A 144179-nucleotide genomic window follows, 5' to 3' on the forward strand; every position below is an offset into this window, starting at 1 on the left:
ATGTACGTTGGTTAAAAGAATGCATAAAAAAACCTCTTTGGCACAGAAAATTGGCTTTGAATTTGGCTTTTTCCTCACTAGCTGTTTGATCCTGGGTACAGTATTTAAAACGTCTAGGCTTTGGTTTCCTCCTTTGTAAAATGGGGAGAAAAGTGGTATCTATTTTTAAGATGGCTGGGATGATTAAGTGACCCATGTATAAAAACTGGCACATTGCAAGTGCTGGATAAATGCTCGTTCTTATTAGTACTTAAATAACCAGTCCAGTTGTTTAAATTGTCTTTCAATGCTGCTCAGAGCTTTTAGGAGAGGAGAGGAGGAGGCTAAAGGCCATGGATGCCCTCAGCATCTTCAGCCCAACTGTCTTCCCGTCAGACCATTGACAGTGGAACAGGTGTGAGAGGGTTCCGTTGACGCTCCCAGGCTACTGAAGGGCCAGGATTACCATTACCGCCTTAGTGAACAACAAGGGAGGCTGGGGCAGCTCCAACGACTTGCCCGAGGTCACTCATTTCAAAAACCAGGGCAAGCAGGACCCAAACCCAGATGTTGAGCTCCTGAAATTCTATTATCCCCTGCCTCTCTTCTCAGCTCTCTCTACAGTGTGGGACGGTGGCGGGTCTGTGGTTTCAGGAGCCCTGTGTTCAGCGGAGCTTGTCACTGACTTTCATCTCTCGCAATTCGCTTAACTTTTTTGACACTCAGTTTTCTCACACGCAAAACATGGACAATAAAACCCACCCCTCACAGCTTTGTGGCCAGGATCCCACGCGAGAAATGCTCTTTGGAAACTGTAAAGCGCTGTAGGAATAACCTCTGCAACAGGCATGAACACGCGAGCCCCCTCCTTGGCAGCCGGAAGGCGCTCCTGTCTCCACTCCCCTCTCAGGCCGCGCGGCAGCGGGGTAGGAAGGAGATTAACCCCTGGGCGCGGGTCTGGGCGTTTCTCCAGGCGGCCGGGAGGAGTTCCGCCCTCGCCCCCGCCCGCCGCCTCCTCTCCCTCGCGCCCGCACTCGCGCTCCAGGAGTCTCCCCGGCCCAGGCCCCGGCTGCGCTTCCCCGGCCGGCACAGCGCGGCGGGCTGGCAGCCAGGATGCAGGCCCCGCACAAGGAGCACCTGTACAAGCTGCTGGTGATCGGCGACCTGGGCGTGGGCAAGACCAGCATCATCAAACGCTACGTGCACCAGAACTTCTCCTCTCATTACCGGGCCACCATCGGCGTGGACTTCGCGCTCAAAGTGCTCCAATGGGACCCGGAGACAGTGGTGCGCCTGCAGCTGTGGGACATCGCAGGTGAGCACCCGGGGAGGGGGGCCAGGGCCGGGATCGCCTTGCAGCTGGTCTCCAGTCCCGGGGCAGCGGGGTGCGGCCAAGTGGGAGACCCAGATCTCTGGGGCGCTGCGCCTAAAGAGACTTTCCCGGTGGGTTGGAAACTTGGTTTCAAAGGAAACAAAAAAGTTTCTTGCCCTCGCTGAAACTTCAAGTGCTTTCCCTGGCTCGTTGGAGCTGTTGCTTTAACTTCCCGGCGCACCCTTCCCTGGGATCTCTCTGCCCAGCGCGGGTGTCCCCAGGAACCCGGAGGGAGACTATCTGGAATCGCATTCAGTTCTCGGCCTCCTGCTCATTTTCCGGGAGCCGGCACTCCTGCCAGTGACGCAGCCCTGAGTGTCACGCCCGCCCTTCCGCGCCCGGGCGAGCGGGCGACCGAGGGGAAGCCCCAGACGAGTGAACGGCGGGAACCGGGAGAGATCCAGGCTAGAGGAGTTGACCAATTCCTGTTTTCAATCGCTCACTTTATTCCGACTTTTGCCACCTGCTTTACTAGTCTTCAGTCAAGGGAGTTCGAGGGTCTCTGTTTTGAGAAAGCCAAAGACCTTTGTGTGTGTGAATGGGGGCAGAGTATTATTTCTCTCTCTCTCTCTGGCTCTCTGTCGTCTGTCAAAAGGAGCTTGTGTATATATTTTAAGGCCATTCATGTCTAAGGGTCTATGAGATTAGCTGTAAATATTTCTTGATTTGGCCCTGAAGTTTTCATTGAGAAACTCAGAAAATGAAACCTTCTTGACAATGTTGGAAATCAGAATTTGATTCAGAGAGTTTGTACCAGGAGTTAGGCCCAGTCAAATGTGAGGGGGCAAAGTGTATTCCAAGAGTGAGTTCCTGGATTGAGGCTGTTTGCGGCCTGGGCGTGTCCAACCCCTCAGATTCTGGCTCTGCCACACGCTAGCCTGCTCAGTGGCTTCAGACAAGTCCCTTCAGCTCAGGGGCATCCCTGTTGAGTGGAGAGGGGTTGGACAATGACAGCTCAGGAACTTTCTTGATCAGAAGTGTTAAGGTCCTCTGGGATTCTCCATGAGCCACTTCAGACAGTCCCACTTCACCTCTGTTTCATGCTCTGTGGCACCAGGAAGCTTTCTAAGTGCTAGACCCAAACTAGCCGCTTCTCTTTCAGAAAATGGGTTCATTCTAGGTGGCGCATTTGACTGGAAACACTTTATCATGGCTTGAAGTAAGAACAAATGTGGAAAATTTTTGAAAGGCCATTTCTGGTTCTGGGGACTCCAGTGCCTGTTTAATCATGAGCTACCAGGTCTTATGATAAAACTCTTGGCCTGTGGATAGATTCCTGCATTTGGAGTCATCTTCAGCAGCTCTCATGGGTTATCAGAGACTGGAAGATGTCATCAGCCGCTATCCGATTGGGCTTTTTGTGTAGAAAATCCACTATGAGTCTGTGCACTCATAGTGTTGTTGCTGCATGTTTTAGTGTCTGAAATCTCTTTTGGCTGCATTGAAGTCTCCGGGACTCAGGTTTGGAATCAGCTTACTGTTTGAGGGGGGATGTAGCTGTAATTTAGACATTTCTGTCAAGTGCAAGCAAGGCTGTGACCTCAGGCATGTTATATTATGTCTGTGGGTCTCAGTGTCCTCGCCTATCAGGGAAGGTAGAAGGGTAGAGTGATTAGGAGCCTTAATTCCAGAGTCGAACTGCCTCTGTCTGAATCCCTTATTTATCCCATATGTCCTGGGCGATTTTAGGCAGGTTCCCTAACCTCCTGGTCTCAGTTTCCTTCTCTGTAAATGGCAGAATGCTTTCTCCCAACAAATGAGAGATGAGCAACCAACAAATTCTAGCTAAAGTCCGTAGAACCTACTATCTAGGAGAGTGGCAGGGACTATTGTTACAATAGCTACACCTTTTTTGTTTTTTTGAGCCTGTGTAAATGCTAGGCAAGAAGGACATGATATAAATGTGCTGATTAAATTCTAATAAATGATGATTCCTCTATTACACATATAATCTGTTCCAAGACACCCAGCACGCTTTTTCAGCTTTATTCATATTAGAACATGCCATCATGAGCGACTTAACCCCCAAGCTTAGAAATGCCTCTGGAGCTGTGATCCTGGACTATAGTTACACAAGTCTGTGTAAATAGGAAACCTGAGGAGCCTTGGAAAGTCAGTCCTACAGATATGGTGGTGTGCAGCATCTAAGTGGGAGAGCTTCTTGTTCCTATGTTCATTGGTAACCCGTCTTTGGCAGCCTCTAGCCCAAAGGCCCTGTGGGCTGAGTTAGAAGTTGGGCTGCAGGCAAGGCTGGTTGGAGGGAAGCTGGGCCATTGAAGGAAAGGATGATTGGAGCACAGTACTGACATGTTTCAAGCTGCATACGTAGACCCGTGAGTTCGTATGAAATCCAGCCTCATCTGCCAGGCTCCAGTCGCTAAGTGTACCTTATATACCTTCAAATCAGCCTGTCTGTCCACACACAGGAATGCTTCTCTCTCTCCTTTGTGCTCACTCTGGTGTGCGTCTGGAAAGAACAGGTAGTGAAGGCTAGTGGGCCTCACTTTGAGAGGGTTGGGGGTGTGGATGAGATAGAGGGGACCTGCCCCGTCCTGATAGGATATCAGGTCCGTCTGCTATAGGGGGAATCTTTGCTGGGTACACTTCTGATATTCATTTGATTCAATGCCAAGTCGGGCCCTATTTGTCCAACTAATTCTCATGATCTATCTCTTGTAGCCACTTAGACTTGCCAGTCTGGCTCCTGAAAGACTCCAAAAGGTACCTTTTAGGGCTTGTAAAGTAGGCCTTGAGACCAACTTGATGAATTCCACAAGCCCTATAGGGACAGCAATTGCCCCAAATCCCAGTGATTCCACCATAGAGGTGCAGCTGGGTCAGCTGTGGGTTCAGAAGCTCTTGATAGAGTCAGAGAAATTAAGTCACTTTGCCTAAGGCCACTCACCTAAGACGTGGAAGAGCTGGATTTGACCCAGTTCTGTCTGACTTGGAATCAAGCCATGCTTTTCATGAGCACAGGCCTGTGAGTGCCTGGGCACAGTTGGCCCACTGGGGTCATGCCCTCTTCCCTTTTAAAGGCATGGCTCCTTTAGTAGCTATTTTATAGGTTATCTTTGCCTTCTCCTTCCTATTTGTAACATGTTTTTAGATATTCATCAGTACCACTGCGTAGAGAGTAGAAGAAAATGGAATGGAAATCTATTTCTGAAAATTTGATTCTTGGTTATAGGGTTTTTCTTTTTATAGTTTTATCAGGAATAAAGTAAACAAAAAGTTCGCACTCGAGACTCTCCTTTCCTACCCCTCTCCAAACCCTGACACTATAATTACTCCATTAGTACTTTCAAAGAGAAATATACAATTTTGCCTCGAACTCTTGGTGTGCGTGGGGCCCCAGCTGCAGGAATTAGGACAGTCATAGTAATAGTAGCTAACATGTCTTAAGCATTTATTCTTACAATTGGCCATGCATATTTAATTTTTCATTTCCCAATAAAATAGCTAGTTAAGCAGTAGTGCTGGAATTGAAACCTTGGCTGTTGAATCCAGCGCCCAGCTTCCTAAGTAGAACTTTGCTCTGCTTTGCACAATTTAAAAATAGAATACTTTAGACATATGCTAAATATATTCTAAATTATAGATATTCTAAAAATGTTATATTTGACGTTGCACAAGCCACAAAACCTTGCTGGACTTCGGTTGCCGCATTTATAAAATGGCGATTGTCTCATTTTCCTGTAATATCGCATATTTGGATTACATTATCTCTTGCGGTCTCTATCAGCTCTAATACATTCTCACTATGTCTAGGTAGTACATGGCAGCAGATTCCAACTTGTTTACTTAGTAGCTTTGTGACTTGTACATGTTACTTAACTTCTATGCCTGGGTTTCCTGTTTGTAAACTGGGGACAATAGCAGAGCCTGCAAGTTAGAGTTGGTAAAGAATGAAATGAGTTAATTGATATAATGCTGTGCCTGACACATAATAAATGCTGAATAAATGTTAGCTATTACTCTTGTTGTTTTCATTGTTTTACAAACTGCTGTCACATACATTTTCCTGCTGGATCTTCCCAGCATCACTCAGGGTATCGATAGAGCAGAAGGTGTGAAACCTATTTTATAGTAGAGAAAAATCAAGAATCAGAGAGGTAGGGACTTGCCCAAGGTCACAAGAGCTAGCAAGTGGCAGAGGAGGACAGGAACAGCACATCTGTTTAACACCACCTTTTATATATTTGTGAGACAGATGACCGAGTCTGTTGGCCATCAGAAAACCCAATTCTAGATTTAAAAAATATAGTAGAAAAGAAATTAATTTGCAGATAATTTAGAGAGCACTTCTTCACCATGTAAAAGTTTCACTGCGAGGCTGTGCTAAATAATAAGTGCCTCTAAATAATTAAAACAAGAGCCAACTTATAAGAAAAATATTTCCCTGCAGGGCACACCTACAGTAACTTTCCCCACCTAAGCTGTGTGACAAAGAAGCATTGGAGGACATTAGCTGTCCTACAGGCAGAGCGGCAGGGGGAGGCAGCCTGGGCCTAGAATCAGGAGTCCCAGGACAATGACTCCCCCCACCAGTGGCTATGAGATTCATCTGGTTCACAGTGATGTGTTAATATAGTTTTAAAGTGCTTCCACATTGTGAAATTCAATGGAGGGAAGGGTTTGTATTTGACCATCTCTTCAATATCTGTTTTTAAAAGACTGTAATTCTCCACAGAGTTTTAGAAGGGTCTTAAATATCAATGTAATAGAGCTAGAAATGTAGAAAGAGCTAAATTGGTCAACCACTATGTCAGGCAAAAAAATAAAAATGCTTGTCCAGTCTGGGCCACTCTCTGCTGGGCAGTTTATTACCTTGTTTTTAGCCTGGCTAATTACACATTTTCTAAATACCATGTAGATTAACATGGTACGTGCATACAGGTAAATAATATATACACTGAGCAAAATGGTGAACTTTCAAAGCAGGGTGAGGGATGTGTGGGGAAGGCACCTCAGGGCTTCTGCAGGGCAGTTGTTAGAATCTCCATCTGCCACAGACACATGGGCATTAGGCATGTGGAGATGTACCCTCATCTAGGTTTTAGAGGACTAGGTCTGACAGGAGAGCACATAGCAGCCTGACCAAGAGAAGCTAAGTCATTCAAGAGAAGAAGAGATGGAGAGGAGCAGCTCTTCTGTGTGTGGTGCGTGTCTCCAGCAAATATGTATGTTAAATGCCTGGCCAGTGACAACACTGTGTTAGATGAGGGGAAAACAAAGAAGGACAAAGAATTGAACAAGTCTTGATTCCTGACCTCAAGAAGTTCACAGTTTTGTGGGCATGATGGCACGAAAGTAAATCACTGTAACAGTGGGTAGCATGTATTGATATCGGCAACTCTAAAATACTCTGGTGGTGCAGAGAGTCCCGTCCACACCACGTCCGTGCCATCTCTGAGATTAAACCTAGCAGGCTGGACAAAGCCTCTAGCTAGTGTGACAGTTCCTGTGCTCTTACCGAGCACCAGTTACTCCTGTAAGTGAGTTCAGGGCTGCACGACCTGAGACAGAAGGTCATCCTCTAGCCCGCTTTAATTCTGTCTCCTTCTCTTGAGGATCTCATGCGTTCCCATGGCTTTAAACTCTATTATACAGACAACTCCAAAAAATGTGCATATAAGCTTGACTTCTCATGAGCATCAGACCTACAATTCGGTTTTCCTGTTGGGCATCTTCTTTAGGATGTCTCACATATATTGCAAGATCAATATGTCCTAGCAAAGTTGCATAAGAAACAAGGATTGTTGTGTTTTTTTCTATTAATAAAGTAATATATACTCAATGTAGCAAAATTGGAAAGTACAAAAAAAAATAACCATTTCAACAACAAAAGAATATGGAGAATATCCATAATCACCCCTCTTAATGATAAGTGGTAAAGGATACTATTGGTAGGTCTAAACTAGATTTCTTTTGCCAAACGCTGGACTTCCCAGTTTGTGTTAACTATGCTGCCTTCCCCCCAGTCACTTAGACTTGAACCCTCTCCACCTTTTCTTCTTCTTCTTTGACCTTCAGATGCCATTGGTCTCTAAGTCGGATAGTAATTATGCTTCTCTTGCCACTGCCCTCCACCAAGCATGGCACCGTTATCACTTCCCCATTCTGCTGTCATAGCCACCAGTTCTTATGTGTGCCAAGTTTATCTCCCCAGAACATCACTTTGGTGGCTCCCCATTGCCTGTAGATTATATACATCATGCTGAGAAGAATTAAAGTGGTGGGCATGAGGTGATAGGAGGGCTGATGACTAGAAGGAGGACTGATTCTGAGTCATAGAACCATCGGATAGGAAGTGACCAGAGTCCTTGAGGCCTGACCAGGTCAAAAGGAAACCCAGGATTTATCTCACTGTGGCCTTGTTGTCAGGAACACAGTTACTCTCATTGAGTGTCCAAGTGGTACTTAAATAATTTTTTGTTCTGTTTTTTTGCATTTTATTTAAAAAGTTGTTTTAAAACTTGTGGATTTGAATGGTGTGAGATCTTGCCTGGGAAAATTTGTTCATTCACTTGATAGGCAGAGGAATTGAGGAGTAAAAGAAATGGATCAGTCTTTACTCTCATGGAATCTGATAGGCTCGTGGGCATAAGATATTTAAAGATAATCTCGGAGATAGTGATTTAATCACTATTCTGACAAGTGCTCTGAAGGGGAAGTGTCAGGTGCTAAAAGAATGTCGAAACAAGGCACCTCCCCCAACCATGGCATGGAGGTGAGCAGACATGGTGAGGATTGTGGGTAATCTGGCATAGCTAGAGATGACAGCATGTGAGGAGGGGGCTGTGAGAGGGAGCAGCAAATTGCGAAAGATGGATATTCTAAGCCAAGGGTTAAGACTGATAACTACTTACAGATTCCTTATCAATTTGTTAAAGCAATCTTTACTTTTTTAAAGATTGACACCTGTGCTAACATCTGTTGCCAATCTTTTTTTTCTTCCTTCTTCCCAAAATTCCCCCCAGTACATAGTTGTATATTGTAGTTGTGAGTACTTCTGGTTGTGCTATATCGGACGCCGCCTCAACATGACCTGATGAGTAGTGCCATGTCCATGCCACGGATCCAAACCGTCAAAACCCTAGGCCTCCAAAATGGAGTGCGTGAACTTAACGACTCGGCCATGGGGCTGGCCCCGTGTCAAAGCAATCTTTGCAGTTTAAACACCGCAGTGATTCTGGCAAGTAGGTCTTATTATTTTTAGTTTCATAGGTGGGGAAACTGGGCCAAGTATAAGTGGATCATGGTGCCTCGTACATAGTAGTTGCTCAATGAAAGTGATTTGTTGTTAAGCAGTCACTGAGATTGATACTAGAGTCATTGCTCATGTGAAAAACTTTTGAGAATATTGTCTAGTTTATAGGCTTATAGCCCTTTCTCTGCCTTTTATGGCATAACTTTGGGGAATCCTGTGAAGCTTTCAAACCATTGAGAACTCTCGTTATTGCTTTCACTCTCTTTGATTCTGAGATGGACATGGCCCACTGCTCCTGGGATAGAAAGTAGGTTTATTTCATCAAGAGAAGATCCTCATATTCTAGGTTGGTGTACTAGAGTAGTCTGCATCAGTTTGGCAAGGTCAAGAATGTGACTCCAGGCTGGGGTTCCAAATTACTGTGTTCCTCTCATTTATTTTTTTAGCTGTTTGAGAATTTGGTTAAGAAGTTATATGACTTAAATTATTCTTTGAAGATAACTCAGATTTTAACTTCCACCATTCCCCACTCCCTTTAGTTTCCCACTCTCAACTGTTAATCAAATCCTATTTTTTCTACCTTGAAAAATGACTATCTTATCCCTCCTTTCAGTAGCCATGTCTTCTTTACAACTGGTCTGAACTCCTGGAGCAGCTTCCTGATACCCATCCCTTCCTCAAGCCTTCTCACCCATCAGCTTGTAATCTACAAAGGTGAGACTTCTCAGGATGGCATCATTCTCCAGTTAGATATTCTCCAGTTTGGCATCCTTCAGCGGATCCCCATCACTTTTATAGTTAAAGGCTAAACTTTTTAGCATGAAATTCATGGGCTTTTAATGGTCAGACCTCTGTCATCCATTCCAGTCTCATCTGCCATGCCTATGATTCTTAACCATTCCAGCTGTCTTATAGTGGCTTCAATTCACCTACCTTCCCCTCCCTGCTGTGGCTCATACGGTTGTCTCTGGCTACACTTTCCTCTTCTTTACACAGATAAATCCTACGGGTCCTTTGTCGGTCAACCCATCTCACCTCCTTCAGGAAGCCTCTTTGAACCCATGTGACTGAGGGATACGCATGTTTCTCTGCTCCCACAATATCGCATGCTACCTCAGATTAGAAGTCCTCTACTGCTGCACTGGAATGTCTTTTTCCTCCTAAGTGTGACCCTAGGTCCTAGCATAGTACTTGATACTTAGGTGCTCAGTGAGTATTTGTTCAATGAAAAGTTTGTCAGTCAACTTTTTCATCATTGCTTTAATTCCAAGACATATCATTGATCTAAAAATTTATTCAATAAAATAAAAAATAAGCTTAATGTTGTCCATGCTTGAAAGACTATAATTTTATGAACATTAGCATATGAAAAATGCATACATTTTAGAGTCTATAATTATGGTAATCACTGTTCTTCTGGTGGCATTCTATTTTATCTTTTCACCATAAAAACTGGGGAATGACCTTAAAGACCATTCTTAACAGCCGTACTTCTTCATTTAACAAAGTCTTCATAATTTGGAGTGAAATGTCATTCATTTGGAGGTCAAATGACAAAACTATATCTCTTTTATGATTTTTGGATACATTAGATGAAGCAATAACTTCTTGAAAGGTAATGGTCACAGGATTAAAGCCTTGAGGGCTCATCATATGAAATCCTTCCTTTTACAGATGAGGAAGCTATGCTCTGAAGTGGGGAGTCACATTAGTTTCAAAGGCCCGTGGAGTTAGTTAGTAGAACTGGAACCAGAATGCAGGCTTGTCTGGTTTATTAATGATGAGATTTGAAGAATTACAAATTTATTTTTTAGCATCAGATGTTCTGATGTTGTCTTAAGCATGGAGGCACAAAAATAATTGAATTCGGTAGGCACTCAGCCCTATGGGAGTCCATGCAATGAAGAAGAGTGGATGATGGTATGGCATTGGGGGCACCCAGAGTCCTCCACAGTCTGGCTTCAAATAACATTCCTAATATTATTTCCTCCCACCCTCCCATATGAGGCTTAAAATTTGGCCATTCCAACTCCTTGCTGTTCCTTCATCACACCCATGTTTACTGCCTCTGTGCCTTTGCTCCTGCCCTTCTTGCTGGTTCATATGCCCTTCCCTTTATTTCCACACATCCAAATCCTATCTGACATTTAAGACGTTAAGACTCTGAAAGAGCAATTCCTCTGCAAAGATTTCCTGAATGCTCTCCCTCCGGTGGTAACTTCTTCCTCCCTTGAATCCCATGCGACGTTTCTTTACTCTCTTGTAGCACTTCTTCATTTAGCCTTGTATTAGAGCTATTTCATACCTCTCCAGATAGCCTTCATGATTTTTAGCAGATCTTGCCACAAGTTATTTATTATGTAATTTCATGAAATGACTGTAGAGTCAGCAAAGAAGCAGAGAAAGAGAAAGCACCAGACAGGAGGAGACCCAAGCAAGGGCAGGTCTTTGGAAGTGAAGGGGAGAGAATTTAAGAAGAGGATAGTCAATAGTTTCAAATCTCTGAGAGAAACTAGAATTCTTTCTTTTTTGCTCTGCGTCTCCACTTTTTTGTTGTCTCTGTTACCCTGCTACACTATTTAACCTGTCTTCCTCAGTCTTGCATAAAACTGCTTTCTCAAGAAGAGCGATGAAAAACTTTGCTTCTTGTGTACCTCCTCAGCCTAATGTAGACAAAGAAAATGTCTCTAAGGTGAGGGGTTCAAACAAATTTCCATCTAATTTATAGGGTGAGGTTTAAAGTAAGTTGATTTAAATTACTATTGGGAGGACTATTCTCTCCTACAATATAATGTGTTATTAATTAATAGCCACCACTTATATACTCATACCCATATACCACTTATACTCATAGCAGGCATGGTGCTATGCTTTTTTATATATCATTTCATTTATTGCTTACAATGAGCTTATCTGCTTGGTGCTGTTACCAACCTCATCATAGAGATGAGAGAATTATGTTCTGACAGGCTAGACAACAGATAAACAAGGGAAAAAACACATACAGTTTTCAAAAGTCACACAAATAGTAAAGGATGGTCCTGGGATGTGAACTGAGATTTGTCTAGTTACAAATACCATTTTCTAAGCACTCTGTTCTACCATTGCCTAATATGTGATACAAGAATGCAGTGGTTATCATGTCATAGATTGTTTAAGTTGTATTTAGAGGATACGTAGTATTTATTTTAAAGGAATAATTGATTACTCTTCAACCTTTACACTTTTGGACAGAGCTGAGAATTGAATGAGCTGAATTCTTTGCACACATCAATGCTGGGACCATGTGGTCGGTTTGGCTTAGTAACAGCCATCTGAATATACTACTTTTAGGCAGGAAAACCACAGCGACTGAGGGACACAAGTCTCAAGCTTGAGGATTAAAGATAAGAATAGCTATGATGCTTGATGGTGTTAGAACAAATTAGGTCCTATAGGGTAGAGGTGTGTGTGTGTTTTACATTTAAAGAAAACTGGGCTCTAGGCTAGACTCTAGAAGCTACAGCAGAAGTTCTCGAACTTCCTCAGTTCACAGCGCCCTTAAGTGTCAGAGTAATTTTTTCATGGTGCCTCTGGGCCAATAGAAATACCTAAAAGTTCTGTTTATTAAGTAGTTAGCACCAAAGAATTTAGTAAGTATTGTGTTCTAACAACTTAACAGACATTTGAAAAAAATGGAACACAAATTAAAAAAAATTTTTATTTCATTGTTAATAACTACAGTTATTTACTGTTGGCATATGTGTGCCTTTGGGCCATGGAACAACATCTCAAAACTTTGAGTCACAGTGGACACCACAATCCTCATTTCCTGGTTCACATTGATTTTCACATGACTCTCGCTTTCTCTCATAAAAACCACGAAAACCCCAGTTTCAAAAAGATATGATTCCATCAAAAGGAATGTAGCACAATCTGATGTTAAAATTGGAAACTACCTCATACTAGTACTTCCTGAGGTGTCTGACTGATGGTGAGTACCACTGTGTTTGCCTTAAAAATTTGAAATATCCTGTTGCACTCCTGTGAATTCACTGAAGGACCCTAGAGCACCTTGGCACCCATTCTGGGAATTTTAGCTCTAGAATAATCTGGAAATTCTTTAATAGTGAAACCTTTACAATCTAGGGTCTCTTGTGAGTTATTTATGAAAGTATCTGTAAAAGTTGCTTAGAGGTGATATCTCGAATGCTAAGTAGTTCAAAAAGCTTTTGGGGCCGGCTCCGTAGCCAAGTGGTTAAGTTTGTGTGCTCCGCTGCCTGCGGCCCAGGGTTCGGATCCTGGGCATGGACATGGCACAGCTCATCAGGCCACATTGAGGCAGCGTCCCACATCCCACAACTAGAACGACCTGCAACTAAGATATACAACTATGTACTCGGGGGGTTTGGGAAATAAAGCAGAAAAAAAAGAAAAAAAGATTGGCAACAGTTGTTAGCCCAGATGCCAATCCTTAAAAAAAAAAAAAAAAAAAAAAAAGGAAGATTGGCAACAGTTGTTAGCCTAGGTGCCAATCTTTAAAAAAAACCAAAAAGCTTTTTATTGAATGCATTTGAGCTTACAACTTAGGGGAGGTATTTTTAGATTGTTTGTTAGGTTTTTGTTTAGGTTGTAGTTAGTTTAATTAAAAACATGAGATGTTGATCCTTCTATCTTGATTCACGCCAACCTCTTTTCTGTGACTTGCTTTCATTCCCGCTCTCCATCCAATATTGGACATTGCATTACTATATGATCGTGTTTCTATCCAAGTGAGTTACTTCATTTAAACTGAGTAGTATTGGACCCTAGCCAAAATAAATTATGACAAAGTTTCCTGGGATACTCATTTTCACACACACACAGCCTTAAATTTAAATATATACTCAGAACTTAATGAGAATATTTTTGAATTTAATTAAAAAATAGATCACTATAATCTATCCACCCTTCCTTTCTATAATGCTATGGTTTATGGACACCTAAGAAACCAATTGTCACTTTTTATGTCATCTTATCCTCTTGTACACTTTAGCTTAATTCCATGCACTGCATCTAGGTTTGCCCTCTTCGAACAGAGGTAAGATTTTCCTATAAGAGATGACAACCAGTAGTAAGATGAAATGAGAACCATCATTTATAGGGGAACTAAAGAAATTGCAGAAAGAGCTTTGGTGGTTCTGAATTGTACACAGATTTTTTTCCTGGGTGGATCTTAAGAATGAGCAGGAGTTTAATAGGCATAGAAAGTAAATGAGTTGGATCCAAGATCTTGCTTTATTCACTCCACTCCTCTCTCTGCTGGTGTTCCCTCTCACATATAAGAAATCAATATTAATTTTTATTTCATTATGTAAAGAGTATTTGTAATACCAGTTCCATTCTATTTTGCAAGTCCATTGTGAGCATAGACTAAGAGCCTCTGAGACATAAAGTGGAGACATAAAGGGGTAATAATTGAATAATTCAACAGTGGGCTCAAGGAGTCTATGGTGTAATTGGGGACATAGACTACAGACGTTTGCAGCACATAAAAAGCAGTACAAGGCAGAGCCTGATTAAATGGGCGAGAAAGTGAAACAGTCAGAGCTGTGTGACAAAGAGGAGGAGAGAGTTGGGTATGCAGCCAAGTAATCAGAGAAAGCTCCAAGAAGGTAGGGTTTGGTACAGCCTTGAAGAATAGGCAGGATTTAGTTGGGTGGAGAATAAGGGAAAGGGTACCTTCCAGCGGGAGTGGGAGTGCCATGGAGTGAGTGTGAATGAAGCAAGAAGCAGAACTTAGAGCCAAGCAAGGCATAGTTTTGGGCAGGACCTTGATCTCAGTCTGAGGACTAGCCTTTAACTTGTAGATCAAGGTGTGCAACCTTGAGAAGTCCATAGGGGCCCAGAGGGTAAAATAAATGAATTCTTTTCTCTACCTGGCAAACACTGGTTCATCTTTCAAGGGCCTTTCTGAAAAAATCTGTTCCTAATTCTGGACTACCCAAGCGGCTGCTCCCTGTTTCCCTTGGGAATGGGAACAAAGCTCCCCATAATCTTGGCTCTCATTTTGTTTTTCCACAAAGTTCCACACACAGCTAGATGGATGTAACAAAGAAACAAACATGGGATCCTAGGTAACCATTTATCGGAGAATTACAACAAGAAAAATGGATCAATAACAATTCCTTTTAAAGTAAAATCATATAAATTTCATTGAACTATAAATATTTTGTTAGAGTTGTTTTACAAAATTGATACTGATACACAAATTTAAATTTAAGGTAGTGTTTTTGGGGTATATAACAATGTGAAATGAATAGCATATCAGCAAATTTTTTTTTCTCCAAAATTGGGTCTTTGATACTGGTCAGCTCAAGTGAACTAATTCCTAAACATTATTAATGTGATGTAGAACCTATATTTCTCAATGTTCTGGGTTTTCAAGACATTCTGATATCTGTCTTATTAGAGATCTTCTAATTTATAACTGTTTGGAAATAGTTCAAATAGCTTTAAATTTTGTGAGGGTCATATAACATGTCAGCCACCCAACCTCCCTTTTTTTGGCACCTGCTGTAGAAAGTAGCGGATCCTTCAAAGTGTTTAATTAGGGAAATAATAGGGTCAACACAGAGCTTTTGGAGGAGGTGGATCTGGTAGAGGTGTACAGAAATTAAATTATAAGTTAAATCTTCAGTCCTGACCACTCCCTGGAAATTCAGCCTCATATACACAACTGCCTATTCAACATAACTGCCTAACAGACATCGCAAACTTAACACATCAGAATCCCAATCTGCTTCCGCAAAACCTGTACCTTCAAAAGTCTTCTCCATCTCCGCTAATGGCAACTCCATACCTTCAATTTTTTAAGCTAGAAGTTCAGGAGTCATGCTTGAATCATCTCATACTCTACATCTTGTCTGTCATCTCTGTCTGCAGATATATCCAGAAAACAACCAAACTTTACCATCTTCCCCCATCACTTTGGTCCAAATCATTACCTCTTGCCTCGATTATTGTCTCCCTACTTCCAGCCTTGATGCCTGTAGGTCATTCCTCAATGCAGCAGCCATAGTTATCCATTTACTCCTGTCAGTTCATGTTTCTCATCTGCCCACAATCCTTCAGTGCTTTCCTCTCTCATCTAGAATGAAAGGCAGCATCCGTATAATGGCCTGAAACTGTCTACAATCTGGGCCTACTACTCTTCCCTTTGTGTGGTCCTCTCTAGCCAACACAGTCTCCTTGCCGTTCTCTAAACACTTGCCAGATACATTTGTGTCTCGGAATCTTTGTACTTGCTGTTCCTTCTGTCAAAAACTCTCTTCTAAATATACGTTTGGCTTGCTCTTTTACCTCTTTTTGGTCTTTGCTCAAGTGATACCTTCTCTGCGGCCCTTCACTGTCCATCCTACTTAACTTTGCCTCACCCCCACATACCTTTTTCTCCTTTCCCGCTTTATTTTTCTCCCTAGCTCTTCACCAGCTAGTGTAGTATTATGTGGATCTTACCAACTTTTATCTCTTTCCACTAGAATGTAAGATTCATGAAGACAAGGATTTTTAATTTTTTTCTTCTAGTTGCCAGAACAGTGCTTGGAAAATAATAGGTATCCAACATTTTGTACTAAATGAATAAATGAGTTGAGACAAGATGAGACAATCCTAACTAGATTGACTTCAGTGGGAGTAGAAAGAAAGTGATGAATGCAAGAGACATGACAGAGGATAGCCTCAAGTATCCACTGAGTGGGGGTAAAGAATTAGGGGTTATTCCTTCACTGAGCAAGGAGAGCTTCTTGAACATTCACTGGATACAGAGGGCAGTGCTTGTCTTGGTGCCTGCAGAAGCTTGGTTCATGCAAGGGGAAACTTGTAATTTTGTAGGAAAAATTACACAAAGTTGACTTCAGGATATAGACCTTGATATCTTGGACAAAGGGTGATTAATTAACACGTTTCTGTCACTGGTTTGGTGGGGCAACGCAGGGAAGAGAGAAGATGAAAGAGTTTTAGAACCATTGCCAGAGGGTCAGATGGGCTCTTAAAAATTGGAGAAAATCTTGCTGGACTCTAATCCTAGTCTATGGGTTTCCCTGAGCCTTTGAAACTAGCTTAAGCCATTATAAGTTCAGTGTCCATTTGACCATCACAGTAATTGGATGGTTTTTTTTTTTCTAGATTCTTGTGCAAGGTCCGTATATACTTTTGATTTTATCTTCTGGCTTTTCATACTATTACTCCCCACAAATAAAGAGCATACCTTGGTGGTAATTTTAGCTCTACTGATTGTTACAAGACTCCAAAAATGTATGTTATTTGGCATACAGTGAATTGAGTCCAAGGGATTATTTCTTAAGAAGATGAGAATGATTTCGAAAACATAACATTCCAGTCTGAAACTTATGCAACAGTATGCATATAACCCTGTTAGAATAATGTTAATTTTCTCCATCAATGAACATCTATTGATTATTTACTGGAAATGAGAGTAGAATATAGAGTAAGTGCATTAGCATGCAGCACTGATTCATGAATACTGACGATGTTGTATTCTAGAGGAAGAAAGAACCTTAATATCAGCTTATTTCTACCACAGCATCTTGCACTCTTACTGGACCCCCAAAGTGGAGAAGTAGGCCTTGGATTTACACATGAAAACATGACCAACTTGCTCTCCTGGTTTTTACAATGCCACGGTGGGGACTGAAGCATGAACATAAAGCATGATAAACGTGAATGGTGTCGGAAAGAGAAAATGCTGTGGGGTCGTGAAAAAGGGAGTCATCGGTTCCAACTGGCAGGACAAGGAAGGTTGCACAAATGTAATGACATTGCAGGGCACAATTATAGGATACTTAGGATTTCATGGAACAGAGTGGGTGGAGAGATGGGGAGAGCATTCAGGCTTTGGGATGTAAAAGAAATGTAAAAAGGCAAGAATATCCAGGGAGTAATGCAGGGTGTGTTTTCAGAAAAACAAGTAGTCCCGGGTGACTGGGCCGTGGAGCACTTTGAAGGAAGTGATAGAAGAATTTGGAAAAGTGGTTGGAGCCAAGGACTCCTCATGTGTAGCGTTAATAAAGGTGTCTGATTTTTACGCATCTAAGAGTCATTAAAGGGCTAGCACAGCAGAGCATAAGGGTAATATTTACATTTTGAAAGTGAATTCTGAGAGAAATAGAGTTTTAAGAATTCACCTAGGGAATGCTTATAAAACAGATTCCTGGGTCCCACACAAAACCAATTCAGCAAGAATCTCTGAGGAATGTGGCCCAGGAATGGGTATTCTATAAATGCTTCTTTTTTTCCCCCAGCTTTATTGAGATATAACTGATGTATAGCGTTGTGTAAATTTAAGATGTAGAACATGATGGTTTGATATACTTATATATTGTGAAATGATCACTGCAATAGAGTTAACACCTCCACGACCACACTCAATTACCCTTTTTTTTATGTGTGGTGAGAACACTTAAGATCTACTCTCTTAGCAACTTTCCAGTATATAATAGAGTTGTGTTAACTATAGTCCCCGTGCTGTACATTAGGTCCCCAGGACTTATTCATCTTTTAACTGGAAGTTTGTACCCTTTGACCAACATCTCCCTATTTTCCTCATTCCCAGCTCCTGGCAACCACCATCCTTCTCTCTGTTTCTGTGAGTTCGGCTTTTTTTAGATGCCACATATAAGTGAAGTCATGCAGTATTTTTCTTTCTCTGTCTGACTTAGTTCACTTAACATTATGCTCTCATAGCATTTGCCCATGTTGTCACAAAAGGCAGAATTTACTTCTTTTTTTATGGTTGAATAATATTCATTGTGTGTGTATATATATATATATATATATATATATATATACACCACATTTTCTTTACCCATTCATTCACTGATGGAGACTTAGTTTGATTCCTTGTCTTGGCTATTATGAATAATGCTCTAGTGAACATAGGTGTACAGGTAGCTCTTCATAGTAGTGATTTGATTTCCTTCGGATATATAACCATCAAGTGATTTCTTATGCTGCCGGAAGGACAACTGTCTAAGACCTGTGTTTATATTTATATTATTTTAAGGCAGAGTGGGAGTGATGAGAACTGAGATGCTGAGAGCCCCCGTTAGGGAAATGTCAGGAGTCCAGGTGAGGAGCAATGAGGGCCTGAACTGGAGCAGTGGCAATGCTGATGGAGGGGAGGGAACAGAGTCAAGAGCCGCTTCTGAAATACAAGTGTTGGTAGGATGTTGGAGACCCTTTGGATATATGAATGAGGAAGGAGTTGGAAGACGACTTGAAGGTACCCCTCTGGGTGGCAGTGTTGATGGTAATGCTGTAAACCAGAGAGGGGAATGCAGGAGTAGGAGGTGGAGAACTAGATGCCTGCACATCGGGTAGGTTGATTACAGGGGGTTGCCAGAGGCAATAATGTATTTAGTTCAGGGTATGCAATCCAGTTTCTTTATTTTACCAATGAGGAAACTGAAGCTTAGAATGGTAAGGCTCTCTGAGGTCACAGAGCTAGTTGGTTAATAGAAAACCCTACACACGCTTCCTCTTGTTTTTGTGCCTGTCTACAAGATTCATTGTTTGGTTATGCCCACTGGGAGCATTTATATAGTACTAATTACCAAGTGAAAATATCATTAAATTCACATTATGGCTGTGATGCTTGTGTACATTTTTAGCTAAGTCTGTGCCACTCAATGGACCATTTCAGGCAGTTGGGACAGAGGGCCAAGTGTTGATTTAATGGTAATATCATAGAGTGAGAAGGCATGAAAGCAGGAAGAGGTCTTAGAGATCAGTCAGAACAACTTCATTTTACAGATAAGAAAACTGAATCTCAGAGAGAGAAATACGTTTGTCTAAGGCTGCACTGGTAACCAGTGATTATAATTAAAACCAATGTCTTCTGACCCTTCAATTTAATGCCTTCTTCAGTGAGGTCATCCAGATTTTTCCTGCAGCCATTGTATTAACTTTTGTGATTCAGTTGATTGCTTTATCGTTTAACACCCCTCTATGCTGGTAGCTGAAGCATGAGCCACGTCTACACGGTTATGGAGCGTGTTTTGAGAATAAAAGAAGCAGGGACCTACATGGTGATTTGGATCATTTTCAGTCATGCATCTATTATGACACTTCTTAGTTTAGAAGTTCCTCAAGGGCAAAAAGCTATGTATTTACAGCATAAAGCACAGAGCCTGGATCATATTAGCTATTCAATAAATGTGTGTTGAAAGAGCAATCTAACCTCAAGGGTGATTTTTGAACTATGGTCTTTGATTTTTTTTAAAGTAAATTGCCTATGAGAAATTCATCAGGTCCCTGCTTTGCCCACATGTAGGCACTCACTAAAATCACATGGTTCTCATTCTTTTAATAAGAACCGGTGGAGAGGACTGTCAGCTGACAAAGAAAGGATAAAATGTGAGTGCTAGAAATGCCTTGATCTGAATGTGACCTCTTGCTGGAACGCCAAAAATACAAACTTTCCAAGTCTGCTGGCCCAGTGACCTCAATATACAAAGGTCTTTTCTTTCTAGAAACACACTTTTTTCTCCTTGTTTCTGATCTCACAGAGATACCCTCACAAACTCAAACACACACATATTTTCCTTTTTAAATTCCCAAGAAGGTGTTAAGGCTATATATTGCTTTTATACACAGTCTTAAAAATGACCCCTTGCCATGTATTTGAAATGTAAAATCTTTCTTCTTGAGGGCTGCCTTACTCTACTATGAAAACTTCTGGACAAGCAGATTATTGAATAACTCATGACTTTGCCCTTCATCTGATTAGTTCCCTGAAAGCCATCATAAGACATCCTTACAAAGCCTGGGGGCCTTCAGAGTCCTGAATGATCACAGAGGGCTTTTTTCCCCATCCTCTTGAAATGTCATGGGCACCCTGAGCCTCAAGGGAGGTCACTGTTTGTATCACGAACTGAAAAAAAAAGGAAATATTTAAAATTCATTTGGGAGAAGTGAAAGTTTATCTGTGGGTTGTGTGTCATATGCAGAGTATTAGATCCCAGTTCTTTTATTGACTGGATGACTGTGGGAAGTTTAAAGAAAAATGCCTCTACGGTATAAGCCATGTAAGAGATGGTTTAGGATCATCATGTGCTGACCCTCACAAAATGCTCTTTCCGGTGATACGTGTTTGAGCACACAGGCTCACACACAGGACGGGAACCCTTGATCTTCATCCGTTTCCACCAAGTGCTTATGGATCATTTCCGCTTACAATCCGCAATGCTAATACCAATGTGAACATAACAACCTGCAAAAGAGTTTGGTAACTTAAATGAAAGCTCACCATCACAAAACCTTGAGACCAAAGTTAAGTGTAAAGTGTTCTTAGGGTTATGTTGACCTATATATCCTTAGATACACGCCAGTTTCAGCATTTTATTCTTTTCAAGATAAGTTGCCTTATTAAATACACACTTCACTTTGTTTTAATTTGTATAACTTAAGAAGACTATGAACATAAATAAATTCTCAAGTCAGAATAAAAAGGCTTTGTCTGGGAACACACTTCTGGAGTTTTTGGTTCAGAAAATATAAGCCCAGTCTTCAGAGGCTACTGTCTTTAGCAACTACTAGTGGACAATTACAACCAATAGGATTTTGTTCATTTTTGTTAATCAGCTGAAATACCTGTAATTTTTGGTCATAAACTCTGGTCTGGAACTTTGATTTCACTACCTATTATTGTCTTTCATAATTTTTAACATGCTGGAAAGAGGGAGGGAAAACTCAAGTATCAACTAGTTCTGAGGTACTGTGCTGGCTGCTTTACATATGTGAATTCATTCCATCCACATGACAACCCTGTGTGGTACATATTATTATTGCCATTTTGCAGATGAGAAAGGCTGAACTTAGAGTGTTTAAGACTCTTGCCAATATTCACTTAGAAAATTAAGAATCAGAGCAAAACTTATTTTAGCTGACCGGTCTAAATAAGACCAATCCTTTTGTTGACTGATTGATTGATTGACTTCTTTATCAGAGGACTTTCCTCATCCAAAAGATTGTAGATTATTTAAGGATAGAGGCCATCTAGTTTACTGTTGTATTCCTAGCATGTAGCCCAGAGGCTGGCATTGACACATAAATATCTGTTATCTCTTAGTTGAGTGGACACTCCTGGTACATAAACCTGGAGGAGAGAGAGCACAAGACTGTGGTTTAGTAGTTGAGAGTATTCAGTGTTGGTAAATGACTATGGGCTCTGGATTCAAAAAGCTCAGATTTGAATTCCAACTTTCCAAGCTTACTGTCTGTATAATTTGAACAAGTTACTTAGCCTTTCTAAGCCTCAGTTGTCTCACCTTAAAATGAGGATGGTAATTGTTCTTTCATGATCACTTATGTGATTTGCATTTCTGATGGTTAGTAACCAGACAATAAATGCTAGCTAATTCTGTTACCCTTAATTGGAGTCAACTATGGATGCCTTTTTCGCATACTACATAATTTAATTATTATCTTTATCTTTATAATCTATCATCTCACTAAAATGTAAGCTCCAAAATGGGAGGAATTTTCGTGTTTTAATCATTGTATCTCAAGTATTCGGAACAGTGTTGTCTAATAGAACATTCTTTGATAATGAAAATATTCCATATTAGGGTTGTTTAATACTATAACCACTAGCTACATGTATTTATTGAACACTTGAAATGTAGCTAGCTAGTGTGACAGAGGAACTGAATTTTAAATTTTATTTAGTTTTAATTAATTTAAACTTAAGTAGCCATATGCAGCTAGTGGGATACTGTATTAACATAGTTCTAGAACATTACATGGTACACAGAAGTTTCAATAAATACCTGTTAAATGAATGAATCTCCTTTGGACTCAAAGATTAAGACCGAAGCTGCACGATTGTGTATTTAGCTCATTCTTTAAAGGTAAGCAATGAAGCACTTTACTGAGTGATCTGCTTGTCCTGGAGGCCTCATGAGCTTCCAATAGATGATTCAGTTTAATTGTAATAAGTTTTTGATTTCTATTTCTTTTTGGTGATAGGTCAAGAAAGATTTGGAAACATGACAAGGGTCTATTACCGAGAAGCTATGGGTGCATTTATTGTCTTCGATGTCACCAGGCCAGCTACATTTGAAGCAGTGACAAAGTGGAAAAATGATTTGGACTCAAAGTTAAGTCTCCCTAATGGCAAGCCAATTTCAGTGGTTTTGTTGGCCAACAAATGTGACCAGGGGAAGGATGTGCTCATGAACAATGGCCTCAAGATGGACCAATTCTGCAAGGAGCATGGTTTCGTAGGATGGTTTGAAACATCAGCAAAGGTAAGGTGACCTTAAAGGATAAACCTATTACAGGCAAGGTTCACAAAGAAAATGGCCTATAGTCATGATCATCATCATAATAATATGTTTGTCTATTGACTTATAGTCCCCAAACTGCTTTAAGCTCTTTCTCATCTCAAGGGGATGAGTGAGCAGGGCAGGAATTATTATCCACAGTTTAAGATGATTGTGGCTAAGGGAGCAAAGCAACTTGCACATAGAGATGTTGATAAAAGTTAATAACTATGTTCATTTATTGAGTGCTTATTATGTGTCAGGTGTGTTTTACATACATTTTCTCATTTAGTCCTTGCAACAACCCTATTAGGTAAGTATGATTTTAGAATAAATGAAAGAAATGGGCCTAACATTCAGTGCGTTATTCATGTATTAATTAATTTATTCCATTAACATTTAATATGTTCTTCTGTGTATCAGGAATTGTGCTTTGCCCTAGAAATGAAAAGATGACAAGAACACAGAACTAGCACATTGGGAATATTGCAATAGTGGGGTGAGAGAGTAGGTGGCAAGTGTGAATGTGAAGAATATAGTGTAGCTCACTCTCCTGGGTGGCAGAGGAGTTAGCAGGATGTGGGGGCAGAGTCAGGGCTGGAAGATAAAGAATCTGATGTGACATGATGAAGATCTTATACTTCTCATTATGCTTCACACTGCTATCTTTGTCAGGTGCACAGTTTTTGCTCTACTCCCTTTGTTTTTGTTTATATTTTGGTATCTAAGTGTCAGAAAGAAAAAAAAATTTCATAGTAAGTTTTGAAAATTAAGAGAACAGCATAAATAAAAATAAATGTTTTGCTGTATCTTTCTATTTTCTGTGTACATATATATTTTTACATTATTAGTATTGCATTCTATATAGTTTTATATCATGATTTTTTCATTTTATTTACTTGTCGGACACACATATTAAATATTTGTGGAGCACAGGCACTGTGCTAGTTGAGATTCAGCTGTGAATAAGATAGGCATTGTCTCTGTACGTGCAAAATTCACACTTAGGCCTTTTTGTGAACATTTGCACACATCATTAGAGAATGGCTTGAAAATATAACTTGAATGGACATCATTTAAATAGGCTGAGGAGGAGCCTCTGACCAGTTTTGCATTGGAGAGTAGAAGGGTCAGATTTGCCCTGGGGACTAGGGAAAGATAGACTGGAGGCAGGTAAGGCTGAAGACAGAGTGGCATGGTAGTTATCTCATTCCTACAGGAAAACGACAAGGCCTGGAGCTAAGGTAAGGGCTTTAGAGGTTGGAAAAATAAATTGATTTGAGAATGTCACTAAAGTGCGAGCACCAGCAGGATTAAGTAACTGCTTGGACTGGAAGAGGATGGAGAGGGAAAAGAGGGTGGCGTTGTCACTTTCTTTGTCGTAGTTGTGATGTTCTGTTATTTTAGCCGTTTCATGGAGAGTCTCAACACCAACCTTCTCTTCATACTGTCTCATAGTTGGCTTTATGTTTAGAAGTTGCTACTTCTCAGTACCTTGTCTTCCTTCTTGGGGCCCCAGTGTACTAGAATGCTTTTCTTCTTTCTTTTTAAAATCCTTTGTTTCACCTGTTAGGATTCTTCATTTGCTTCAGGGCACGGTATCTATCATTTTCTACTTCCTAGCTGTCATGGAACCTTTTTGGTTTGTTTGTTTGAAGAATTTATTGTTGTAAAGAGGGACAGGTAGAGCAAAGCTCACAGGCATGATTAAATTACAGAGATTTAAGAAATTCTACGTGTTTTATAGTCTGATTCTTTGATGTTTGTCTGGCTTTTTAAAAAATTTCAAAATGTGAGTGAATTCATGTATTCTTCTATTCCTTAGCCCCACACTCAATTTCACTCCACAACTCTTGCATATTCCTTCAAATTCCTTTCTTTCAAAAGAGTCACTCTCTAGCCCAGAAGCTTCCAGGCACAGGAGTAAAAGAGTAGGGTTTTGGAAAACTTTTCTCAATTACTACTTTGCATCTGAAGAACAAACTAGATTGAATGACTCCTATCTATATAGGGAGGAGTCTTCCATCATTTATTCATTCATTCAAGAAATGTTATGTACCAGGCACTGGAAATACAGACATTTACAAAACAGATAGAATCCTGACCTCATGGATAATAATAACAACAAAACATAAGTAAAATCTATAGGGTGTTGAATGGTGAAAAAGTACTAGCAGGAAGAAAAAGAGAAAGAAAGGAAGAGGGCTATGAGTCTGTGGGGAGGGTTGAAATTGATTGTGGGACAAAGAACCTTCTGGACATTTTCTTTCATCTCTCTCTGCCATTCCTAGCTCAACCATTGCAGTGTCACACTCTGCTTAAGGGCATGACATTCATTAACTTAAGGCCTGGCTGACCCACCAGACTCAGATACTGGATTTCTAATCCTCTAAATCCCTGCAAGTGTAAACTTTGAAGAGAAGCTTTGTACAGAGAGAGAGGGAAGGGAATTACACAAGCTAAAGGGCGCTGAACTGCTAATATAATCAAGAGGGTACAAGGCCTCATTCTAAAAGGCAGAACCTCCATTGAATGTCTCTCTTCCCTCCAAACATACTGCTGTTGAAATGGCCCTTTTGAATGTCTTAATAATGAAAATGTCTTCCCGGTGCCAGGTTAGTTTTCAGAGCCAACACCTAGAAGCTCAGGGACAATACTGCAGCATTGACAAGCCAGAGTGTCAAACTGCTCAAAAAGTTTTTTTTAAAGATCTCTGATAAAGCTCTGCTTACTTTCTGAGGATAAGCTTACAGCAAAACCGAGGCCCACATCAAACCATCTGCCTGAAGCTAAGATGGCACACAACTCGGAGACAGCTACTGATTCATTCTTTGATTACATGTGGGATCATGGAACATTCCCATAGAGATGTTTCTCTTAGGGAGTGAATCTACTTATAGTTAGAGTCCTCTTGAGTGGCGTCATCAGTGGTCTCCTGATAAACATCTGCTTTCCTTTTTTTACATCTGGAAACTTCTAACGAGCCAAAGGCCATGACCTCTGTCTTTGTCCTCATGGCCACATCCTGCAGAAATTCTGAGGGTGTTACCATCAGCTTGGCCGTCTCTGAAGTGGAAACTAGCAGGATGATAGAGGAGTTTGTCATGGAGACCAGACTCCATCTTGCTGCTGACCCTGATGCTGAGGGAAATTTACCCTCTGGTTCTTCAGTCTTCCGGAGTAACTTGCTGTGAGAGTTTTCATGCCTTGTGCTGTTGCTGGCACAATCATGGTAGCCTCTGGCAGTGACTAAAGAGACAAAATATAAAAACTAAGTGTATACAGGTATCTCTGATTTTTCACATCATCTCTTCAAATATTAAAACCAAAGGAAAGAAAAGAAAAACAGTCTCTCTTAGGTCAAGTTTTCTTTGGTTTTCAACCTCTGCATTCTTTCCCTTTCTCACCATGTTTACTTGAATTCTACCTGTGGATTCACCAGGGCCAGGTAATGTATAATTGGGGTGATCACATGGCCCAGTTCCGGGGACATTCCTGGTTTATGCCTACTGTTCTAGCATAATTATTCATAACACCCCCACTCCTGGTTTGTAATTTAAATTTACGTGGTCACCCTTTTGATCAGGAGCTCTAATACATCTCACTGTCCACATCATACCTTAGCTCCAGTAATGGCTATTTCACGCGTTCTTGTACCCAAATCCAGTCTTTCTAATATGCTTTGGTAGACTTGTGTCTTTGAAATGAGAGCCCTGGCCCATCCTTGTTAGTGCATCCCAAAAGTTGGGAATCCTGTCTTCTGAGCCCAGCTTAGTGGCTGACAGGGCCCTGTTCCTGCTGACCCTCTTACCGGGTGCATTCTTGGTGCCCATTACCTGCATCTCCACCAGTTGCTCCTTTTGGATTCACTCTCTGACCACATCCACCCAACGTCTGGGTTTGTTGTGAGCAACAAGTGACATAACGTATGTGAGGTCTCCAGATCTGTTATGTCTGATCACACACTCACACACACACACCCTCCCCCACACCATCCTTATTATCTATTCTCACAGACCATCCGCTGGGCTGGGTTTCACCATCTGTACCTGGCTCTGATGCCCACAGCACCTGCACTCGGTGGGAGGGTCTGTTTCTGTATCTCAGCACTTTCCAAGCTGCTCCATCCTGCTCTTATAATGCAATGGTTCATGTGTGGCTGTGTTCAGTAACAGGACACCAGGAAAACGCCCATGTAGATGGGAAAAAATGGAGCGAGGAATATCTATCCAATGGTGGTGGTGACAGGAACGAAAGTCCCAGAAAGAACTCCAGTGCCCCTTGCTCCTGCTCCCTCCACCTCATGTCCTACTCCTGGCAGATTTCCTTGACTGTTTCTATCCTATTTATAGTGACTTTTTAGGCCCACCCTCTCTCTCAGAATGTTCTAAGATCAATGGGTACCCTGGGAAGAAGCTTTCGTACATTATACTCTACTCAATTTTAGTCTCTTCCCTGAAGCTAAAGAGAAAAATGTTGATACGGGTCCTGCTGAGAGAAGGAACATACCTGATAGTGTTCTCTCGAAGAAGTGATTCGTTTTCTAGGAGGAGGAGTAGCTGTTTCGCAGTGTAGTGTAACATCTTTCATGTGTTTTGGCTTTCCAGCAACTGTTAAACCCATTTGCTATCTTTGGGGAACTTCTAGCCATGGAAGGCTCACCTCCCCAGGAAGAACCCATACAGCTTTCTTCTTTTGCTTTCTTTGCAAGTATAGCACAGGCACATGACCTAGATTCCACCAATCATATTGACTCAGAAGCGAGAATTCTAGGAAGAAGGTGCAATGCAGAATCCAGTTTTTCTGGGGAGGGTGGTAGCAGAACAAGCTTTTATCCTTGGGAGACAGCAAGGTTTGCAAGGTCTTGTTCTTGATACAGAAACAGAGTCCCTGCTGGCCCCAGGGACAGTTGCATTCAATTTGAATTCCTCGGAGCTTATAGATTACAGGACTTAATGCTCAGGGGTGGCTGACTGCAGTGTCCTCATCAGGCTTCTTTTATGTGGGATTTGAGTTTCTAGAAGCTGAGGCTCAAGCCTGTTTCTCTAGACTACTGAATAATTGGGCAAACTACCCAACATCCCTTGAATAAATGATTTCATCTTTAACCAGTATCAGCTTCTGTATCTTGCAGCTGAGAACCTGGATTAATATACGCAGTCAAATACATTTGAGAAAAGCAACTGGAACCACTGCTTCCCTGGCTGCGGGACTTCTCAGGACTTGGACGTTCTGCTGTGCATTCTGAATCTCCAGTAATAACAATAGCTACATTTCTTGCTACATGCTCTCTGTTAGCTTTGTAGGAAGATTTTTATGTATATGAACTCATTCAATCCTTAGTGTGATCCTAGAGAGTCAGCATTATTATTATTACCGTTTTAAAGAAAAAAGTTGAGACTTAGGTGGCTTCTCTAAAGCTATCTAGTTATTATCTTATTTTTTTGATTCTAACATACATTTGTTGTTCCTTCTTACGTTAACATTTCAAAATCAAGATATGCCCTCTAGTCAGCATGGATTTCTAAAGTGATGGCATGTCATACAAATAATGACATTTTTACTGTCTCCTCTAAAAGGGGACTACACCATGAAGCACTTCCTAAATATTTTTGGCCACAGAGAACACTTAACGAAAGAGTGGAATGTGTTGGGGAAATGCTGGCCTACAATTCTGGTGTAGAGAGAAAGTTTTCTGTGTTTCATTGAATTAGTGAGCTCTTTTTATTATTATTATGTTTTAATTGCTCCGCAAGCTGAATTATGCAGCACTTAGAAAGTGGCTAGTTTCCTGGAAGCTGCTTAAAGAGTAGTATCACACATCATTTCTTTTTATAGACTTCCAGAAAATATGCACTTAGAAACATAATGCATTTATACAAACTGGAAATGTATAGATAATTGCACTTGAGTTTGGGGAGATAGTTATTCTAATTCGTTTTTTAGTGGATTGAGCATAGAACATCATTTTTTTAAAAATCCTTTTATTTTTAAATTGCGTAGTAAGCCATCTCTGATTATTCCCATTTTTCAAATGTCAAACATGAAAAAATGCTTGACAGTCTCTGGTGCGTTCACTGATTCAACACAATTTGTATCGAATGACTGTCCAGGTCTGTGCTGTGAACGATGGTGTTGAGCCCTTTCTGAGCACGCTATTGGTGCCTGCGCTTCTTAAAATGTGAGAATTCCCTAGGTTAGGAATATTCCAGGTTTTAGGCACCCATATCCAAAGAATTTAGAAGGGGTTGCGGGATGTGCCTCCGCTGACCTAATTAGCTGCAGCACATTTAACCTTGTATTTTTAGTTGATCTCATTAGGATAATAAAAGGAAGGGCCAATCTGAAAATCTAAAATCAGAGCAAAGTTAGAAACATCATTTAAAGGAAATGATGGCAACATTTAATAGTCATGATCATTTCATATAACGACCACTAGTCTGTAGTGCAACTGTCTGAATCATCACTTCTTCCAGGTTCTTAATGCTCTACATGAAAAATGGAATTGTTTCTTGAAGTTGAGAGTAGCTTAAGTGCAGGAGCCTCAAACTCAAGCGACTCATCTACTTACGAATCAGTATAAATTAAGAATAACATTTTAATTTTTAGTTTCAGCTAATTAGTTCTCCAGAGGTTTTCTAGGTCTATACTTATTATTAACTAGATAATCTGAAATCCAACTATGACTAAGACATTGTAGGAAAATAGAAATGGACCCTCAGATGGTATAGCCATGGCTTGGGGTACAGGAGGCATGGGGTTGCATATGTCATTCTCTCCCACGTGGTTCACATTTTCATTACTTAGAGCTCAGGTTCTTCCTGTCTCAGGCTTGGACAGCTGTAATGGTCTGTTTCCAGACTTTGCTCATAATAGTCTGTGCTACATGGTGCTAAAAACTCAGCCAAGCCAAGGGATCACTTTGATTTTGTCATTGCCTACTTCAAGAATTTTCTGTAGGTTCTACTTCTTGATTCAAATCTAGACACCTTAGAACAGGGGTCAGCAAACTAAGGCCTGTGGACCAAATATGGCCTGCCTCCTATTTTGTAAATAGAGTTTTACTGGGACACAGCCAACATGATTTACATATTATCAGTGTCTGCTCTTCCACTACAATGTCGAGTTGAGTAGTTGCAGCAGAGGCCTCATGGCTTGCAAAGCCTGAACTATTTACATCTTATCCTTTACCCCTTAAAGTTTGCCACCTGTGTCTTAGAATAACAATAGCTTCTCTTTAGCCAGGCTGTGCTAGTGGTTTTACCTGCATTAGCTTACCCTTCACACAATCTTATACTGTGGGTACTGCTATTATTCTTGTTTTACAGATGAGGGGGTTAAAATTTAAATTGAGGAGCATAAATGACTAGCTAAAGATCTCATAGTTGGTATGTAGTAGATTTGGGATTGCAAGCTAAGTGTGCTAATGGTACACCCAACCACCACACTGCACTCACTTACAGCCTTTTCCACTTTAGCCTTATTCTATAATAATTATTTGCTGAGCAACTGATACATGGAAGACCAGGGGCTGGGATAGATGGATAGATAAGTAAAATGTGGTCCTGTCTCTAGAAGTTCAGTCTAATGAGAGATACACGGACGTGTCAATAGGTACAACCTGGAATTGTTGAGGGGACTGAACAAGGAGGGGCCCTTTATCATATCTACTTTTGCCCAAGCCATTGCCAGCCACCTGCCTTTTCCTCATCTCTGTGCTATTGTCCAGGATATTCCCTTTGTATGGAGTGTATGAGGCAGTTGACATTCTTTGTCTATATTCCATTTTGCCCAAAGAAGTCCAAGGTGTGAGAGAGGAAAGGGAGAAAAACTCATGGGTTTAGTAGTAGGGAGTCTTCAGTAGTCAGATGTCAGTGGGCTCAAAGATGAGCCACCTTGCTTTCCAGGTATCTTCCACCTCCCACAGACTCATGAGAACAGGCCTACAAGGATTCTTTGTTCTTAGAGAGGATCCAGACAGACTTGCCCCTTCACCAGAAATGACCAGGCTCAACAAGGCACAAGGCATACTTTTGTAATGATTGTTTTCATTATTATTTAATTGTGGTTCTTCATGGGGGATGATTTTGCCCTTCCCACCAGGGGACACTTGGCAAAGTCTGGAGACATGTTTGGTTGTCCTAACTGATTGGAGGGGGTACTACTGACATGAAGTCATCAGTGGATAGAGGCCAGGGATGCTGCTAAACATCCTACAGTGCACAGCACATGCCCGCCACCCCCCACCCCACCTTCCCTCTCCCAACAAAGAATTATTTGGCCCCAAAGGTCAATAGTACAGAGGTTGAGAAACCCCAAATGCCATGCTTTATATTAGAGTTTTCTGAATTCTCCAAGGAAAAGGCACTAATTGAATAAAAGTGCCTGTTACTTAGTTGGCATTTTTCTTTTAATAATAATAAAGTATGAGTGTCTTTTGATTTTTATGTGATTACTGAGAAACTGTTGAGTCTTTGGGTTCAGGCCAACTTGTTTGGCATGACTCAGCCCTCTCGTCTGATGGATGGTCCTTGCCTAGAGCGATGAGGCTGAGTGTGAGTGCCTCTCTGAGTGACTGTGTCTTTATGACCCCAGAAAAACAGCCTTTTCCTGGACTCAGGCTCTAGGATCACCATAGATTTCTGAATCTGAAAAAGGGCACTGAGGAGCACAGAGGGGCACTTTGGCAGAGTGTGGCAAGCGTGGGCTTTGACGCCAAGCAGATATGGGTTGGAATCTTGCCTTCAACACAATGCTGTGTGGCTTTGGGCAAATCCCTTAATCATGCTGAGCCTCCATTTCTCATATGAAAAATGGGGATGGTACTTTATTGATCTGTTGTAAGAATCAGTGTTAATAAGTGTGAAATTCCTGGAAGATTGTTAATATGCAATAAATGATTGATCTTTCTAAAAAAATACACATGCATGCAAAAATTGTACACGATTTCAGAGGTCTCCTAGGCCATCCTGCCCACTGAAGCATGGACCCTGTTCTATAGCCAGCCCATGGTGCCTTCAACTGCTTAATTCCTCTCCAAAGGTATCTTTAGAAAAAATGTGTTGGAGTTAGGAGATTCCTGAAGAAAAAGTTCTAGTTAGTTAGAGCAGGAGTTCTATGTTGGGGTAGGGGATCAAAATCAGGGAAGAGGGAGGGAGGAGATTTTGAAAACAAAACTCTCAGATTTTGCAGAATGACCTGGCTGAGAACGCTTTGCTCTCCACCCTTCCCCTTTGAGAATCACTTTGTGTATTGAGAGTGGTGCCCATGGGAGTGTGTTGCAACCTCTGCATGGTGCAGAAACAGGAACCCAAAGTTGGAAAATGATGAGTTTAGTTAAAGGAAGACTGGAGACTGAAGGGAGGGAGGTATAAGCCCCACCCTAAAGGAGGGAAGAACATAATGAGCTTCCTGGTGCTATCTCAGAAAAGGAGCCAGAAATTATAGGCAGGAAGAGTGTGAGGTCTGTGTAAAATTTCCCATGTTTGCACTTTAAAAAAATTCTGTCCTAGCTCCCCGTCATAATTATTTTGGTAAAATTATTTTAAGGAAAAAGACCTATGTGCCTGTCTTTGAGAATTTCAAGGAGTGAGGGTGCTCCTGAGGCTCTATCCTGTCTTGAGCTTAATCCACAGCACCGATGAGCCATGTGGAAAAGTGTAGATGATGGAAGATGGAATAAGCAGGTAGCGTCCTGGTGCCTTTGGAAGTGAAACCATTGCCTGGGTGCAGCTGGGTATAGACCTTGACTGAATATGGTCTCTGGTCTTCACTAGTAGACATGGCTCTGTTCCAAGATCCAGGGAATGAGTGAATACGACCAAACTCTGTTTCTGGAGTCAGCTGTCCTGGATCTCTAGCTCCAGCCGTGACTTCTTTCCCAAACTTCAGGCTTCCATATCCCTCTGGATCTCTACTTCGATACCACCCAGACACCTCTTCAAACCCATCATGTCTGACACTGAATTCATCAGCTTTTCTGAAAATCATGTCATCTGATTTGGAGACCTCACATCCACCCAGACATCCAAGCTATACACTCATGGAACCAGATTACTCATCTTCAGAAACCCCTAGCTCCTGAGCATACAAAACCCCATAAGGGGGCTTTTCTCTGCCTCTCAAGGTCTATCTCCTACTTCTTCCCTCCATTTATCCCCTTGTGATACTAAACTGCATCAAGCCCCCTATTCACATCTTTTAGTCCCCCTGTCTGGAACATGCTTTCTACAGTTAGCCAGCTGTCTCTCACTCTTCCTTCCGGACTTGGCTCAAGCACCATCTATTAGTGACTCTCAGATGGTCTCTCCTCCCTCTTACTACATTATGTTAAAATTCTCTCTTTATGGATCTGGCTCCTGCACTGCACTGTGACATCCTCCTGGTCATCTACCAGCTCAGGGGCTCGTACACAGAGGTTGAGTACTTGGTCATTGTCTATTGGATGGAACAGAATTGTTTGCTGCAGTGCTTTTCAACAACTCTTTCAGAAGATTCTTTTACTCTATTATTCTTTTTCCTGCCCTTTGTGAGGTATTTCTGTCTTTAGAGAACTGTGCAGAAGTAGAAAAATTAATTTACTGCTGTATTTCCCAGAAAGAGTCAACATTATGTAACTCCTTTCATCCAGAAAACTCTCTGGACACTTTGCACAGCAGGGAGATTATAGTACCCTGCAGAGTGGAGGGGAAAGTAGAGAAGAAAAATGAAGATGAAGGAAACAGCCCCCCTTAATGCCTTGGGCCCTAGAGTGAGAACTGCAGAATTCTTTCCTGGTGATGCCACATAGCATCCTGCAAGAACCTGGATCTTATTACCCAGCTTATTTCTCCTTCACACCCAGGGACGAGAATTTAGCAAGTTTCTTCTCATTGCAATTCTCATAATCTTGTTTTACATGTATCTCCCATTTGTTTCGGATGCTGTCATTTGAGCCACACACGATGACTATCATACTTGGATTTTTTTTACTAATAAAGAAATGGAGTTCCAGAGAGGCTTTTCAGTAATTTTAATCAGACTTCAGATTGACTTCAGAACTCTATCCAGTGACACTGATTCTTGAATAGACCTGTACATCAGGAACACCTAAGGAGCATGTTAAAATTTTAGATGCCTCGGCCCTGCTCTCAGAGATGTCTAGAGGGGAATCCAATGTGTGTTTTTTGGATAACTAGCCCTTGGTGATTTTGATATGCACTCTGGTTAAGATACATTGTGTTAGACTTTGTTCGTGTATTCACTCACTCCTTCAGTCATGCATTCATTCATTTCTGAAGTATTCCTTGAATAGCTACCATGTATTCAGGTAGGCACTTTGCTAAGCACTGGGGCACTGATGCTAAAGGGCACAGTTTCTTCCCATTAAGAAGTTTCCAGTCTCCTGGAAGAAAACCCATGTAAACAAATAATTATCATACAGTATGAAGTTCCATAAAAACTGGTAGCTTCCCCAACAGCTGTGAGAGTACGTGAAGGACAAGCTGTTACCTCTATCTGAGAGTGAGGCAGCCTCCTTGATCTGCGTCATCAAGGGGCCCTCTGAGAGGGACTCCTTTTTAAGGGATGCTGTGCAGAGGGGCATTAGGAAGCCCTTTAGGAATCCTTGAGTGTTTTAAAAAGCAAAGACAAGCTTTGCATCTTTATTCTAAGATATCTAAGTAGGAACATGTCACTCTTGAAGTGTTACCTAGCTTTATTAGTCATCAGAAAATTGTTAATACAAGACCACAAAGAATCCTAATATTAGGAATAATAGGAAAAACTTATATTTATGAAATGCGTTCTTACTCTCTACCGGCCTTGTCCTAAGTCATTGATTTAGTTATTTCATTACTTTTCACAAACTCTTATGAACTAGGTGCTGTTGTTATGTCCTTGTGAACTCGATACTATTATTAGGTTACATAGTAAGGGACTGAGTGAGGCTTAGAAAGTTAAATGATTTACTTAGGAAGTGGCAGAGTCGGAATTAGAATCCATATGCCTCTATTCAAAGCCCTTGTTCTTTATTTTTTTTTTACCTCCATGTCTAAATAATACTTGTATTGCTCTTCTTGATTTCCTACATTTAGACATACCCATTGACAACCTGCTATACTAGATGAGGATTTAACTTTCTGGCCTTCCTACCACCACCCCCTATCCTACCGGTAGATTTCTATCATTGCTTTTAGTTGCATCATAACAAAAATCCTACTATATATCATTAGATATGAAACCAGTATTTTCTCACATAATTTGCCATCTTTATTCCTTAATGTTTTGAAAAATCTCCACAGTATTATTTATTCTTTTGATACTTCTTTTTCCTGATGGCCTCCATCCTGAAGGCCCTAATTTCTTCATCCAATGTGACTGCCCTATAGACCCAACCCACAGCTGTAAGCCTGGGACTTTTCTTTGTCATTTTCCTGGATGGGATTGCTTGCTGCCTGGATCCCAGTTTTATGTCCTCGTTTTGTTGGAACGTTGCTTCCTGCAACTGCTTAGGAAAAGCTGCGTGGGCGTTTCAGAGTCCTTGATATCTTCATATACGTGTTTTTAACCATCACACAATTTTAATTGTCTACACGGGTATAGAATTCTAGGTTGATAATGATCTCCCCTTGTAACTTGAACACATTGCTCCATTGTAGTGCAGCCATTGGTGTGGTTCTTTCGAAATCTCGTAATACTCCGGTTCTTAAAGTTTTGTATGTAAGCTGTTTTCTTTTTTCTGGCAGTTATTGGAATCATTTCTTTCTTTACCCCTGGTAATCTGAAACTCCACAATCTTATGCTCCATGTGAACCTCTGTTCATTTATTATGCTGGGCCCTCTGTGAGCTCTTTCAACTTAGAAACTTATGTTCTGAGAAATATAATTTCTTTTGCTGGTTTTCTCCTCTTCATTTTCTTTGTTTTTTCTTTATGGAACTCTTGGTTTGGTGTAACCTCCTGAAGTAAGTCTGTAAACCTATTATGCTTTTTTTTTCCCTCATATTTTCAGCACTTTGTAATTTTTATTTTATTCTCCATATTTCTTTGACTTAATTTTCCACTCTTTGATTATAGTTTTTAATTTGAGCCATCATGGTTTTAATTTTGAAGAGCTTTCCTATTCTCTGATTGTTCCTTTTTGTAGCATCCTGTTCTTAGTTAAGAATGTAACAGCTTCTTGTATTTGTGAAGATGCTAATTAGTTTTTTGAAGTTTTTTTTCTATTTCCTGCATTCTCTCTTTCATTAGAGTTCTTTTTTCAGTCCATTTTGTTCTGTTATATGTTGATTGTTCCCCTTAAACAACTGATGATCCTTGACAGGACATTCTTTCTTAGGAACAAGACCATCAAAAGCAGATACTAAGCGCTGTGTGTATTAGTAGGCTTAGTGATTAGTGGCTGTGTTGATTGTTGATGAGTGGGTTTCATTTTAGGTTGGCAGTCACTGGGGACTCCCAGATGTGAGCTGGTGGAGGTCTTTTCTCTACAGAACTCTTCTCTCCTGCTAGTGGTTGGATGTCAGAGTTCTGTGATGGGGGAAGAAGTAATCCAGTGCCATATTGGCAGACTTTTAGTTGACTCTTTTTTCAGTCCCATATCACCTACATAGGAAAATTATTTGGTGTCTGTTGATTCTTAAGTGTTTTTTCTTTGGTTTATTCAAAGGATAAAGCAGTATTTGACTTTGGGTGTAGATGCCTAGCTGGTGGTATTCTATGTGGAGGAATGAGGAAGGGGTTCAATTGACATGCCCTATACTGACCTTCAACCAGTCCCCCTGATTTCAGCCACTCTCAATATATGAGTCTTGAGACTCTTTTGGATTCTCTGGGAATTACTGAGCTCTCTATTATCCATATCTCCCTTTACACACCCTTTGGATCATGCTGTTCAGACCCTAGTAAATCCACTACTACTCTCCACTCCTTTCAAATTTCTAAAAATGTGTTGAAATCTCTTGAATGCTGATGCACATTTTCTCATTCTTTTAACTCTTGAGATTCTATTAAAATATTTTGTTTCTTTGAAATAATTTTTTCAGAGTTTTGGTAAGGAAGGGAAATAAACATATTCCCTCAGTCTGCCATGTTTAACTGGAATGAACCCATTCTCTTTGACCTTTTGTTGACTGTCTACTTTATTTCTGGCTCAGTCTTAGTCATTATATAATTTAACTCATTATGGTTTCTTTTAAAATTAGGGTGATTTTATCCTCATTTTATAATGTGGAAACTAAAGTATAGCAGGATTTAAGTAACTTACCCAAAGTCACACAACTAGTGAGTATCAGAGCTACGATTGGAACTCAGGTCTGATTGCTTCTGGTTCTATCTGGTGCTTGCTATCTCTGCTTTCTACTTTGAAAAGAAAAGCAATAGGTAAAGGCTCTATCTCCTCTGTTGGAACCATTGTCAGAACCTTCTGGAAAGGGTTGCTTCCTTGTTTCAGGAGGGGTTTTGTTTCTAAGACATGTTTGCCTTCTCCCTCCCCAGGTTACTTCATTTTTTTCAGTATTGATTTTGTTTGTCCCCTGTTTTGTGGTTCTTTACCTTCTTTGATGTGTCTTGTTTGCCAGCTTTGAAGCACCCTTAGATTTGTGGGTGACAGCCCTGCTTTCCCAAGGTTTCTATTTCATCTCTCTCTGCTTCACTGACTAGTGAGGTATTGATTTCTTGGGAGAGCCTGCTGCTATTGGGGGAAAAATCAATATCCCATTAGACATAAGTGAGAAGCAGCAGCAGCAGCTCCTCAGCAGCCTGTTCACTGACCTAACATGCTGGGGCACTGTTCAAAGACTAGGCAAGCCTGACGTGGCCAGGGATATTCTCAAGTGATTAGATTGTCCTAGGAATAATGTAGAAAAGCCAATGACAGAAAAATCAAGAGTTGCAAATTCATTTCCTTGAACTAAATGAAGTAGAGTCATCTTCTGAGAATAATTTTGCCTGTCAAAGATTGCTCCAGGGCAGGGAAGTTAGCAGTTGAGAACTTTTATAATTCTATTCACTTGGAATTTTCTAGTATAGGCACAATCTTTGTGAACCATAAGGCAAGTCATTTACTTTGATGTTCCCCAGGGTTCACAAAATGAAAGAAAGGCTGTCAGCAATGGGGTGCCTGGCATTACCCATACAATGTTTCTGAAACGTTGTGTGTAAATCCCATTTTTAACGCTACCTCAAGGGGCTCATTATGGTAGCTCTCTCTTCGTGAGCCCCTTTGTAAAGGAAGAATTCTTTTGGGAAGATAATTACCACCCTTCTGGTTCATCTGGTTATAAGTTTAGTCTTTGTGTTTCAGATTTTTGTGAAGAAGGACAAAAATGAGCAGAAAAGTCAAATTATCAAAGTCTAAAGAGATCTAGTGTTACCATAGTAATAGAAACCCATACTTAACCCCCAGATTATCATGTTATTGTGTCTTCTTCTACCATTGCATGGAGCCCCAGGAAAATTAGATCTAGAGAATACTTCAAAAGCATCTTGTGATCTACCTACTTGTTTTATGGTTTCATTCATTCAATCTTCAAATACTCATTGAGCACCTCTCCTTCATGTGACAAGCACTGTTTTAGGTGCCAGGGCTAGATCAGTGGACAACTATAAACAGATAACAGAAAAAACCCTGCCTTCGTGGGTCTTGCATTGTAGAAGTGGAGATAGGTAATAAAAAGATAAATAAGTGCAGTATATAGTTTGTCAGTGGAACTAAGTGCTAAGGAGAAAATTAAAGCAGGGAAGGAATCTAGATCTTGTGTGGCATTTATGCAGGAGATACAGGGAGGAGAGCAATTTTAGACAGGTGACCAGAAAAGGTTTCACTGAGAAGACATTTTTTAAATTAAAGATTTGAAAGAGGGATAATATTGAGCCATAATAGATTCCTGGAAGAGGAATGGTCCAAGAAGAGGGTATAGCATGTACAGAGGCACTGTGGCAGGAACTGACAGCTGTGCTTTAATAGAATGATAGAGATGAGGTAAGAGAAGTGATGAAGTCGTGTTGCATTGCAACAACTTTGAGTTTTGCTCTGAGTGAGAGGGGAAGACATTGCGTTTGATCAGAGATGTGATATGATTTGACATAAACAATCATTCATTCTCGTGGTTATGTTGAGCCTGGATTGTAGTGCGAAAGGTTGGAAGCAGAAGATCAGCTAGGACTCTTGTGCAGTATCTAAGAAATAGAAATTGTGGGAAATAGTCAAACTCTAATGTATTTTTAAACATACAGCAGATAAGATATCCTGACAATTTGCATAAAGATAATGAGAAAAAGAGAAGATTTGAGGATGGCTCCACAGTTTTTGGCCTGAGCAGGTGGGAAAATAGAGTTGCCATTTTCTGAGATGGGAGTCCTGAGATGTGGAGGTGTCAGTGGGGAGACATGTCAAGGCTCAGTTTTGTACATGTTAAAATGTAGAAGACAGCTAAGAGCAGATGTCAAGTAGGTAGTTGAGGTGTGTGTGGTTCTGGAGTTCAGAAGAAAAGTCCAGGCTCCAGGTAAGAGGACCAAGGAGCAATCTCTGGGCATTCCCATATTTAGATGAGAAAATGAGGCTACACACAGGGGAAGTAGTAGAGGGCATAGGTATTTTGCAAAATGGCTAAAACTGGAACTTAGTGGACTCTTCTCAGTGTACTACTCTAATAAGATTACATTTAATTAGCCTGAGTTTTCATCTTCTTTTCCTGTGCTATTCTTCTCAGTAGTAAAGTGGGAAGATGTTGAATGAGAAAAAAGCCAGATTACATAGCCTTGGCTCTCTCTCTCTCTCTCTCTGTCTCTCTAGGTCATCAAAACTTCAATTTATTCACTACGTTTCTGCTGGTTGGTGGGTCTAAAAATCATAGTAAGAAAGTCGGGTGATGAAATGATCGTCTCTGTCTATGCTGTCAACAGTGCACTTGCTTTCAAGTCACTGGGAGTTCTAACATAGGTCAGAGGTGTTTAGGATATGATTGGAGCATGGCTCTCACTAGGTTTTAGAGTGGTTGGAGATATTTAAATCTAACTCTAAGAGCAATTGTGCAAACCTAAGTTTCAGGTCTATGAAAGGGCCAAAATATTTAGAAACTTTGTAAATTAAATTCATCTTGTAGATTGAAAGTCAGCTTTGGTTATTTGCCAAGAATGTTCAAAATGATAATATTTAACTTTTCTGTAGTACTTTCAAACTCAGAAAGTTTCTATGATCTACTTTCTTATTTGGCTATCACAAATCCCTAGCACAGAATGATTTTTTAGTCTTTTGTCAGACTTTGTTAAGAACTCCTGCCTGTTGTTCTTGTGAACTGGTTTTAAGAACCCTTACCATCCGGTTCCCCTACCTGGAAACTCTGTGATCTGTCCCTATGCCATTTTTTTAGTGTGGTGATCAGATCTGTTGACAATATACCAGACATAGACTGAACAGAGCATGGTATAATGAGGCTTTAAATTACTTGCCTAGGTTGCATTTCTGTTTTATATAGTTCTATACTGTATTAACTTCTTTTTAACAGCTGGATCAACTTGTTGACACATGCTGCACTCATGGCCATCTAAAAGCCTCTTTATTTTTGCAGATATACTGTCCAGTAAGGTGTTATGCATTTAAGCTATTGATAATTTGAACCCAAGTGTAGGATTTATATTAATGTCTATTAAATTTTATTCTGATGCTTCAACCTATGATTGTAGTTTCATTTTAAATCTATTATTTTTGCTTATAAAAGTACAATGTCAATTTCGGTTAGGGTTATGCTCATATACATTTGAAAGAGACCCTGAAAACAGTGACAGCTGGCTGTTGGCTGGGGCTTGCTTTCCGGTCCTAGAGGCTGATCTCAGCTCCTAGCCACCTTTCGCCATGTGACCTTATCACAAGGTCGCAGATTACCTCTTCAAGGTCAGAATGAGTCTTACATGAGGTAATTTAATCAAGGGGGTGAATATCCTATCGCATTCACAGGTCCCATCTACATTCAGTGGGTCACATATTCCAGGAGGTGGGAATCTTGGGGACAGCATAGACTTCTGCCTATTACTGGTTTCTAGACAGGAGCAAGTATTCTAGAAAGGTTAGGGGTAAAAGTCATGTCACAGCTGAGCCTGGCTCCCCCTTCTAAAGTTCAGGAAACAATGGTTTCACTAGAAGCCCCACCCAAATTCTGCTTATATTTCATTAGTCATAACTATGCTTAGCACAGGAAAGCCAGGGACTTTGAGTTTTTGCTACCCACATGTAAGGAGGATTCTATTAGAAAAGAAGAGATACTGCATATTGTGTAGACAGCTAAGATGTGAATGGAAATGCCAAAGTAGAGAAAATAAATCTTATCTAGTTTAGGAAAAATGGAACTTCATAGTGAAAAAAAAAATCATACCTAAGCTCCCACACAGGATTAGTCACTGTTAACACTATTGTATTTTGTAATTACATCATATTATGTGCAACTTTTAAGCTTATCGTGAGCATTTTCCATGGAGAGCTCTTTGTAAATATAATTTTTAGTAACTGGATAATATGCTATCATAAGGATGCACCATAATACCCCCTATAATTAAGTTTCTTTTCTTATTGTACATTTCGGTGGTTTTCAGTTTTCATTATTATAAATAATGTCATCATAAGTACCTTTAAACATAAATTATTTTATATATTTAAGATTATTTTATCAGGCTTTATTCTTAGTAAAATTACTGGATCAAAGAGAATAGACATTTTTATGTTTCTTGTTACACATTTTCATGTAAATTTTCAAAAATGATGAACTAATTTATACTTGCCAACAATGAACAAAAGTGTTCATATTTCTATGAGAAAACCCTAAATTCCAAATTTCATCATGTCAGTTCTACTTCTTATCTTTGTATCTAACAAAAATTTGCTAATTATGCCTTTTATGACTTGATCCAAACTTCTGGTTAAAATGAGGTTAGTTCCCGACAGAGATTTGAGCTCTGTGCCACTGCCTTAGAAACTATGCTTCTTGTTTAATGTAATTAAATAATTAGTTAGTAGTCCTCAGGTGCTGTTTGAGCCAATTAAGTTTACCCATTTTATTTTGGAGCCAACCCATAGCCACCTTGTCCACAGAACGTTATGAAGGGCATTATATTAAAGATAAGATGCGCAAAGCATCTCCTGATGGCTCAATCTGAGTCTTTATTACAGAAGAAAATGAAGTTAGTTTGTTGTGTTAGGTGTGCCTTCTCTGTGTCATCTGTTGACATCTCACCATATTCTTCAAGCATTAGTCTGTCCTTTTCTGGTAATACTTTTGCTCTGAATAAACCCCAATACTGTCTTCTTCCGCCTGTAGCATTTTCTCCAGGCATGTCCTCCGACTTGGTTTGAGCTTCCTCACCCTATTTGGATGAGTTCAGACCACCCTTGAATCTGTTCTGAGTTCACTTCCCTTCTCCTTCTATCTTTTGTACATTATTTTTAAACCTGACCTTACCTGAGATATTCCTGTAGTCAAACTTGTTTCTTTTAGATCTCTTTCCTCTTTCATCTTCATTGGGTTACTCATGGTTGTATAATTAGAATTTCCGATTCTGAATTTCTTGTCCTTATTTTTCTCCAAACTCAATCTTATGGATTGTTTTCCATCTGTAGGAAAAACCTACATAAGTTTCCATTCATTCTTGTATATCTATATTTTCCAGTTCATGAAATATTTATAGATGTGCTGTTTCCTTCTTGTTGTCTGGGCTTTGGGGTAAAATTAACATATTAGGACCTAGACTATTCATGGTTCAAAATTAATCATTCTTGTTTTCTTTGTTCTACATATTTGAATGTGAATATTAACAGTATATATGCCTTATGAATAACTTAGAAAATAACCAGAATTATAAAATAAAAGATTAAAACTATCTGTAATCAAACTACCAGTTGATTTCACTGTTAACATTTTAGTCTGTTTCCTTCTAATCAGGAATATGTGTTTATTAAAAAGAACTTCATCCTACCCGTTTTAAGTCATATTTATCCTTGGGTGTCCATTCAAAGAGTTGGCTTATTAGTTATAGACATATAGCTGCATACACAATATCAGCGGAAGGAGGAAGACAGAAGAAGTGAAAGGAACCCAGGGTCAGCAAGAAAAGCTAAATTGTCTCTGAATAATATTTTACAGTGCAAGAAGGCATGTACTGCATTCTTAAGTGGTCCTCAGGAACAAAGTTAACATTTTTAAAGTTTACATTTGAAGCATAAATATCCTTTATCTGGGGAAATTTTTGTCCTTTTGAATCTATTTAATTCAGTAGAATTCTGTGAAAACAACCAGAAAAATCAGAACTGAGGTTAAGTCTTAAGTTCCAAGAAGCCTCTTTTATTCCTTTTTCTTTTCCACAGAAAAATTTGTGAAGCAACTTCTTTATGCCTTTCTGAAGAGGTACTTCGTTTTAGCTCACTTATGTTTCAACTCTGTTTTCCTCTTTTTGCGTGTCCAACATAAGAGCCTAAACTGTCCACTTTATTCTGCGTATGTTAAAGTTTTATCAGATGCCACTAGATATGTATCTGTTTGATAGTGCTCAACTTTATGGAAAAATACTTTTCTGTTTCTTTTTAAAATCACGATTGTTATGTATGTCTAAAATGTAAATACATACCACCTACGTTGGTGTAGATGATTGTAAACGTCCATGAAGCTATATAGTAAACACAACTGAGGGTTTCCTGATTTTGCAGTGATTTCTCCATCACCAGTTTTATGCTTCTACTCCCAACCATTCCCATTTAGCTCTCCTCATAGGTTGTCCAAATAGACGTTACCATTTCCTACATACTCTGTCTCTCAAGTCCTAGTAATTGGCCAGTAGTGCCCACATGAGCTAAGTGGGGTCCCTCCTGGTACATTCTCTCCTGGACTCAGAGTTGCTTCAATTCCAAGTGTGAAGATGTGATTGAAGCCAAACTTTCAGAGTCCTTCCCCAGGATTTCTCCAACTGAGTGTTGGGTTAGGAGCTTTTGATGGCAAAGCTATGAGAATGTAAGCCCAGAGGCTACTGGCAGCTACCTCTCTCTTTATATGCAAAAAGCTGCTGGGCAGAGAGAAAATGAAGTGTGTTTGAGAGCCTAGTTTTATTTCCTAAGGTTCTTGGAGTGGCCTGAGTCTCTCCATCACTCCTGGGAGCTCTGCTCCAGATGACCTAGACAATTCAATGGGTTTCTGATTTTTGCAACCAAAAACTTATGGCTAATAGGTTGATAGAGTGCACTTGCTCTAGTAAATGATTGCTTAAATAAACATGTTGTTCTTAAATTCTCAATTTGAGAAATCTCTCCTATTAAGGGAACATTATGCTTAGGACTTCCACAAGTTTAACTACATTAGTCAAGGACTGGAGATGGTCTCAAGAGTCACCTTTGATCCTGTTTGGAAAAAAGCACAGTAGAAATTCTCTTCTTTCACAGTTGATGAAACTGATGCCAGAGAGAAGACTTGATCTGTTTCTAGTGACTAAGCTCACTTGTAGCAACATCACAGCTACGACCCAGGTCTCCTAATTGTCTAAAGCTGTCCTGAGTTGAAAGAAAATTCAGCAAAATAGATTTCAACATAGAGCAGCTTGCAATATTTTCTTTGCGATTTTTACTTGGTATTAGTCCATTTTTCTTTCCATTTCACAGGCCAGTTCGTTCATAAGTTACTCGTTGAGCATATACATGCCAATAGGCCCTGTGTAAGCTGCTGGTAACACTCCAAGTGCATAAAAGTGGCACTTCTGCTCTCAGGAAATTTGCTATGTAGTGAGAAGGTAAATTTCTAAATGCCATTGCAATCATGAGTGATTGAGGCTACTATAGGGGGCTGCTGTGGAAGCACCTATGAGAGCTATCCAACCCAACCTAGCTCAGGTTAGGGAGTGCAGCATTGGTCAGAGAAGGCTCACCAGAGTGGATAACGTCAGGACCTTTTCCTAAACAATCAGGCTCATTGTTCCCAACTTTGTTATTAGCATTATCTCACTCTACTCTGTTAAAGTCATATTAAAACACAAGTACTTCATTTGGGGCTAGGCTCAGGAAAATGGAGAAGTGTAAAGATGGGGGTAACACTACTTAGATAAAGGTAAAAAACCATAAGTATAATACAAAATCTGTAATAAATGTCTCTATCAACCCCAACCCATGCTATCCAAGACCACTCCCATATATACCACCACTACTCCTGATCAATAGATGCCAAATTGTGCAAAGAGGAGCACTAGCCCTGCGAGACGGAGCAGGAGATAAGAGTTCTGTGATCAGACAAGTTTATGAAGCACTGCATGCTCATTCTCTGCTTGGAGATGGGAGGGGGGAAGTGCCTGTTTCTCTCTGGCTCTCCCGGCCTCACCTGAATCTGCCTTTTCTTTGTTTACGCTACTGTTGCAACTCTCTACCCTCTTCTCCCAGTTCTGCCATGTTGCTTTGCTTCCCCTCACCCTGGATGCTAAATCTCTTCCATTTAATGCAAGAAGTTCAATCAAATGCCACATTCTGTGAGCTTCTAGGACTCTGAGGAATCCTGTGAGAAAGAAACATTTTTGAATTACTTTTAACTTAATGTTTCCTAAAATTATTTAAACATATGATGCCTTTTTTCCCATACCATCTTATAAAACTTCAGAATCTCCTTTGAGATACCTTACTCTAAATAAGAAGGATGTTTGTCCCTCCAAACAGTCTCATGTCCAACTTAATAATAATAATAATATTTATGCAATGTTATATTGTTTCCCAAGTGTTTTATTTTCTTTCCAGAGCCTATTGTATGCCAGCGCTATTGCTGAATTCTTTCACATATCTCAACTCCGTTATACACATCCTCAACAACCTTGGGAAGTTGGCATTATTTTTATCACAGATTAGAGGTAAAGAAACCGAGGCTCAGAGAGAGGTTGTGGTGCCTTCCCTGAGGTTACACAGCTAGCACTGGCAGAGGGAGGATGGTTCTGAGTCCTTCTACTGCACCTTTTGTCTTAAATAAACAAACTCAAATAATAAAAATTCCAAATGGCCAGAAGTTCTGAAACTGGGGAACGTACCTAAATTTCCTTCAAAAGTTCAAAGCAGAATAAAGTGAAATCCTTGTGAATCAGTTAGATGTCAGCAGCTAAATACTTCCAAATGAGATGGGTTGGGCAGAGGATCTACAGATAGAGATGGAGTAAGAATCACCCAAGACAAGCGCCTAGAGGGAATGGCCTGTGGCTTAGTTCACTTGGAACCTAGCTAAGTAAGGAGATCCATTGGTGGTGAGACAAGAGAGGCAAGTGGTGGCCGTATTGGTTGGCCCTCAATTTAGTGGTCTGGACTGATTCTGAGCAGGCAATGTGAACTAACAAAGTTTTTTTGAGCTTGGAATTGGGGGTGAGGTATGACTGTCTCTACACTTTGACTAGGGTAGTCAGGAGACAGTCTGGCAGGAATATGGAGGATGATAGTCGTGAGAAGAAAATGGAGGCAGGTGACCAGAGAAAAGACTGCCCAGGGCCTGACCTAGGGTGTAATATCACAGTGATTGTGTGAAAGGAACATGCCACCATCATGATCTTGAAGCAGAGGTAGAAGAGTCCTGGGCTAACAAATAATTGCTCCATAGCGTATTACACAGAGTGTAAAGACTTTGATGGATAGCGCCTGGTCCATGGAAAGTGCCCGATGATTATTTACTGAGTAATAAATTATTTCATTTAGTTACATGATATTTCACTATTACTTGATAGGCACTTCAAATTGATGTCTTTCCTCTTTCTTTGCTATTACAAGTTTGTAGAGTGAAGAAAAGGATAGTGTTATTCCACATCAGAGGATGAAAATTAGACAGCATGTGCTCAGTGCTGCCTCAGGGAGGTTGCCCAGGCTAGGAATGACTGGCTATCTGACTGTGGAATTCAGGAGTCACACATCGGGGATTTGTTAGGGAGGAGCAGACTTCGTTCTAGGCTTGAGGCCAAATTTCTGGTAGTGAGCTAGTAGCATGACATTCCAAACACAAAAAGGTGATTAAAAGATGGATTTGCCTAGTTTTATCAACTTATCCACTTTTACACATAGTTCTTGTTCCTATATGTTTTCACCCAAACGTTATAACGTTATTCTAACAATGGTGGCGGAAAGAGGTTCAAACTCTCTACTAAACTCTCTACTAAAGAAATAGTTGAGGGCTGGGGGCCGGCCCAGTGGCTCAGTGGTTAAGTTTGCACGTTCTGCTTTGGTGGCCCAGGGTTTGCCAGTTCAGATCCAGGGTGCAGACAGGGCACCGCTTGGCAAGCCATGCTGTGGTAGGCGTCCCTCAAATAAAGTGGAGGAAGATGGGCACGGATGTTAGCTCAGGGCCAGGCTTCCTCAGCAAAAAGAGGAGGATTGGCGGCAGATGTTAGTTCAGGGCTAATCTTCCTCAAAATAAATAAGTAAATAAATAAAATAATTAGTTGAGGGCTGGACAAACTCTCTACTAAAGAATTAAAGTGTTTTCTATAAAGAAAAGATAAACTAGAGGACTGAAAAGAAATTATTAAGCTAGAATTGACCATTCATTTAGTTTCATAAAAGTTTTTAAGAGAAGATGACATTAAAATAATAAAAGTATAATATAGAGTCATAAAAAATATATAATGTTACCCAACCTGTACTTTTACCCCAAATATGATAGTTCTGCCAGGTGGATGCTATTGTCTCTAAATGATAGGTGAGACCCAGGAAAATTAAACATTTTACTTAAGTTTGTCTACTTATTAAATAGCAGAAGTCATCTGAAACAGCTTTTGGGACAACAGGGTATAAAGAATTATTTTTAAGAGAGAAAAATCAATACTTTAACATAGGTCTGTCTGACTGTGAAGACTTTAGTAGCTCAGCTCAGTTTTTATCAACTGGTTCAGTCAGTCTTCCTTCCATTTCACCTAAAAAGAATGGTGTCAAGTCATAACTGGAGGACCAGATAAGAGCAGGCAGTTTGACTCGTGAAGCAAATTCTGTGGTGAGTATGTTTTCCTTTTCTCTCCCTGAAGAAATCACCCACATCTAAAATTATTTTCAAGTTGCCTGAACTTGTTACTCTTCTGATGACTGTGTTCACTCATTCATTCATTTGTTCGTTCATTCATTCATTTCTTCATTCATTTACTCAATATCTCCCGAGTGCCTACTGTGTGCAGGCACTGTGCTCAACACTAGGATATAGCAATGGAACCCCCAGGAGCCCCCAATCCAGTAGGGCAAACAAGCAATCACATATGGACCAGTGATAGGTGCCAAAAGAGAGGGATGCTTGGCCCAGCCTGGGGGAGTCAGAGGTGACTTCTTCTGAGAGATGATTCCTGAAGAATGACTTGAAGGAGAAGGTGAAGAGGAGACACTGGAAGGGAGCTAGTATTTATCTGAGCACCTACATGTCATGTCTAGTTGCTCATCTGTGTGTATCATTTAATTCCACCCAGAAGCCTATGCAGTGTAGGTGTCATTGGCCTCATGTTACAGGTGAAGCAGAGGAGGCTCAGGCTTGGGACCTGCCCTTGGTCCCACAGTAAGTGGCAAAACCAAGTTTTAATGCTTGCCTCCAAAGCTCATTGTTTTTCCATTACACCCTGCTGCTTCCTGGGACAACAGTGTTCCAGTCTTGGTTCTCAGACTTGGCACGTAGAGGTGTCAGAATGAAAGCATTTAATCACAATCGAAATAGATTGTAAAACACATAATTTCTGCTCATAGTTAGTACTCAATAAATATGACTTTAAGTTTAATTGAATAAGTTCAGCAAATACTATGGCTACGTCGCTTACCATATATATGTCTCAGTCTCCTAATCTATAAAATAGGTTAATAGTATATCCACCTCCCAGGGTGTCCCAAGGGTTAAATGAGATGATATAGGAAGAGTACATGGCATAGTATCTAAGTATTCAACAGACGTTAGCAATTGTTATTATTAATATTTTGCATCTGGTGGGTCATTTGTCTTCTCAGGACAATGAACGAGAAAGTATTTTAACTGCAGGCTGCTGCGTCTTCATTAACGGGGTTTGTGAAGTCTGACTAAATGATAGTTTTTATGCTTATGTTTATTCTTTCTTCTCTTTTCGAGACTGATTTTTGGGTGCTCCAGCACTGTTTCAGTATAAGACTCACAGTGATGGAAATTAAAAGACAATACCTTGAAAGACACATGTTAACAGAGGCAAAATCTGTGAAGGTTCTATTCATGATAGTCATTTGTGGTAAGTCATACAGTGCATATTGGATTTGACAAATGTATGGCGGGAATGGTAAACTCTGGACAAGACCTTGGGAACTGCGACAGCCTGGTGCTAGTGCACTCAGGCCTGGTGGAGGAGAGGAGGTAAGGATGGTGAAGTCAGATTCCTCCACGAGCCTGGAATTTGACAGAAATGAGTAAGATGGGTGGCAGATACAGAGTGCATGTGTATCATTTAAAGACATTTAACATTAAAATAAATAAATAACTGTGGGTCAAACATGACATGTTGTAGGCTGCTCGTTCATAATTTTTGAGATTTAGAAAGCACTGGCCATCAAGTTGAGAGACTTGACTCTTTGTTCCTTCAGCGAACATTTGCAGAGAGGAGTATGACATGGTAGGTGAAGAGCAGAAACTCTGGGCTTGAGTCTGGCTTTGCCGTTTAACAATGCTGGAACTTTCAGGGGTCCCAGGGATGGTGGTTGAGCATGGGCTGCAGAACCAGGTGCCAGAAAGTTGACTTGTTGGCTGTGTGACCCTGGGAAAATTTTTTAACCTGTCTATACCTCTATTGCCTCACGTGAGTTTTCGAGAGGATTAACTTAGTTAACATAGGTAAAGTACTTACACGGTACCTGGCTTATAATAAGTTATCAGCAGGTATCGGCTAATTTGGGTAATATTGGTTAGAGATTTCTCAGGCACTAGGCACTGTGCTGGGAGCCAGGAACACAATGTAATGAAATAGGATCCCTGTCTTTAAGGACACAGACAACAGACAGGTATGAGTCAGTGATAAATGCCAGGTGGGTAGAAAGTGCCAGGGGGCACTGAGGGTACATTTTGTAGTGCTGAGAAAAGCCTACTCAGAAAAGAGAATACTTCCAGAAGCAAAGAGGTGTGCAAGCAGCAAGAGCTAAGAGGTAGCCTGTGTGATGCCAGGCAAGTCACCTTCCTTCTCTTTGTCTTAATTTCCTGATGTGTCAAAGGGAGCATTGAATTAGTGGCATCTAATGTCCCTCCCTCTTTAATATTGGGTGGTTCTCCATAAGCTTGGGGAAGTTTCACGCTGAAGTGGGGTTCCAGAGGCTGCTAGAGTGATTGGAGGGAGAAAAGGGAAGAGCGCTGTAGGGTATGAGGCCCTGTGGCTATAGATAAGAGGGGAGAAAGAGGGTTTGAAATGGGCTTTGACATCTAGTGCATCCAGGACAGGGGCTGAGCTGGAGCTATGGTGGGGTGGGAGAGGTGTTGTTAGAGGGACTCCATCTTTGAAGCTGATTTTATTTCCTCTTCTTCCCTCTATCCTGTATTTCCATGCTGACAATGTGACTCTGTCCTGTGTTGAAATCAGTGACAACACGGCTCCATCTTTCCTTCCCAGTCCTCATTAGATAAAGTCTGGTAACTTTCAGACAATACGGCATGCTTAGGACCTGGTTTGTCTGAATCACACTCTCCATTTACACCTTTCGTGTAGAAAGTGTGGCAAAGTGGAAAACCATGGGCTTTGGGCTCAGGCAGACCTTTGCTTGGGCACTAACAAACTGTTAGCATAGACTCTAAGAAGTCAGCAAGGAGAAGAAAAAGAGAAAATATAGAAGTTTAGAGGATTGGCATCGGAAACCCGATTCTGCCCGTTGCTGTCCCTGAGACCTTGCGTATGTCATTTAACTTCTCTGAACCTCACTCTCCTCATCCGTAAGATAAGGACAATACCTCCCAACTCAGCTTTGTTGTGAAGATTAAATGAAATGCCAACTTCTGAGAACAATGTCTGAGCTATGGGGGTGAGTTTGGAGGAGACCCAGTAGAAGCTCATGATTGCAGTGGGAGGCAGCAGTTACCCAAAGGACAGGGGAAGTGTTATTAGGGATGAAGGAGGAAAGAAGTGGTGAGCAGGCAAAAATACAAGTGTCCACCATGCTCGCCTCGTGTTAGATATGAACTCCAGTAAGTGAAAGCTAGTGACACGTTTGGCACTAATGTGTTCAATAAACAAGTGCTGAACTTGGAGAAAGGATTTTAAAGCCCCTGTTCTGTGTAAGACTTCTTACAGTGGTGTTATTATCCGGCGGGCCATCTGCTCTAATTGAAATTTCACAGGGCTGAGGAATTTAGTGCCCTAACCTCGGAGCCTCTGGCACACTTGGTGTTTTGTTTGAGGTTGATGTATTTAGAAAGATTAAGGGAGGATGCATTCTTTGCCAGCATCTAACTGGGCAGATGTGAAAGTTTTCTGCTAGAATATTTTTGCTCTTTGGCACTGGAGATCAGAAATTAAATAATTTGCCACCAGACAGATGTTCTGAAGAGCTAATTAAAAAATTGACAAGTACCCAAGATCTCGGATACTTAGATTTATATGCCTTCCTCTACAGGAAGATCAGAATCACCACAACTTAAAATCACTATATTAAATGATATTTCCAGAAAGTTCACTATTGAAGTAAAAAGGAGAGCCTTTAAAGCATTCTTACTTATACAAGTGTGTCTCACACCTGGATACACCTTTTTAAAAAGTGGAGAATCTTTTAAAAAAAATCCCTTGCTGGTATTTTGGATGATATCCATCCCAGACCAAGCGTATCAATGTCTGGGAGGAGGGCCCTGGTAACAGATTTTTTAAAAAAAATTCTCTAAGAGACTTGAATATGCAGCTGGAATTGAAAATTACTATTTTAGAAATAGAACTATTTTAATATCCATTTTAACTCTGGGGGATGCTGTAATGTAATGTATGGGAGCAGGATAGGAACCGGAGTTAAGGCAGTCTTGGTTGGAATGAGAGATTGACCAAGATTCCATTCTGCTCTGGGTAAGTTACCTAACCTTATTGTCTCTCAGCTTCCTTCCCTTCAAAGTATGGCTACTAACCCTTTAATAGATTTTTGTGAGGATTGGATGTGAACATTATTTCCTAAGTAAAGCACCTGCTCTGTGGCCAGCACGGAGTAAACACTCAGTAAGAAGTCGGAGTTACTACCATTTGTTTTACTAAAATGCTTTGTTAGGAATTTGAAGCCTGTTTCTCAGGCATGCTTCTTGATATAAATGAAAAGATTCTGAGCAGAGGCACAAAGATGAGCGCACATCAGCCTAAAGCATTCAGCACAATAGACCATCTTGTCATATTGCAAATGTGTAAATTAATCACAGTCAGATTTGGTCTAAGTGTACATGTCTTGGAAGTCAGAGAATATATAAATTTCCTTTATAGCAGAAGGTGCTCCTGGAGATGTTGTTACTACTCTCTAGAATGAATACAAATAAAAATTCCCAGGTACTGTTTTGCACTCAAGCCAGCCTAGAAAATGTGGGCTTGGTTATGTCTACTTGGATGCCAAGTAGCTCAATTAATTATATTGCGATATAATTGCTCAAAGGGTCTGAACCTCTCGTTCTGTCAGGCAAGGTTTGATTAAACATGCTGGCCCGGGACAGGACAGAAGGGGAGAGGGAAGTATGCTCTGTCTTGCTATTCCCTCTCCTGGTCCAGGCCCTTGGCTGTGACTTCAATGTTGTGTAGAAAGACAGAAGGACCAACGATACAAATCGGCCTTGCCTGAGGCCCTGACTGCATGCTCCTACCCTTTTCATGCTGAAACACATGCTCTGCCCATGCTGTTCCTTCATCTATTTCGGGAAATCTTTCTCTATTTGGGGAATTCTTTGGGGGGAGCTAAGTGTCTGGCTCCAGGCCTGTGCTCTAAACACTGTACACCCAGCCTTTGTAGCAAGCATACGGTAAATATCGTGGCAAATATTCGTGTTTACTCCTCTCCCTGGGCTCACACCCAGCCCTACCACTTACTAGTGTGTGTCTTGGGGCCAGCCACTTAATCCTTCTCAATCTCAGTTTCCTCAGCTGCAAACGAAGGAATAGAACACACACGTTATCATGTTCTCTTGATGATTCAGTGAGGAGAAGGTGTAGATAACATTTATTGAATGCGTGCTCTATGCCCTTCCCTGTTTGAAGTATTTCACATGTTCTAAGTACTAATGTATTAACAATTGCCCATAAAGTAGACCTCTTAATTCCCTTTTTACAGATGAAGAAACTGAAGCTTGTAGTGGTTAAAGTAATTTTTCCAAGGTCGCACAACCAGAAAGCGGGGGAACCGAGAGAAGAGTTTGGCTTCAGGCCTATGCTCCAAATACTACTAGACACTTCCCCTTTTTGTAGTGTACTTGTGGTAAACATAGTGGTAAATAAGAATTTGCTCTTCTTTCTGGGTTCCTCTTGAAATTTCTCATTTGAAATGGATATGCCATGACAATCAGCACCGTGGTACACATGATAGCTATTTGCTAAATACCTACTGATTGATTAATTGATAACAGAGTGCCAAGAGTCTGAATGGTGTGCCTCATAATGGATTTGCATTGTATTGTATTTATTGACACTTCACCTGCAAAAGATCTCAGTTACCTCCCTGGCCAACTTAACATTCAAGGCTTTACAGTGATCTGGCCTCAGATACCTTTTCCAACCTTATTATGCCTTTGCTGTTTACCTTGCTAGTATGTAGGCTCAGTCAAGGACAGGGCTTAATTTATCGTCTTTGTATGCCTAGTACTTAGTGGGAATCTAAATAATATTAATTGAATGAATGAATGTAGCTCAGTCACCATGAACTGCTACTTTGTTCCTCTGTACAATCAAAAAGCAGTCACTGCCACTCTGGGTCTGACGGTCTCCTTTGTCTAGAGCCCCATTCTCCATGGTCTCATGTCCTAGTCCTGACACCAACTAGTCTTTACTCAGTGTGTTAAACTTCACGAACAATTTCACCAGCATCATCTCATCTTTTATTAAAATGATCCTGGGGGCCCATGCGGTAGCATAGCAGTTAAGTTCGTGCTCTCTGCTTCGGGGGCCTGGAGTTCGCAGATCTAGATCCCTGGCACAGACCTATGCACCGCTTATCAAGCCATGCTGTGGCAGGCATTCCACATATAAAACAGAGGAAGATGGGCATGGATGTTAGCTCAGGGCTAACCTTCCTCAAAAAAAAAGATTCTGCAAGGCTGCCACTAATTGGGCTTAGGTTTTAGTTGTTTTTCTCACAGTGATGATGGATTTCCATTGATTTGTCTATACTAGCATTTCCCTCTCCTCATTAGTAGATTTTGACAATTTGCACATTAACGGAAGAAAACCCTGTTTAACTGGCTTGTTAGTATATGAGTAGAGGTTTGAAAAATACTGCTGGCAAATTTAACTTACATTGTATGTAAAAAGGGCCCTTTTTAATGCTTAAAACTTGTTCTTCCTGTCATATAAATATGTTTCTCTTCTAACGTATGAAAGAGAAAAGAACTGAGATTTATTTTGCGTCTATTGGGCCTAACACTGTAATAAGAACTTTTTTTGTTTTTGCGCTTGACCTTCAAACCGTCTTGAAAAGGAATATGGCTTGGTAAGAACCAGGCTTTGATGTCAGAAAGACCTCGGTGTGAGTTCTGGCCCTCCAACCGATCTACTGTGTGATCTTGGGGAAGTCTCTTAATCTCTCTAAACTTAGGTTTTCTTACCTGTAGACAGGTCTGATGATATCTGTGTTTGGTATTTGGGGTGGGATTTTGTTGCCTCCTTCCCCAACACGCAAGCAATAGCCAAATGGGAACAAGTATTGGTTTATTAATGGCTGGGCAAGCACCTTGAAATCACCCACATTTGAACTTGTTTAGTGAGATGTGCTGGCCTGTGGGGCCAAAGCCTGGAAGACTAAGTGAACTTTCCTTGAATTGGAGGCAGTATAGGACCTGGACCAGCCTGCTAATCAGTCACATAAACAAGCAGCTAGATTCAAGATCAGAACATGAAGCTGGGTCTGTCCCAAAGAACTAAGCCCTGCCTAGGTCAGATTACTGCCTGGGAGCAGGTGGTTCAAATGTGACCCCTGGGCATGACACTAGGAAGAGGAAGAGTGGCAGAAGGCATGCCAAGCATGGGCAGTGACTTGAGGGCACAGTGGCTGGCCCAATTGGGAAGAGGGGAGAAGTAAAGTATTCTCTATGGACTGGCTTCCACGGAGTGAGGCAAGTGTCTGAGCTGAAGGTGGAAAGGCCACTCACCCCCACTCCAACAATAACAAGAAAATCAGTAAGAACAAAAATGAATCCTTACCTTATAGGGCTTTAAATAGAATAAATAAGATTATGTATATAAAGTACCCAGCACGTACACATTGGTGAAAGCACCAATGACCTCTATACCCATAAAGAGAAGCAATTTTGTGTGTATTTTTGTGAGAAAGATTGGCCCTGAGCTAACATCTGTGGCCAATCTCCCTCTTTTTGCATGAGGAAGATTGTCGCTGAGCTAATATCTGTGCCAGTCTTCCTCTATTTTGTATATGGGACACTGCCACGACTTGGCTTGATGAGCTGGGTGTAGGTCCGTGCCCGGGATCTGAACTCACAAACCCTTGGCCACTGAAGCAGAGTGTGCAAATTCAATCACTACGCCACCAGGCTAGCCCTGAGAAGCAAGTTTTTATTAGATAAGTATTACCATCAAGAACTTTGTATGGATGAGGAAAGGGAGGCTCAGAGATGTGATTCTGGTCTGGGTTGAAAACCAGTAACAACAACAACATCACAAACAATACAAAAGCAAGCAGATCTTCACTTTGTTTTAGATTTAGAAATCCTCAGAAGCATTTCTATTAAGACTCCATAAATGGGAGAATATAATCAGGTTGTTGTCTGGAACTCAAAAAGTTACCTTAAGCTTTTGTCGTAGGTGACCCAGGGCTGGACTTGAAGAATGGGGAGCATGCTAATGAATATTTACATCTAATGTTATTAGCTATAGAGACCATTTGGAAACCATCACTACCTCTTACACTTGCCACGTAATATAACTTCATGCAATGATCTCAAAAATATATCAATATATCCATTGATATGTATCAATATATCAATAACTTTGACATACATACAAAAATTAGGAATAAGTAGTTACACTTCAGGTTGAACAACAAGGTTTTGGAGTAAAACAATTTGACAAGAAAGTCTTTATCTCTTTACATTGAATGTGAGGAAACACGTCAGAGAATTCTACAAATTGTGATAAAAACAGTCAACTTGACTTTCCTGAAGATCAAGGTTTTTTGTGTGGTACATTGATAGTAAATGTGCTGTATTTCTCAGTTTTATGACTAGTAGAGAGAAGACAATTTAATCTGTAGTAACTGAATAAACAATATATTTTAGATTCGGATGTTTGCTCTACATTTTCCCAAATTGAAGCTTATTTCCTTCTTGAAACTAGATTCATATTTCTGATTTCATATTTTCCTTTGAAGAGTTATATCCATCTGGATTGTCTAGGTAATGTCACAGTAATAAACTCCAATCTCAGTGGCTTAAAACAGCAAGGTCATAATTCTCACTCATGCTACATGCATCATCATGGGATACTTGGCTCTTCTCCATCCTCATTCATAGACCTAGGCCAGGAGAATTCTCTGTCTCTGTGCTTCCATGATTGCAGAAACAGGGAGAAAAGAACATGGTGAACTGAGCATTGGCTCTTATTGCTTCTATATGAGAGAGTGAGACACGTCATTTCTCCTCGCGTTTTGTTGTCCAATGAAAGTCCCATGCCCATGCCTAATTTCAAAGAGGGCAGAGCAGTGCTCTTCTACCATCTGGCCAGAAGGCAGAGAGCCAGAAGCAGTTGTGAAACCGCTAACGACTGCTCTAAGAGGTGTCATTATTCCTATTTAATATCAAGGTCACACAAATAGTATGTGGCGGAAGCCAATTATGAACCTAAGTTAGATTGAAGACTCATATGTTTTCTGCAATATTATGCTATAAGAGTATGTAAAAATAAGAAAAGTGTCCTCTAACTTAAATTCAACATGCTAAGTGGGCCCACCAAACACTATTTCTCCTAATTGATAAAACAAATAAATATTTTCACTTTTGTGAAGAACTAAAAAGCAAACTTCTTTGAAGGAATAAATGAGAGTGAGGGGAATAGAAAGAGGATGCATGGATAAGGCATAGGAAGAGCTATTTAAATGCATGGCCACAAATACTGCCCTTTCGTCACATATAGGTCTCTGCTCCAGCATTATTTTAGAATATTGAATAAGAAAAGCTGTTTTGTTTTTTTCTTTTCCCCCTAGGAAAATATAAACATCGATGAAGCCTCCAGATGCCTGGTGAAACATATACTTGCAAATGAGTGCGACCTAATGGAGTCAATTGAACCGGACATTGTGAAGCCCCGCCTCACGTCGTCCAAGGTTGTCAGCTGCTCTAGCTGTGCCAAATCCTAGTAGGCTCCTTTGCTGGCATATGATGGAAATAATCCCATCATCTCATGAATTGTGTCTCAATTCCTACCATTTTGGGTAAATGTCAGGATAGGGATACACATGTGGCAAGCCAAAGATATATGTCTGTATCTTTTCCATAAGAAAGAGAAATAGCAAATGTTCTTTTTATGTTTTCCCCAACATCAGCACAGTGTTTACAAGCTTTTTAAATATTTAATCTGTTACAAAATTCTGTAGCTGACCACAAGTCTGCAGGGCCAGAGTCTGCTCTGTTATTTACTTCTCGGAATCAGCCAAGGCCTTGGGTCTTAAAGACAAGGGGACAGAGCAGAGTAGCTGTCAAGTTAAGCATTGGCTTTCACTCTGCCCCTGGGGTCTTTGTCCAGATTTCAGGACATTCTCAGCTGGTCTGACAGACCTATGAAGTAGAAACGGTGCTGTCTCCAGAGATGACCTCCATTCTCCACAGACCTAAGTGTCGTCTCTGATTTAGCTCTTCAGTCAGGAACACAGGCTTCCTGTGCTTTTGTCGCTTTTATTGTCACTTGCCATGCCCTGACTGTTGGTTTAACTGAAAACTATATGAAAAGACCTGCCGCCTGGATGTGCCCCCTCTTTGCTTTCTCTGACTCAAGCTGTGGGACTCTTCCGTACATGTAACATATAGTATATATACTTTCACAAGTGAAAAATAAAACATTAAAAGATGCTTTTCCCTATTTCTGAATGTGCTTTAAGTTTCTTAGTATTGTGAATTCTTTTCTTGATGGTGTATCCATGGTTCTCAAGACTCATTTCTAAAATTTGATTTCAAAAAGGAGATGGGAAATGTGCATGTAAAGAAACTGCTGGACACTATTAAAACTGAGATAAATCTATTCCATCTGTGTCTACAATTCATATCGGCATTTAGGCCAAGAAAGTAAGCAGTGTATATACATTTTTTTGGGTAAGCAGAGGAATATATCCTCATATATTCTGATCAAGAAATGTGCCAGAGCAATCAACATACAAAGAAACAACTAAAATATGCATCATGGTAACTTGCTTTACACAATGGCTGTGGTGCTGAAATGCTGCGAGTAGCTACTACTTTTTAATGGCATTGTTTTCCATTGATATTCATAATACACTCACAAGAGCTTTACTTTTTATAGCAGATTATGTTATTGGGTGTCCTACCCATGTTATCTTGGCATTCAGTGTTTCCATAAGCACCAGCCACACAGCTTCCTATTGTAAGTGTTTGCAATCCTTTCTTTGAGAGCATTTCCTGACCTCTGGAGCACTTGACCCATGAGGCAGGCAGGCCAGAAGTGTCAGGGAGTTAATGTATCCAGGAGCAGCCCTCAACCAGTGGTAGCAGGAACTAGGGAATAATTCCCTAGGTTCTTTGTCCCTCAGGAAAGACAATTCTGAGGCATGCTCTATGCAGAGTCTCAGACCTCCCCAGTGGGATTAAGCCCCTGGTTCCCAGAAGGGAAACCTTCCCATATGACTCATCCTTTATTGGCTTCCTTCCCTCTTTCCTCACTTCCCAGTGCTCTACTGCTGCTTCCTGGGCTCACCTCCCAGATACACTACTGTCACTCAAATCGTTGCTTTGGGGTTTTATGGGAGGGCTTAAATCCAGCCTAAGTTAGTTGGGATGGAGGTGGCCTAGGAAGCGGATCTTCAACACTAGCTTCTTGAATTGAGTCAATCACCACCCAGCGAGGACACCCTTGCTGGTGGGTAATGTGGTAGAGTTAATCCCTGCAAGCTGTAGCACTCTAATTACTAAAACTCTCATCAGGTGGATTGGGATGAGCTCTAGATGGAAGGAAATTCTATTGATCTTGTGTTTAAAAGACATGCGATTATGGAGTTAGTTAACTTCCACAGAAACTCTGTAGGAAGAAAATTACAGACTTGGGTCAGCCAACACCCAACTCAGGATCTGGTGTTAAAGCTTAAAGACCTCCAAGCAACAATCAAAATGAGCCTCATTTCCTTCAGCTACAGGATAGCCTATGCTGAAAATCAGGCTAAGGTTTGATTTTAGGAGAAGCAGAGTTTTAAAGGAGGCTGAATTCATAGAGCTAGCAAGTATTCACCAATAGGATCCTTATAGGGAAGGAGTCAGACTCTGAAATATAGGGGAGATATTTGGTAGATGCTCTTAAGAGTCCTGAACCCAGAGATACTCCTGAAACTCTAGCCCAGGAAAAGAGGCCTTTACCCTTTCCAGTGGGAGAATAGTTAATTGCCAAATAAAAACTCCACTTCAGTAGGATGTTTTATAAGGTGATACTTTTTGTTCTCAACTTCTGCTCCCATCTCCCCTCATTGCTTCTGGACAAATAACTAGGATCAAGTCTCAGTATAGCCTGAGTGGAAAAGTATGATCTATGTTGCAGGATGAAATGGATTACTAATCAAATGAACTACAGAACTGAGCCAGTAAGTGCCAGTAGGCATCTGGAGAACATTGTGAGGAATTGGTCTTGAGATGCTGGATTAGGGAGGACAGCATGTAAGACCAGATGATAGATAATCTATTCCTATGAGACGGCTCTTTTATGAGTTAATTTTTTAACATTCTGGCAAGTTCACCTGGAGCTGATCCCAATTTGCTGCTGGAATAGCTCTTTGAATCTTGGAAACAATGTTGGCTTAAAATAAATGATGTGAAGATGCCAGAACTACCTTGGCAAAGTATTGGAAGAGAGCTCCAAGGTCTCAGGGAGGCGGGCATGTTATAATGTATTTATTTTGTAATGTCAGAGAAGCTACCAGCTAATTATGTTCCCCAAGAGAGTCCAGAAGACACTCCCTTCACTAAAGCAATAAGGAATGTGCCAAAAAGAGGGATACCAACATCAATGAGAAGCTCAGTAGTGGCTGTTCTCTGAAACCAGGTTTGAGATTATAAACATGTTGTGTTTCGCTGGGAGTGACACCCTCCATGCTTACAGTTTAAGATGCAGTACTACTATTAAATGATGGTCCTATACTTAGCTCTGACCTGAATAGCTAGCATCAAAAGGTGGAAGTGGGAGTGAATCCTCCCCACTATCGCTTTAAGTAATCCACTTAAGAAGGGGAGCTTCCCCTTTTTACAACTTCAAGTTCTGCAGAGTTAAAAGTCTTGATTCTTCTACCAGGGGACACAGTAAGGGTTGCGTTAAACATACAGCTTCAGTCGCTGCCTGATTATTTTGGTTCCTAATGCCCACAGGCCAGCAGTTAGAGAAGGTAGTTACTATACAGGCAGGAGTAATTCATCCTGATTATCAAGAGGACACAGGGTTGCTGCTAAATAATGGAGCAGGGAGGAGAATGTCTGGAAATCATGGGACTCACTGGGGTGCTTATTGATGCTTCCATGCTTGGTGAGAGCTGAACAGGCAATTGTAGCAACAACATCTTGATGAGAAAGGTAACCAGGGACTCATACTCTCAGGGATGAAAGTCAGAGTTATTGCACCACACAATGAACCCAGACTGAAGCACGTTGGTCAAGGGAATGGAAGTGGTAAAGGAGGAAAATGATGACTATCAATTATGGTCTCAAGAGTAACTACAACAGTGGAGACTGTAGCTTGTCTGACCAACTCTCCTGCTGTAAGTTCTCTCTTTTTTTCTCACTCTCTTTTGGAATTACGACCAGTGACTTCCTTAAAAAAATCAGTGAAGAGACAGAATGAACTTAAGACGTAGAGTGAGTGAATCTGAGTCGTGCAAGGTGTAGAGTATGGTAGACAGAGGAAATGCCCATGTCCTGTCAGCATATGGCCTCCTGTTGCAATCCCCTGCAACTCTGCCTGAAAGCGTTCTCTGGATGCGTGGAGTGTTTTTTGTCCTTTATGCTCAACAGGCCAGAGTGCTGCAGAGTTAACACCTCCAGGAGCAGCCTCATCTGAGACTGACATAAATTGGTAGATAAATACTCCAGCTTTCTTACCCCTCGGTGATGAGGATTATTTTGGACTGGTTACTTTTGAAAACTGCAGACAGGAAAGAGGCTCTGAAAAGTGGAATTTACTTGCCCTTTGTTAAGAGACATTTACATTTGTAAGGGAGGTCTCCATCTGTGGGGGTGTCTCCCTCTCTGCACCAGGAAGAGCGGGGGATGACCTTATCTCTAGAAACTCTTAATGGGGAAGGCAAGGACATCCTGACTTAATCCGATCTGATTCTTATCTAAAGTTATAGGACCACCCAATAACCAGACCCCACCTGCACTGATACCATTTTAACAACTTTTTTTTACGTAATCTTTCCTTTGTCTTGTAAGGAGATAACTCACATACCTATGCCTTAAATTTGGCCCTACCCTCAACCCATGTTGGCAGCTCTTACTGCCCATGGGTCCTGTCCCCATGCTACTCCATGCTATTCTCTGAATAAAAGAGCACTACTGCCAGACCTTGAGAGTCCAAGAACTGTTTCTTTCGACTCTCCACTCACCGAGCTCACATCATCAGGTCTGAGGCTTCCCCTATGCACTCTCTCCGAGGTCCCCAGTGAGACTGAGGCAAAGTTTCACACAGTGGTAACCTGCTCATTATCACAATCTTTTTGTTTTCCTTCCCTTTCTCACTTCTCTGCTCCTCCACCAGTGCTTCTGAGCACTGATCACCTCGCAAGCAAGTGATCTTCATTTTTGATTGAGCTTCAATGGGCTAGTAGCTCTTAAAACATCAGGGCATCCAGGCAATAGCTTTCATTACCATGGAATCTCGAATCCACTGTTTTTCTTTCTAAATATCCACTGAAATGTGACGTCTAGGATATGCATGGTAAGATCATAAGTAAGTGTCTTCTAACCCTTGTTGACCACAGAAAATTATTATTTATACAGTCTTTAAAATGAATATTCATTGATTCATTGATCCCTTCACTACCTCAACAAATGCCTATTGAACAATTACTATATTCCCAGCACTTGGCTAAGCACTGTTGTGAGCCACAAATAACTACGTCATCGTCTCAGATCTTAAGTTGTTATGGTCAGATGGGAGACTCAGTCATAAACAATTCACATATCAAGAGAGAAGTCGAACATCCAAACCAAGATAGCTCTTCTGAAAACATCATTTGTTTCTAAATGCAGGGACTGCAGCTCCAATTGTATTTAAGGAAACAGAATATAAGTTCCTACCATTCTCTTCCTAGAACACTGGGATCTAGCCACACTAGACTATTTTGTTCTGCTAGCTCTTCCTGCTGTTTGCAATATTCTTTTCCCTTTTTGATCTGGGAATCCTACTTATTCTTCAAAGATCAGTACAATGGCACATCCAGGTAGTCTTGTCGATCTGAATAGGTAATTCAAATCTCTTTTCACACTTACAGAGCTCTTGATTGACTCCATCATCAAACACTCACGGGCTGCACCATAGTGATCTTTCAACTGTGTTTTATAGAACACATACTATGGGACAGTCACTGATATGTAACTTTACCTTTATTATGTCATTTAATCCCCACAAGAACCCTGCATGAAACTACTCTTCTCCTCAATTTATATACAAAGAAGTTGAGGTACAGAGATATTGAGCAACTTGTCAAAGATCACACAGCTACCAACTGGCAAAGCAAGGATTCCAACCCAGGCAGCCTAATTCTAAAGTCCATGTTTTTAACCATTGTGCTAAACTGTCTCTTCTTAGATTTCTGGAGGGGGCAATATTCTGAATGCAGAGGACAGTACTCAGCCCAGGAAGTGATAATCGAGTTTACCGTATACCATTCACAGCTAAGCACTTCTCTTAACTACTATAAGAGGTGATATTGTCACAAGACAATACATGTAAAACACTTAGCATAGTGCCTAAAACATAGCAAGTAATTGATAAATGTAGTTATTTTGATACTTAGTTATTTACTAAAGTACGGTAGTGCACACAAAGCTACCAGATACAAATGGCAGATATTTTTGCAGGTGTCAAAAATGCGACCGGAGCAAGTCTATAGAGACAGAAAATAGGTTAGTGGTGGCCAAGGCTTGAGGTACTGGGGGCGACTGATAAAGGGTATGGGTTTTCTTTTGGGGATGATGGAAATATTCTAAAATTGATTGTGCTGATGCTTGCACAACACTGTGAATGTACGAAAATCCATTGAGTGGTATACTTGAAATGGGTGAAATATATGGTATGCAAATAAATAATAATAAAGCTGTGACAAGAAAAAACTGAGGCCACAGGAGAAAGCAGTATGAGGTTATTGGTTCCCTCAATGCCTTATTTAGCCCCACCATGGAATACAGTCAGGTGTCATTCCACAGGAAGGAATCTTAGGAGGTGCCTTTGTACCACTACTGTCATCTGCTTAGTTCATCATCACTTCTAAATTCATGACTTGCCTCAGATGTTGGAACTAGCATTATACATAGGTTTAAATTCAGCTGTGTCTGAGCTGTTCCTGTTTGAAAATATCCTTGGCTTTCTGGGCTCCCCAAGTACCAGAAAACTCCCCAATATTGGAAAAGAGTGAAAAATCCCAGTAAAAAGGTCAGAAGTGCTGAGGGACTAAGCCAAAGGAACTCTCAAAGATGAGGGCAAAATGCCTCTGGGGAGTGTGTACACGCTAATTCATTGCATTGTTGAGTCTGAAATTTTCCATTTCCACACACCAACTTATTTTGTTCAATTTGATTGATTTTCAGAATATTAATCTCCAGGCACAGGCCTTAGTACATCCTAAGCACAGTGTACTCACTGAGACTGTAATGGGAAACATAAGTCTCTGGAATTCAAAATTCCAGCTGGCTCAGATTGTGCTTTCATTAGAACAAAATTCTCTTGCAAAAGAGCTTAAAGAAAACTTATGAAAGTGTTTTTTTCCAAATTTGAAATATCAGAGTTGCTATTACTTGTAATACAATACAATGTTTTATGTTTTGTCTTGAACTGAACTTTTAAGAAGTTACCTTATGCCAGATGTGTAGTATCAATCAATTTGTGTTCATTGAACTCCTTTACCAAACAGCTATCAAGCGGCTGCTCTGAGCAAGTCGCTGTGTTTGGTGCTTTTAAGTAGATCACATGTCAAGATCTCTACTAACATGCATACTACTTAATATATGCTAGTTTCTTTCCTTTCTCTGTGATAGTTGTTGTCATGGAAACATGAGGAATAAAAGTCATGGGTCTTTGCTCTTGAAGTTTGTTATTTCCTTGGGGAGAGGGGTGTGTGTTAACAAGACAGGCAAAAGATACAGTTATGGATCCAGAAAAGAAGGTTGTTTCTGTTTCTACCACATAACATTCTCCATTTTTATTTTACTACGATGATAAATTTTAATAGTTATCATTTATTGCTCAGGTCCTACGTCATATCTTTTCCAAGCATAATGCCATTTCATTATCGCTACCATCCTATTGGAGGGATGACTTCACATTTTATGGATAAGAAAACAAGATAATAGAAAACAATGTCCACAGGATCATGTGATTCTGGCAGGATTTCTAGTCAGTGTATCTGCCCTTTTGGCCACGGTCGGCTAATCAGAGTATCTAGTTCTTGCCAGCTGAAGTGACAGATCTAGGGGTCTGCTTGTGATCCAACTGAACCATTCAGAGTCCTCTCCTGTGCCTTCCCCTCCCCAAAGTTTTCAGAAAGGACCATGGGAAATGGCCATCATTTTCTCTCTTGACATGGGACAGTTAGGTGAGCATATCCCAATACGTAGAGAGATGAAGAGTCAAGCAGTGAGCGAAGAAGGGCAGGGAGAAACGAAAACGCCAGCTGGGTCCCTTGGTCCAGCAGTGTATGAATTCTGATCTAACCTTTAACTTCCCAGTTACATGAGGAAGTAAATTCCTCTCTGGTTTCTTTGTTCATCTGTTCGGGGCAGATTGAGTTGATTTTCTGGTATTTATAACTCAAACGCTCCTGGTGAATCTGACCGCACAACCATTAAAAGTGGAGTTAAACTTGGATGCAGTGTGTCTGTGTACATGGTCCTCAAGGTCCGTGCTCCCAACCATAATATATACTTACAATAACAGCTCCCACTTAAATGGAAGATGTTTATAGACATTGGAGGCTTTACTTCAAGTATTCTTCTATCAGGGAAATATGTAAAGACGTGAATGATGGAAGAACAGGTGCTTTATGCAAAATTATAACTAAGCAGTCAGTATCCCAAAAGGTAAACAGTGAAAAGTGGCTTATAGAATAAAAACAAAGCGCACAAATGCTTTTGTGGAGTAGATGATGGTGTGAAATTACTGTTAAGGAAATTCTAATAAACATATCATACCATATGTTGTATTTAAATCAGTATTTAAAAATTAATATAAGAAATGCTTTAACCAGATGTTGTTTGCATACAAGAATAGGAGATAGTTATTCTTAAAAGTCCATAAAGTGAAATCTGGGAATCTCTACTTTAGAGAGAGATAAGGATATTGAGAAGGATCAGAGAAGAATGGAAAATAAAAATTTTGTGAAAATGCCAAATAATGTGGGGTCACAGAGTCTCCCAAAAGAAGCACAAGAAGGAATCTGATAAATGCCTTAAATACTGGTTAATTTTAGGAAAAAGTCATATTCAACTGTTCTTGTTGGCAAAGGAAACAAACTGAGAGAGTGAAGGTTAAGCTACGTTCAGAAATGCTTTGTTTAGATGTAAGTCCATGAAGAACTACAGTGAGTACATGGCGGGGTACAGTCATTTGAATATGACAAGTAAATGGAATAGTACTCAATCATAGCTCCTGAAAAATCATCATAGTGAACTATTATTTAACATACAATTTATTTGGTATCTATTTTGCACCAACTACATACATATGCTCCTTATTCTTCATAGAAACACCCAAGATAATCATTGTTATCCCAACTTTAGAGATGAGGAATTAACCCAATTTTAGAGATCAGAGATATTTAGAGACTTTCGGAGGTCACATACCTGGCAAGTGACAGAGCCAGTACTCAACTCAAGACTGGCTGATTTAGAAGACCTTGTTTTCAATATACATCCATGTGACCCTATTTTCATACGACTGTAAGTTTAGATGGCACCAATTTTTAAGATGATATGTTTATTTTGTACATGTCTCAGTTAAGTTTGAGTAAAGAGACAGAGATTATACAGTAAGTTGAACAGTGAGCACTTAATAGGAGGAATTATTAACTAGTAAAAGGAGATTAATTACAGAGTTAAAAGGATATAGGAATAGCAGGTGTAGGGAAAAGCCACCACTTCTGTGGCTGAGGGAGAACATCCAAAGAAGGGAAACATGTGGCAGAGCCTCTCAACTTCCCAACTCTCGCCTGAGGCTGAAATTCAGACCTCATTGGAGAAGGTACTGCTGAGGCCCATTGGATGCTGGAGAAGTTCACCTAGGTGCCTCAGGCGTCCGCTGATGAAGAGGAAACCACTCGCTGGGAAGTTGCTTGCTGGAGTGCTACTGAAAGTCACAGGCAGAGGTGCACCACTACGTCTCCATAGCTGCCCAGGCCTCTGGCAAGAAACCTGTCTGCTGGCGAGGAAGGTGACCTTTGGCAGCACTGGTTCCAGGGAGAGAATCCCCTTCCTCCTACAGTATTTCTCTAGCACCCTTCACTGAAAGCCTTACATTGTGCCTGCTGGCAAAGGAGAAATGTTTACAGGATCCAGCTCAAGAATCAAAAAGCAAGGAAAAGAAGGTGGATTTGGAGCACAGAGGCAATAAATTGATAACTGGCACAACGTATTCATTAGGATAAGTCATGATAACTGTGAAACAAAGAACTACAAAATGTTAATAAAACATAATAAAGGTTCACTTCTCATTTAAACCATGAGCTGGTGCTAGTCAGGTGCTACTCTTCTGCAAGCAGAGATTCAACCATTTCAACTTCTTCCCTTGTGTGGCTCCACCACTTTGGAGTCCTTTGTTTCTGGATGTGCGAATGGGAGCAAGAGAACATAAAGCACTAAACAACAAGACCAATACATACTTCGACATTCAGTAAATATTAGATTCCCTGAATCAGTAATTATTAAAGATAGAAGAGGGAATGGGATGTGTATTCATGTATCAAGGAGGGGGTGACACTAGGGAAAATATTCAATCTTACAGTTTTAAATTTGGAAAACTAAAATATTTAATATTTTTTGCAATAGGAATCTCAGAAGACGTAAAACTCTTCCATGGATGGGATATTAGAAGTTAGATTCACAGGATGGATTTGCAATGGGAAGGGCATGGCGGTTGAGAGCCAGACATAGAAAGTAAAAAGGGTACCAGATAGAATTACATATCAGAATCTTCTGTGTGTTTGTGGAAGTAAAAGAGGTAAGGAAAGGAAGGAGAGTGATAATTTAATATTTACTACATGGGACATGGGTTAAGGAAGGTTGAGAAACATTGCTGTAAATGCTTGTTGGGTATCTACCATAGGTGTGCGCTGGCCTGTGTCACCACGCCAATTTGACTGAACTGACACCCTTGAGAGGAAGTTTGAGAGCATGGAGTTTAGGTTCTGAAATGACACTCCCTACATTCAAATTCCAGCTTAATCCTTAATGCTCATGTGCCATTGAGCAATCTACTTAACTTCTGTGGAGCAGTGACTGCTGGTTGCCGCCTGCTGTGGTCTGAATGTTTGTGTCCCTCCAAAGTTCCTATGCTAAAATCCTAAGCCTCAGGGTAATGGTATTAGGAGTTGGGGACTTTGGGAGGTGATTAGGTCTCTGAATGGGATAAATGTCCTTATGTTAGAGGCCAGAGAGAGCTCCTTTGCCCCTTCTACAATGTGAGGTTACAGTGAGAAGACGGCCATCAATGAAGAAACAGGCTCTCACCAGACGTCAAATCTGACAGTACCAAGATCTTGGGCTTCCCAACCTCCAGAACTGTCAGAAATAAATCTTTGTTGTTTATAAGCCACTAGTCTATAACATTTTTGTTATAGCAGCCCAAATGGACTAAGACACCACCTAATAACTTTCTCTCCTTCTTACATGAGAATATAACTTTTAGCTGGGCATTTGGACACTCAGATAAATACTACATTTCCCAGCCTCCTTTGCAGGTGGGTATGGCCATTTGATAAAAATGTGGCCAATATGAAATCAACAGAAATTTTGTATGTAACTTCTGAGTTTTGTTCTTGGAAGAAAAAAATGTATTCTCCCTTCCCCCCTGGAATGTTGACACGAAGTGGCGAGCAGAAGCAGTCATCTTGAACTACAAACTGGAAGCCTCATATTGAGAATGAAAGGGTAAAAAGGTAGAAGTATTCTGGATCCCAGATAATGTTGAGTTGCCCTCCCAATTTTGGACCAGCTGAATATTTTTAGGATAGAGGAAAAGAAATCTATCCTGTTGAGCTAAGGTATCTGAGGTATCTGACATAGCCTAACATGTATCCTTGGTTAAACATTCTAATCCTGTTTTTTTAATCTGTAAAACTGCAGTGATGATTACGTACCGAACTTCACTGTTCTTCCTTGTAAAGATTCAACAACAAGAGCAATAGTAGGAATATCGGATGTTTCTATAGCATTAACTCTGTGCTGCCGAGCACGGTTCTGAGTACTCTATTGGTAGAAAAACATGTCGGCACATAGTAAGCACAGATGTTTGCTATTATTATTTTCCTACTGTCTTCATGATCCCCAAGATCAGCATTCCAATTCATATTTCATTCTATCTTCTCTGAATCTCATGGGAATTATAATTAATATTCAGAGGGCCCAATTATCTCTACATAAGCAACAATATAAATACATAAATAATATAATTATAAATATGACTATACATCATAATTTGAATAAATATAATTATGTACATTATTAAATTTCTCTGTTGGTCACATGATATCCAGCTGTTGAAAATGTTATTAGCAATCCTGTGTCTATGGGAATCAAAATATTTGTTGTAGTATGAAAGAGCAACAATGTCTTTATAATATATTTCCTCTTATAATAAACATCAAACATGTATATTACAGAAAATAAATAAAACTAATATAAAGGTCATGCATGATTCCATTATCCAAAGTAATCAACCTTTTTCTTTGCTTAAAAGAAATTGTTTTCAACATGCTGTTTTGGGACCTAATCTTTTTCTCCTAACAATTTATAATGAACACCTTTCTAACTCATTAAATATTTTTATATAGCACAAATTTCAGGGTGAATAGAAATTCTATTGTATTGCTATATAATGTGTTTTTTTAACCAAACCGCTAATGCTGGACATTTAAGTTCTTGTTGATAATTTGCCTTTAAATAATGCTGCAGAGATAAATTTTTATGCACATCCATGATTAATTCCTTAGAATAAATTCCTGGCAATGAAATTGCTGAATCAAAGGTTATGTAAAATTTTAAAGCAATCTGAAAATTACTTTCAGAAAGCTTGACTCCCTTTAGTGATGTTTGAAAATGTGCAAAAAGCACAATTAATGACCATTTCTCCTGCATATACTCATAAACATTGCAGATCCCCTGCAGAAGGTCTTCCAACGTGTGTGTTGCAGAGGTTGGGGGTGGTGGTGGTAAATATATGAGGAGAAGAGAAAGCTTTGCAGGCACCGAAAACATGAGGTCAGATCACAGCAATGTCACTTTCAATTGGAGATCAGATTGAATTCAGATTTGAGTCTCTGCTCTCCTTCCCTTCTGCAATACACTGAAGAAAGATCACTTTGCTCTTGAATTGTTGGGGAGAAGTGCTATGGCAGTAAATAAAAAAGAAATCTAAGAAAAAACAGGGTTTCCTGAGAACTAATTTGTCTATTTGAAAGATGAAATCTGCAGGCTTTTGCAAAACCTACTCGCCCATAATATTCCTAAAATTAATGTCAAGTCTTTGTGTTTTATGGTGTTTTAGTACATCTATTCTACCAAAAGTGTTATTACAATTTGAACTACTAATAGAATTATCTTAATTTGTTTTAAATCCATGGCAATAAAATGTACTTCCCCAAATACTATTGACGTTGTTTACACCTAACTTTGTATAAATCGGAATTGTAATAACAGAATAAATATAAACATGACATTTTTCCCCTCAGAACTGTTCAGTCTTCTATTTTACTTGTAAAAGGAACCAAGTTCTTTGATATATTGGGTTGGTGGAATGTAAAATATGAAATAATCATGGACTATTGGATTATGGATTATAATTTCAATATATCATTTTAAAGTACTTTCTTATACTATTTCCTTGTTGTTTTCAGGTTATACACCATTTCACCACCCCATTTCATTTCTTTTTTTCCATTAGAAGAATGCTAGGCTTACATGGAAGGAGCATTCCATAAATGCTCTCCAATTTACCTTGGCTGATCTTGAATCAGAGTTTATGAGATCTGTCAGTACTATACTATCTTCCTTCTTGGGTATTTGGATTAGAAGCTGAGGTGAGTTTTTTTTACTTTTTAGTTTGTACTTTTGTGTGTGTTTTATTTATTGTTAAGGAAAGTCACCAGAAGTTGCCCATGATTAGACACTTTCTGATAAAACTGTCAGAAGGAAATTCCCAACCATGAACTTGCTGGATGGATTAAATGAATAATCTATTTGAAGCATTTATAAGAATCTCTAAATCTTGAACCAATGAAATGTTAAATATGATTATTCTGATATGAATTAAACTTCAAATTATCACAAGGCAAAAGTCGTATGTGGACCCTACGTGTCAAGGATTTATTCTGTAGCAACCATATATTTAGATTTAGAGAGTTTGGATCCAAAACTCTTGTCCTCAGAGAATGTCAAGCACCACAAGTGTTGGAAGAGGACCATCTGGTGTGTCTTAACATGTGTTCTCATTCATTATGCAACTTTGAAAGGGAGCTTTGTTTGTGAGAGGTGCATGTGTGTCTGTATGTGTGTGTGTCTGTGCACACACACATCCCTGTATTATGTTTTAATTCAGTTATGCTTACACTTTGGATTAGTTTACTCTCCTTAGCAGATTCTAACTGATGGCAACGGAATGTTACCGTGACTTAAACAGAATTTCCACTTGTGTCCATTTGAAGATCTCTTTCTCCCTCCTTCCTTTTGATTTTTAGAATGTCATACAAAGAAAACTTGAGAGACTCAAGAGGAGATAATGAATTCTGTGAAAATTAAGCAAGAAAATAATATGACAAGAAAGGGGACTTTCTTGAGCTCTACAACCTCAAAGTCACTGAATATTTAATAACAAACTAGGCTTAATTTTAATCTCAGAGTTTATTTCTCATCATTTTATTGCATTTTCCTATACATTATACACAATTAGTCTGCATATGAGAAAATTGCATAGACAGATTTCCTATTCTATTGAGATTGTGTTTTTTTTTTAGATCAGTGAAAATTCTATTTGGTTTTTAATAATTATTAAAACCAATAGAAATTATTAAAGAGCTTTATTTGAAACGAAACATACACATAGGGAAGTAGTTTCATTTCCATTGGTCCACTCTATGCTCAATTAAAAATTTTTTTAAATTTAGGATAGAATTAGCTTGTATAAAAAGAATTTGTTTTCTTACAAAAAAAAGTTTTAGTATCATCTTTGATAAGAAGAAACAAAATGAAGGTGGGGTATTTTTAATCAATGTAGGGTTCTGTTCTCTTCTCTAGGAATGTGATAGAGATGCCAGGAGTAAGTACAATATATAGGATGCCCTTAGCCATTAACTGATAAGTCAGAATTCCAATAAGAACAATAAACTAAGGTCAAATGTTAAGTACATCTACAGCCCTGGTCTTCGGTTCGATTCTCTTATTTAGTCCCAGAGGTGCTTTTGTAAGACATGCAACTTTTCTAAGTTCATGCAACTAGCTAAGATATAGAACAATAGCTAACAGCTACATAGCCCCTATTCCACTAATAATGTCTCTTGCCACCAAGAGTTTATTGGGTACTGGGCATTCTACTTGCATTAATTTATTCAACTAACATAGCAAACTTGAAATGTAGACAAGTTTGCTTTTGACAAATAAGGAAACAAAGTCTTAGAGAGGTTAAGCAACTTGCACAACATCACACAAACTAAAGATGGGTTCAAATCCACTTCTGACCTTTGGCATAGGGTCTTTCTGGTACACTGAACTATCTCCTTCATGACAGGTTTTCTATTCCATCCTGCTCTCTAGTGTTGAACTATCTTTAATTGTGCTCTTGTCCTGTTTGCTGTGTGTCAAATTACTAACAAGAAGCCAGGCAGGCACCGTCAAATAAGACTGTATATATAATGTATTATATATATATATATATATAACTAACATGCACACACATATATTATACAGTAATATATATATTATATATAATATCTATATTTTTAGCTGTATCTCTAACATAGCTGGTCTGTACTGGCTTAGAAGGGGCTCTAGGGCAAATTACAAAAGTGCTTAGCCAAATTTCAGAATAACAGTATCCCAAATGTCCCAATATATCCCAAATATCTAAATCTCAACAACTTAAAATTAACAGTCCTAAGTATTATCATTTAGAAGGCTTAATAGACTCTAAAATATTAAAAATATTTTTGCTTTTTTTCCCCAGTTTTATTGAGAAATGATTGACATACATCACTGTATAAGTTTAAGGTGTAAATCAAAATGGTTTGATTTACATATATTGTGAAATGATTACCACGATAGGTTTAGTTAACATCCATCATCTCATATAGATATAATAAAAAGAAAAGAAAAAAATAATTTCTCTTTGTGATGAGAATTCTGAGGATGTATTCTCCTAACATCTTTCCTATATATGATACAGTAGTGTTGACGATAGCCATGTTGTATGTTACATCACTAGTATTTATTTATCTTATAAGTGGAAGTTTGTACTTTTTGACCATCTTCCCCCAATCCCCTCCCCTCCCTTTGGTAACCACAAATCTAATCTCTTTTCCTATGAGTTTGCTGTTTTCTTTGTTTGTTTAGATTCCACATAAAAGTGAAATCATACAGTATTTGTCTTTACCTGTCTGACTTATTTCACTTAGCATAACGCCTTCAATGTGCACACTTGTTGTTGCAAATAATAGGATTTCCTTGTTTTTTAATGGCTGAATTATATTCTGTTGTGTATATATATATACCACAACTTCTTTACCCATTTGTCCATTACGGACATTTAGATTGTTTCCATGTCTTGGCTATTATATAATGCTACTATGAACATGGGGGTGTAGATATCTTTTCAAGTTAGTGCTTTCATTTCCTTTCGATATATTCAGAAAGTGGAATTGCTGGATCATATGACAGCTACTTATTTAATGGGTAAGAAAATTGAAGCTCTGAGGTTTAAATGTACTTAAGACTTCAGTTATTCAGAAACACAATCAGAACTTCTCCTCCTCCTTCACAAGCCCCATCCTGTCCTTTTCTACTTTTCCAGGACTTCTACTTGTGTAGGAGTTTCTTTAAATTTGGAGGTGGTCCCGGTTGGATATGAAAATGTAGAGTCAACAGAAAGAATTAAAAGATGAAGCAACTCACATCCTTTTTGCAGCAGCTAATGGCTTTGATCCGGGTATGTTTATCACATCCCCATCACATCTCCGTGAGTCACAAAGCTGACGCCACCACATGACACACAGTACTGTGAGGGGATCAAAGCAGTCTTGAGGCATCCTGGCTGTGCCCTAGAGAGGGTTCCACTCTTTATTCTTGGCTACTCTTTTCTCTGTATTCCTGCAGGACTAGGCACATATATTATTCACAATCAAAGATTGTTTTGCTTTCCAAATGCTTACTCAGCATTTTCTTCCCCATGGTTATCAGCTCTTTGTAGCACAGATGGAGGGCTGTGTGTCTTCTGCACTTAGCTCACAATCAGGTAGGTGCTAAATGCATGCCGGTTGTCTGATTGAGTTTGCCCAAGCTGTGTATCTGGGATTGGACCTGAAATACTCTGTTCTCTATAGAGCGACAGGCACTTCTGGGGGTATGGAGGGATAGCCTGGAAAGCCGTGGGGAATGGGACTAGAAAGGAAAGTCTTCTTTAGATGTGCAACCATGTCTATTTTAATTTAGACAGTCCAGTATTTGATGTTGAAAATTTTTAAAATATGGGGATCCAGATAGCTTTTTCTTTCTTGTATCTTATTCTCTACTTAAGAATTTTTTTTCTGTTTAAAAATTTTCAAGGTACAAATTCTGTTCTTTATTTTAAAAATAACAGATAGACAAAAAGAACAGATCCTTCTCCCCAAAAACACCCTCACCATAATCACACTAATGAATGATACACTCTGTTGACATTTTGGTATATATATTTCTAGACTATTTCCTATGTATACATTTTTTTCTTTTCTTTTTAAAAATTTAAAAAATATGATCTCAAATTATATATTCACTATTATTCCAAATAACAGGAAAATCCTTTCTATGCACAGAATCTTTTTCTAAAATCACAATTTTTAAAACTGCTCCTTCCTTTACATCATAATTTCTGTCGTAATAGAATCCTTTCTTCAGATGCAGTTTATTTATTCAACAAGTTGTCAGCATTGTTGAGTTGCTGTGGATAAGGTAGTGAGTACAGCAAATCCCTGCTCTCCTGGAGGTTGCATTCTAACTGTCTACAGTGAGCAATACACAAAGATGTGATATGTTAGGTGTTATTGAGTTTCATGGAGAAAAATAAAGACACATAAGAGGGAGAGAGTATGTTTTTTGGGGTACTGTTTATATATATTTGTCAAAGATGTCTTCTATGGTGGGGCAACAATTAAGCAGAGATCTGAAAAAAATGAGAAACTAAGCCATGAAGACGTTTGAGAGAAGAAAATGCCAGACTGAAAGAATAGGAAATGCAAAGTCTCTGAGTTGGGAACATAGTGGAGTGTGCAAGGAACCTCACAGAGGCCAATGTGAATTGAAGACACTGAGCAAGGGAGAGTAGTAGTGAATGGGGTAAGAAAGGAATGGAGACGGGAGAAGATGATGTAGTACTCTTTACTTTGACTTTTAATTGGAACAAAACAGGGAACAATTAGAGGGTATTAAAAAGAAGAGTGGCATAATCTAATTGACATTTTAAGGAAGCCCCTCTGGGTGCTGTATGGAGAAGAGTTTACAGGGGCCAGAGGTAGAAGAAGAGACACCCGATGGGAGTTAAGTGTGATAATCCGAGGGAGTGATGATGCTGGCTTGAATCAGGGTGGTAGTGGATGAAGCTTTGAGGATAAGGGAAAGGTGTGAAATAATCTTCTAAGAAAGAAATAAGATGAATTGACTAAAGAAATATATAATTGCCCGCAGCACAAAAACTCACTTGAATTGTGAACTTAAAATGATATCAGTAAGTATGGTTGTGCTTTTTTGCCCCAGTCACATTCTGCTATGCAGTTTCTGGTTCAAGCAGGAAAAGATTTAGATTCAACCTGAGTTGGCGATTGGATAAGAAAGGACATTAGAGAGAAAGAGGGGCAATGGACATGAGAGTCCATGTAGAGAGTTAATGTAGTAATTGACAATGGCATTTAAGTGATTAAGGGGGAAAGTGAAGCCAGGATGAATTTAAGGATAGTAAGAAGGTGGTAAGATCAATCTATTGTAGGTACAGATGGGTAGAAGGATTGTTTATGGAAAGTGAGACTCATCATTGGTAATGGCAGGGCTAGGGAAAACTTCAGAAGTGAGTGGCTGAGGTAGGTGGAGGAACAAGGCCATTAAAGAAGATGAGGTCCATGATATCATAAATTTATCCATGTACATGTTGAAAAAGACTATAATACAGGTGGAATTGGGTGGTGAGCCATATAACAAAATGTTTAAATAAAGAGGAGGAGAGTACTTCTGGAAGTTTTGTCTCTATCCAGGAATGAAGGAGAATGGTGATATATTGGACAAAGTACTAAACCTGGCTTCATTTATTCATTCACTCACTCAGTCTTTATTGAGTCCTCCACTGTGTCAGGGAGTAGAGAGGTCAACATGTATAAATAACAACACTGCTTCCCCAGGGCATCTGGCTAGTGGGAGAGACAGCAAACAGATCGTTAGAACCATGTGCTATGTGATCCACTAGCCATGGAAGCAATAATATAGGGGTGGCTGACTGTGTTAGGGAGTTGGAGAAACCATCTCAGATAAGGTAGCAAGGAGCCCTTTGAAGGATCAGTATATCTTTCAGGATAAAGAGGGTAGGACAGCGTGGCATGAAAATGAAGTGAAAGGGGAGGGGAGAGTTAGTTGGCAGATGTGGCACGGTGCTTCCTGTGTAAGGAGTATAGAAGCTCTCCAGCTGGGACAGAAACATGGGTTGGAACCATGCTAAGAAAGTCTTGTATTCTAAGAAGTTTGAGTCACTATTTATTTTAGCAAGTGGAGTGAACATCCGGTCTGGATTTTAGAAAGCTTCTTCTGGATGTAGTATGAAAGATGGATTGTACTATGAAAGATGGATGTAGTACGAAAGGTGGAACAACAAGCATCCTATTACAATAAGATGCTATTGTAGTAATCCAAGTAAAAATTGGTTAAAGGCCTCAATCAATACGAGGAATGGCCATGAAAGTATAAAGTTGCAGTATATTTTTCTAAAAAGTGTATAATTAAATGTTTCAGTGTATTCTCAAAGTTATCTAATGGCGACTACAATCAGTTTAAGAACATTGTCATTACCCCTGCAAGAAACCCCGTAACCACTGGTAGTCACTCCCAATTCCCCCCCCCCCACCCCGGGCAATCACTAACCTACTTTCTATCTCCATGAATTTGCCTACTCTGGACTTTTTATATAAATCGAATTATTCAGTATGTGGTCTTTTGTGACTGGCATCTCTCACTTAGCACTCATGTACAAGGTTTTTTTTGTGGACATATGTTTTCAACTCTCTTGCGTATACATTTATTATACACTAGGCAGTGTTCCAAGAACTTTATATGCATAATCTCTTTTAATCCTCTCATCAATACCAAGATGTAGGCCAATGATTCCCATTTTACAAATGAGGTTGTTGAGACACAGGGAGGTCACACAGCTAGTGAGAAAGAAAGCAGAGACTTGAGACTGAATTTTCTCTCAGCAGCTAGACTAAACTCCTTCATGTGCAAACCACTTTCACAGGGAACTGCCTGTTGTGTGATTCCCAATTACTCTCCAAATGACAGAGCCAACTTCCTAGGACTCATTCAGATGTTGTAATATAAAATCAACTCTTGATTCAGAAGAAAGGGAAAGGGTTCTTCCAGAAATGATAGTCCTCAGGGCCTTTGCATTTATTCGCAAAATTAGCTAGAAACTCCATTAAGAAATTCAACACGCAGGCCTCTAATGAAGAGTCGTTGATCACATTTTTCTGGAATCCATTCATTAAAGATAGGCAGTTCCAGGAAGAAGGACTCTGCACATTGATTGCCTGATGGATGGTCCTAGTTCACAGGGTCCTGAGTTCCCATAACAAAATACTATGTGTGAATTCTCTGGTTTCCCTGAACCCCTTGTGGTGTGGGAGCAGTAGAGCAGAAACAGGTATGAAACAGTCCAGGCAGAGGGGCTGTAGACAGTCTCTCAGAACCGAGAGGGGCCAAATGTTTTATTACTGTGGCCAAGAGTGGTGTGTTGTGCTCAGACTCACCATCAGATATGGGAACAAAGACAGATTTTGGATTACCTCATGGATAGATGCCTATGCCAGGGTCCTAGACAACCCTCTGCCCCTATATACACACACAGCCCAAAAACACACATGTGCACTATGGTGGCATTAGATAAACTCCAAGGGGAAGGTGGGTGACACATGCTGATTTTACTGAAAAGACTGAATGACTGAGAGATTAGGATTCTATCAGCAGCTGGAATAGGAATTTGCTGAAGAAAGTATGTTCAATATAGAAAAATGAAAGTTACTTTTGAATTTGTATGCTGTGAAAATTATACTGCTAGACTACTAGGTGAGATAGACTCAAGCATAGGGTATTCTTAGGGTCTAAGAAAGGCTTCTCTGATGGGCAGCTTAAGCAAGGTTAGAAAAGAGAGGAGTTAATCCCCTGAGTAAGAAGAGACATTCCAGAGAAAGACACAGGCATTTAGTCCTATAAAATCTATGAAATAAGTATAGCTCCATTACTGGAGTGTCAAATAAATTAAGCAGTTTGCCCAAGGTTTCAGAGCTAGTGAGTGTTCGAACCAACAATCAATTCTGGGTATACGTACATGGAAAGATTTTGCCTTTTTACTACTCCCTGCTTCTTCTCTAGCCGTGAAAGCCAGTCAGTAAATCTCACTGAGCTTCAGTTATGGAAAAGGAGATAGTAAATAAGTCTTATTTTATAAGATTGTTGTTAGATATTCCTTGTGTATAAAGCTTTTGTAGGCGATGCTCCCTTTCCAAACTGTACCCATGAAAATCTCTCCAATGAATACATAACTACGTCCAGGTCTGAGAGCACTGCTTGTTGATATCCGCGTCCTCTCCTCCCCTGACATTTGAGCACTGTCCTGATTACTGGCCCGACAGATGGCCTCTCTTAAGTTTTAACACAAGATCTCTATTAATCAGCATAATATAGCTGATTCTTTCCCACAAACCAACCCTTGAGAAAATCCAATCTGTTAATTGTACCAGCCCCATGATCTCCTTGAACAACATATTTCATTAGTGCTGCTGTCACCAAGATCAATTTATTTTCTCTAGAAATCAGCTCTACCATTGAAAATGATTTAGTCTCGTCCCCTTGTGAAATCCACATACTTAGTTAAGGCTCATTTTGATGGTGGATGTAGAACATGTGGGATGTCTATTCCATGTTCACTGAAATGGTCCAAATGGAATCACTTGTGAAGTATTTTTCTATAGGAAATGAGAATAAATTATTTGGAGTGCCTTTGAAAAATAACAGCAATTTTTTTAAAGCATTTATTTTTCTTTTGAAGATTGGCCCTGAGCTAGCATCTGTTGCCAATCTTCGTCTTTTTTTTTTTTTTCTCCCAAAAACCCCCAAGTGCATACCTGTATATCCCAGTTCTTCTAGCTCCTCTATGTGGGACGCTGTCTCAGTGTGGCTTGATGAGCCGTGCTAGGTCCAAGCCCAGGATCTGAACCGGTGAACCCTGGGCTGCCGAAGCGGAGCACACGACCCTAACCACTTGGCCATGGGGCCGGCCCAAGAACAATTTTTGAGAAAATTATCCTTACGCAAAGTCTATGTTCCTTAAAATCCTTCCAAATCCAAAATGGATTTCTATTCTATTATATCCTACTAATAACATGATTTTTTTCTATTATTGGTTATTTCTCCAGATATATTGAGTCAAAAGAGAAATGAGTCTTGGGGACAGTATACCTCTTCCCTCTAAGCATACGGCATGGACTGAAGACCAAAGTCAGAAATAATGAAGTCAAGATGAATACCAAAGGAAAGGCATTGGTAACAATTAGGATCAAGTTATCAGGCGCAGTATAACAGAGAGAAGACGATGAAATGAGTGGGAGTGAGTGAAACGAGGATGAGCATAAACTACCTAAATGGGGATGGCATATTACCAGAACAGAAAGAAATAGCTGTGGTCCTTAAACCTGAACACTAGTATACCCTGGATTTAAACATCAAATCTACATTTTCGAACTAATCTTTGTTCAATTGGTCCACAGTGGGAGAATCAAAGACAAAACATAGGGGAAGATGGGAAGATGGGTATTGCTAGACATGCCAGGGAAGTTGAGTCCATATGATTATTTCACACTTTAAGAAAAATGTAGTGTGTAATGGAGAGAAGCCTGAGCATTGAGTACCTGCAATGCCCGGAGCCTGCAGTACAAAGCAGTTTTTTAGCGATAGATGGAACTGACATTCACAATTCACTCCTCTGGTTATTGCAGATTGGATCAGAGGTGAGCATCTCTCCCAAAGGCTGTCAGTCAGGTTAGGCTGGCCAAAAGTCTATGAGGTGGCATCGTGAGAAAACTCTGGCCATAGGGACACATGGGGACCCACCAAAATGCATGCTGTCTCAATAAACCAGTCATTTTCTCTGAAGAAGTCTAAATTTGAGAAATATAGGGAGAAGGTTGGTTAATTGGTGGTGGTGGGAACTAAGGAAGCAAAACTGTGTGGTCAATCATGTGACAACAAAGCCCTAGAGTACAGATCAACATGAGCTCTGTATCTTCTATGATCTTCTAGGTCTAGAATTCTTCATGGGCGCTGGCTGTATGAAAGTCCTCTCTTCTTTTGTGGGCTCTTATGTATCTTTAAAATGAACTTCCATGACTTTAGACATCTTTTGTCAAACTTTATTCATTTGTATACTTCCTCCGAAGTATATACTTCTGAATAGAGTCTTTCAGATGTTAACCAGTCACCATGAAGTGTGTCTTCCTGGCTAGGATAGTTCTTGTATTAATTTATCATGCCTAGGGTGAAGATTAGGATTAATTAGCATCCATATATATAACATACTCTCTATGATAAAGTAGTTGAAACAAGTGAAACAATGTAATAAATGGCAAAGCCTGGTCTCTTCCCTGAGAAGCTCTTGCTCTGGGCCTGGGTGGCACCTGAGATCTTCATCCAGAGTTCACCACTTGGGCAGATGACCTCAGAAAAGAGGCATGAGAATTAAGATTTGATTCCAGATGTGTTCTGCTCAATAAGGCATATAAAGCCTGTCAGAAGCAAGACAGAATTGACAAATGTCCTTTCTCTCTCCTCTCCATGCCTTTCACCCCCTAATTCTTAGTTGTATTATGAGACTTCTCCTTATGGGACATCTCTCCCTCTCTCCCATTGTTCTCATAGGATTATCTAGCCCACTTTTCAATGTTTTCAGTTTTTCTGTAAAAATAATAGATATCACGTATTGAATGCTTAGTATGTTCTAGGACCCGAAACTGTGATAAGCACTTTACATCTGTTCCAGAAAACTCTGAGTTGTGTAAAAATAAGAAAGTGCCTGCTCTCTATTTCAGAGGGCACGGGACTTAAAACTAGAGGTCCTCCTAGAGAGGACAGTGGAAAAGCCGGAAGAAATCCTATATTTACCTAGCTCAACATTTGTCTATATCTTTCTGCTTGCCATCTACTTGACACCGACTTCCTGTACTATTTACTAGCGTCTTAAGGAAGCTCAGTCAAAGGATTGGTCATTTGATTGATTGCTCCAAAATCTCTGTGAATTGGAATCTTACTTAGGCTTATGTCCTAGTCTTAATACCCAGCTCTTGGAGAGGCCCAAGGCCCAATAATTGGACCAGCAAATGCCAATTCTCCCCAAGACACTCAGAACAGGATTAGGGAGTCTTGATACTTTAAACCTTAACACCTAAGCTCTTAAGGCAGACTACTATTTGCTTTGTGAATGGACAAAGGAGAAAGTGACATCATCAATGTGCATTTTCATATATCTGCCTTGAACCATAATTATTTTACTTCCTCACTGAGAGTTTGACTTGTGATGAATGATGCAGTGTTAGTGACTCTTCCTGGACCAACGAGATAGCAACCGCTGGGTTTCTTTGGGAAAAGATGAGGAGATGGGTAAGGAAGTAAATCTCAACAAGGAGACTATACACAGTACAGCCCAAGTCCCTGACAAGCCTTATCTGCAATAGTATTTTTGCTTCTTTCTCACCTTCTAGGCTGTCATATAAGTTGTTTATTTCTCTTTGATTAACTCACCCATAAGATTGCCATAGTAAAGTGGAATTTATTTCTTATTAATTAAGCTGCTAATCCTTGGTGTAACAAATTAAAATAACATTGAAATGTAGTATGTTTTTGCAATTTTATGTGAGAAATTAAAACTTCCTTTCTTAAAACAATATCTATAATACTTCATGATTCCTAACTATTCTATTTCCTCACTCCTAAGGCAAAAGAGTCATGATTTAAGACTTCTGGAATTGCACATATTATGTCATTTAATCCTCACAATAACCTTATAAAGTAAGTCTTAATGTTAATCCACATTTTCCAGATGAAGAAATGGAAGCTTAGAGAGATTAAGTAACTTACTCAAGATCATACAGTAAGTAGGCTGTGAGCTAAAATTCGAACCAGTCAGTAGACTCTGGCGGTCATAATGCTACACTAACCTGCCTTCCTCTCCTCTGGATTTTACCCCTGAATCTACCTTTCTCAGCCTCAACTCTTCTCCATCTATAAATCAGGGGTCAGCAAACCTTATCCGTAAAAAGTCAGATAGAAGATACTTTAGGCTTTGCATGCTTTATGGTTTCTCAACTCTGCAGTTGTAGTGCAAAAGCAGACGTAGACAATGCATAAGCAAATAGGTATGTCTGTGTTCCAATAAAACTTTATTTGCAAGAACAAGGGACAGGTGAATTTGGATTGTGGGCTGTAGTTTGCTGACTCCTGGTATAAAAAAATCTTCCAATGATCATTGCCCAGCCATCGCTCTTCTTCTCTTTTAGAACAAGTAGTCACCACTTATTTCTTAGAACCATCTGGATTGCTGTAACTATTTTCTTCAAGGACATAACTTATAATTAATGAAGTTTTCCCAGTCTTTATTGTAATGTTTGGCCTCTGGATACTTTTTGGCACCAGGTAGTGGCATATTTTAATGGAAATACAATTAGGTTTGGAGCAAGAATACCTGAATTTGAGTACTAGTTTTGTCGCTTATGAACTATGTAACTTTGAAAGTCACTTCACTCCTTGTGGTATTTTCCCTTTGCTTCTTCAAATATGCCCTCCTCTCTTTACCCTGCTCCATGCCTGGGAGGCTTACCTCTGTGAACTACATTCACAAGCTTCTGTGCCTTCTGGCTTTCAGTTGGATTTGACCAATGAGGAGAATCAACATGAGATAAAAGTAAGAGAGATGAATGGGGTGGGTTCTCTCCTTGGGGGATCATCAAGGGTGGCTAATTCTCTCGCAGAAGGTCCAGAAGGTCACTGCTCCTATACAGACAGTCCTCTTAAGAGTCTCTTTCTCCAGGTTCTAGTAATCTTTATGCCCTATATGTACCTTTATCCCTAGTGATTCCCTACACCTGTCCATTCTTTTTAACTAGTCCTGTTACTAAACTCTCATCAAATTACCCATTTTGAGTATGTCTTCTATTTCTTATCAGGCCCACAATGACACATTTCTTTACACCTTAATTCTTCCTCTGTAAAATGGGATCAAAATATGCAATCTGTCTACAAGATCGTTTATTCAGCAAACACTCATTCAGAGCTATTATGTCCCAGGCACTGGACTAGGCACTAGGGCTACCAAGATGGCCAAGATGTGGTCCCATCCTCAAGGAATTCCCAAAGAGCTGGAAAGAAACAGCACAAAATGACAGATTCTTATACAGTATGATAATGATGCTATCAAGAATGAACACAGCAACATGGTGGAAGAGAGAAATGTTATGTGAGAGGGGAGTGGAAGGGCTCAGAGAAGGATCCAAAGAGGACATAATTATTAAACCCGGGCTTGAAGTGTAAAATAGACACTCAGTCAAAACAGATTTAGTGATACAAGAACCTTTCAGAGAAATTATGACCTGACTGACCAAGTAATCTTGTCTCACTTTGTTCTACTCCTTCCTTCCTGATCAATCTCTGAATCCTTCACCAGGTCATTTTCCTTTTTGCTCATAACAGTGACTCTTCAGTATGAGTTTGCCCTCTTTTTCTCTTTTTGCTGTAGACCTCTTGGAGCCTCCATTCACTTCTACATTTTACCTCCTTTCTGGGCAGATAGTATCAATCCTTTATGTTTTACTTTTTGTATAAACTCTAGCCCCAGATTCCCAATGCAACATAACACACAAAATTTCTTATATTTTCTTCCCTTCAACCATAGAGAAGCTTCTCTTCCCAACTTCTCTATTAGTGGTAACTGATTGAGTATATATTCGGTATCTGGCCTCCAGGACTTACATTAAGCTTTTTGCCACACATACCATTACTTTCCATGTCTAATTTGTTGCCTGATGCTTCCTCTGTATCTTCCTCTGCAATAATTGTATATTCATTCATTTAATATTCTTAGTCAATATTCATTGGATAAGTATTTATTGAACACTTACTATTATCCAGACAATTCTAGGAGCTGGGGATAAACTACTAAAGAAGAGAGACAAAAATACCACCCTTAGAATTTATACTCTGGTGAGAATAAATAGATAATAAACATTTTTCCATATTTAATTGAATCTAAGAGGCCAGTGGTTTTCAAATACACCAGTAATTTATGTATCACCACAAAAAAATGCCACCAATTAAAATAAGACGCTATCAATTGTGAGGCATTTTGACTTCAGAGATGTTAAAATGTGCTAAAAATGCAAATTTTCGCATCTCATAATCAATGAAATTCAATAATGTATAATACAGGTAATATTTCTGATAAAAAGAGGTGCTAAGGGGAAAAATTAAGTGGAGAAAAGGGGTAAGGGGAGCTGAGGATGAGCGGTGTAATTTTAAATAGAGTGCTCAGAAAAGTCTCACTGCAGAGATATTTCAGAGGGAGCCAAACTTGCAGATCTCTAGGGAGAGAGCAGATCAACACAGAGAATGGTAAATATAAAAGCCCTGAGGCAGGAGTACATCTATTCATGCTCTAGGTACAATAAAGTGACCAGTATGGCTGGAGGGGATTAAACTAGAAGAGTAGTAGAAGACAAGGTCAGGAGGAGTAGAAGGCCAAATTATGTAGGATCCTTTAGGCTATTGTAGAACTTTCATTTTTATTAGTGAGACATGAAACCATTGGAGGTTTTTTGTGGGGAATTTAGCCTGATTTATCTTTTAAAAGGATGACTGTGGCTGCTGAATGGAGGAAAAACTGGAGAGGATGAGCCTAGGAGCCAGGAAAAATTAGCACAGTGATGCTGGTGGCTTGGCCCTGGATGCCTTCACTGAAATGATTAAGAAATGAGAGACTCTGAATAAACATTAAAGATGGAGTTTATAGGATTTGTTGATAAATGAGACATGGGATTAAGATTAAAGAGTCAGTGATGACTTCTATGTTTTTGATCAGAGCAACTGAAAAAGTGGTGTTGCTATTTCTTGAGATAAAGTAGACTGTGAGAGAAGCACATTTGATGGGGACGATTAAGAGTTTAGATTGGCTATCATAGATTTGAGATTCCTTTTAGATATCCAAGTGATTATATCTCTTGACACTGTTTGCTCTCCACTACCTCTCCCACCAGGGTGATGTTTCTCCTGTCCAGGTTCTAAAATTGGTCTCCTTACCTCTAGGCTTTGCGTGTCCTGAATTATCCTACCAATTATTTTTTTCTTTTTAATAATAAGGCTATTAACATCTTTACTCAAAAACCTTCAGTGTCTCCTCACTGCTTATTTAACTTAATTGACTCTGCCTGACCATTGATGGACCTAAACAACCGTGAGTGCTGGCAAACGCATACAGACATATAATCACCACAGCAACTAAAATGTTGATCACCATCCCCGAAAGTTCTCTCTTGTAGCCAATCCCCATCTTCCATCCCCAACACCTGACAATTACTGATCTGCTTTTGCCTCTAAATTTTAGCTTTTTCCAGGATGTCATATAATTAAAATTAGAATATGTAGGTTTTTGTATCTGGAGTTTATCACTTAGTATGAGGCCTTTGAGATCCATCCATTTTGTTACATGTGTTAGTAGTTTACTCCATCTTGTTTCTGAGTAGTAGAGGTATTCCACAACTTGTTTACCCATGCATCAGTTGAAGGATATTTGGGATTTCCCAGATTTTGCCTTCCAAAAGACATGTCCACCTAGAACCTTTCAATGTAACCTCATTTGGAATAAGGGTCTTTGCAGATGTAATTAAGGTAAAGACATTGAAATAAGACCATCCTGGATTAGGGTGGGCCCTAAATCCAGTTATGAATGTCCTTACAGGAGATGGAAAAGGAGAAGATACATAGAGACACAGAAGGGAGGAGGCCATGTAAAGATGGATGCAGAGATTAGAGTGATGTGTCTACAAGTCAAGGAATACCAAAGATTGGCTAACAGCCACCAGAAGCTAAAAGAGAGGGATGGAATGGATACCTCTTCAGAGCCTTGAGTAAGAACCAACTCTGTTAACACCTTGATATTGACCTTCTGGCATCCACAAATATGACGGAATATTCCGTTGTATATGTACCACATCTTCATTATCCATTCATCTGACAATGGACACTGAGATTGTTTCCATATCTTGGCTATCGTGAATGATGCTACAGTGAACATGGGAGTAAAGAAATCTCTTTGAGATAATGTTACATTTCCTTTGGAAATGTGCTCAGAAGTGGGATTGCTGGGTCATGTGGTAGATCTATTTTTAATTTCTTGAGGAACTTCTATACTATTTTCCATAGTGACTGTACCAATTTACATTTCTGCCAACAGTGTACAAGAGTTTCCTTCTCCACATCCTCATCAGCATTTGTTATCTCATCTATTTGATAATAGCCATCCTAACAGGTTTGAGGTGATATCTCCTTGTGGTCTTGATTTATGTTACCTGATGATTAGTGATGTTGAGCACCTTTTCATGTACTCATTGGCCATCTGTATGTCTTCTTTGGGAAATTGTTTATTCAGATCTTCTGCCCATTTTTTATTTATTTTTCTATTGAGTTGTACAAGTTCTTAATATCTTTTTGATATTAACCCCTTATCAAATATATGAGTTGCAAATATTTTCTCTCATTCGGTAGGTTACTATTTCATTTTGTTGATGGTTTCTTCTGCTGTGCAGAAGCTTTTTAGTTTTATGTAATCTCATTTGCTTAATTTGCTTTTGTTTTCTTTGCTCTTGGTGTCAAATCCAAAAAAAAATCATTGCAAAGATCAATGTCAAGGAACTTACTTGCTATGTTTTCTTCTAGAAGTTTTACAGTTTGAGGTCTTACATTAAATTTTTCATCCATTTTGAGTTGATTTTTGTATATATGTAAGATGGGCCTCCAGTTTCATTCTTTTGCATTTGTCATCCAGTTTTCCAAACACCATTTTTTGAAGAGATTGTCTTTTCCCCATTGCATAATCTTGGCTGTTTTGTTGAAAATTAATTGACTGTATGTGCATAGATTTATTTCTGGGCTCTCTATTCAGTTGCATTGATCTATGTGTCTGTTTTAATGCCAATAACATACTGCTTTGATTACTATAGCTTTGTAGTATACTTTGAAATTAGGAAGTGTGATGTCTTCATTATTGGTCTTGTTTTTTAAGCTTGCTTTGGCTGTTCAGAGTCTTTTTTTGTTGCATACAAATTTTAGGGTTGCGTTTTCTATTTCTGTGAAAAATGGCGTTGGAATTTTGATAAGGATTGCATTTAATCTTTGGGTAGTATGGACACTTTAACAATATTAATTCTTCCAATCCATAAACATGGAATGTGTTTTCATTTGTATCTTCTTCAGTTTGCTTATCAGTGTATTATAGTTTTCAGTCTACACATCTTTCACCTCCTTGGTTAAATTTCTTCCTAAGTATTTTATTCATTTTTATGCAATTGTAAATGGGATTGTTTTCTTAATTTCTCTTTCTGATATTTCATTGTTAATGTGTAGAAATGCAGCTGATTTTTATACATTAATTCTCTGTCCTGCAACTTTACTGAATTTGCTTATTAGTTCTAACATTTTTTTGGTGGAATCTTTAGGGTTTCCTATATACAATGTCATGTCATCTGAAAATAGAGACAATTTTCCTTCTTCTTTTCTGATTTGGATGAATTTATTTCATTTTCTTGCCTAATCTCTCTGACTAGGACTTCTAGTACCATGTTGAATAGAAGAGTAAGAATGGACATTCTTGCCTTGTTCCTAATCTTGGAGGATGGCTTTCAGCTTTTCACCATTATGCCATGTTATGTTAGTTGTAGGCTTGTCATACATGGTCTTATTATGTTGAGGTATGTTCTCTCTATATGCAGTTTCTTGAGAGTTTTTATTATGAAAAGATGTTGAGTTTTGTCAAATGCTTTTGCTACATCTATTGAGATGAACATATGATTTTTATTCTTCATTTTGTTCATATGGTGTATTGCATGTATTGATTTATCAATGTTGACTCATTCTTGCATTCCTGGAATAAATCCAACTTGATCATGGTGGATGATCCTTTTAACCTACTGCTGAATTCTCTTTACTATTATTTTGTTGAGGATTTTTGTATCTATGGTCATCAAGGATACACTGGACTGTTGTAGTGTTTTGTTTGGCTTTGGATCAGGGTAATGCTGGCCTTGTAAAATGAGTTTGCAAGTGTTTCCTCCTCTTTTATTTTTGGGAAGGGTTTAAGAAAGATTGTTATTATTTCTTCTTTAAATATTTGGTAGAATTCAGCAGTGAAGGCATCCAGTACTGGAATTTTCTTTGTTGGCAGGGTTTTGATTACTGAGTCAATCTCCTTACTGGTAATTGCTCTGTTTAGATTTTCTAAGTCTTCCTGATTCAGTCTTTGTAGGTAGTATGTTACTAAGAATTTGTCTATTTCTTCTAGGTTTTCCAATTTGTTGGCACCTAATTGTTCATAGTATTTGTGTGGTATCAATTGTAATCAATTGTAATGCCTCCTCTTTTATTTATAATTTAATTCATTTGAGAAACCCCCTTTTTTCCTTCATAAATCTAGCTAAAGGTTTGTGTATTCTGTTTACCTTTACAAAAAAACCAGCCCTTCATTTTATTGATATTTTCTATTGTCGTTTTAGTCTCTATTTCATTTATTTCTGTCTGATCTTTGTTATTTCCTTCCTTCTTCTAACTTTGCTCTTAGTTTGTTCTTTTCCTGGTTCCTTGTGGTGTAAAGTTAGTTTGTTTATTTTGGGATCTTTCTTTTTTCTTAATGTAGGCTTTTATAACTATAAACTTCCCTCTTAGAACCTCTTTTGCTGCATTCCATAAATTTCGGTATGTTGTGTCTCCATTTTAATTTGTCTGAAGACATTTTTTTATTTCTCTTTTGATTTCTTCTTTGACCTCTTGGTTGTTCAGAAGTATGTTGTTTACTCTCCCCATATTTGTGAATTTTCCAGTTTTATTCTTGCAATCAATTTTTAGTTTTATACTACTGTGGTCATAAAAGATGCTTCATATGTTATCAATTTTCTTAAATTTATTAAGACACTGAACGTCTTTGGCTGAAAATTTGATGTAGTACTTCCTTAAATTGTGTTTCCTGTTAATAATAGGTACTGTACCAGGCTACGTGTAAACATCACTGGGGTAGAACCTAAATTTTAATACTGTTCCTAATATTTCATTTTACTACCCAGAAATCTTTGATTTCATTTTATTCTTTATACTCCTAGACACTAGCATATATAGTTGAGTCTGTCTTTTTATTATATCTGAAAATATCTGCCTTTTAATTTGGGCATTTAGAACATTTATGTATAATATAATAAAGTTATTGATATAATTGCATCTAAGTATATCATCTTGCTATTTTTTCTATTTATCCAAATTATTAGCTTTTCTTTTTTTTTTTTTAAAGATTTTATTTTTTTCCTTTTTCTCCCCAAAGCTCCCCCGGTACATAGTTTTATATTCTTCGTTATGGGTCCTTTTAGTTGTGGCATGTGGGACACTGCCTTAGCGTGGTTTGATGACCAGTGCCATGTCTGCGCCCAGGATTTGAACCAACAAAACGCTGGGCCGCCTGCAGTGGAGCATGTGAACTTAACCACTCAGCCACAGGGCCAGCCCCTAGCTTTTCTTACTCTTTGCTTCTTTTGTCTTGAGTAATGGAATGTTTTTATGATTTCATTTTGTCTCTAATATTAGCTTAGTAGTTATATTTCTTTACTATAAACTTTTTAACACTTACCCTAGCATTTACAATATACATCTTTAACTGAACAGTTACTTTCAAATTATATTTTACACTTCCTCTATAGTTTCAGAAGCTGACATCAGAATGCTCCACTATCATTACCCTCATCCTTTTTGGCATCCTGGGCTACATTCTACTTCTACAGATGTTGTGCCTTCCACCATACATTGCTGCCCTATAAGGCAGTCCATTTCTTTTATGACAATTAAAAAATAAGAATATCTTTCATATTTATCCTTGTTTTTACCATATATGACACCTTTAGTTTCTTTGTATAAATCTAAAATTCCACCTTGTATTATGTCCCTCCTTCCTGAAGGACTTATTTTTAACATCTTTTTTAGGGCTGGTCTTTTAGCAATGAATACACTCTGCTTTTGTTTGTCTAAAAACGTTTTTATTTTGCTTTTATCTTTAAATAATATTTTCTCTTGGTATAGAATTCTGAGATGACTGTTCTTTTCTTTTCTTTCAATACTCTGAAGATATTTCTCCACTGTCTTCTTGCTTGAATAACTTCTGAAGTTGACTCTAATCCTTATCTTTTTAATTCAATTTAATTGTGGTAACAATGCTCAATAAGAGATCTGTTTAATTTTATGTAATGTTTCTTTATTCCTGTGGCTATCTTCAAGATTTTCTATCTTTTTTTGTCATAAGTTTGAATATGATGAATCTAGGTGTGTTATTTCATGGATTACTATTATGTAGAATTTATTCAATATGCTTAGGGTTCTCAGAACTTTGGCTTTTGTAATTGATTTTGGGAATTCTTAGTCATTAAATCTTTATTTTTTTAGACTAAATTTGTCTCTCTTCACTTTCTGACACTTCAGTTACATGTATGTAGGACCATTGATATTGTCTCACAGCTCTTGTGATACTTTGTTTTTCTTTGGTTGGTTTTGTTTGTTTATTTCACACCATAACTGTTGACCTGACTTCAAATATATTGATTTTTTCCTCAGCTGTATCTAGCCTGCTGATGAACACAGTGAGGAATTATTCGCCTCAGATATTGTGTTTAATGTTTCCAGCAATTTCATTTGACTGTTTCTTATAAGTTTCATCTTTCTTCTAAAATTCCTCCATAACTACTTTAACATTAATGATATTATCTTAAAGTTTCTGTCTGGTAGTTCCAATGTATGAATCATCTCTGATTCTGGTAATATAGATTGTTTATCTCTTAGACAATGTGATTTTTTCCCCCTTGTGTTTGTGTGTGTTCTGTAATTTTTTATTGAATTTTGTGTGTATACAAAATGTAGAGTTATAGGTAAATTATATTTATACCTGCAATGGACATGTCTCTTTTCTCTGGCTGTAATGTCCGAGGATGAGTAATTCTAATCAGGAATCGAGCTGGTTTGGGTTTTGTTTCTGCTACCATTCGTCTCAGTGCACCAAAGCCTTCGGATCCATCCAGTGGTGTGTGTAGTGTGAGGCCTGGAGTATCAGAGGGCTTTCCCCTAATGTTCCTGATCTGTCCTCAGCTTTCAGCAGTCCCTGCATTTGCACATCACAGAGGGGTTATTTATCCATGCTCTGGTCCCTCTCAGCAGTAACCTGCCACTGCTCGTTACTTGTGGCAGGATTGAGGGGAGATTCTCAAATCTTCTTTGCCAGCCTCAGGTTTAGGTAATCTTTGTTAACCTTGGGGTGGGATTTGGGGTCTTTCTCAATATTCCTACTCTTTCAATATGGCAAACACTGCCTTTCATTTGTAGTGTGTCTTAGGTGGCAGAGTGTTTCCTGCTGTTTCTGCAGTGGTAGCAGATCTCTGCTTTGTATTGGTGCAGGATGCTAAGCCCTGGAGAATTTCCTGCTCCTTTCCCAAGGTTATATGGCTTTTGCTTCTGCCACTCTCCCAGAAATAGGAGATCTTGCTAAACTTTGTGCATGTGAGAGTTTTCAATCCCTCCACTATAGGCAGATAGATTTTCTTCCTATTCTTCCTCCAGACGTAGTGCATCTCTTCCTGAGCCCAAGTGGGTTTTTGTGTATGTGTGAAAAGTTTTCCTGCCTCTCTCCTAACAGGTTAAAACTTTTGTCTTTTATGAGAAATGTATCCTGGAAGGCAGGGAAGGTTTTGTGCTTATCTTCCAGTGCAGCAATCATGACCTGCATGCTTGCACCACCTGGCAGGGCTGTCTCCACTTTGCTCCCCTACCTCTAATCTTTCTTTTGAGCATCTAGTCAAGACCCATGAAAAAGAGCTTTTGAGTGTGTACTTGTGAACTCTTCCTGAGTCTTTTGGGTTCCTGTTATTTTAAACTTTCATGTTAGCCCACATTTGGCCTTTAAAAATCTGTTAAAATTTTAGCTGATGTTTTCTTAGCCACTTTATGGCAACTGCCTTTCTCTCCCATGTTCTATAAACTGTGACATAGTTCATGTGTCCTGCCTCTCCTTGAAGGAGTTTATCACTCTTTGAAATTTAGTCCAGATCTTACTGTCTTGCAGCCTCTGCTATCTGATGGGCTCAAGAGAAGTGATAATTTTGTAGCTTGCTTGTTTTTTTCTTGTTGTTTGGGTGGGAGCAACATTCTCTTTCAGCTTTCTCCATCTAGAGTGAAAGTAGAATTTTTGTTCATTGTGCTCATCTTGATATTCTGATGTCTGGTAACCAGAGATAACTAGTATATCATTCTTGACCTCAATCTTCAGGGTTTTCTCTCTCTCACCTTTCTCTCTCTCAGGTGATATATTAAAACTTAGGAAAACATTTCCTGTTATACAGAGGACACTCATATTTTTAATTTCTGGGGAAATTCTTACAATAGTTTAGGCTTATGTTTCTTTCTAATGCCCTACTCAAGATAGCCCTATTTGAACAGAGAAAACTGCATCAATACATTTATTTTCATCAAATTAGAGTGGATTGGTGCCAGGGTTGAAGATCCTTGACTTCAATTGGTCCTCCAAATTTATTGGTTTTATAGTTCCTTGATATATACAGCAATACTTTACTTAGCACAGACTGATTGAAAGGATTGACTTCTTTTAAGACCAGGAGCAAGACAAGGGTGCCCGCTCTCACCACCCCTATTCAACACAGTGCTGGAAGTCCTAGTCTGAGAAATAAGGCAAGAAAAATAAATAAAAGGTATCAGAAATGGAAAAAAAGAAGTGAAATTGTCTATTTGTAGATAACATGATTTTTTATACAGAAAAATCCTAAAGACTCAACCAAAAAAACTGTTGGATCTAATCAAGAATTCAGTAAAGTTTCAGGATACAAAATTAATGTATAAAAATCAGTTGCATTTCTATACACTAACAATTAATTTTTTGAAAAAGAAATAAATCAATCTCATTTACAATAGCATAAAAAAACAATAAAATGCTTAGGAACAAGTGTAACCAAGAAGGTGAAAGATCTGTACTCTGAAAACTACAACACACTGATGAAAGAAGTTGAAGAAGGCACAAACAAATGGAAACGTATCCTGTGTTGAAGGTTTGGAAGAATTAATATTGTTAAAATGTCAATACTACCAAAAGCCACCAATAGATTCAATGCAATCCCTATCAAGATCCCAATGGCATTTTATTAAAAAGTAGAAAAAAACACTCTTAAAATTTATATAAAACCATGAAAGATGCCAATAGCCCAAGAAATCTTGAGAAAGAAGAACAAAGCAGGAGGCACCACACTCCCTTATTTCAAGCTGTACTATAAAGCTATAGTCATCAAAACAGTATGGCACTGGCATAAAAACAGATGAATAGACCAATGGAACAGAATTAAGAGCCCAGAAATAAACCCAAGTGTGTATGGTCAACTAATATTTGACAAGAGAGCCAAGAATACTCAATGCAGAAAAGACAGTCTCTTCAATAAATGGTATTGGGATAATTGAAAATTGACATGTAAAAGAATGAAACAGGACCCCTATCTTATACCACTCACAAAAATTAACTTGAAATGGATTAAAGACTTAAATGTAAGACATGAAATCATGGAAATCCTAGAAGAAAATGTAAAAATAAAGCTCCTTGACACGGCCAGTGATTTTTTGGATATGACATCTAAAGCACAAGCAACAAAATAAAAAATAAGCAGGTGAGACTACATCAAACTAAAAAGTTTCTGTATAGCAAAAGAAGCTATCAACAAAGTGAAAAGGCAACCTATGGAATGGGAAAAAATATTTGAAAACCATAAATCTGATAAAGGGTTAATATCCAAAATATATGAAGAACTCATACAAATGGGCAAAAGACCTCAATAGATATTTTTCCAAAGAAGATATGTGAAGGGCCAACAGATACATGAGAAGATCCTCAACATCACTAGTCATTAGGGAAAAGCAAATTAAAACCGCAATGAGATATCACCTCACACCTGTTAGAACAGCCATCATCAAAAAAGAGAAGCGGTAAAAAATGCTGGTGTAGATGTGGAGAAAAGAGAATCCTTGTGTAAGCTTGCTGGGAATGTAAATTGGTACAGGCTCTATGGAGAACAGTATGGAGAATCCACAAAAAGGTAAAAGTAGAACTACCATATGATCCAGTAATTCCATTTCTGGGACCCAAGGAAACAAAAACACTAACTTGAAAAGATATCTGAACCCCCACATTCATTGTTTACCATAGCCAAGACATGGCAAAAAACTAAGTGTCCATTGATGAATAAAGAAGTTATGGTGTATATATATGTATAAATATGTATAAATATGTATGTATATATCTACATATATGTATACATGCATATGTATACACACACACATATACATATATATACACACATATATGCACGCACAATGGAATAATACTCAGCTATTAAAAAAATGAGGAAATCTTACCATTTGTGGCAAGATGGATGTACCTTGAAGGCGTTATACTAAAAGTAAGTCAAATAGAGAAAGACAAATACTGAATGATCTCATATGTGGAATCTAAAAAAAACCTTATAGAAAAAAGGATCAGATTTGTGGTTACCAGAGGCAAGTGGTGGGGGAATTGGAGGAAAGTGATCAAAAGGTACAAATTTCCAATTATAAGATAAATACGTACTTCAATTAAACACTAAATTTGAAAAGATATATGCACCCCTATGTTCATTGCAGAACACATATGTAATGAAATATTATTCAGTGATAAAAAAGAATGAAATCTTGCCATTTGAGACAACACAAATAGACCTAGTGTGTATTATGCTATGTGAAATGTCAGAGACAAATACCATATGATTTCACTTATATGCGGAATCTTAAAAACAAGTAAACAAACATAAGAGAAACAGACTTATAGATACAAAAAACAAACTGGTAGTTACGAGAGGTGGCGGGTAGGAGGATGGGTGAAATAGGTGAAGGGGATTAAGAGGTACAAACTTCCAGCTATAAAATAAATGTCACAAGGATGTAACGTACAGCATAGAGAATACAGTTAATGATATTGTAATTACTTTGTATGGCGACACATGGTAATAAGACTTATTCTGGTGATCTTTTCGTAATGCATAAGAATATTGAATCACTGTGCTGAACACGTGAAACCAGTAAAATATTGTTTGTCAATTATACTTCAATAAAAAAAAAACCATTTGCCATGTACAAAAAAAAAGGATGAAAAAGTACTAGTGATGTAATATACAATATGATGACTATGGGTAACACTGCCGTATGATATATAGAAAAGTTAAGAGTAAATGCTAAGAGTTCTCATCACAAAGAGAAAAATTTTTTTCTTTTTCTTCTTTTTTTTCTTTCTATTGTATCTATCTGAGATGATGGATGCTAGCTGAACCTATTGCTATAATCATTTCACAATATATGCAAATCAAACCATCGCGCTATACATCTTAAACTTATACAGTGATGTACATCTAATTATTCTCAATAAAACTGGAAAAAAAGAAGAGATTGACTTGCCATTTTAGGGGAAGTATAAGCTTGTAATAATATAAAATGCTGATCTGGGTCAATGTATTTCCATAATAGCTTTACAAAAAATATTGACTTTTAATATGAAAAGTGTCACTGTATTTGGTTTTGATCAAATATTAGTTGAACAAAAAGGAAGAAATTTGTGGCTTAACTAAAATTGCCTCTCATAGGGTCTAGAAATCCCAAATACTCTGTTTCAATCCCCAGCTTGCACCCTAGCTTTGAAATGTACTGTTTTGAAATGAGGTTCTTTAAGGTTATATAAGTTGTTGAGTTATTGATTGCTTTATTTCTAGATCCCAAGGTCGGACAACATCTCCACATACAAAAGAAACAGCAGAATTTTTGAAATAGCTCTAAAAGTTCAGAGTACAGATGATGTATCCTCCAAAGTAAATACGACTCAATGAGCAACACCCAGATGTTTTATGCAAACCCACTCATAATTTCTGATGTGTATGCAGTGAGTAAGGGGCTATCTCCCTAGGGCTGACATCATACTATAGTTTTCAACTTCAGTCTTTGATCACATTCTTTAACCTTAAATCTAAATATTGAGATTTCAGTCAGCCCTTGTGTGGAGTATTTGGGGAGATTTGAGTTTTGGGGACCTGATGTCACCCAAGTATTCTTTCTTTTGATAGACATTGGGAAGATACTGTCATATGGAGTTAGACTAAAATTTTAACTCTGATTCCTCAAAAGTAAAGCAGGGGGAAAGCAAAATAACCTCTCTGAGGATTCAATGAGATAATGTGTGGAAAGCACTAAGCTTGGTACACTGCTATTTTAATATTCAATTAATATTATTTTCCTGTCCCTTTGTGTGTCTTTTATTATAGGGATCATGGTGGTGTGTTAAAATGAGTGTAGCTCTAGAGTTGGACAGAGGCTTGAATCCCAGCCCTATTACTTAGTATTGCTTTTTATTTGTTTGTTTGTTTGTATGTTTGAGGAAGACCAGCCCTGAGCTAATGTCCGTGCCCATCTTCCTCTACTTTTTATGTGGGATGCCTGCCACAGCATGGCTTGCCAAGCGGTGCCATGTCCACACCCGAGATCTGAATAGGCCAATCCCAGGCCACCATATCAGAGCATGTGCACTTAACCGCTGCGCCACCGGGCCGACCCCAGTAGTGCTTGGCAATATTAGGAAGCTACTTAACTTCCCTGAGCCTCTATTTTCCCATTTGTTAATGGAGGAGACAGTAATATCTATTCAGAGTATTGTGAAGATTAAATGACATAAATTCTTTGTGTAGTGCTGGCATCTAGAAACCTATTCAATGAACGTTAAAGAATATCCTGCTTTTACATATTTCTTCTAATCTTTCTCTTTCCCTTTTTTTCATTTTTAAGTTACTATTCATCCCCTGTTAATTTGAACGTTTCCTCTCTAATGTCAGCTGTGTATCAGTCATCCCAACTGTAACTCTGTCTGGAAATATTAATAATAATAATTGGTAAAATTTATTTAACAATTACTAGGTACCAAGAAATATTTTAAGAGCTTTAAATACATTATTTCATTTCAAATTTAGTTTTCTTTAAAGGGAAAATTAACTCATAATAAAAGAAAGCAGAACCGTGGTTGCCTCTGGAGCGGGGCAGGCAGGGATTAACTGAGAAAGGACCCAAAGGAGCTTTCTGAGGTAATGAAAATGTGCTATATCTGATAGAAGTTTATAAGCATTTGAAAAACTCATCCACTGTACACATAAAAACTGTGTATTTCATAGAAGGCAAATTATACTTTAATAAAAAATTCAGATGAAATATTAATCTTCCTAAAAACACCCTGTGGAATAGAATTTTTATATCCACTTTTCAGATGAGAAAACTAAGGGCCTCAATGTTCAGGTAATTGACTCAAGTTCTTATTTACTGGTAGCCACATCAAAGTCAAATCCAGATATGTTTAAGTGCACAACCCATACACGTGGCCATCAGGCTTCATGGCCTCTAGCAAGAGTGGTGCATCCTGACATGTTTTGCAATTCAAACCGTGTTATTTTATCCTTAGTAGCTGTATCACACAGATTGAGGCAGAGCAGCACATTTTAAAAATACCCCGGCTTCATATTGGAGATATGAGTTGTATATTTTGTACAAAACTCTGGAAAGAAAACATATCTATTGCAAAATGTTTAGCTAGGATGATGAGACCCAAGATACATGCAGTGGAATCAATGTCTCTCCCTTGTCAGCATGCATTTCCAAGAACGTGGAAGCTGTTGAGAGCACTACTTCGGCTGCAGTAACGTCGGGCAGCATATTCAAATGGTAGCTCAGTAAGTCCGCTTGTGGAAAAAATGCTGTCAATGTCTGCTGTGCAGTGAAGCAGCGAGGAGTCAGGAGCATCTCTAAGACAGGGTTTTAGCAAACAAGGAAACCTGTTATCTCACCCTCTGTTGCAAAGCATATGTTTAAATTTCCAAATCAAAAATGGCAGCAAAGGTCCCTTGCTACTTTGGTGATTACAAAACAAAGCCGTCCGCAGTGACTTGCAGGGCTTGGGTCACGTCAGGGTTATTTTTTCCTCAAATGAGACAGCAGCTTCTAAATTTATTAGAACCTTGCCTGGTATTTCTCCTCCCAACTTCCCATCAAGTGTCCATAAAGATACAGAAAACTGAATCTGAAATGTAAATTTTAAAAAAGGACAATTGAGGGGCTGGCCCCGTGGCTGAGTGGTTAAGTTCGCGCGCTCCGCTGCAGGCGGCCCAGTGTTTCGTTGGTTCGAATTCTGGGCGTGGACATGGCACTGCTCATCAGACCACGCTGAGGCAGCGTCCCACATGCCACAACTAGAAGAACCCACAACGAAGAATACACAACTATGTACCGGGGGGGCTTTGGGGAGAAAAAGGAAAAAAGAAAATCTTCAAAAAAAAAAAAAAAAAAAAGACAATTGATCAAATCAAAGGGACATTTTCCTTTTGTGTCATGATGAACACAAACTGAGAAATGCCTTATTGTGCTATAACCTATATGGTTCACCCTCTGAAACCCAATATTAAACACAGCACTTTACATACTCATTTAATTCTCGCCTCAACCTTCTGAGGACTTCACTATTAATATGCCCATTCATAGAATTACAAAATGTGTTGGCTGGGGTAACTGACTTGCCCAAGGACACACATCACACAATTTTGAGTGGGAGAGTCAGGTTCAAGCCTCTTTAGCTACACTCTATCCTCCTCTACCAGTTATTTTATCCTTTCTACCTCCAAATTAGAAAAGCATGTTCATTTATTCTACCATCTTTGCATGTTTCTGGGGATGCATTCATCTGGGTCAACTAGTTATGGAATTAGAGCTAGTCATTTCCCCACCCCTTTCTGTACTTTGTCGTCCCTACATATCTCTTCAAAGTTCAGAATCTCAGGGCATTGCAGACTGAGGAAAGTTCATTAAAGTCCGAGTCTAAGGCAGGAAGAATATTAGAAATATTTTATGCCAGAACACATGGTCTATCTCGTGCTAGAGTGATTAAAGAATTGTAAATCAAATCTTAGTTTCTATTGAAATTATAGAACCCATCAGTGTGGGCATTGAGTAGAGGAGGGTTAATATTTGTAAAGGAAGTCTACACTTGTGCATCATGCATGGACCTGAGAGAGAAACACAAAACTTGCCCTTCATATCTGGATCCGAGAGGGAAACACTGCAAGCCTGTCAAATGCTGGCCTTGTCAGAGCTCTACCCATTTAAAGATGACTAAAGAGATGGTAAAAAGACAAGGCGAGAATCATGGAGCCCAGGAACAGATACTATAGCCTAAGGCAAGAAACTGTTTCCAAGAGGCTTCAACAAATCTCTGAAAATGATTATTTACAAGAACCAGAAGACTTTCCACTAGATTGTAAGTATCACGAGGCCAGGAGCACCCTGTCTGTTCCCTGAGTATTTCCCAGCACCAAGGGCAAGTTTTGGCAAATAGCGGGAACTCAAACAAATAAACAAAAAATGCTGTTGAATGTCTGTTGAACAAAGAGTTGAGAGAAAAAGCAAAGGATTATGAGCAATGAATTCCCCAAACTTTCAAGTTCAAAGGCAATTTTAAGCATACAATAACTCAAATTATATGGCACTCCTGTATTATTCCTGGAAAAGCCACTTGAAGGTGTACGCTTCTATGCAAAAGCGAATCTAAGATAATTAATGCCGGCTGCTTCAACAAACAATCCCTAAATCTCAGTGGCTTAACAGAATAAGGTCTATTTCTCATGTACGTTATAGTGTGATGTGGGCAGAGGTTCTTCTATGCCACTCTCTTCTGTAGCAACTCGGGCATCCAGCCTCCTTCCATTTCAGAGTATCATACTTCACTTCCAGTAGCATGGGTGACAGGGAGAGAGAGTGAGATCATATAAGAATTCTCATGGGGCATAGCACAGCCAGTCCTGGAGTGGTATTTGTCACTTTCTCCCACGTACCATTAGCCAGAAGTCAGTCACATGGTTCCAAGCTATCTAGAGGAAAGGCTGAGAATGTACTCTTCCAGTCTGTCCAGTAGGAAGAAGTAGAATTTGTAGGCATTTAGCCACTCTCTGGTATACTCCTTCCTCTTGAGCACCAAATATTTCTTACATTATTTCTGTCACACATAGAATACACTCACCATATCCACAAGGCAATAACTCAAAGTCCCACCCAGTCATTGCACTGCATCCATCTCAAAGTTTAGAATATCCATTGGTGAATTCTTTCTCTGAGTTTCTGATGTAGCTGCTTTCGGTTATCTGGTTCCCAATATAACCATTTACAATGGTGGAACATGTCCAGGATAACGAAAATAAACAATTCCATTTCAAAAGGGACACAGAAGTCACTGATCTGGGACTGGCCCTGCCACTGAGTGGTTAAGTTCGCGCATTCTGCTTCGGTGGCCCAGGGTTTCGCTGGTGCAGATTCTGGGCGTGGACGTGACACCTCTCATCAGGCCAGGTTGAGGCAGCATCCCACATAGCACAACCAGAAGGATCTACAACTAGAATATACAACTATGCACTGGGGGGCTTTGGGGAGGAGAAGAAGGAAAGGAGGACGAGGGGGAGGACGAGGAGGACGAGGAGGAGAAGAAGAGGAAGAAGAAGAAAAAGATTGGCAACACATGTTAGGTGAAGTGCCAATTTTAAAAAAAAAAGAAAGAAAGAAAACAAGAAGTCACTGGTCCATATCAACTGTGAAATCTCACTCTTTCACATGCTTGTACATGTTGGGAAGACCCTCTACTCTAAGTGTAGAGGGAAGTCCTTCATTAGGCCCTGGTTTTGCTTTCTGACGGGAGTTCTCTTCCTCCACTGCCCACCATTCTGTGGTCCCACTGAAAAAGAAGATCCTTTTTGTGTGTTTTCTCCTTGGCCACTGGCAAGCGGGTGTAAGGCAGGCGTCTTCTTTGAGGGCTGTGGAAACCTCAAAATCTGCCTTTTACTTGTGTAAAATTGGGAAACTAATGGTAATTTCAAAGCTTAAGCAATGTTGTGATTTTTTTTTTTTGAGGAAGATTAGCCCTGCGCTAACATCTGCAGCCAATCCTCCTCTTTTTGCTGAGGGAGATTGACCCTGAGCAAACATCCGTGCCCATCTTCCTCTACTTTGTATGTGGGACACCTGCCACAGTATGGCTTGACAAGTGGTGCGTAGGTCCGCACCCAGGATCCGAACCAGTGAACCCTGGGCTGCCGAAGCAGAATGTGTGAACTTAACTGCTGCGCCACAGGGCCAGCCCCCATGTTGTGATGTTTTTGGACAGACGAGCTTAAGTGGAGAGATGGTTTCTTTGGCAATACAATTACTTAAAAAAACTTAGTAAGTTCTGATCTATTGGTTCCAAGCTGACTCATTTGCTTCTTACTATAGTCAGAGTCCTATTATAGACATAGTTCTAAAATATCCTTTATTATTTTTCTTTTTTTGCCACGCCTATCATGACTCTTTCTCCTGATATAAGTGGAGCCATCTTTAGACAAGACACGAATGGATCTACTCCTTGAGATACTTTATTCAACTGAGAAATTTTACTAGACATTTTTCACTCAAAGTCTTAAAAATTATTGTGGAAAGTTTCCAACATATAAAAAAATTGAAGTGCCTAATGAACCATCCTAATTCCATCACGCAGGTTCAATAATCTTCAATGCATGGCCAATCTTGTTTGCTCTATATCCTTACCCACTGGCCCCCACAATCCACACATTATTGTTTTGAAGCAAATCTTATATACCAGATCATTTTCCCATAAATATTCCAATATGCATCTTAAGAAGATAATGATTCTTTAAAAAATATGACCAAAGATGTTTGTAGCTTAAAAAAGCAGTAACTTCGTAATATCATCAAATATCTGATAAGTTGGGTTTTTTTCCCCATTAGTTTGATTCAGAATATAAATAAAGTTCACTCATTAATTAATATGTCTCTTGAGACTCTTCTCCCCTCATTACTTTTTTTCCTCATAATTTAATCAGTGAGGAAAGAGGTAATTTTTTCTGCAAAGTTTTTTATCGTTTGGGTTTTACTTTTTGTAACTCCATGGCGATGTTTAATATGATCTCCTGCCACCTATATGTCTGTAAGTTGGTAATTAGTTCTAGAGGCTTGATCAGATTCCAGTTCACTCTTTTGGAATGAATACACAGTGGACAGATCTTAGCATGATCCCCAGTAATTGTCACATCATGATGCTCATGCCTTTGTGTAATGCCCTCCCCTGGAGTGTGCACAGGACTTCTGGCTTGCTACTAACCAATAGCGTATAGCAAAGGTGATGAGATGTCACTTCTGTGATTAGGTGACATTATTTAATTCTCTGTCATAGCAGACTGGAGTGAGACATTCTCCTTGTTGCTTTAATAAAGTAAGCAGCCATGTTGAGAGAGCCCATATGGAAAAGAACTACAAGTGGCTTCTAGTCGCTGTAGGTGGCCTTTAGGACCTAAGGGTAGCCTTTAGTCAACTGCCAGCAAAAAGCTAGCCATTCATTCATACCTGTACAAGGTAATAAATTCTGTCAACAGCCTAAGTGATCTTGGAAGTAGGTTCTTTCCCAGTCAAGCCTCCAGATGAAAACACTGCCCAGATGAAATCTTGATCACAGCCTTGTGGGAGACCCGGAGAAGAGGACTCAACTAAGCCACATCCAAACCCTGATCCACAGAAGCTATGCGGTAATAAAATGAGCATTGTTTTAAGATGCTGCGTTTGTGGAATTTTTTTATACAGCATAGAAAACTAACACAGTATATTTCACAGATAATATTGTTTGCTGTCATCAGGAGTACAAGCTATAGGGTGATCTCTGTTTCTGTGATGTTGTCAAAAACCAGCTTGTTTTTTTTAAAGATTGGCCCCTGAGCTAATATCTGTTGCCCATCTTCTTCCTTTTTTTTTCTTCTTCTCCCCAAAGCCCCCCAGTACATAGTTGTATATTCTAGTTGTAGGTCCTTCTGGTTGTGCTATGTGGGACACTGCCTCAGCATGGTTTGATGAGCGGTGCCATGTCCACACCCAGGATCTAAACAGGTGAAACCCTGGGCTGCCGAAGCAGAGCGCCCGAACTTAACCATTCCACCAAAGGGCTGGCCCCGCCAAAAACCAGTTTTGAATAGTTAAGTGAAATGTGTTTTAAAGAGTTAAAGGGAATCTCTGTTTATTTCTGTAAAAATATGTCCTCATAACTAAAATTATTGATATTAAGGGAAAATAATAGATGTATATCAACTCCAAAGCTTTCTTTTTTAGTAGACGAATTTTCAACAAATGGTTGAAATGATGATATAATTGTAGTGTCCCCCTCCATTTCCCTCACTCCCCTCACCAGAGGAAATAACTGAGACATTTGTGAATCACTAATAAATCATTCATCTTGAACTTTCTACCCAAGAGATTCCACTAACAGTTTACTCCTTTACTGGAATGCCAAACTTCGGTGTAAAAATAATGCAAATAATGCAAATTCTCTAGTGAGACTGAAAAAATAAATGTGTTCAGATTTTCTTGGGGACTACAGTATGGGATATTTAAGACTAGCTAGATAGAAATACTAGATTAAAATATTTTCAGCCACAAATATGCCTATATTATAGTAAAAAATTTCCAGAATTTTCCAAAACCATTTTTAGAACATCTTAATACAATTTTTTTGTTGTCTTCAAATTTTATGTGATCTTTCTAAAGCTATAATTCCCAGAACATGTTCACATGTCTCTTGTCCCATTAAAGATGTTTTGTGAAAATATGATTCTGTGGTCAAGTAAGAATTGAAAGCGGAGCACCCTATAGTTTTCCTGTGAAAATTAACATTGTACATCAGTAAATAACAGCTCTAAGTACTGCAGTAAAGGGACCTGCTTAAGGCATCCCACATGTAAAGTAGAGGAAGATGGGCATGGATGTTAGCTCAGGGCCAGTCTTCCTCAGCAAAAAGAGGAGAATTGGCAGCAGTTAGCTCAGAGCTAATCTTCCTCAAAAAAAAAATAAATAAAAAGACCCTGTCTCAGAGTGGACTGAGTCAAGTATTCCTATAGACACTAAAGTGAGGGCTTGCTGCCATATGAGGACAACAACATAAGACTGACCATTTACTCTTATGGTGACACCTCCGCATGGTGCCAGGTGGGCTCCCATCAGAGTGGACTGGCAGGTCTTCCTCTCATCACGAGAGAGGAAATCAGTCTTCGCACCTGTGCTGAAGCCCTCAGAGCAATTCTCTAGAGCCTACAGAAATTTCTCATAAACACAAGGGGCAGAAAACTCTCCAGAATGGGTTCAGCCTGTGAACGAGCTAGGATAAAATATCTATGATATTTTATCTATGATAATTTATGATAAAATATCTATGAGTTTCGTTTTCTGTAGGCAATTAGGGTTATATAAAAAAAAGTGTCTTTCCATTGATTCAATGTTCCTAATTTGCTCTAGTATAATCTGTTACTAGGTAGAATCAGCCTTCTTTTCCAGGCAAACACATACTGCAATTTGATTCTTAAATGATCATTAGACAAAGCGATGTCTTCATTTATGATACATCAACAAGCTAATGTCTCTAGACATCTGGGATGTCTTTTCCAAATATGCGTGATTAATATTCTCATTTTTTCAGCACCACAACTCATGCCTAATTTGCTATGTTCACTTTACTTCTGAAGCTTCTGCCAACTGCTCGCTCTTGGGTCTTTCACAGCATCTGTGACTGTCCACTGTTGGTGATGCCCTCGAATACTGGTTGGAACTAGACAGCAATGGAAGCCCATCCCAGCCTTTTCTCTTCACAGCTGCCCGATGGGAAGCAGGCTACTTTATTTCTCTCAGCCTCAATTTCCTCATTTGCAAAATCAGTAAAACAATCCATGTCACAGGATTGTTGTCATACTGGTGATTGTTACTGTCCACATTATCATCATATCGGTATACGATATTGGCAATGTTGGACAGATCTGTGAATGGACAACAGTTTAATCGCTCCCTCCCCTGATAAAGTATTGTCCCCACAAGCAATCCCAGCTTCTTTTCCTTGATTCCAAAGCCATTTACTAAGCTCCTTGAAGGTACGATGTTTCACGCATCTGTATATTCCTACAGTCCCTAACATATTGCTTTATGTAATTTGACATTTCAATAATTTTTTAGGAGGATAGAATACTTAGGTTGGATAAATCATTTTCCTTAGCCTATTATAGGGCAGTGGTTTTTAATGCAGGGAATTTGGCAATGTCTGGAGAAAATTTTGGCTGTCACAAATAGAGAGTGCTACTGGCAGCTAGCTGCTATGGCTCCAGGATGCTGCTGAACATCCTAAAATCACAGGACACAAACAACAAAGAAGCATCTGGTCAAAATGTTAATAGTGCCAAGGTTGAGAAACTCTGGTATAGCGGAAAATACGGCTTTGGATGCTGATCTAGTCCCAACTCAGTCGTTCACTTGCTTTGTGATCTTGGGCAAGTTGCTCGACTTCTCTGCACTCCCAAAGTTATACTGACATAAAATGTTACAAGATTACAGACTCAGAGAGGTAGATGAAAGCAGAGATTCTTGTTTTAATAATATCCAGGGATCTTTGGCTCTTTTTTAAAAAATTTATTTTATTGAGGTCACATTCGCTGATAACATTAAGTACATTTCAGGTGTACGTTATTATATACCAGTATCTATAGATTGCAACGTGTTCACCATCAATAGTTTAGTTTTTATCCGTCACCATACATATGTGCCCCTTCACCCCTTTCACCCACTCCAACCTCCTTCCCCTCTAGTAACGACTAATCTGTTTTTCTTACCCATGTGTTTGTTTATCTTCCACATATCAGTGAAATCATACAGAATTTGTCTTTCTCTGTCTGGCTTACTTTGCTAACGTAATACCCTCAAGGTCCATCCATGTTGTCACAAATGGCATGATTTTGTCTTTTTTTATGGTTGAGTAATATTCCGTTGTCTATATACCATATCTTCTTTGTCCATTCACCAGTCTTTGGATCTTAATAAGACTCAGGGGATCTGGCTACTCTGTGAGATACAATGCGGGCAGTCCTGATCAAAAGTGTGCTTACAGAAGGAGAAGGAAAACAAGCATCATGCCTTCTCCTGTTTGTGGCCATTCTGAACTACTCTTGCCTTTGCCTCTCAAACATAGACCCCTTTAAGAGAAACTGAAGCATGCCAAAGCACTAACAGAGAAAAGTCCATTCATTGCATGAGCTCAGGGAGTATCCACAAAACTGATTGTTTGATTAATTGATTCTGTAGAATCACAAAGGGTTACTTTTACCAAGATTGTTCTAGGGAGGCTAGAGCGTCCAAAGGAGCCTGACCCCTAGAGAATCTGGGCAGAGCGCAGTGGGCAGGAACGCACGTGTTCACCCACTGCTGCCCACTGGCCCCATGCAAGGCCCAGGCCCAGCACTGACAGTGGGCCAGACCAGGTTCTTAGAATACATTGACTGTTTGTACTCTGTGTTGAAGGCTGTGGTAGACAGGAGCCTGGGAGCCCCTCCTGGGGCCCTGTGAGCAAGGATCTCATCTTGTTCACTATAACAGACTCAAGACCAAACACAGTACCTGAATATTTATTAAGTAGTAGGTGCGTAATAAATGATTATTAAATGACCCCACAGAAACCTTGATTGGAATACTCCCAAGTGGGTCTAGTAACATTTGACTCTTAACAGTGAGGGGAACACTCTGGGCAGAGGTGAAGGAAGTCTCCTCCCACCAGTGGCTCAGGGCCTGTGTGAAGTCCTTTGAGCTGCAGGACTCTTGGCTATTTTAGCAGCATTCCTGACGAACAATGCCTCCTCTGAGACATGAGGCTTAAGGTTTCACATAAAGGAACAACTACAAAATCAAGTGGACTCCATTCCTCACATTAGCAGGGGTAGTGAAGGAAACCCCTATTAGGAATGAGTAGAAATTAGAAGTCAAAGTGAAGTATAACCAAACTTGATTGAAGGAAATAAGTATTTAGGAGAGTTAATGATTTTTCCCTTCCTAGCATGTTAATAACTAACATTTATTAAATGCTTACCACGTCCCGCACACTGAGCTAAGCACTTCTCACAAATTTCTTATTTAATGCTCACAACAACCCTATGATATAGATCCTACTGTTATCTCCATTCTGTAGATGAGAAAATTGAGGCTCAGAGAGGCTAAGTGATTTGCCCAACGTCGCAGAATTGATAGTAAATAATTAGCCAGTATGAGTCCAGAGGCTGGATTCTTAACCACTATACACTGCCATTATACTATTTGGGGAGCAGGTTCTCAATGTCATGAATGCTTCTTGCATATCAAACTGGTTCCAAGAAAACAGTGTTTATGCAGGCCTGTCTGAAGATTATATTGTCCATTTGTTCCTCTAGGTACTGTAAAATCTATCTCTAGCTTGCAAATGACCAGTGGGAACGTCCTTAGATTTCATGGTTACGGTCTCTTTGTTCTGTGCTGTATTTACAGCAAGGATGCTTTTGCGGGCATTGTTAATTAAATTAAACAGTGTCCTCGGTGTGAGGCCCCAGAGAAATGATTCTCTGGTTTTAATACCAGAGATAATTGTGCTTTTCCTAATGCCTCTGGTTTGCCTTCCTCTTTTGCACATTGAATCATGAAAATATTCACACTTCCTTCTTTGTTTTAGCTGCCAAAAATCTGTGGCCACTCACCTGGAAATGTATAAGATCTTGCACGGCAGGTAAGTACCTCCGGCTTGGGGAGACATTTTCCAAGCAATATTTTCCATTTGAGAGGATGCTCTAAGGAATTCCCTGACCTCCTGTTGTTTCCACCTCCTGCTAATGGGAAAAGTCATGGTAATTGTGCAGTGGGTGGAAGTGAAGAACAGTTAAAAGGTCCTAAGCACTGAACTAGGCCCAGGGCTTATCAGATACAGAAGGTATATTCCTCACTTTCAGGGAGTTACAGCTTAGTGGAGAAACATGCAGATTTAGTTTTTTAAAACTTGCATTCAAGTTGTAATGGGAACACAGAAGAGAGCTCCATACTTGACCAAGAGAAATTAAAGTTCTAATACAGGAGTTGACAATTGGCCAGGATCTTGAAGCACAAGGAAACATCTATTGAACACTGCATGCCGCGCTGTTCTTTAGTTAGGTTAGTTTATTGAATCTCATCACAATGCCAAAAAACAGCTATGCCTTCCCCCGTATTTTAGATATATGGTGAAAGTGCGTTCATGGAAATAAGGCATTTACTCAGGGCCACACAGGTATGATGCTTTGAGGCTGTGATTTCAACCTAGGTCCGTCTTCAGGCATGTTCTTTCCCTCATTCCTTAGGGCTACTCAGGTCTAATGAGGGCTTCAAAGTAAGAATGCGTGCTTTATGTTTGGTTTGGGAAGTGGGAAAACAAATCCACACGGGAGGACCTGGTTGAACGTTTGCGCCCTTTGCACAGGCAAAGGAATGGGCTGAACGATTTCTCAGGCTATTTCCAAGCTTATGGTCTGAGCACGCTCATCCGAAAGAAGGGAATTTTTCCACTTCTAACCTGTGATCAGTGTTCCTCTCGGTTTAAATTGTTCCTCCTGTGCACTAAAGATTTTAGATCAGTTACATTTAAGCTCGATGAGGGAGGGGATCAAGTCAGTCTTGTTTGTTGCTGTATACCCAATGCCTGGCCCATAGAAGGCAGCAACATTCACTAAATGTTCACTGAATGAACACATGAATCATTGAAGAAACTTGAAGTTAATAGTAATGTATTAGATTTGGTAGTTTCTATGTCCCCCAAATCAGCATGAAAATTTTAGGTATTAAGTATTTTGAATGAAAAAAAAATCCACTATTTAGAAGTGCTTTTAGTCCAGGAAGACTTACCTGACAACTCTCACTCCAGCCCTTCCCCACCTCAAACTAAACACGCAATTTTTGCCAAGTATTCCAACAACACAGTGCATGTGCAGTCAGAGGAGCTATGAACACACCTGCAATGGTCTGCTTAGTTGCCCATCTTCTGCTGCTCCTCCAGAAGCTTCCCGAAGGCAGAGGCTATGGCTCTCTTAGTCACCTTTGTATTCACAGCACCTAGCCAAGTGCCTGGCATAAAGTAAGGTTGATTGGTTGAAAGAATGAAATAATGAATTAGTTAATCAATTAATTAAATATTGTAGCTGTCCTTGATTATCATATCAGACGCTTTACAAGCTTTTTTAGCGGAGTCATATTCCAAAGGAAAGCTAAACAAATACTTTGTAATGTTCTTAAGGCAAATTATTACACACAAGCTGCCATTCCCCTCTGCACACGTACACAAAGAAGAAAGAAACAATCACAAAAGTTCTGCGATGGTACGTAAGAAGCAGTATGAGAGCCTTCAAAAGCAAAACAGAGCAAAACAAAAAGGTTGGGATCCATTGTTAGCCCATCAGGCCTCCTGGTCATCATCTCATTGCAATAGTTCCTTCTTCCAAGGCTTCTGGTGCCTTCTCTTCTGAGTTACTGCCCTCTGAACGTCAGTATGGCTCCCTCTGAAGGGTTTCTGCCAGTTCATCTTTCACTTTCCCTCATTCTCCCTGCGGAAGTTACATGATTTTTACCTCTTATTCCTCATAATCCTTTGACCAAATTTTCCTACCCTGGATACTGCTTTATATTTTCAGCCTAATTATCACGTTTTTAAAATGAACCACATATTCAAGCATCCTGTTACTCTTTTCTGCATTATTTTACTTTTTCTACCATAATATTTTTCTCATGCTAAAGCTTCTCCTCCACACTTTGCAGATGGGAAGTCATATAAGTAACTGAAGTTTCTCTTCCTAGTCACTAATCATTTGAAAGTGATTCAAAAACATCTAGAACTTTTCATACCTCTTTCTAGAACATTTTGGTGGTAGCTGTGTACTATATAATAATATTATTCAGGGCACTGTTGTATCCGTTGCTTTATGAATAGAACTATTTAAGATTAATCTAACATGGGTGATTTATAATTGATCATAAGTAAAGTAACATCCATAGTAATAAACATCTGTATAGATTTATAATTCAAAGAATGCTTTCACATCAGCAAATCCTCACAACAGTCATATGAAGTAGCGATGATCTTGAACCCATTTTATAGAGCTCGGAGTGGTTTGTCCAAGATCAAATGGTCAGGCTAGATCTTTTGTCTACACATTGTTCCTTACATTATACCACTTGGGCAAAATTTAGAATCAGTCAATCCTGACTCTGGGAAAAAGGATTCTCCTCCCAACTGTTTTGTTCTGGGAGCATGGGAGACGTAAGGAGATCTCCTGATCTCTCCCCACAGTCACTTGGTTCTGTGCCTTTGCACAAACTGTTCCTCTTGCCTGGAAAGCCTATCCCCACCTCCAACCTGAAAAGTCCTATATATCTTTGTGTTCAGACATCACTCTCTCTGTGAAGCATGCCTGTCCTCCTCAACAAAGTAGTGGCCTCTTTTCTGTTTCTTCTGTTCCTCGGGTATCTTTCCCTACCAGATTTATCACCCTGGGATGTGTAGTGAGATCTCTGTCTCCCCAGGTGTGCTTTAGGCAGCTAGAGGGCAAAGATCATGTCATATCCAGTAGGCGTTCAGGAAATCCTAGCTGAGCTGAATTATCAACAGAGTTCTTAGCGTTAAATCATGTTGGAGGCATTCCTGGGGTGATATTTATTATCCCTGTGCTTTTTTCTAAAATTCATACTGATATTCCAGGTGACCTACTTGCTTCAGTGAGCTGTTTCAAAGCCAGGAAGTTGAAGTATTGTGTGTTTTATTTCTCCGTCTGATACATAAAGCCTGATGCTGTTGGAAGGCAGAAAACTACCCAGCGATACAGTCAACTCAGAGAGAGCTGGTTTCACCCTCGCCTGGTTCCTCAAGGCTCACAGAACATGATGAAGGTGGAGGGCCTTTCAAACAAAAGCTACTGCTACTCCATGTGCAAGAAAGGTGCTTCCTTTAGCATACCCGAGCTCAGAGGTGCAGCCTGATGTGTGCAAGCATTTTACATGCATTAAATTCTTACAACAGTCATGAGAGCCAGCATATCTTCATTCTTCACTGTGTATGAAAGTGAGATCAAGACAGAGGTATAATGACCTGCCCAAGTTTGCATACAATGGGAGATGTGAGATTTACAGAGTTCTGATTTCAAAGTAGGTATGCTTTATATTACACACATGGCCTTTTCTTGCTGTATGAGCAGCAATGGCATAAGTAAGAATGCCTTCTCACCTGAGTCGTTCATTCAGATCTATTATTTTTCCCCTCTGGCCAGTGGCTTTGCTGTGGGAAGAAAACACTTCAACTCTTTTCTTTACAGTGCCCCTGGTTGAGAAGTAAATTGGTTATTTGTCCTTGGCAAACCTCTACATAATTAAGGCTTTTGATAAAACTCATTTTAATTCTCTGGCTTGGTCTCATGGCCTCGACCTCCTGATCTCATTTGGCTTTAACTTTTCTTTACCATTGTGAGTGAAACTCCCGCTGGTTTTTATAAATGCACCTTTCTCACTGGACGTAGCTTTCTCGTGACTTTCATGTTTGTTTGATAGTTTTCTCAGAGGCATTAGTGGGAGGTATAAAAAATTCACATTAACAACCCCCCCTCACCTTTTTTCCATCAACCAAAGTCCCAGCAAGCAAAGAGACCAATGCTTGGAAAGCATTTTATGCTAATGATCAGAGGTGGCCCCAATTTCTTTTAGGCCACTGGATATTTTCATCTATTTAAAAAAACGGCTTTGAAGGAAATGGCCTGGAGCATAGTTGTTAACGTAGCATTGATAGATCAATGTCTGGAACTTTTGAGAATGGAGGAAATTATGAGGGCCAAATAACATCCTTCTCTTCACATTTCATAAGAGAGAGTATCTGGTGGAATTGATATGCAGACCTAGGGAAGCATATGAAGAGGATCTAAATAAGCCTTTGAGTAAAAAATGGCCTGGGTCTGGAACCCAGCACCACCGCTGTTTGTAGTAGTGGCTATTTGAGTCAATACATGCATTAAAATTCAGAGAACTATACACCACAAAGATCTGCAAGATTTCAGCCATTATTTCTTGAACTATTTTTTCAGCACCAAACTCTTTCTCATCACTTTCTGGGACTCTGACGACACAAATGTTAGACTTTTTTTATTTCAAAAAACAATTCTGTCACATTCTCCTTCCTAGTAAATCTTTCGGTCTTTGAAAATAAAATTAACTTTGCAGACTTCCCAGGAATTATCCAATGTGTCCTTTTCTTCTTCCTTCAGGGGAAAGTACACACATGCGTGTGTGTGTGGTGCATGTGTGTGTGTGCACACATGTGAGCAGACACATATACATTCATGCCCCAGAGACAGAAAGAGAAAGAGAGATGGGGGGGGGCAACTTGGATAAGGATGCTGTAGATTCAGATAAATAGAGGTTCCCCCATATTCCCCTCAAAATTAATGAAAGAGAAAGTGTCAGGATTGAGAATGTCTGAGTCCCTGTCTTGGCTTCCTCCTTCTTTCTTGTTTTGGGGAAATAATCAAGGAATAAACCTCTCTCATGGGTACAGTACTTGCTAGCACTGACTATGTTGTAATTTCTCCTATTTATAAGAAAAAAGCATACTCACATAAGGAGTAGATCATTGGTTTTAAGCAAGGGGGGGTCAAGTTGAGCGCTGCCATGCCTTTAACCATCTGCACATCTACCTTGAAAAAGACGAAAACACATACTCAAATACGTTGTTTGCAGTCCTCTGTTTAGGATTTCTGCTTGTTTGCTCCTAGGCCCAGGACTGTTTTTTAAATTGAATATAGCTAGCTTTAGGCAGAAGAATGTAAAAAAGCAGTACAGAATGTATCTATATTGTTTGATCCTTGAATTTGATTGGAGAATGACAGCTGTGTACAAAAACTGCTGACTACTTTTAACTTCATGGTCTCTGGACATTTCGTATTCATTGCAATGAAAAAAAAAATTAACCTACATCTTGGCCCAGAGAGTGGATTTCTCTATAATTCTGGAAAACCCTAAAGCATCCCTCATCTGTTTTCCCTCCTATCTCCTTCCTGCCGCCATCCTCCCATCGCTCTTTTCTCCCCCTTACTTCCTTCCTTTCCAGAAACACTGATTTAGCACCTTCTTTGTGCCTGTCACTTTACTAGACACTATAGACGATACACAAGTGGATGAGATAAACTCAGATCTGGCCGAGGGCATTATCATCTGTTTGCAGAAACGGGCGCCATGGCATGAAAGAGTTGAAACAATCTTGGAACAATATATGTTCAGGTGTAGTACTGTCTCAGAGAGATAGTCTTTCTAGATTATTTCTAATCCCTTTGGAGTCAGTGTCTCTCAGAATTTGTTACCTTTGCACAGCCTTCCTCTTTGCAAAAAAGAAAACAAAAGAAATTCTCTTATTACTGGTTGTGTGATTGTGTGTGTGCTTGCGTATCGTGGGAGATCTTTTATTTAATAATGCATCCTACTTGTGTTTCAAGAGTTGATAGCTACCCCAGACTCAGCTATTGCTTTATTAAGCTGAATTTTCCTATATCACCCTCTGTGGAGACATTTCTGTTCAGAGCCTCTGAACCAAGTCAGGTGAAAATTGCTCATCGTGTAATAAGTCTTGAGCCCCGGGTCAGGCATTCAGAGGGCCACAAACAAAGATCCCCCTGAGTGTCCTATTTTACTGAGTTCTTGCATCATTCCAGGCAAAGCTGCCCCATGAGGTCTGGGCTCTCTCCTCTGGTTTTATCTCCAGTGATGACCTCGTAGGCAGCCAGCATCCCCTCAGGTCTGCAAATATAGACAGCTTCTGTCTGCTCCCAGTAATTAGTGTGAGGGAGCTGACACAGACACATTCCCTACTGGGAATCACCAGTCTCGCTGGTACCCTCCCTGGCTTCCCCGGACGCTGCCTGGGAATTATCCATCTGTTTATCTCATTCAGGAGGGAGGGTGCCTGGTGATGCCATCCTCTGGCGTGACCGACTGGGAGTGTTCTGAGGAAACCTGGAGGCTGATAGTGTGAGAGAGAGCTAATGAGTGCAGGACCCTCAGGAATGACCTCAGGATGCTGCCAGCCTTCTCCCACCCCAGCTTCTCAGTGCTTCCTAGGGCAGCAATTAACCCTGAGAGTCAGTGGTGGAACAAGGCTGTGTGCAGGGACTGGCTGCTCAATTTAGCAAGGAGAGGGTCAGGGGCATGTAGAGACAGCTATATCCAGGAGAGTTTGCTACCTGGGGAGAAGCTCACTTCTGCCTTCTCACGGGAAGCCTATGACCTATGATTTGATAGAAATAATTTGATTTTTTTCTTGAGAAGAGACAGATATTAAATATGGATGTGATGAAAAGATCTTAAAAATTTTAGAACCTGGGCTAGCTTTCCAATTTGTTTGAAGAAGTCTATTACATGTACCATTGAACAACCACTCTCTTCCCTGAGTCATGGGTTTTGGTGGATTTAGTTTCCAGGATGGGGCTCTCCATCTTAATAAGGCAAGAATAAAAGCTCCTGCCACCTGACGGCTTGTCACAGCTCCCAGCAGGATCAGGGAGGGACGGAGCTGTCAGGGGCAGGTGAAGGCTGAGCTCAGGCATCCTCGAGCCTGTCAGCTGTATATATACCACAGCCGCAGAGGAAAGCAGTAGCCTCGTGAGTCTCAGTAGCAGAAACAATTTTCCAAAAACACACTTATCTTTTTTACCTTAGCTAGGTGCTGCTTCTCTTGTTGGAACAGGGACTCAGAAGCAATCATTTTCAGATTTATTCAATAGTGAAAATTTTTCTCAATTTCACAGGACAGGCATGTGCCACCAAGCAGTATTATCAATAACATCATCAATCACCAACTAATTCATTCAATTAACCATTCGTTTAACAAATCTTTGTCGAACTAATAATGTTCTACGTGCCCAACTCTAGATATTGAATTATGAAAGTTTCACTGATTACATTCAAGGTACTCAGAATCCTTGGGGTAAAACATGCAAGAAAACATACAATTTTAATCTGATATAATGTGCATAGTGACAGAGGCATTATTCAATGACATACGAAAGTAAATGAGAGAGAAGAAACCAGATGGAGGAGGCAAGGTCATTCTAGGCAAATAGAAGAATGGCGATATACAAGTGCGAATAACTCACTCAGCTCATCATCGTGTAGGGCAGGGCAATGAGTGGGACTGGAAGGCAGGTAAGGGCAGACCTTTAAGGACTGTGCCATGCTAAGGAGTGTGGACTTCATTCTGAAGTTGACATTTATATAAGAATATTAAACGATGTAACTAGTATGATCTACTTCACCAGCTTAGAGCACAGGGAAGGTTGCAAGAAAAGAATAAAAACATCCTTGGAAATGTTTTTAGGAGAAATATTAATAACTTTTGTGGAGGGACAGAGATGAATGAAAATGGAGTAGGACTCATAGGGAGCCACAATTGTATCTTCTATGTTCATTTATTTTTTTTAACAAAAAGTTTCGAAGCAAGTTGGCATAGGATAAAATTTGTGATGGGTAATGATTTGACAATAAGAAACTTTTTAAAAATTTAATTTAATTTTTTTTTTTTGATGAGGAAGATTTGCTCTGAGCTAACATCCATGCCAATCTTCCTCTATTTTTTATGTGAGTTGCCACCACAGCATGGCTTGACCAGTGGTGGAGGTCCACACCCAGGATCTGAACCTGTGAACCCTGGCTGCCGAAGTGGAGTGTTCCAGACTCAACCACTGTGCCATGGGGCTGGGCCCTAAAATAACTTTTAAAAATATTAAGGGTTTGTTAACAAAACAAAATTTAACCATGTACATTTGAAGATCTAGTTGGCTTTATTAAATGATTCATGAATTAGGCAGCATCTCATATAGCAAGCAGATACTGCAGGAGTTAAACAAAATGGAAGGTGTTTGTAGGAAGGAAGGTGGGGCAAGGAAGTTATTAGTAAAAGAAAGGAAAGGATTATTTTGGGCCAAGACATCTTCTCTTTGGGGGTAAGGGAACAGCAAAAGTTTTATCAGCCAGATTGCCTGTGCTTCTTCTGGGGGATGGAGAGGGCCCACGTGACAGTTACCTAACTGGTACTGATCAGAAAATTGCAGACTGGTTGATTAAGATAGCATTTCTGGGGAAAGTCAAAACTGCAATTACGTCAGATATTAAATCTAGGTTTGATATCATGGGCTTTAGCACAAGTGATGCCATTTTGGGCCTCTGGTTTTCTCTTCAACAGGTTATATCTTTTTAACATTCAAATTCACTCAAGTCTCCATTTGTGCAATTTGGCAAATGTTATAGACTTGGCGAGTGTTATGCACTAGATTTATTTATTGAATTCTTAATCCTCAGTATTTCAGAATATAACTGTACTTGGAAATAGAGTCTTTAAAGAGGTGATTGAGTTAAAATGAAGTCATTTATTCGGACACAGACACACACAGAGAGGAAACCATGTGAAGACACAGGCAGAGGATGGCCATCTGCAAGCAAAGGAGAGAGGCCTCAGAAGAACCAACCCTGCTGACATCCTGATCTTAGACTTCTAGCCTTTACAACTGTGAGAAAATACATTTCTGCTGCTTAATGCTTTGTTATGACAGCTCTACCAAACTAATATAGCAAAGATTTTAGAGTGTCTCTCTTAGGGCTTCCTCAATACTCAATACAGTCATGCATCACTTAATGATGGAGATACATTCTGAGAAATGTGTTGTTGGGCAATTTTGTCATGGTGCAAACATCATAGAGTGTACTTACACAAACCTAGATGGCATAGCCTACTACAAACCTAGTCTATGTGGTACTAATCTTATGGGACCACCATTGTATGTGTGGTTCGTCACTGACCGAAACGTCGTTATGCAGCACATAACTGTAATTGTCAAAGAACTGGGGAATTATTCAGCCCAGAGTCACTAGTCCTGCTTCTAGGTGAAAAGAGAACTCAAGAATTAGATGTGGCTGCAGACAGATGCTAGCTTTTTGATTGCCTAGTTTCTTTTGCTGCCGATGGTGCAGTTGAGATGGTGCTACACTGTTGAATGTTTCCTGACTAACTGCAGCAAAGACGTCTTTCTTGGTCTGGATCCTACTCCCATGAACATTCTTTTCATCCAAAGTGCTCAAGGTTGAACACACAAGGTTAGAGTTCGTTAGTTTACTTTGAAGGCCCAGCAATTGTGCCTAAGATTTTCCTCTGGGATAAGGAGGGGTTTCCAATCTCAACCAGCTACACACCCATTCTCACCTCCATTTAGGCCCTACTGTTGAGCCTGGGTGGCCAGCCAGGCTCTCCTTTCCCTCTTGGCACCTTCCCTTTCAGGTCCTTTCCTCTGTCAGTGGGTATTTTGTGAGACCTAATCAATTCACAAGTAAAAATGAGATAGCGTTGAACCTCATATAGAAAGAGGTTGGCATCTCTTCCTCTTGGGGGGGCTCCTGAGTCCCTTCGCACATTTTTCTGCATTCTTGTCACACCACAGTTCTGCTTATTTTGGGTATTAGTTGCCTATTTGATTAATATGTGAATAAGGGACCTGCTAAGTAAGTTTCTACAGAATGAATCAATCTAATTTATGGTGCTTTAAGGTTCCACCACAAAAAATAAGCTGAAATTTTTTAAATGGTAAGTTTTCTTGATTAAATCCCAAAGAGTCACTATAGTCATACAAAAGAAAAAGAGAAATGATCAAAATGTTCTAGTTCCAACGGGTCTTAAATTGTCACTAATACTGTCTTCTAAAAGTTAAAATAATGGCTAATTCCTGCCCCCTCCCATTGCCCACAGGACACAATCGAAATTAATTCTTAACTTGGCTCCAACTAAAAAGGAAAGGAACACACACAAAATAGACAAATTTCGACTCTTCCTTTAAGGGTCAGTCGCATATTCACTCTTATTTATGTGCTTCCAAATAAATTGATTCATGGTTTTTTCTTTGATTCTTTGTCATTTTTCTTAAGTTTGTCTACCCTGCTTATAAAAGTAAAGCCAGAGGCTGTTCTTTTTTCATCTTAACAACCACAAAGCATAGCAGAGTGCCTGCATATGGTAAAGAAATAAACGAATGAAATAGACTTTTGGAAAGTATTGCTGATTGCAATGTAGAGTACGTCTTCACATGCCTTTAAAGTTTCACCCACTAAAATCAGGAAAACAAAGTAAAAATGATGTATCATTTGGGCAAGAAATGACGTATATAGACTAAACAAACAATAGCAAGAATGGACAACAGCAGATTTTAGAGAGAAAGAATTGTCAGGGCTTGGTGTTTAATCGGTTAAAAGGTATAAAGGGAAAGAGATGATTCCCAAATTGCCGACAGGGAAAACTGAGAAAAGTTGGTGACTTTTTCTGTTAGAACACCAGAAAAAGAGCAAGTTTAGGATACTCAGGTGATTTTTTTTTAGTATTTACCAAGTGTGGTGAAATGTGTTTTGTCATTAAAAAATTCACAGTCTAGTTGGGAGTTGAGACATAATCTGAATTAATGGAAAAAATTGTGAAATGGCTTAGAAAAGATATCATACCTAAGGGAAATGGACACTCTGGGGAAAAATATACCATTTACTTCCCAGAGGAGAATAAAAGTCAACATTGCAATTGCTGCATGATCTAGAACCAACTACTCTACCATTCTGAGCTCAAGTTCCCAAACGGCAATAGCAAACATTTTTGTTGATTTGACATCATGGCACAATGAAAGCTGATGAGCTCACTAGGCATTAGTGAGGATTCTTTCTGTTTGGCAAAAACCCAGCTCATAGTGGCTTCTGCTTAGAGGGAAAGTTTTTGGTTCACGTAACTGAAAAGACCAGAGATAACGGGATAGAGTTTCAGATAAGTTTCTTCAAAATGCACCATTTTTATAATTAAAGGGCAAGTCATAAATTGGCAGAAAATATTTTATATTCTCTCTATACATGTGTATGTAAAAAATGGTATTCCATTCTGATTTACTGCTACACATGGCAACATGGGTGAATCTCACAGAAATAATGTTGATTGGAAAAGTACAGACACAAAAGAGTAGATCTTGATGGTTCCATCTATATCAGGTTTAGAAATGAGCCAAACAAATTATCACAATAGCATTCAGGATAGTGGTTATATTTTTGGAAAGGATGAAGACTGGGCAGGGTAGTGAGAAGAATTTTGGAGGGCTGGAAACAATCTTTGTGTTGATTCAGGTGGTGGTTACTTGGCTGTGCATAATTTGTAAAAATTCATTAATCTGTATATCTAAGATTTGTGTGCTTTAGTGTATGAATGTAATACTTAAATCGAAAATGTCATAAATAAAACAGAAAAATGTATAAGCAAAGAGTAAAAGTAGTAATGGATTAAAATCTATTGATACTGCCACTAATAATAACAAAAAAATGAGTCAGTGGGGATGCTCTGATAAAAGGAAAAAGGATAGAAAACTGTTCTTTACAGAATGCCAGTTAATAAATGTGGAAGTTTGTAAAACACCATTTTGCAACCATCACTGTAATAATTGATTCGGAGAAATCATCAATGGGTACCAAAACCATTGGGTGAAAGTTAAGAGGGGAACAGGCTATAATATAGTTGTCAAAAATAATAACCAAATCAAATATTGACATGCCAAAGCAGTCAAATGTATATTGTGAGACGTTTTACGAGACCACTGGCTTGGACACTCATTTTTCAGTTGTTCAATGCCTACATAAAAATACAATTGATTTTTGTATATTTACCTTACTCTTTCTAAACTGACCTTGAATTAGCTAAATTTATTCGTTAATTCTAAAGTATTTTTGCAATCAGACCATTAAGTATAATAATGATGCAGGTTTTTGTAGATACTCTTCACCGGTTTGAGGAAGCTTTCTTTCTATTTCCAATTTTCCTGAGATTTTTTAAAATAGCGAATGCATGTTGACTTTTGTCAAATGAGTTTTGCATATAGTAAGCATATATTGAGAAGATATTCTATTAGTATAGTGAAATACATTGATTAATTTTCAGACATTAAACCAATCTTTCATTTTTGGTATAAAACTCACATGATTTATTATCCATTTTATATATTGTTGGATTCAATTTGAAGTTGTAAGAAGTAGTACAGAGAGATCTGGTGTGCCTTTCCTCCAGTGGGAAATTGGCATTGCTGTAATGCACGGGATCTTATTCAACTGTCTTCAGTTTTACGTGTACTCGTGTGTGTGTGTGTGTGTGTGTGTGTGTGTGTGTGTGGATGTGTGTGGATGTGTGCTTGTCTTTATCATGCAATTTTGTCATGTCAGGTTTTGTGTATCTACCATCAGAGTCAAGGCACAGACACAGTTCTGTCACCATAAGGATCTCTTGTGCTACTTTTTTAGAACTACACTTCCCTCCTACATCCCCTGACTCCTGGCAATCTCCTCCATGTCTATAAATCTGTCTTTTCAATATTGTTATATAAATTGAATCATAAAGTATGTAACCTTTTGGGATTGGCTTTTTTCACTCAGCATATCCCCCTTGAGATGAATTCAAGTTGTGTGTATCAATAATCTGTTCTTTTTTTTGCTGAGCAATATTCCATAGTGTAGATATACCACTGTTTATTTAGACATTTACCCATTGACAATTATTGAGTTGTTTCCAGTTTTTCCTATTACACATCATTGTTATGAATATTTATGTGTAGGTTTTTGTGTGAACATAAGTTTTTACGCTATAGGATAAATGCCCAAGAGCACAATTACTGGATTATATGATAGTTGCATGTTTAATTTTATAAGAAACTGCTAAATTGCTTTCAAGGGTGGCTGTATCATTTTACAGTTCCAAGAGCAATATTTGAGTGATCCAGTTTTTCTTCATCCTTGTCAGTATTTGGCATTGTCATTTAAAACATTTTAGCCATTACTATAGATATGTAGTGATATCTTATCATGGTTTTAATTTGCATTTCACTAATGGCTAATGATGTTGAACATATTTTCGTACTTACTTGCCATCTGCATATCCTCTCTGAGAGAATGTCTCCGTTTATGTCTTTTGCCCATTTTTTGCTTGGATTGTTGGTTTTTCTGCTGTTGAGTTTTGAGAGTTCTTTACCTATGTTCTAGATAAAAGTCCTTTGGTAGATGTGTGATTTGCAAATATTTTCTCCCAGTCTGTAGCTTATCTTTTTATCCTCTTACAGGGTCTTTCAAAGAGCAAAATATTTTAATTTTAGTGAGGTCTAATTTATCAGTTTTTGCTTTTATAGATTGTCCTTTTGTGTCAAGTAAAAAAATGTTAACAAATTCTATTTATTTAACAGATACCAGGCTCCACTGGAACAAATGAGAATAACAACTAGACGGCACATGGCACAATGCTTGAAACAGACTAAATGCTCAATAAACATAATTTTCTTTATGATATCATTATGTGAATTAAGTAACAAATATTTATAAAAATAATTTTCTGAATTGTATATTAGAACCAAAAATTTAGTAAGGTATGACCTTTTACTCCATTGTCAGAAACAGAATTTTCTGGACACATTGCAGAGCACTTTTCCTAGCTGGTTAACAATTTAAATTTATATCTATATCAATAACGTAAACTGTAAGAAATTGCTGATATATAACTGTTCTGATCTTCAGAAAAATCAGTTCATACATCTCAACTCAACCCAGTTTTTCTCCCTTCCTCCCACCCTCCCTCCCTCCCTCCTTCTCTCATTTTCTCTGCCTACCTATCTTTTATATGAATAAACACATATCCATAAATTCTTGAAATCTCTGTAAACAGAAAAGTTTTATTCATCAAAAAATACAATTAGACAAATGATGACAGATTTGTAATGAGCGATAAAACAGCTTAGAATAAAAAGTCTTATCCTGAGGTTTTCGCTTTTGTTGTTATCATATGGAAGAAAAAGAATCACAAAATAATTAAGAGATAGACCTCTGGGCTTGAAATCTATTTTTGTCACTTATTAGTTCTGTGATAACATCTCTTGCCTCCTATTCTTCACCAGTCAAATGGGGAAACAAAAATTACCTCGCTCCTGGTGACACTGTGAGGATTACCTAAGCCGTGCACATGAATCACTTAAAACAGCATGTAACATATAACAAGTTCTCAGTAAAAATTAGCAATTACCATTATTAATAATGTTATTAGAGAGTCATACCAAGGTATCTGCTTTTGTTGAAAATTTTTGTTTTCAGCACGTCTAAAGACTGATTTTTCTGCCCAACCCATTACTTCATTTATGTAAATTTTACATACTCTGGATACAAACGGCCAAAGATAAATTAAGTGGTTCTTGTCAGTGACCCTTTTTGGACAAGACCTATGTGCAGGTTGTTGCAAAGAGTCATTTACCTTTGCTATCTCTCTTTTTCTCTTTTGGTGAGGAAGCTTGGTCCTGAGCTAGCGTCTGTTCCCAGTCTCCCTCTTTTTGCTTGAGGAAGATTGTTGCTGAGCTAACATCTGTGCCAATCTTCCTCTATTTTATGTGGGATGCTGCCATAGCATGGCTTGACGAGCAGTGCTGGGTCCATGTCCAGGATCCAGGCCTGAAAACCCCGAGCCTCAGAAGCGGAGTGCACAAACTTAACCATTAGGCCACCAGCCTGGCCCCACGCTGTCTCTTATTTATTGCGTATGTACTTATTAAATGGTAACCATGCTCCAGGCCCTGTTCTAGGAGTGAGTATACAGTGGTGGATCAGAGAGGAGTCCTTGCTCTCAAAGGGTTATGTGTGAGGAGAAGATAGACTACAAACATGCAAATACATTTATATCAAGTACTATAATATCGGGTATGGATAATTCTAGAAAGAAAAAAGAGAAAAATGGGGTGCTATTTTAGATAAGTCACAGAAGACTCTCAGAGAAGGTTGAGCAGAGACCAAATGAAGCAAAGGAGGGATTCATAAATATTTGGTGAAAAATATTCTTAGCAGAGAAGGCTGTAACGTAAAGAAAGTGAGGCAGAAGCACAATTGGGGGTATTCAAGGAACAGGAGTGGGGGATGGGGCGGGGCTAGAATATGAGTACAGAGAAGTATGTGGGGTCCAGATTTTTCCCTGTAGATCACTATAAGGACTTTAGATGGGACGACTTTTGAGTGTTAATAGCAGGGAATGGCAGTATATTATTTACATGTTTAAAGAATTACACCGGTTGCTCTAGATTAGGGAGGAAAGAATGGAAAAAGACTAGTCAGAAGTCTACTGCAGGGGACAGGTGAGAGATGTCATGCCTTAGAGCAGGGTGGTGGTAGTACAGATGGAGACAAGAGATTGGATTCTGGGTACATTCAGACGGAAAGCTGAGAGCAAGTGCTGACAGGCTGGATGTGTATTGCTGTGAAAGAAAAAGAGAAGCTGTGGACCACTCTAAGGTATTCGGTCTGTGCAACTTGGAGAATGGTGGCACCATTTACAAAGATAGAGAAAACTGGGGATGGAGCAGGTTTGTGGTTGGTGGTGTAGGCGGAAAATTAAAAATAACTGTTGGTCATCCAAGCAAAGGTGTCAAGAAGCAGTTGGACACATGATTCTGAAATTCAAGGCAAAAGTCCAAGCTACTGATGTAAATTTGGAAACATTACTGAATAGAAAGTATTCCAATTGATTTATGGAAATTATCCAGGGAGTGAATATAATGTGGTTAGAAGAGAGAAGAGGAACAAGGCATGAATTGTGGAGCCCTCCATCTTTTAGAAGTGGAGAAGATAAAAATAATCCAGCAAAGGAAACAGAAAGAGTGGCCAGTGAGGGAGGAGGGAAATTGGGAAAATGTACTTGTCTTCCCAAAACAAAGAAAATGCTTCAAGAAATAGGAATGATTGAATATGACAGTGTTGCTGTTGAGTGAAAAAATATGAAGGCAGAGAACTTGCAAATGCACCTGGTTTCTGCTAGAGACAGAGACCTGTCTGGAGTAGGTTTAAATGAGAAATGGATGTGAGGAAATGGAGACAATCAATATAGAGAGCTCTTTTAAGGAGTTTTACTATAAGGGGAAATAAAAATGCGGTGATTGTAGAAGAGGGATGTGAGATTAAAGGGCAGATTTTCTTTTAAGATTGGAGCTATTTCACCATGTTTGAATGGTAGTGGAAGAAATCCAGTAGACAAGAAAAACCGATGATACAGGAAAAACAATGGGCAATGCCAGAGAAACATCTTTAAATGAGAAAGGAGATTTGGTGCTAAAGTAGCGGGGGGGTTGACTTTAGAGAAAAGGAAGGCTAGCATAGTAAACATGTCCAGATGCAGGTGGACTGTGGGGATATCAAGAGAGGATAGGAAACTTCTCTGCTCAGTGCTTCCATTTTCTCAGTGAAATAAGTAGCAGGGTTATTGGCTGAGAGGGAGGAGATCACAGAGGATGGTGAAGGTTTGAGAAAAGAAGAAATCATGTGGAATTGTTGTCACCTTCCTCTCCACTGTTTAGATATATTTTTAAAACTCCTTGGCCAATTTAGTTTTAATACAGAAAAAAAACGAAAGAAAAAAAAGTCTGGGTAACATGGAGAGAAAGAGTTGAAATTGCCAAGGCTGTTCAAAGCATGGGTCCTGCAACAAATGTGGATTTCAAGGGAAGTTACAAAGAATCCAGTGTAAGATGGGGGGTATGTAATAGTTAATCAAAATATTAAGAATCTTGCTTAGTAAGAAAAGAATTGGATATAGATGCCCTTGAGACACAGGTATAGTTTCAGATACACAATTTCTTTATTGTTAATAAATACCATAGAATGACACAGCTGGTTACATGAACTAGAGATTATATACCCCCTTGCTATATATAAATGTGTATGTGTTTATAGGTACATATATATTATAGACATTTTCCATATTATCAACCAATTTTGGAATATGATGAGATCAGCGAATGGGTTTCCTCCACAGAAAAATGGAAATAACCACCTATGTACAATACTCTCCATAAAGAAGTGTTCATGGATCAAGGGCAAGAATTCTGATCTTACCCCAAATGCATGTGGAGCTAACTGACCTTCCCTCTCTCATGTTCCTGCTTGTGGATTTTATCCTCTGAGCTGCAATGCCCATCTCTGTTTTCTTGCCCACAAAACTGCTGTTTTTCCTTTAAATTCGAGGTTAAGCTTTGCCATGTCTGTGAAGTTTTTTCTGATTCTTAACAAATCCTAGGGGTTCCTTCTTCCAAGCTCCTGATTATTCCGCAGCAGCATCGATCACCTTGATTTCTAACTACTGGTTTGCAAGTCTGTTTAACCCATGATACTGTGGATTCTTTGAAAGCAGGGACTAAATCTTCTCATTTCTGAATCCTCCTTACCTAGATTGCTGCCTGGCAAGTTTTGAATGAATTTTACAAATAAAGAAAAATGAGAACTAGAAGAGCATTGGTGACTTACTCAAGCAAGTCAGTGGCAGTACGAACAAAGACCATAGGGTTTTTCTTGCTCTTTATTCTTCCGGCATCTATCTATTTTTAGGAAAGAAAACATTTTACTCCAGGAGATGGTGGTGGGGCAGCAGTGGAGCTGTGGTGCACATCCAGAAGGATAAGTGCTCCCCCTTGTGGCACCTCTGGGAAGTGGAGGTGAAAATGACCATGGACTCACAAAGCCCTGTTAAGAAGCAAGATGGATCTTTAGCTGGAAGTGAAAAATTGTACCCTCAACTTGTCTTCCCCCAGGAGGAAGTTAATGAAAAGATATTTCCTTTCACCATGAGAGAAAAATATCTTCATATCAATTATCTTAAGTATTTTCATTAGATTTCACAGGCATGTAACTAGGTTCTTTCGGTAGACACTTTCATCTGTATTGTGTAACATAAGTCCTCACTACAACCCTATTGAAGCAAGTTCACTCATCCTAAGGTTATAGATGAGAAAACTGACGTTCAGAGAGTTAAGATGATCATCCAAAGGGTGCAGAGCCTTGAACTCTTCTGTGGAGTGTACTTTCCACCACACTGTGCTGTCCTTTTAGGCAGTAATCGTGTGGATAGCCACAAAATGAGTTAGCCATTTTTGTTGCCAGATTTACGTTAGCCACCAAATAGGCAAAAGCAGCTGACACTGGGCTGACAGCTCAGGTGCAGAAATCAAAGCTCCGTTTTCCTACACAAGGACTCTGAGTGGTCAAAAACTGAGGTGATGACAAAGGCTACTGTGGGGGGTGGAGGGAGGATGGCTGAGAAGTATGTGGATTTCTCTCTCTGACCCACAAGCTCAGATCTTACAAGTAGCCACAGGGGTCCTAATGCTTTACCCGGAACAGAGGTCAGAGAAGAGAGGAACAGGTCTTCAGGGTGACTCAGGTAAAGGCTCCAAAGTCTAGCCCAAAACAGTTTTTTTCCTAAGACTCAAGACATTCTTTTAACCAAGACAACAGCTTGGGGACATGCAGCAGACTATAAGGGACCTTTCAGAAGGACTGGATATTGCCTTCACTGGAAGAAGAAATATTAGCTTTGATCTGATGGATGCTGTCATAACCCGCTTTCCCCTCCATCTTGAAGATCTTCACCCTTTGTAGATCTAATAAATATCCCAACCACGAGAGCATGATGAACACATTTCCATATCTTGAATCTTTGCAAAGCAAGGATGAAAATAACAGCTAATATCTGTTGATCACTCCTTATGTGCAAAATACCTTACCTGCACGATTCTCTCATTTTATCCTCACAGCAAACCGTATTGTATTGACCAAGAAAGGCTCTAGCGTTTAATTGACTGGCCCACGGTCTCAGTGAGTAGTTGGCAGAGGCGGGATTGAAAGCAACAACTTGACCCTACACCACATTGCCCGAAGGACTGACATAAATAGATGATCCCTGAGCATACATAGATCGATCCCCTGATCATAAATGGATTCCCTGAGCGTCTGAGGCCCTGACTGTCCAGCCACAGTGCTGCTCCCCTAGTTTATGCAGCACATCGGAGATGGCAGAAGCGGAGAACAGCTGAAGCTTCCCCTACCCCCTCTGCTTACCTGGTCAGATGGCTGAGGAATAGCCCAGGATCTAGCCAGCCATGTGTTTCTTCAGAAAAATAACAGCAATTAAAATTCTCACCAAGAGTGAACATCGCGGGGAGAATTTATAGCTGACAAAACTTGTAAAGAAATACAGGCGACTGCGTGTGCTTGGTACTTTGACTTTGAGGTTGATTTATTATTGATTACTAGCCTGCTTTGATTGTCAGTTTTGCTTTCAGGAATCACCTCGATGTTGTCTCTTTACAACTTTCCAGAGGTTTTTTTCCGTTTGTCTTCTCTCCTACAGAAGCCCTGTGGTCCCATGCCACTCTGTGCTAGCTCTCATAACATTTCCAGCGTGGGACCTCATGGTAGTGCCTCTCATTGCCCTTGTCAATGCCACCTGGCTCCATTGTTGAGCATCAGAGGCTCCAAATTGTGCCTGCCCACCCTCCCCTCAGTCACTCTGCATGTAATAAAGCCCAGCAGGAAGCAAAAGGATTGGGGAAAAATTCTCCCTAAACCACACGTTTGTTAGGATAAAAAGTAGGCTTTGTCAACAGGGTAGGTAAGTGTTGAGGGAGATTTGAGATCACCCCCCAACCCTCTACCCCCTGGGCTTGCTACAACCAGAGTGTGGATGCTGTAAAGATACTGGAGGACAGCTTTGAGGTCAGAACTTCAAGTTTGAGTCTTTTAAATGAGGATCATAATAACCACTAATACCAATGTTGTAACAGATGGGTCATTTCCACTCTTGTAATTTTAGGATATATACATTAGGGGGCATCGTGAGGCAGATGAGTGAAGCCAGGCATATCTGGGTTTGCATCCTAACTTGCACCACTTAGGAAATGTGTGAATTTATAGAAATTTGTTTCAACTTCCTGACCCTCAGTCTCCTCATCTGCAACAGAGTTGAAGCTACCTGCCACATGGAGTATGGAAATAAGACAGTGTGTATAAACAGCTGCTGTAAAGAACTGGCATGCATGTTCCAAAACCCTTCATTTCTTTCACCAGAGCTCCTGTTATCCTTGACCACTGGATACAAAAGAACAAGAAGGGGAGAGGAGATTGCCCCCAGATGCACACCTGTCTTTGACCTCCTACCTAATGATCGTGAAACAATAGCAACTTCTGCTACAACCACCACTTCTAATATGGCTGCTTTTATTACTGCTGCTCCTTTTATTACTGCTGCTCTTCTGGTGTTATTTATTAAGCGCAACTATGTAGGATATTTAAAGAGCACTGTGCTATGCGCTTTACCTGCATTATTGATTTTCATCTCAATATGTCTGCTTTCCATCAAATCTTTATTGCGTGGCCTTGAAAAATAGCTATTCTGTTCCAGCCCAGAGTGTTTACAGGGCAAGGTTAACACAGGAGGCCCTCATTAGGAAACCGGGACTCCAGAGGCTCATAGAGAATAGGACTCTGCCACCGGTCTTTTCTTTTTACCATCTCGGCCCCAGCACCTCTGATGAGCCCCCCTTTGACTGATTTCATAGCTCGCCATCCTAACCGTTCTGGGCCCTTTATTCAGTGTTTCACTGCAGCGTTTGCAGGCAAGCATAAATCTCCAAATCTTCAGGTTTTGAGTCAGGGAGAACAAAATCTCAGCATCGCTTTTCACGCTGTTTGTCACTCTCAAGCGGTTCCTTTCCTTTTGTTCCAGTCCTTCTAAATGCCAAAAAACAGCAGAAACAAAAAAGCAATCGCGAAACCACATTCTGAGATATTCTTCGTAGAAAACAAAACAATATCCATTTTTATTGTGTTGAACACGTATTTTCTCTAAACAAAAGAAATCGATGAGCTGAAGCAAATACAGCATGCTTTCCTTGGCCCTGACCTAGACAGAGAAGCTCTAGACACTATCGAGGCTGTTGTTTCTTTGTCCTGATTTTCTATCCTTGCTCCTAATTGATGTTCTCGAAGGTATCTGAGCTTAGATAACTATTTAAGATTCCCTTCTGGATTACTTTTGGTAGTTAGTGAAAGTTTACTACCTACAGGCTTTCTGAGACAAATGAACTCCAACGTATTCATAGACCTACAGAATGTCAGAACTAGGAAGAACTTTAAGCGTAAGGTTTTTCTGGGGCAACCACCTCACTTGACAAGAGAGGAAACTGAGACCTGGAGAGCTTTGGGATGTGTGTGTTTTGGGGGTTCAGAGGGGATCTTCTCTGTAATACAGCATTCACCTCTTTGTGCATTTGGTCCTTTGAAATTATTTTAAAATTGCACATACTGAATAAGAGGCACCCCTCTGAGGTTAATAAAATCAGATTCTTCCAATAGGCTAGTGAAGCAACAGTACTTTGACCAGATTCAGCTTCCTTCTTCCACACCCACAGGGGCGCAGAGGAGGCGAGGGGAGTATAGTAGAAGAGTTACACTAAATATAATTAAAAAATAATCTTTCTTCAACACAAAGGGGCTTTCAGAGCCTTTTTGCTTCCCACCTGGCTGGCTGGGATTTGCTGTGTGTGTAATTCCTGTGTCAGGGGCTGCCCACATGACGAAGCGTCCAGATTACTTTGGGGGGGGGTCCTATTCATTCTTATTCCTTCAAGTTCCCACTCAAAAGCCTGAAAAATATACCACCAGACATACTAGCTGTCCAGGCTTAAAAACTTTGTTTTTAAATTGAGCTTATGATAGTTTATAACCTTGTGAAAGTTCAGTTGTACATTATTATTTGTCACTCATATTATAGGTGCACCACTTCACCCTTTGTGCTCACTCCCCAGCCCCCTTTCCCCTGGTACCCACTAATCTGTTCCCTTTGTCCACATGTTTACCTTCCACATGTGAGTGGAGTCATACAGAGTTCGTCTTTCTCTATCTGGCTTATTTCACTTAACATAATACCCTCAAGTTTCATCCCTGCTGTTGTGAAAGGGACAATTTTATCCTTTTTTATGGCTGAGTAGTATTCCATTGTATATATGTACCATATCTTCTTTATCCAGTCATCAGTTGATGGGCACTTAAGTTGCTTCCACATCTTGCCTATTGTAAACAATGCTGCAATGAACATAGGGATGCATGGGTCTCTTTGAATTGCAGATTTCAAGTTCTTTGGATAGATACCCAGTAGTGCCATGGTTGGGTCATATGGTATTTCTACTTTTAATTTTTTGAGAAATCTCTGTACTATCTTCCGTAGTGGCTGCACCAGTTAGCATTCACACCAGGAGTGTATGAGGGTTCCTTTTTCTCCACAGCCTCTCCAACATTTGTATTTGTTGTTTTGGTTATTTTAGCCATTCTAACGGGTGTAAGGTGATATCTTAGTATAGTTTTGATTGCATTTCCTTGATGATCACTGATGATGAGCACCCTTTTCATGTGTCTATTGGCCATCCGTATATCTTCTTTGGAGAAATGTCTTCATATACTCTGCCCATTTTTTGATTGGGTTGTTTGATTTTCTGTTGTTGAGTTGTGTGAGTTCTTTATATAGTATGGAGATTAACCCTTCGTTGGATATATGATTTGCAAATATTTTTTGCCAGTTGGTAGGTTGTGTTTTTGTTTCGATCCTGTTTTCCCTTGCCTTGTAGAAGCTCTTTAGTCTGATGAAGTCCCATTTGTTTATTCTTTCTATTGTTTCCCTTGTCTGAGAAGACATGATGTCTGAAAAGATCCTTTTAAGACTGATGTCAAAGAGTGCACTGCCCATATTTTCTTCTAGAAGTCTTATGGGTTCAAGTCTTACCTTTAAGTCTTTGATCCATTTTGAGTTTATTTTTGTGAATGGCGTAAAACAATGGTCTATTTTCATTCTTTTACATGTGGCTGTGCAGTTTTCCTAACACCAGTTGTTGAAGAGACTTTCTTTTCTCCATTGTATATTCTCAGCTCCTTTGTCAAAGATTAGCTGTCCATAGATGTGTGGTTTTATTTCTGGGCTTTCAATTTTGTTCCATTCATCTGTGTGCCTGTTTTTGTATCAGTACCATGCTGTTTTGATTACAATAACTTTGTAGTATATTTTGAAGTCAGGAATTGTGATGCCTCCAGCTTTGTTTTTTTCTCAGGACTGCTTTAGCAATTTGGGGTCTTTTGTTGCCCCATATGAATTTTAGGATTCTTTGTTCTGTTTCTGTGAAGAATGTCATTGGAATTCTAATAGGGATTGCATTGAATCTATAGGTTGCTTTAGGTAGTATGGACATTTTAACTATATTTATTCTTCCAATCCATGTGCATGGAATGTCTTTCCATCTCTTTATGTCATCATCAATTTCTTTCAGAAAAGTCTTGCAGTTTTCATTGTATAGGTCTTTTACTTCCTTGGTTAAATTTATTCCAAGATATTTTATTCTTTTTGTTGCAATGGTGAATAAGAGTGCATTCTTGAGTTCTCTTTCTGTTAGTTCATTATTAGTGTATAGAAATGCTACTGATTTAGGTTAAGCTGATTTTGTACCCTACAACTTTGCTGTAATTGTTGACTACTTCTAGCAGATTTCTGGATTTCTTAGGGTTTTCTATATATAAGATCATGTCATCTTCATTGCCTATTTGGATTCCGTTTATTTCTTTTTCCTGCCTAATTGCTCTGGCCAAAACCTCCAGTGCTATATTGAATAAGGGTGGTGATAGTGAGCACCCTTGCCTTTTTCCTGTTCTCAGAGGGATGGTTTTCAGTTTTTCCCGATCAAGTATGATGTTGGCTGTGGGTTTGTCATGTATGGCCTTCTATACCCATTTTGTTGAGAGTTTTTATCATAAATGGATGTTGGATCTTGTCAAATGCTTTCTCTGCATCTATTGAGATGATTATGTGGTTTTTGTTACTCATTTTGTTAATGTGGTGTATCACGTTGATTGACTTCTGGATATCGAACCATCCCTGTGTCCCTGGTATAAATCTCACTTGATCATGGTGTATGATCTTTTTAAGTATTGTTGTATTCTGTTTGCCAATATTTTGTTGAGGATTTTTGCATCTATGTTCATCAGTGATGTTGGCCTGTAGTTTTCCTTCTTTGTGTTGTCCTTCTCTGGTTTTGGGATCAGGGTGATGTTGGCCTTGTAGAATGTGTTAGGAAGTGCTCCATCTACCTCAATTTTCTGGAATAGTTTAGGAAGCATAGGTATGAAATCTTTGAATGTTTGGTACAGTTCTCCAGAGAAGCTGTCTGGTCCTGGACTTTTATTTTTGGAGAGGTTTTTGGTTACTATTTCAATCTCTTTATTCATGATTGGTCTATTCAGCTTCTCTATTTCTTCTTGATTTAGTTTTGGGAGAGTCTAAGAATTTATCCATTTCTTCTAGGTTGTCCAATTTGTTAGCATATAGTTTTTCATAGCATTCTCTTATAATATTTTGTATTTCTGTGGTATCCGTTGTGATTTCTCCTCTTTCATTTCTGATTTTATTTATTTGAGTCTTCTCTCTTTTTTTCTTAGTGATCCTGGCTAAGGGCTTATCAATTTTGTTTATTTTCTTGAAGAAGCAGTTCTTTGATTCATTGATCCTTTCTAATGTCTTTTTTGTTTTGATTTCATTTATTTCGCCTCTATTTTTTATTATTTCCCTGCTTCTACTGACTTTGGACTTTGTTTGCTCTTCTTTTTCTAATTCTTTTAGGTGTAGTTTGAGATTTCTTATTTGAGATTTTTCTTGTTTATTGAGATGAGCCTGTATTGCAATGAATTTCCCTCTTAGGATTGCTCTTAAAAACATTTTTAACAGAAACCTTAGCAGGAAAAACAATCCAATAAGACCCAAAGACTTGTCACCATGCCTGCTTCCCACCATTTTCCTCCCTTATTGTTGCTAGGAATCCCAGTCCCAGGCTCTTCCCTGCAGCTGTGGTGGCTTCTCCTGCTTCTTGTCCCATCTCTTATCACAGATGCTGAAATCTGCCCCCTCAGCGTCTTTCCAAGGATCTGAAACCATGGTGACTCTTTCTGTTCCTACCGCATTTGAGGAATAAGAAACTGCTGGTAGCTGGGTGATCATCAACTTTATAAATCAGTGGGTCACAGTATAAATGTTTCTCATCATTGGCTCCATACCTCCTGGTGACCAGATTTCCAGATTGGAAAGCTGACAAGGCTCAGAGAAGGAAAGTGACTTGGCCTGGCTAGTAGCAGGGCTAGGATTAGGGTGGGAATCTCTGAGCCCAAAGCCAGTCCTGTCCCATCTCAGGGTGAACTCCACACTGTATTTGACACCTAAAGGAAGAGGAGTGTGGAAAGGGAGTACAGGAAGAGTGTGTGCCCCATGGCACTTCTGACCCAGCCAAGCAGGACTAAGCATGAATGGGGCAACCTTGACAAAGCAAAGTCTCTTACTCAAGAGACAGTGTGTCTTAGTAAATAATGGAAGATTTGGAGTTGGACAGGCCTATGCTTGAGTCCCAGTTGTGCCAGTTACCTACTACCCAACTTTGAGAAAAATTGCTGAACCCCTCTGAGCCTTGGTTTTTTAATCAACAAATGAGAACTATACTATCTATACCATGAAGTTATTTTGAAGGGCTAAATGACATAATGTATATAAAAGACCTAGAAAAGAACTCAACAGGGACAGTCCAAGGTGGTAATGATCAACATCAAGATCAGCCCTGCTGCATTCTCATCCTTATTTATACTTTTAAATTTTCTGGTAATCCTGTCATTTTAGTCATCTTTTAGAGATCATCAACGAGGAGTAGCTCTTAACAGCACATGATTTTGAATCAGATACAGCTGGGTTTGAATTTGAGCTACATTTATTTACTATCTCTATTACTTTAAGCAGATCAAGCCTCCACACGGCTCAGTTTTTGAAGCCACCAAATGGGAATAATAACACCTCCCTGGTAGAGAGGGGCCTATTTTGAAGATTAAATTAGATTGAATGAGACTATAAATTTTAATGAAAGTGGGAGTCCTATTTTGTACAACGTGGTATTCTTTATATCTCGCAATGTGCCTGCCATATAATTAGCGCTCAAATAGAAAGTTAATAATGTATGCAATATAAGATTTTAATACAGTGTCCAGTACATATTAAGTGGGAGCTACATCTATCTTATTCCAGTTACAATATATGAAGGTGAAACAGAATTGCAAGGCCATTCAATACCTTGTTACAATAGAAATCAGTTCTGGAATAGCCTATTGAATTACCAAGATCTCTCTGTAAGTGGTTCTTACAGCTTTGTTCTTAATAAATAAATGCTGGGAGGATAAGTTTCAGAGAAGGTGGAGGTGGAAGGAGTTAATAGCTGATTCTGGGCTTTCTTGTAGAGATCTCCAGACAGAAAGAAAAGGTTGTGATGTTTGGAAATGCTGGGTGGGTAGACAGAGAATGGAAGAGATAATAAAAAATGAGGATCTAGCACCTAAGAAGAGACTATGAGGAAGGTAAAAAGGATTAGGTTTCAAATACCTGACCTTAAATCCTGTGTTGGAACTTGGGCAACTTACATCTTCTTGTTCAAATTGCCCATTTATAAAATAGGAATGAATAATGGTTCTTTTCAGGGTGGTTGTGAGGACTAAATGAGACAGTGGGTATAAAAGTGATTAATAGAACACTCAACCTAAATAAGGAGCTATCCCTTGAAGACAGAACTTTGCTTCCTCTACTGAGATTTTGCTCATTTTTGTCTTTTTTTCTCTGTTCTTAAGGTTGGATAATTTCTACTAATCCGTCTTTATTTTGCAGTATCAAATCTGTTGTTAAGCCCAATCTATGATTTTTTCCTTCCAGATTTATGGTTTTTCAGTTCTGAAGTTTCCATTTAGTTCTTTTTCTTGTTTCCATTTTTTCTGGTGAGCTTCTCCATATGTTCTCTCATTATATCCATCTTTAAGTCCTTGAACATATTTATAACAGCTTGTTTTAAAGTTTTTTCTGCTAATTCTAATAACTAGATCATATTGATATCTGTTTCTACTGACTTCTTTTTTTGCTTGGCTATGGATTAATTTTTCTGCTTTGACCATCTAGCAAATTTTTATACTATATTGGACTTTGTTGACAATATGTTGTAGGGATACTAAATAATATTGTCTGCTTTAAAAAGTGGTTTTTTCTTGTAGTACACAGTTAAATAATGATGGATTTTAACAATCATGTCAAACTTGGCTTTACCCTTCATTTAGGAGGGGTATTTTAATTTTGTTATTAGTCCTGGGACATACGCCTTAATATAGGGTATGGCCCTCACTCCTAAGGCAGTACATTTCTGAGGTCTCAAATGAATGAGCAAGGTGCTCAGCAAGGCTTCTTCACTTTAGCCTGGATTGGTACTCCAACATATTCCAGCATTGCATGACCTCTCGTAGTTTCATTTAGGTTTCAGCCCTGCATCAGGTCCTCTCCTGGAATTCACAGGATCTCACTCTTCATGTGAACAGCCATTCTTTGATAAGATCTGTGAGGAAGAACCACACAGACTTATGGTTATCCTCTACTCTGCAGCTTCCTCTTCTCTGGTAGCTTACCCCCAAATTCCAACCATCTCAGAAGCACTGTCTCAAATCTCCGATTGTTCAGTTCAGCGAGATCCACACTCTGTTTGGTCTGTGCCTTCCAGGACCATGGACAGGAGCATACTTCCAAACTGAGAACTTGGGCAAACATGGGCTCTCCTGCATTTCTCTTATTTCAGTGATCACAGTAGTGAGCTGCCAATGGTCAGATTCCTGAAAACAGCTGCTTCATGTGTTTTTTTCATTTCATAGTTGTCTACAGCAGGAGGACAAATCTTATACAGTTACTCTTTCATTGCCAGAAGCTGGAGAACTAAAGTTCTTTTTCTCTGAAGATTATTATAGTGTCCTATCCTTTAATGGATAAAATACCTTCTCTCATTTCTCTGGGAGGATTAAGGTTGTTTGCTTGTTTACTTGTTTATTTAGCTCCTTAAGTTTTACTTCTTTCCTTGGTATTTCTTCTTTCCTTTCACTTTTTTTTCATATTTATTTTGACTTCTGACTCATATTAGAGACTGTCTCAAATGTAAAGGTCAGAATGACTCAAAAAGCCATTTGGAAACTCCATTGCAAGGGTGGAAGTTACTGACCGATGCAACTCACCAGAAAGTGATTGATTGGAGGAACTGACTGCTTTATTGAGGGACTCCCAGCTGTCAGTAGATGTAGGTCTATTTTTGTGAGTTGCCTAGTCACCTCAGAGAGGATTTCCTTAAACATGTTAATGTGAAAAGAAACATGAGCTTCTATCTTATTGAAGCCAATGTGGAGGAGGTGTAATCCCCTGGCTGTGTGGGCTCAGAGAGGAGGCCTGCGGTGAGGGGCATCTTATAAATATTTTCAACCAATTCCTTTACTTTCAGAGTATAATAGCTCTATACTATTCCCCAGTCATCAGAGATAGCTGGGTCTTCTGGTTTCGAATACACTCTATCTTTCTTACCACACTTCCTCTGAAGGAAAGTTTCAGTCTTCTGTGTGCTGCTCCATCAATAACTATTCATGCATCTACTTCCCATCTTTCAAAGTTGTGTGGTCAATACAGGTGGGCTTTTGCTTCCTTTTAAGACATATTTTTAAAAACTTTTGCAAATATTTTAGTGGGATTTCAAGAGGGAGTGGCAATGAACATGTGTGTTCAATCTACCATGTTCAATGAGAATTACAATATTGTTTTGTAGTAGAGAGAACATAAAAATGTGAGGCATAAACAAAGAAGGTATAGTTAAAGAGTGGCCCTTTTAAAATTTTATTTAAGTTCACTCATCTGACAATATAGGTGCAGTTCCACACTCGCTCCTCCACCTGTTAGAAGCCGGGTAAGCCTCTATCTCACTCTGTGTCTTGCTTTTCATTCTATGTCTACAGAACTGAATCAAAGAGAAGCTGTTAGTTTCCAGAGGCCTTCCCTAAACAAACATATCGTGTTCATGTTACCTAGTCACACAGGCAAGAGTGGAAACCACAGGAGAGAAAAATTGAAGAGGTGTGATAGGAACCGAGGTGACTTTTCCGGCACATTCTGAGTCGCCCATTAGTCCTTGCTCCCTTTGATTCACGGACATATGTTAGTGGTAGCCCTACCATTTCCAAACATTAAAACACAATTTCCAAAGTTCTCTCCTGCCTTTCCTGACTTTATTCCACAAAATGAACCCATTTAGAAACACTCTTGAAGCAGTTGTTCTTCCTGCCTCATTACAGCTACATCAACACATCAGCATTCTAGAATGGCCCCGCGTGTCTCCCTTCTCAGCCAGAGCACCTCATAGCCAATTAAATCTGCTCTAGCTCAGCTCTGAGACCTACTCCTTGCTCCCTTATTGCTTTTCAATAGCTTGAAATCTAGTCAGCTGAAAAACCAAACGATAACCAGGCAGGAATCATCACTCAAGTGAGAAATGATTGACGAACTTCGTGCAACACTGAGGACTGCCCCGTTGGAATGTGGCCCCAGATGTACAATGAGCCTTTTTAGCACCCACTTAAGAGCAGTCATGACTTCCCTATACTTGGGTGTGCTCTGTTTGTGTTTCAAATACCAGGGCTCAAGCGTGATATTTAGCTGCTGCTCGGGGACTCATTCTTTCTCTTGCCATCTCATGCCAGAGTTGTTTAAATGTTTGTCACATCATCCAAGATGCAAAGGAAAACTCAAAGCCCAAATGTAAGGAACTCAGTGCTGACATCTGGAGTCATCTGTTAGCTTTTGGTTCCCTCTCTCTCCACCCATTGGTTCCGCCTTGCTTGCAAGTCTCATCTTGATTATGCGTAAATATACATGGAAAGCCCCAGCTGCCTGAGGCTCCTTCTCCCTAGCGTCTTTCCTAGACCCCTTGAAGAATGTCAGAGATGGAAGGGAGGTTGGGGATCATTAAATCTAAGTCTTCCATTTTACAGAATTAAATAAAAAATAAGAAATGACTTTTCTAAATAAGAGAGCAAGTTTATGCTCTGGCTGAAGCGGGAACTGAACCCTTTGTCCAGGCTGGGACTTGGCTGAGGCCAGTGAGAACTCGCTCAGGTGTAAAACGTAAGAGGGCATCAATAAATTCAGTAACCAAGATAACTAATGTTTTAATGCAATATTTTTAAGAATCAAAATTAATGCAAAAAATTCCTTGATGAACAAAATATCAGAATTTTAAGTAAAGACAGGATCCAACAGGGCCAGGATTAGGGTGGGGTGAGAGGGGCGGGGCTGCACAAGGATGGGTTGGACCCTGTCTTTGTTTAAAATTTTGATATTTTGTTCATCATGGATTTTTTTTCCTGAGAATTTTAGTGTCCCCTTAAATTTTGCTCTCAAGTTGAGTAACTTACTCCCTTTACTGTATTCCCAGCTCTGTTCCTGATACTCAAACCAGTTCTCTGCACATCCCTGTTAATCTTCTCATTTTGAATCTTTTTTTTCCAGCTTTATTGAGATATAATTGACATGTAACACTGTGTAAGTTTAAGGTGTACAACATGATGTTTTGATACACTTATATACATTCGTCCCTCCGTATCCGTGGGGGATGGGTTCCAGGACCTTACCACGGATGCTCAAGTTCCCTATATAAAATGGCATAGTATTTGCATATAACCTATGCACATGTTCCTGTACGCTTTAGATCATCTCTAGATTACTTATAATGCTTAATGCAATGCAAATGCTATGTAAATAGTGTTATACTGTATTGTTTAGGCAATAGTGACAAGAAAAGAAGCCTGTACGTGTTCAGTACAGACACAACCATTGTAGGCCTTTTGATCTGCCATTGGTTGAATCCGCAAATGTGGAACCTGCAGATATGGAGGGCCGACTGTATTGGGAAACGATTACCCCGATAGGCTTAACACTTCTGTCACCTTATGTAATTACCATTTATTTTGTGTATGGTAAGAACATTTAAGATCTGTTTTCTTAGCAACTTTCAGGTATATAACATAGTTTTGTTAACTATAGTCACCATGCAGTACATTACACCCCCAGAACTTACTCATCTTATAACCAAAAGTTTGCACCCTTTGACCAACCTCTCCCCATGTCTCCCATCTCCAGCCCCTGTCAACTACCATTCCACTCTCTAGAATGAGTGTTTCTATGAGCTTGGCTTTTTTAGATTCCATGTATAAGTGATATCATACAGTATTTGTCTTTCTCTCTCTGACTTATTTCACATATCATAATGCCCTCAGGTTCCATCTATGTTGTTGTTGCAAATAGCAGGATTTTCTTCTTTCTCGTGGCTGAATAATACTCAGTTATATATATCTATGTCACATTTTCTTTATTCATTCATCTGTAGATGGACACTTTGGTTGTTTTCATATCTTGGCATTGTGAATAATGCTGCAAAGAATATGGGAGTACAGATATCTCTTAGAGATCCTGATTTCATTTCATTTTGGGATATACCCAGAAGCGGGATTACTGGATCATATGGTAGCTTTATTTTTAATTTTTTGAGGAACTTGCATACTGTTTTCCATGGTGGCTACGCCAATCTACATTCCCACCAACAGTGGATGAATGTTCCCTTTTCTCCGTATCCTCACCAACACTTGCTACCTTTTGATTTTTTGACAATAGCTATTCTGACAGGTGTGAGGTGGTATCTCACTGTGGTCTTGATTTGCAGTTCCCTGATGATTAGTGCCATCGAGCATCTTTTCATGAATCTGTTGGCCATTTGTATGTCTTCCTTGGGAAAATGTCTACTCAAGTCCTCTGTCCATTTTTTAATTGAAATTGTTTGTTTTTTGCTGTTGAGTTCTATAAGTTCCTTATATATTTTGGATATTAACCCCTTATCTGATATGAGATTTGCAAATATTTTCTCCCATTCTGTAGCCTGGCTTTTCATTTTGTCAATGGTTTCCTTTTCTGTGTGAAAGCTTTTCAGTTTAATGTGGTCCCATTTATTAATTTTTGCTTTTTTATTTGTGATTTTTCTGTCATATTCAGAATATTATTACCTTGATCAATAGCAAGAAGAATTTCCCATATGTTTTCTTCTAGGATTTTACAGTTTCAGGTCTTATATTTAAGTCTTTAACCTCTTTTGAGTTAGTTTTTGTGAATGGTGTAAGACAGGGATCCAATTTCATTTATCTGCATGTGATTATTCAGTTTTCCCAACACCATTTCTGTTTTTTGTTTTTCTGGTGAGGAAGGTTGGCCCTGAGCTATTGTCAATCTTCCTCTTTTTGCTTGAGGAAGATTGTCACTGAGCTAACATCTGTGCCAATTTTCCTCTATTTTCTATGTGGCACACTGCCACAGCATGGCTTGATGAGTGTTGTGTAGGTCCGTGCCCAGGATCAAAACCCGTGAACCCCGGGCCATGGAAGCAGAGCGCACAAACGTAACCACTATGCAACCAGGCCAGCCCCCCAACACCATTTCTTAAAGACATTAACCTTTCTCCAGTGAGCATTCTTGGATCCCTTGCCAAATATTAGTTTACTGGATATGCAAGAGTTTATTTCTGGATTCTCAATTCTGTTCCATTGCTCTATGTCTATTTTCATGCTAGTACCATACTCTTCTGATTACTTTAGCTTTGTAATATAACTATAGTTTGAAATCAGGAATTGTGATGCTTCCAACTTTGTTCTTCTTTCTCAAAATTTATTTGGGGGAGGAGTGACATGAGTAAAATCAAATTGTTCCTCTCACCGTCTCCAATGTGTCCAATATAAGATTTGTTCCTCCAATGGTGTGCTGGAGATTTTATACAGGACTCTTGAACTTCCACAAAGGCTCTCTCATCTGTAGGTGAGTGTCTGAGTCAGTGTTCTTCAGGGGATCCTGAACCACATCTGAGAGAGGCAGGAGCTTGTTCAGGGTCCACAGCCTGAACCAAAGTCTATATGCATATTACCTGATGCGTGGGTGAGCGAGACTCCTCTTGGGTCCCTGGTATATGGTGGAGGATTTCGTAGCTCCCACAGGGGCACTTTTGTCCGGGGATCGATACCTAATTATTGTTGTTGAGGGAGGATACAGTGATAGACTTCTTATTTGGCTGTTTTGGTGACATCACTCCTGATATCAAGAGACTCTGCCTTCATTGGTCCCGCAACTTTTGCTCTTCTCACTGCACACTGAGCTACTTGCTTATTTGGACTTTGCTTATGCAAATTTCTATCTGGATTGACGCTTCCTTATTGAATTTCAGCTTCCTTTGTCATGGCCAATATGAGCTTGGAATCTCCAGACTTCATGGCAGTGTTACCATGGAAAAACAAACAAAATTGCCAATTCTAAAAGCAGTCACTTTTTTGCTCAACTATGCTAACTTAAGGGATGGAGGAAAAAAACAGAAAACTAAACATAGAAAGTAAATGTGTGTTATAGATGCATCTGTTCTATACTAAAATTATAGTCTATTTTGGATAAATAAAGTTTTCCAGCACATATATGATAAGTTGTAGCTCTGAGGTCTCTCTCTAGGCTTCTTGATCTGCAGCTTACACTATCTTGACTTGCCCTTTTAGTTGTTCCAAAATTTGATGATTGAATAACAATAAAAGCTAACATTCTAAGTTAAGGACCTTATGAAATCATTTTTGGTCAGGGTCTTAGACTTCCTCCTTCATGCCTAGCATCATTTTAGATAATATAGCTGTGTACCATGCTGCATTTGAAGAACCACTTTTTAAGATGGTTACCTACTGCTGACTTCATTGTGATAATTCCTATTTTAAGAAATGCTTCCTTAGGAATTCAGGATACCTTTTGTATATGATAGCTTTCCTTCATACATCATGTGTATGTGTCTTTATTTGTCTTGGAGACAGAGTGACCAACTATGCCAAAGGATGATGATAGTCACACGAAATGAGGAGTTTCTGTTGCAACTGAGTAACAGCAAGTAGGAAAAAGTCTTTTACATCATAATTTTTGTATTGTTCATGCAATTTGAACCCATTTTTATTCTTATCTATCTCTACCCAAGGACTCATGCCAAAATCCATAGAAAAAGGTGAAGAGAGAGTCAAACAAACAATCTGTTCTACACATTTCCTTAAGATATTGATGAAACAGGGCTAGGTTTTGGGCCTGTCTGGGGACAAAGTACAAAATACAAGGCTAATGAAAGAAGAGTAGTTTCCAGAAGGTATTTGTTAGGATATTAGTTTAGCTGTTTTAATGGAGACTAAATAACAGAAGCTTAAATAAGAGAGGAGGTTTTTTGGCTCTCAAGTAAAAAAAAGTCCCAGCTGCCTGTACTCCCAGGGAATAGATTGGCTCTGCCCAACGTGTTCTTCCAGAGAGCCCGATTTCTTTAGTTATCCTGCTATGCCATCTTCTCGGGCAATTCTACTCAAGACATGGTTCATCAACTCTTTGTTACTGGTCTGTAAGGAGATAAGGAGCTTGCATCAGCATACAAAACAACTGCAGACGGTCCCCAACTTACGATGGTTTGATTTCGGATCTTCCCACTTTCTAATGGTGTGAGTAGAGACTATACTTTGAAGTTTGATCTTTGCCCGGGCTAGTGATATGTAGTACGGCACTCTCTCACGATGCTGGGCGGTGGCAGCAAGCTGCATCTCCCAGTCAGCATGCACTCGTGAGGGTAAATAACTGGTACACATACAACCATTCTGCACCCATAAAACCATTCTGTTTTTCACTTTCATTACAGTACTTAATAAATTATATGAGATATTCAACACTTTATTATAAAATAAGCTTTGTGGTAGATGATTTTTCCCGACTGTAGGCTAATGTCAGTGTTCTGAGCATGTTTAAGACAGGCTAAGCTAAGTGATGATGTGTTGCAGGTTAGGTGTATTAAATGCATTTTTGACTTAGAATATTTTCAACAGATTTATTGGGATGTAACCCCTTTGTAAGTCAAGGAAGATCTGTACATAGCTAAGCATTCTGCTTTGTCCAGCTAATTTTCTTTGCTTCTTATGTTCTTGCGCATGCAACTTTGAGTGACACTGCTGGAATGTGCTGGTATCTATGTCCTCACAGTTGAAGCTGGCTCACCACCACTGTGTCCTAGTCTATAGAAAAGAGGAAAGTAGATGTGTAGGACAACAGTTTCCTTCTAAGGATATGTCTCAGAAGCGTCCATTTTACCTCAGCTTGCATCTCTTTGTCAATATGTTAGTCACAGTATACTACCTAGAAGGAAGGGAAACTGGAAAATGCAGTCACTAGCAAGGAGCTGTGTGCCCAGCCAAAACTTAACAGTTCTGGTACTAAAAGGAAGAAGGAGAAATAGATATTGGGGACCTTAACTGTCCCTGACATACCACATTTTACCCCCTTACTGGTCAGGCATGGAATGACTAATACCAGTAAGAATCTGAGAATCAAATTCATAATGACAAAAACTATAAGATGTGACAGAAAAAAATAATATCAGTTTTTGGAAAATTAAGAAGGTGCAATAAATAGCACCCATTTTACTCTTCTGAGTTTTCAACCATTCAAAAAATAACACAAATTAAGGCAACAAGAGATTAAAATATCAACTTTATTACTGAAAAAAGAATATATTGGGGAACGTAGCTTATATTTGCAGGCAAATGTATTTCCAGTAAAATGAGAATGAGAAGAGTTGCCCATCCCGTGAGAGGTACTATGGGGCTACTACAGCAGGTATCCCATACTCCTCCCCACCAACATTGGCAGGGCTTTTCCTGTTATGCCTACTGAAAGACTAGAGCAATCAAGAGAACATGATCCCTACAGACAAGATCATTCCTAAAAAAGAAAGGAAGAAACTGAGCTGAGTCCACCCATTTTATTCTTCCCAAGTTTTCCAATGAAATGAATCACCTCCTCTTCTCTGGGGAGGGTTGCCTGAGAGGGAGGAAGGAAGTCAGTAGTGCTACACTAACAGAGATCCTTCCACC

General features: G+C 39.4%; 1 protein-coding gene across 1 annotated transcript; it reads left to right on the forward strand.

Annotated features, from left to right (window-relative positions):
* The first annotated feature begins 757 nt into the window (after positions 1-757).
* RAB38 (RAB38, member RAS oncogene family) lies at positions 758-58053 on the forward strand. The gene is made up of 3 exons (XM_014868033.3): positions 758-1294; positions 22572-22852; positions 57182-58053. Exons 1-3 carry the CDS (start codon positions 1093-1095, stop codon positions 57332-57334), a joined length of 636 nt encoding a protein of 211 aa, XP_014723519.1. The 5' UTR covers positions 758-1092; the 3' UTR covers positions 57335-58053.
* Positions 58054-144179: the final 86126 nt, after the last annotated feature.

The sequence above is a fragment of the Equus asinus genome, chromosome 20, assembly GCF_041296235.1.
Source record: "Equus asinus isolate D_3611 breed Donkey chromosome 20, EquAss-T2T_v2, whole genome shotgun sequence".
NCBI lineage: Eukaryota > Metazoa > Chordata > Mammalia > Perissodactyla > Equidae > Equus > Equus asinus.

Excerpts from the sequence above, each read along its gene's own strand:
- RAB38 (XM_014868033.3), top strand. The coding sequence starts at position 1,093 with ATGCAGGCCCCGCACAAGGAGCACCTGTACAAGCTGCTGGTGATCGGC. Across the intron at positions 1,295-22,571 it reads GCAGCTGTGGGACATCGCAG|GTCAAGAAAGATTTGGAAAC; the intron begins GTGAGCACCCGG and ends TTTTGGTGATAG. Across the intron at positions 22,853-57,181 it reads GGTTTGAAACATCAGCAAAG|GAAAATATAAACATCGATGA; the intron begins GTAAGGTGACCT and ends TTTTCCCCCTAG.